The sequence below is a fragment of the Pyrus communis genome, chromosome 15 (genome assembly GCF_041283825.1).
Source record: "Pyrus communis isolate YQ-2024b chromosome 15, ASM4128382v1, whole genome shotgun sequence".
Taxonomy (NCBI): domain Eukaryota; kingdom Viridiplantae; phylum Streptophyta; class Magnoliopsida; order Rosales; family Rosaceae; genus Pyrus; species Pyrus communis.
Genome location: NC_142579.1, coordinates 33,730,601 through 33,865,000, shown reverse-complemented (window position 1 = coordinate 33,865,000; position 134,400 = coordinate 33,730,601). Strand labels below are relative to the sequence as shown.

General features: G+C 37.5%; 18 protein-coding genes and 3 pseudogenes across 26 annotated transcripts in view; 10 read left to right on the top strand and 11 right to left on the bottom strand.

The window, feature by feature from the left end:
- LOC148690901 (2-alkenal reductase (NADP(+)-dependent)-like) overlaps positions 1–1,845 on the top strand; it is a 7,714-nt gene extending 5,869 nt beyond the window's left edge. Inside the window, exons 3-5 of the mRNA XM_088685692.1 lie at positions 369–535; positions 953–1,035; positions 1,307–1,845. Of these exons, the coding sequence (XP_088541818.1) occupies positions 369–535; positions 953–1,035; positions 1,307–1,685 (629 nt within the window). The 3' untranslated portion in view covers positions 1,686–1,845. The remainder of the gene's footprint in view (positions 1–368; positions 536–952; positions 1,036–1,306) is intronic.
- Positions 1,846–4,328: 2,483 nt separating this feature from the next.
- On the bottom strand, positions 4,329–8,612 carry LOC137743335 (acetolactate synthase small subunit 1, chloroplastic). 3 transcript variants are annotated; one of them, XR_015957105.1, is made up of 12 exons: positions 8,226–8,571; positions 7,922–8,135; positions 7,627–7,710; positions 7,457–7,525; positions 7,190–7,273; positions 6,914–7,066; positions 6,375–6,461; positions 6,145–6,249; positions 5,926–6,048; positions 5,268–5,731; positions 4,978–5,043; positions 4,329–4,772 (listed from the first exon to the last, which is right to left on the bottom strand). XR_015957105.1 is itself a non-coding variant. In XM_068483213.2 (12 exons), the coding sequence occupies exons 1-12, from the start codon at positions 8,480–8,482 to the stop codon at positions 4,689–4,691; spliced, it is 1,479 nt and encodes a 492-aa protein (XP_068339314.2). In that variant the 5' UTR covers positions 8,483–8,612; the 3' UTR covers positions 4,329–4,688. The 3 variants fall into 3 exon arrangements, 1 of the variants encoding a protein (XP_068339314.2); XR_011069456.2 differs by having other exon boundaries at positions 5,268–5,356; positions 8,226–8,565; XM_068483213.2 differs by having other exon boundaries at positions 5,268–5,420; positions 8,226–8,612.
- A 3,172-nt stretch (positions 8,613–11,784) lies between these two features.
- Positions 11,785–12,703, top strand: LOC137737415 (large ribosomal subunit protein uL2my, C-terminal part pseudogene; annotated as a pseudogene).
- Positions 12,704–14,994: 2,291 nt separating this feature from the next.
- On the top strand, positions 14,995–19,608 carry LOC137746247 (integrin-linked protein kinase 1). Its single transcript, XM_068486325.2, has 12 exons — positions 14,995–15,814; positions 16,387–16,461; positions 16,573–16,677; positions 16,954–17,039; positions 17,258–17,378; positions 17,480–17,559; positions 17,760–17,822; positions 17,941–18,062; positions 18,483–18,568; positions 18,843–18,967; positions 19,091–19,222; positions 19,343–19,608. The coding sequence occupies exons 1-12, from the start codon at positions 15,380–15,382 to the stop codon at positions 19,347–19,349; spliced, it is 1,437 nt and encodes a 478-aa protein (XP_068342426.2). The 5' UTR covers positions 14,995–15,379; the 3' UTR covers positions 19,350–19,608.
- A 1,545-nt stretch (positions 19,609–21,153) lies between these two features.
- On the top strand, positions 21,154–23,470 carry LOC137715248 (small ribosomal subunit protein eS24z). The gene is made up of 5 exons (XM_068454504.2): positions 21,154–21,609; positions 21,832–21,873; positions 22,211–22,381; positions 22,933–23,019; positions 23,144–23,470. Exons 1-5 carry the CDS (start codon positions 21,535–21,537, stop codon positions 23,183–23,185), a joined length of 417 nt encoding a protein of 138 aa, XP_068310605.1. The 5' UTR covers positions 21,154–21,534; the 3' UTR covers positions 23,186–23,470.
- A 766-nt stretch (positions 23,471–24,236) lies between these two features.
- LOC137740134 (uncharacterized) lies at positions 24,237–29,694 on the top strand. The gene is made up of 14 exons (XM_068479950.2): positions 24,237–24,994; positions 25,260–25,572; positions 25,849–25,995; positions 26,082–26,170; positions 26,268–26,360; positions 26,824–26,950; positions 27,142–27,206; positions 27,355–27,529; positions 27,872–28,066; positions 28,210–28,257; positions 28,638–28,784; positions 28,873–28,955; positions 29,058–29,173; positions 29,356–29,694. The coding sequence occupies exons 1-14, from the start codon at positions 24,432–24,434 to the stop codon at positions 29,436–29,438; spliced, it is 2,244 nt and encodes a 747-aa protein (XP_068336051.2). The 5' UTR covers positions 24,237–24,431; the 3' UTR covers positions 29,439–29,694.
- A 2,952-nt stretch (positions 29,695–32,646) lies between these two features.
- LOC137739615 (UDP-glycosyltransferase 74F2) lies at positions 32,647–35,426 on the bottom strand. Its single transcript, XM_068479250.2, has 2 exons — positions 34,716–35,426; positions 32,647–33,581 (listed from the first exon to the last, which is right to left on the bottom strand). Exons 1-2 carry the CDS (start codon positions 35,352–35,354, stop codon positions 32,808–32,810), a joined length of 1,413 nt encoding a protein of 470 aa, XP_068335351.2. The 5' UTR covers positions 35,355–35,426; the 3' UTR covers positions 32,647–32,807.
- Positions 35,427–39,393: 3,967 nt separating this feature from the next.
- Positions 39,394–46,786, top strand: LOC148690900 (acyl-coenzyme A thioesterase 4, mitochondrial-like; annotated as a pseudogene). Its single transcript, XR_015957309.1, has 4 exons — positions 39,394–40,204; positions 40,634–40,636; positions 45,970–46,147; positions 46,245–46,786. The product of XR_015957309.1 is annotated as an acyl-coenzyme A thioesterase 4, mitochondrial-like (transcript).
- A 76-nt stretch (positions 46,787–46,862) lies between these two features.
- Positions 46,863–49,775, bottom strand: LOC137744582 (UDP-glycosyltransferase 74F2-like). Its single transcript, XM_068484362.2, has 2 exons — positions 48,983–49,775; positions 46,863–47,849 (listed from the first exon to the last, which is right to left on the bottom strand). Exons 1-2 carry the CDS (start codon positions 49,619–49,621, stop codon positions 47,076–47,078), a joined length of 1,413 nt encoding a protein of 470 aa, XP_068340463.2. The 5' UTR covers positions 49,622–49,775; the 3' UTR covers positions 46,863–47,075.
- A 5,145-nt stretch (positions 49,776–54,920) lies between these two features.
- Positions 54,921–59,519, top strand: LOC137740219 (BTB/POZ and TAZ domain-containing protein 3-like). 3 transcript variants are annotated; one of them, XM_088686873.1, is made up of 7 exons: positions 54,921–55,105; positions 55,255–55,359; positions 57,346–57,741; positions 57,847–57,977; positions 58,082–58,388; positions 58,533–58,846; positions 59,166–59,519. In XM_088686873.1, exons 3-7 carry the CDS (start codon positions 57,400–57,402, stop codon positions 59,293–59,295), a joined length of 1,224 nt encoding a protein of 407 aa, XP_088542999.1. In that variant the 5' UTR covers positions 54,921–55,105; positions 55,255–55,359; positions 57,346–57,399; the 3' UTR covers positions 59,296–59,519. The 3 variants fall into 3 exon arrangements, with proteins under 3 accessions (XP_088542999.1, XP_068336161.2, XP_088543000.1); XM_068480060.2 differs by lacking the exons at positions 54,921–55,105; positions 55,255–55,359 and adding an exon at positions 56,750–56,880; XM_088686874.1 differs by lacking the exons at positions 54,921–55,105; positions 55,255–55,359 and adding an exon at positions 57,132–57,215.
- A 61-nt stretch (positions 59,520–59,580) lies between these two features.
- LOC137740226 (sm-like protein LSM36B) lies at positions 59,581–61,312 on the bottom strand. Of its 2 annotated transcripts, none has more exons than XM_068480081.2 (4): positions 61,189–61,312; positions 60,238–60,386; positions 59,937–60,050; positions 59,581–59,845 (listed from the first exon to the last, which is right to left on the bottom strand). In XM_068480081.2, exons 2-4 carry the CDS (start codon positions 60,350–60,352, stop codon positions 59,799–59,801), a joined length of 276 nt encoding a protein of 91 aa, XP_068336182.2. In that variant the 5' UTR covers positions 60,353–60,386; positions 61,189–61,312; the 3' UTR covers positions 59,581–59,798. The 2 variants fall into 2 exon arrangements, with proteins under 2 accessions (XP_068336182.2, XP_068336174.2); XM_068480073.2 differs by having other exon boundaries at positions 60,238–60,421; positions 61,189–61,292.
- Positions 61,313–62,154: 842 nt separating this feature from the next.
- On the top strand, positions 62,155–70,447 carry LOC137718557 (acyl-coenzyme A thioesterase 2, chloroplastic). The gene is made up of 5 exons (XM_068458113.2): positions 62,155–62,911; positions 68,365–68,542; positions 68,640–69,109; positions 69,715–69,843; positions 70,103–70,447. Exons 1-5 carry the CDS (start codon positions 62,294–62,296, stop codon positions 70,253–70,255), a joined length of 1,548 nt encoding a protein of 515 aa, XP_068314214.2. The 5' UTR covers positions 62,155–62,293; the 3' UTR covers positions 70,256–70,447.
- Positions 66,447–67,897, bottom strand: LOC137719694 (uncharacterized). Its single transcript, XM_068458738.2, has 2 exons — positions 66,796–67,897; positions 66,447–66,484 (listed from the first exon to the last, which is right to left on the bottom strand). The coding sequence occupies exons 1-2, from the start codon at positions 67,895–67,897 to the stop codon at positions 66,447–66,449; spliced, it is 1,140 nt and encodes a 379-aa protein (XP_068314839.2).
- Positions 70,441–74,842, bottom strand: LOC137735309 (formin-like protein 2). The gene is made up of 4 exons (XM_068474726.2): positions 73,079–74,842; positions 72,759–72,958; positions 72,356–72,600; positions 70,441–71,485 (listed from the first exon to the last, which is right to left on the bottom strand). The coding sequence occupies exons 1-4, from the start codon at positions 74,530–74,532 to the stop codon at positions 70,655–70,657; spliced, it is 2,730 nt and encodes a 909-aa protein (XP_068330827.2). The 5' UTR covers positions 74,533–74,842; the 3' UTR covers positions 70,441–70,654.
- A 12,301-nt stretch (positions 74,843–87,143) lies between these two features.
- LOC137732097 (uncharacterized) lies at positions 87,144–90,088 on the top strand. The gene is made up of 5 exons (XM_068471392.2): positions 87,144–87,488; positions 88,692–88,793; positions 89,265–89,406; positions 89,494–89,546; positions 89,634–90,088. The coding sequence occupies exons 1-5, from the start codon at positions 87,402–87,404 to the stop codon at positions 89,853–89,855; spliced, it is 606 nt and encodes a 201-aa protein (XP_068327493.2). The 5' UTR covers positions 87,144–87,401; the 3' UTR covers positions 89,856–90,088.
- Positions 90,089–90,329: 241 nt separating this feature from the next.
- On the bottom strand, positions 90,330–93,987 carry LOC137732086 (mitogen-activated protein kinase homolog MMK1). The gene is made up of 5 exons (XM_068471384.2): positions 93,438–93,987; positions 93,004–93,271; positions 91,953–92,285; positions 91,457–91,637; positions 90,330–90,714 (listed from the first exon to the last, which is right to left on the bottom strand). The coding sequence occupies exons 1-5, from the start codon at positions 93,698–93,700 to the stop codon at positions 90,539–90,541; spliced, it is 1,221 nt and encodes a 406-aa protein (XP_068327485.2). The 5' UTR covers positions 93,701–93,987; the 3' UTR covers positions 90,330–90,538.
- Positions 93,988–109,391: 15,404 nt separating this feature from the next.
- Positions 109,392–110,743, top strand: LOC148690899 (uncharacterized; annotated as a pseudogene).
- A 4,216-nt stretch (positions 110,744–114,959) lies between these two features.
- LOC137736878 (uncharacterized) lies at positions 114,960–115,874 on the bottom strand. Its single transcript, XM_068476187.2, has 2 exons — positions 115,598–115,874; positions 114,960–115,329 (listed from the first exon to the last, which is right to left on the bottom strand). The coding sequence occupies exons 1-2, from the start codon at positions 115,768–115,770 to the stop codon at positions 115,083–115,085; spliced, it is 420 nt and encodes a 139-aa protein (XP_068332288.2). The 5' UTR covers positions 115,771–115,874; the 3' UTR covers positions 114,960–115,082.
- A 379-nt stretch (positions 115,875–116,253) lies between these two features.
- Positions 116,254–119,768, bottom strand: LOC137736869 (large ribosomal subunit protein uL18). The gene is made up of 9 exons (XM_068476175.2): positions 119,489–119,768; positions 119,005–119,074; positions 118,823–118,914; positions 117,937–118,063; positions 117,765–117,844; positions 117,556–117,672; positions 117,067–117,201; positions 116,688–116,857; positions 116,254–116,521 (listed from the first exon to the last, which is right to left on the bottom strand). Exons 1-9 carry the CDS (start codon positions 119,489–119,491, stop codon positions 116,407–116,409), a joined length of 909 nt encoding a protein of 302 aa, XP_068332276.2. The 5' UTR covers positions 119,492–119,768; the 3' UTR covers positions 116,254–116,406.
- A 1,021-nt stretch (positions 119,769–120,789) lies between these two features.
- LOC137736886 (large ribosomal subunit protein uL18z) lies at positions 120,790–123,853 on the bottom strand. Its single transcript, XM_068476198.2, has 9 exons — positions 123,723–123,853; positions 122,739–122,808; positions 122,559–122,650; positions 122,211–122,337; positions 122,041–122,120; positions 121,830–121,946; positions 121,442–121,576; positions 121,129–121,298; positions 120,790–121,005 (listed from the first exon to the last, which is right to left on the bottom strand). The coding sequence occupies exons 1-9, from the start codon at positions 123,723–123,725 to the stop codon at positions 120,900–120,902; spliced, it is 900 nt and encodes a 299-aa protein (XP_068332299.2). The 5' UTR covers positions 123,726–123,853; the 3' UTR covers positions 120,790–120,899.
- A 586-nt stretch (positions 123,854–124,439) lies between these two features.
- On the bottom strand, positions 124,440–133,138 carry LOC137733557 (putative phosphoinositide phosphatase SAC9). Of its 3 annotated transcripts, none has more exons than XM_068472696.2 (13): positions 132,859–133,138; positions 131,787–132,385; positions 131,212–131,344; positions 129,658–130,874; positions 128,886–128,993; positions 128,606–128,776; positions 128,021–128,263; positions 127,393–127,818; positions 126,436–127,269; positions 126,117–126,314; positions 125,484–125,936; positions 125,148–125,378; positions 124,440–125,000 (listed from the first exon to the last, which is right to left on the bottom strand). In XM_068472696.2, the coding sequence occupies exons 1-13, from the start codon at positions 132,869–132,871 to the stop codon at positions 124,719–124,721; spliced, it is 4,908 nt and encodes a 1,635-aa protein (XP_068328797.2). In that variant the 5' UTR covers positions 132,872–133,138; the 3' UTR covers positions 124,440–124,718. The 3 variants fall into 3 exon arrangements, with proteins under 3 accessions (XP_068328797.2, XP_088541463.1, XP_088541464.1); XM_088685337.1 differs by having other exon boundaries at positions 132,854–133,111; XM_088685338.1 differs by lacking the exon at positions 132,859–133,138 and adding an exon at positions 132,479–132,594.
- Between the last annotated feature and the right edge of the window lie 1,262 nt (positions 133,139–134,400).

Genomic DNA, 134,400 nt, shown 5'->3' with positions numbered 1-134,400 from the left:
TTTCCTCATGGAAGGATTCTGTATGGTTGTATATGTCCCTAGTTGTGATCTGCCTCCACTCCAGTGACCTCTATTATACTACTTGAAGTGAACTGATTTGTTAATTCTCAAATCTCCTTGTAAACTAGATCTTTACAAACCGATGTCCCATTTTCTTTTCATAATTAGTAATTTGATTTGGAAGTACGGAAATTATTTAGCATAACGTAATTCTACTTCAATTGGTCATATGGATCTGTAGCATTGTTCTCAGATTGAATGCAATTGTTGAAGCCATCCATCCTAATTAATTCATCCAAATATTGCTTTGTAATGCATGATATATTTACTTGATGCTCAATGCTTATCAATGTATTCATTTTATGTAGGTATGCCTGGAGTGAGTGCTTATGTTGGGTTTTATGAGATCTGCAATCCTAAGAAGGGAGAGACAGTCTTCGTTTCAGCAGCATCTGGAGCAGTAGGTCAGCTTGTTGGCCAATTTGCAAAGTTGTTGGGTTGCTATGTTGTTGGAAGTGCTGGAAGCAAAGAAAAGGTGAGTTATGGTCGATTCCAACTATATCTTAGTTGGCATTTCTGTGATTGCAACTCCATTGGACGATTATCCTTGTTTTAGAAACACGAGTTAGTGATGTGTGCCAAATTTGTTACTGGAAACGTTTTGACTAATAGAAAACAGGAAAATAAGAGAGAACATGTTGGAAAGTAAAGATATTGGTGACCCTTTATCTTCATAATCAAGTCAATAAAATTCAGCTTTAACTTGCTGCCTCATCTGGTGGGCAAAATTTTCATATCATATGAAATCGTAAGCATATGCAACTTAGAAAATCGCACAGAATGTGCGTGTATGAGCTTTTCTGTTCTCATTCTACAATTTACGTATTACAAATGACTATTTTATACCCATTCTTGGCATATTTTAATAATATTGTATCATTTCCGAGTTTAGGTTGATCTGCTGAAGAACAAGTTTGGGTTTGACAACGCTTTCAATTATAAAGAAGAAACTGATTTGGATGCAGCTTTAAAAAGGTCAGTTGATCAGAAACAAACTATTATTTTAAAGCTTTAACTTATGTCTTAATTACAAGGGGAAAGTCCAATAAAAGGCATTAGCAATCTCTAACATCATCATGATTTAGTGATTTAGCCGCCAATCCTAAAACAGAGAAAGAGTAAGTTGAAATGTGCAACAGTGTGAGCATGTGGCTGTTGACGAGAAACTCATGTCTTTGTCCTCTTTGTAGATATGTTCCATGGTTTTCGGTGTTTGCTTAGTCTAAACGTGTGATTTTCTCACCAGGTACTTTCCTGAAGGCATTGACATATACTTTGAAAACGTTGGGGGGAAAATGCTTGATGCAGTGCTACAGAACATGAGGGTCCATGGCCGGATTGCAGTTTGTGGGTTGATATCGCAGTACAACCTTGACGAGCCTGAAGGTTGTCGCAATTTAATTCATCTGATCATTAAACAGGTTCGCATGCAAGGTTTCCTGGTTTTTAGTTACTACCATCTTTACGAGAAGTTTCTTGAAATGGTTCTGCCGGCGATAAAAGAAGGGAAGATAACGTATGTGGAAGACGTGGTGGAAGGACTTGAGAGCGCTCCAGCCGCTCTGATAGGGCTCTTTGCCGGCCGCAATGTAGGAAAGCAGGTGGTTGTAGTTTCCTGTGAATGATTTCATCAGGCTCTCCATGCCTCCGAAATATCACCCTTTAGCCATACGGTGTAATCGTCTCGTGTGAAATGCAAATGCTTTGACATTTATCCCCACGAGAACTGTGCTATAAATAAATGTGTTTTGACTTCCTTAATGATATCAAGTACTAAGTTTGGTAGATCTTTCAATTGTGTAAGAGCTTTTATTTTTTATTTTTTATTTTTTTTAAATAAATGATATTATCTACAGTAAATGGAAGGGGTAGCTTTACAATATGCTAGTAATAATGTGGTTCAAATTTACTTTTGACGAGAATCGAACTTAACACTTTTTATTTATAAGCGAAAGAAAATACTACTAGATCTTAATTCTAAGTGGCATGTTAAACGAACATTGACTTTTCTTTTTTCTTTTTTCTTTTTAGCAAACGGACCCTCCTTGTCAAAATATTGAACGAGCAAACAAGTAGGAAAGGATAACTTAATTTGTCCTAATCTCACACGTGTAAAGAATATAGACACACAGTAGCTTTCGGCTAAAGGACGCATTACGACAATTCTTGCATAGTACATTTTCATGTATGTTATGGTTTAAGTAGTTTTGTAGAGACGTCTAGGTCAAAAACCACCGGCAAAAAAACACTTGTTATTTAGTTTTAATTATTGAAATTTAATGAATTCTCTTTTCCGAATCTCATTGGGTTCTTTGATACAACACGTAAACACTTTAATTTTCATGATTATTTTATGATCCTATTCTTTCTTTTTACTCTTTTAACTTTTTATTACGATCCATTTTCTTGTTTGACAAAAGGTTCATTTATATACAATAATCGGATTGTAGCGGGTATAATTTAGTGGTAAAAGTGTGATTTATTCTATAATCCTTTATATAGTTAAGGGGTCTTTCTATGACATTGCATACTTTAAGAGCATTTTTATAGAAGACGTCAATTTCAAAATTTCAAAATTTTAATTTGATAGTTGATTCAGTAATTTGATATATTGTCTATATTTTTCTTTCACTCAATATGCGAAAATTTATTGCTTCATTTATGTTTTTTTTATAAACAAAAATAATAAAAATTGAGTTGTTAATTTAAAAATAATAATATAATAAAAATAATAAGGCAAGTGGATGTCTTTAGAAATTACAAAAAATTATATTTGAAGGTAGTTTCAAATTTCACGTTTCTTTGTCAGCTTAGTTTTATTTTTCATGTTAATTTTGATATTTCGGTTGGAGAAAATGATAAGTAATTTATTATCGTTATATACTTTTGACTTTCCACCGCTTCCAATTCCCATTCCCATTCCCATCGATTTGCAATCATCATCAGCAGCATTGCATATATCGTCTTACGCGTACATAGAGAGAATCAATCTCAATGGCGGCGAGTACAGAGGGAGTGATCAGCAACGAACAGGTGGTACTGACTCTACTGAGAGACCATGTGACCGGCCGGCTTCCCCAAAGAATCTGACATGCAACTCACCAGCGCCACCACCAAGCTCAAGCTTCCAGAAGGTTCCAAAGGGGTTCTGGTGAAGAACCTCTACTTGTCCTGCGACCCTTTTATGAGAGGCCGCATGACCAAGCGTGAACCGGGCACAAGTTACGTCGATTCCTTCAACGCCGGTTCGGTCAGTCACTGTATATATTATCTTATATGATTTTAGTGTGATTTCTTCTTTTTGACTTTCTGCCGCTACAGGCTCTGACTGCCTTACTAATAATTTGTTTCAAATCAAAGTTGAATACTTTAGGTTAGGCTAGGGCGTGCCCTTTCCCTTTTATTCAAGTTCGAATTGGGTTCTTGAGCAGTTTAGAATATTGTGTTGCAGAAAAAAATAATAATTGTTAAAATTCATCACTGTTTTTTAGATTTAAAATCGATAGAAACGGTGATCGTACATGGTCAATAATTTTGGTTCTATGACAATTTAAAGGAGAAGTTGATTTTGACAAAAATACTCAATTTAACAGGGATTACCTCACAGAACACCAAATGATTGGCTGTGGACAATCTCAGAGGACCCTTCTATCGATTTTAAATCTGAGGAACCAAAATGAGAAGTTATGTCAATCTCATGAACCATTTTGAATAAATATAAAATAAAATAAAAATTGAATCCTTTGGGCATGTCTAATGTAATATTAGTAGTGTAGTACAATGGAACTAGGGAACCCAATTATTAATCTTGATGTTTAGATAGCCTTTTCGTTTGGATATGGTAATCCAAATTTATCTTGTTTGTTGCTTTCGGGATGTTCTAATGATTTATATAGTTTGAGACAACTTATAATTCGCCCTTTTTGATGATACAATGCTATACTTATGTCAGTTAAATCTTATCAATACTGAGACACAGCTTCCTTTACTTATTAATTATGCATTTTGTCCAACGAAAAAGCTTTGTTATGCAATGTATAAACCATAAAGAGGATAGCGATCTATTCAATGTTGTAGTTTTATTTGACGTATTTTATAGAATTTTGTTGCATATTTGAGTACCATAATTTCATTGGACTATTCTCATGGTACTTGAGTATGTCATGAATATTCATAATGCACTACCCTACCCGTATATACTCACAATACCTTTTATCAGTCAATACGGAATACGAGATTCCGCTAACGCGGTATTTATACGCAGGCTATTTCTAAACACAGATGATGAGATTTGAATAGAGAGAGACGCACATTACAGCTCGGCTATACTAGTGTAATGTTCCGAATACTTGCATTGTTCTATTTCAGCAAACGGAGGTTTTGTCTTCTAGTAACGAAAATAAATTAGTTCTGCGGACTATATAAACGCAAACAAAAATCCTAGCAGAAGGTGATCTGCAATAAAATTGTAAGCAAAGAAGTTGAAATTGTACCAGTCAGCCTGATTGCGCCCTCCAGCTCGGCGTCCGCCATAGACTCGTATGTATGTACAAGATTGCGCACCTTGCACACATTTAGAAGTGCTCTCATTCAAGTTTCCGAAATCATTCTCAACCTGCAAGTGCGAACTACAGAGGCAAAGAATATCCACGGAGGTGTTTCGAATCCACACCCGACTCACGCACCAATGCAATTCGTCCAGTACGCGCCACCTGCAAGATCCACAAAGCGTTCTTGTTTGAGGAGTCGGCTCATAGACGATAGTAATGACATCCGAAAAATCTAGAGGGAAAAAATAAGTTTGTGATTGCTCAAGGAGTCAGCTCACAGATGCGTCCACTGAACTAAGCCAAGACTCATAATGCGAGCTGCCCCTATCAAAATTTTCAAGACTTGACTAAAGATTGCAGGACAAACCTCACAAATTCCATAGGGCTCCAACAATCTCTGCAATGCAACCATCTTGTTTATGTCTCCCGTAAGCTGGACAAAACCGAATCAAGTAAATATGATCAGTGCCAAGTTACCAGCAGTGAGATCTGTCCTCTAACAACGTAAAATGGCCCCTTAGCATCCATCATCACCCACATACATCATCTTGAGGTAAAATATAGCGTGTCTATTCTCTTTAATACATGCAAATCATGTCGGGTCATAGCAAGTGAGGTTTATCCCCCTAATTCTATATATGAAAAGGGCATATTCACCTCAAGGGTTATTGTGTGGTCAGAAACGTCCACAGCCTTGGCCCTAAAAATCTTGCCAATATCAAGTACATCTCTTCGAGCGACAGCATCTGCAGCAATTTTTATCAACATCAGTTCCCGCTCAGCAAATGGCAAATTGGTAAGATCTTGAACCTGAACAAGTCAAAAGTTATAAAGTTTGTTATTCACATCAAGGCCACCATTCTTAACGTAAACATAATAAAGACTATTCTGACGGAAGTCAAGGGTGCAAAGGAGTTATGAAGCCAAGGAGATGAGCCATCTAAGTGCCGGACTTCCGGGTTTGAACCATCTCCAATTATATCTTATTCTGTTTCTTTTGCTCCATCATATCCGAGAGTGACTTAGTCGGTTGTGGAGATAACAACAGACTGATGATGTTTCATGCTCCCAGGATATTCAACCAGCATTTACAAGTAACAAGATTTTGAATGAAGGGGAGGCTACAATCAGGCGATTTGGGTCAAAAATGTGAATTCAAGACTCAGACAGTGCAGACAAATCATGCACAGACTATATTTGCATTACCCCTATAGCATTAAAATTATTCATTGCATTAATCACAACAGATGAGAACCAACATATCTTCTTTAACATATCAAGAAAATGCATTCTCTAGAATAGTTAACAATCTTACATTATGAATATCGACAAGCTTATAAAGCTGCTGCACCAACTTGCTAATTGATTCATCTGTACCGGGAACAACAGTAGTAATGCGAGATTGCCCCTCAACTTCCGCATGGCCAACAGCTAAACTCTGGTAGCCATAAATCAGCTTGTTTAAACAGATGCCTAAAAACTTCTACCTGAATAGAAGACATAAAGGAGGGAATAACAGAAGAAGAAAATATACCTGAATGTTATAACCCCTTCGAGCAAAAACACCAGTAAGAATGTAGAGAACCCCGGGAACATCATTTACAAGCATGGATAAAGTGTGCGATCGAAGTCCACTGGTCTGAAAGCGTAGCTCGAAGAAAAATAGTCAACAAAACTCAGTGATTATGATAGGGTATGACTAGAACTCAATTGAAAGAGATAGAAACTGAAAAATTACCATTCACGATTATATGATTTACTTACATCTTCATCATTGAGAACACCCCAGTGAGCATCAAGAACTTGTTTGACAGTAAAGGTATCAGACGGCTCCACAGGGTAAACATCACCCTTCATGAACATTTGTATACGTATTAATTGACAAGTCAATGATGATTTGCAGTTACATACAAAAATGATAGAATCACTGTTTCAAGATAAAAAAAGCAAAAGAAAAAGAGGAAAGATTGCATTTAATAATTGGTATTTTCATGAGATTGAAATGTAGCAACAGCTTAACAACCGATAATATAGCTATAGCAAAAGTTTCATAATGACTCTTGTATGGTGAAAGGCCTTGTGATTAAAGGATGGAATTCTATATATTGAAACTGAAATAATAATATCAAATCAAGTAATCTACAGAAGCAGTTTCCTAAAAATTCCCAATTGTTCCACAGAAATGGGTTAGCCTCATACATACTCTCATCAAATTGTAAGAAGCATGGGAAACGAAAAAAAACAGAGTACAGTAGATGCTTTTGATAAGGACTAATCAAATCAAAGGCTGAGGAAGAAAATACCTCAGAAGACACATCAGATTCAGCATTAACTAATCCGTTTTCAACCCCTACAAGTGCATCAACAGGAACTGTTCTCTCAAGATCAGGATATGAAGCTGCTGAATATCGCCAAAATGGAGCAGATGCAACCAGCTTTTCCCTCCTCAAGGCAATCTACAGGCGAAAACAACAAAAGATTTTTACGCATGACATATATCACTAAAAGAACACTAATATGAGATCTTAGGAGAAGAAGAAAACAACTAGAATTCCAATGATGCTCGATTAAACTGGCACCTTTCCGGTTCTGGCAACTTCTCTGATCCCAAACTTGCTTAAATTTCTTTGCAGAGCAACCATCTTCCCAGGATCTCCTGTTACCTATATCATCAAAAAATTAACACAAAAAATAACTTGGTTTTGGAACTTGAGTAAAAGCCAAACTGGAAATCATGCACAGATGCTCGGTCCTATAAATAATGGGGGAAGTATGAATATTCACTTGGTCTCAACGAAAGGCCTGTCTAGAGATGCTATCTGCACTGAATGTGTACCAATCATTACCTCGATGGTTACTGAGTGTTCTGAGATATCCACAATCTTTGCTCTAAAGATACTCACTAACCACTTGATCTGGTAAATATAAACAAAAAACAGAAAATCGTAAACAAACACATTTCAAAACCTTGAGCAAAACTAGCTATGTCCAATACCAGGGATGACTCTGTAACTACCTCGGCATGATATCTTGGATCGGAATTTACTTTTATAAGCACTAGTTCGCGCTCTACCTGCGGCTCATTTGAGATATCTTCAACCTACCCGCCGCATTATAACAAACAAACAAACTGATAAATCAGTCGACCAAAATGATTACAACTGCACTCCACATTTAACACATTGCAGCAAAAGTGATCAGATAAATCCTAAATATTAGCTCATATAATCTGCAGGTCACACTTTACCTAGAGTAATTAACAGTTTAATACACTAATTAATGAGAAATTTGTAGTAGATTAGAAGCTAAACCTTCATAACATTGACGAGCTTGTTAAGCTGCTCGATTACTTGGCGTAAGACCCTTTCGGTCCCGGAGACGACGATAGTGAAGAGAGCTTTGTCCCTGTTCAGACCAACAGCCAGGGACTCGATGTTGTATCCCCTCCGCGCAAAGACCCCCGCAATCCGATTTATCATTCCACTATCGTCCCCAACGAACACCGAAATCGTGTGCCTTCTCACCCTGATTAATCAATCAGTAATCACTAATTAAATTTAATTTAATCTTTTTAACGAAAACACAAATTTACATTTATATATAACGCATGCATACTTGGAGCGGGTGGTGGAAGGAGGAGAGCCGTTGGAAGAGAAGGCGTTATCGGCGATATTCTCGTCGACGCTTCTAGCGGAGACGGCGAGTTGCTTGGTGCGGCCATGGCTGTGGCTTATTGATCTCGAAGCTGAACTCGTCAGAGGAAACGATAGCGTTTCAGAGAAGCTGACGAATTGGAGGTGCTCCGAGGAGGAAGAGGAGGAGGACGAAGAGAAGTTCGGAGTGCGAATCGGAGGTGAAGAAATGGTCGCCATTGGAGTGAATGAGAGAGGGAGAGAGCTGCTAGTGTGGCTTTGTTTTACTATTCAAAGCAGTGGATTTTACATCGAGTTAAAGTCGATCGACGATAAAACCCTTTGGGGTTGGTAGGGTCAGCTTTGCTACACTCCTTCAGTATCCTCGTTGGTCCCACTCTAAATCTTGGCCTGGCTGGGTATTGACGTGGGACCTGGTATTTTGGTCCTATTCAAAGAATTCTCACGATATCCTCTATTCTAATCACATTCGTTTATTGTATATCGTACGGTAAAAAATTATTGTAAATTTTTTTATTTAAAATTAAATATAAACAATATTGACGAGAACTATCTTCACTATATACAATAAACAACATAATTAAAGGATTTCTCAGATCCTCACAAAAAATATATGAAGATAATTCTCATTATCCAAATGAGAATGAATTTTTTTATTAAAAAAATTATTTGACAAAAAAAAATAGTTTAAAAAATTAAAAGAAAATAACTAAACATAATTAGGGTCTAGGTTAGGATTTGGTCCCAGCTCATTGGAAATAGGGTTTTGTTTTCTTGTTTACTAGGGATTAATGATTAGTTCTCTATAGACAGAGTGTTATGTAATTCAGTTAAGAATAAGTCATTCACAATGTAATTATTTCAGATTTTGTAACTGTTATGATAATCTCTGTTTTAAATTAATAATAAAATTATATTTGTTTGTAGTTAGTTTATTCTTCGATTCATTCATTAGTTTGTTATTCCCTGTACATTTGTCAGCTTCATTTTCAACTATCTAAACCTGAAGACATGTCAAGTGTAACTAGAAAAAGCACCATACTTTCTCCATTACAAATTCACTAAGAATACAAGGACTAAATATGTTAAGCTGTTAGATTATCATACAAGCATCATGAGGGACGGCAACACTTCTCTACTGATCTTGCAATCATCGATAAAAAACACATTATTACGAGTCACTTCTAGCATACCTTGAGCTTCCTCCTATAGTTCTTAGCTATGGGCACAAGGCAACATACAATACGAAAACCCACCACCTCAACAATGAACAACAAATGCTACTCAAAGATTTAAGTTTGCACATTAAGCCATAAATGCTATAAAGGTCTCTCTTTAGTAGTTCAAGAGAACAACCACGACTACAAAGACTCTTGTCACTAGAGCAAAAGAACGACCACAAAGGAAGATCTGAGAAACATGGAAGGGGAAAAGAAAGAAGAGATCAAGAAGGATTGTCGTCAATTCCAAAGCCAAAGGCAGAAAGCTCTTACAAAGTATTTTTTACACCACCTAATAAGAAGGGAGGATGATTTATAACACAAGGGAGGCTTTGACTAATTTACTCTCTAATTGTAAGTCACCAAAATTTTTTATTCTCAGCTTTTATTTTAGGCATTACCTCATAAGTTGTGAAAATTTATAAATAACCTTTTTTTTAACAGTTGGTTTAAGATTTTGGTGCTTTAAAAAAAAAAAAAAAAAAGGCACTTATTAAAAAATCTTAAACATTAAATGTGTTTGGTAAAACAAAATATATTTTTTTTAAAATTGATTAACAGTACACAAACATAGAAAAGTAAAATCATGGTTCTATCATACTTCTAAGAAAAAGTTTTTTTTTTTTCAAAGCATTATAATTAATGCTCATTTAATGAAATTTTCAAATGGCAATTATACCCTCACATGTTTTTAAAAATTACAATCTTTGCTACTTTTAACAATTATTATATCATATTAAATATCATATATTTTTTAGTCATTTAACATATTCAAAGTACTTTATATTAAAGTTTACCAAACATTCAAACACTACTTTTTTTATTATTAAAAGCACTTTTACAAAAAAAGTTTACCAAATACTCAACAACTTTATTTTACAACAATTTATTATCACAACACAACATAATCAATTTTTTTTTTAAAAGCACGACAATACCAAACTGACCCTTATAAAATTTTCATCCCTTGGATATAAAATGACTTTTCAACTCTCTCTAAAAGCCACTTCGGTGAACCAATAATATTTTCCTTCCAAGGATACAAGTTTTGCACGTCTGATCTACTGATTTTTATATCAGCAGCTACTCATTCTAGTACTTGATATTCAAGCCTAATAAGTGTGTTATAATACAAGTAGAGGGACATAAAAAAGCATGTGAAACAGGAGAAAGAGAAAGAAGAGACGTGATCAATTCATTTCTAATGGGCACTATTAATTCCCCATTTATCTTTTATTTTGTGGTCGTTCTTTTGCTCTAGCGACAAAAGTGTTTGTAGTTATGGTTGCTCTCTTGCCCTATTAAGAAGAGACCTTTGTATCAACCATAACTTAATGCACAAACTTGAATATTTGAGCAACATTTATTGTTCATTGTTGAGGTGGTAGTGGGTCTTGTATTGTTTGTTTTTGTGCCCATAGCTAAGAACTATAGGAGGAAGTTCAAAGATATGCTGGAAGTGACTCATGGTAATGATTCTTTATTGATGGTTGCAAGATTAATGAAGTGTATCCATTTTATTCTCATGATGCTTATACAATAGTCTAACAGCTTAATATGTTTAGTCCTTGTATACTCAACGGATTTGTAATGGAGAAAGTATGGTACTTCTTTCAATTACACTTGACATGTCTTCCGGTTTAGGTCTAGTTGAAAATTAAATTGATTAATATACAGAGAATAACAAACTTATGAATAAACAGAAGAAAACCAACTACAAACAAATACAATTTCATTATTCTGAACTTAAAACAACGGTTCCCTTCACTACGGTCTAGTGTATTTTCCTTCACTTGTAAGTGAAAAGTTTTAGGTTTGTTTATTAACACATGTAATTTTAAATTCCGTTATTGCTGAACGCTTGTTTTGGGCTCCCGCCACTTAGTACAAAAGTTCTGACTATATTGTAACTCGCTTTTTTTGGGCTAGGCCCAAATCGTAACCTAAACCCTTAAGCTCACTCTCCCTTTAGTTGGGTAGGAACCAAAACGCGGATTTGAAGTGAATTCTTGAGTGAAGTTATTGTCCGTATAATTTATATAGGAAAGCTTGTTAGTTGAAAAAAATTAGGAGAAATACCCTGACAACTAGAAGGTCAATGCTATATAGGGTTAAGCAGAAAGTTATGGCAGAGCCAGTAGGCAATAGGCGGCTAGAGTTCGATGAATGAACAGTTGTATTTCAAGGGATGTTTTTGCCATAGTTTGTGGAATGTGGGATGTTTCTACTTGAGAAGACAATGCAGATGTTCTGTTTGTCTTAAACAAAACAATGATCAATAAATAACCGTTGTATCCATAAATGAACAATCGTCTTCTCGATGTTGATATTGTGCTACATCAGTTCCTTCTCTTTGGCGTCGTCTCTTTCTTCTGCACTGTAAACCACCTTTGCAGTTTGCACCCATATTATTTTTAGCAATGATCCTGAGAATGGTTGTGTCCATTTTGCGGTGTTGCTTTCCGTGAGCCATCTGAAAAACTAGGAAAAGCCTTTCCTTTTAATTGTATTGATCTAGTTGCTGCCGAAACAAACTTTACTTGTATTGTTATACTTTCCACAGATGTAGCTGGTTCAAGTAATCAGTTGTTCACTATGATATGAATTCACAATACGGAAGGTGCATGCCTCTTGCTGATATGCACATTCAAGCCAAAATACACAGCATCGAGATGAACCCGGGCCAAGGTGGCAAGTTAGTTCGAGCACCAGGCACTTTTGCAAAGATTTTGAAAGAACCCACTGCTTAAAGGTGTTTAGTGAGACTGCCTTCAGGTGTTGAAAAATGGATTGATGCTAAGTGCCGGGCTACGATTGGTACAGTCCGAAGTGATGGAAATAAGCCCAAGAAACTTTATAAGGCTGGGCAAAACCGGTGGCGAGGCATCAGACCAACGGTTCGAGAAGTGGCAATGAATCCAGTTGATCATCCTCATGGTGGAGGTGAGGGTAAGAGCAAGAGTAGTGGGTCTCATGGGAAGGGTTCTCGAACACCTTGGGGAAAGCCTACCAAGGGTGGGTACAAGACCGGTCCCAACAAGCATAGAAAGTAATGCTTTATCATTCACTTTATGTTAACACTAGTGTGGAAGTTAGCTTTGCGATGAGTTTAGATGGCAATAAAAGTCGCACTTAGATGTTTAACTCATCAGAAGATATTCAAGGTTTGCATACCTTATTCCCTTGCCAAATTACTGAAAGTGTTGGTTTTCTGGATTAATCTGTGTAAGAAGCTTAGTTGCTTTAACTGTGACTATCTTTTGGATAAATGCATTTTATCTTATCTTAACGATTTGGTATCGATTGTGTTTGATGTTGATTACCTGAATCAATTCCAGGTTGCATTTGTTACAGTTTACCAAGGTACTGAGTTGACTTGATGATAGACAATGATATTCGAAGTTTCGTCCCTGATGTCTGTTTTTGCAAATATCGCAGATGTTTAGTTTGGTTTTGTTTCTAACATAGGCTTATCGCCCCGTGCTTTGAGAAATGATAGGCATGCCATGTACGCATCAAGATATGTCACGCTTCAGAATTCATTGGCCTTTTAGAATTGTTTGATAGGCGATAGGTTTGTAGAGCCGGGACTGTCTTGATGAGAAACACACTTGATCAGTTAGAATGAAAATTCACCTTATTTCATCACCCACGGCAAAAGTTTACCTTGTTTGAGGGCCTATCCTGTAACATAGAGAAATTGGATTGATCTTGCCTGATCCAATAAGGTTTGACTGACATGATCTACCTTAATCCTTGTTTTGTTAGAAAAGAAAATTGGGATTTCGGTGGATGGGTGGTCTTGTTAGGATGAAGTGGTAGCATAAATTATTGTAGTGGGCGTCCCATGTACATAGTGCTTCCCTTTATATGTGTGTGTGTGTGTGTAGTCAGATTCCTCTTTGTTTGGTGGGATTTGGGAGTACTGGAGAATGGCATAGAATAACATTTTGGGCGGTGGAATTGATCCCTCTATCTCCATGCGCTGAAATAAATGGGGTTGGTAGGTAGACAATCCATCCCTGTGAAAATGTGAATTTTTCTCTCCGATCTGGCCGGCGGTTTCAATGATTTTAGATCGAACTAGTGAAATAATGACAACAATATGAACTACGGAACGGTACGCCACATGTAATAATACAATTGAAGGAACACTTGAAAAGAACACTTTCTACCACTTACATAATTTCATGTATGGTACCGTTTTGTGTTCCCGGCGTACTAATAAAATCTCTCTTCTCCTAGCTTCTTGTATCTTTCATTCAATTCAAATGACATAATATTCCAGGAGGTGGTGTTATTCGTACATTCATTCTTATCTCTCATATATTTTTCTTAATTTTTTATTATCAGATTAAATAAATGAAAGAATATCGATGGCCAAAAACTAACAAAGTTGTTAAGAAAGTAAAGCGAGTTGAATAGCGTCGTGACGTGCACTAGGATCCTCTAGTGAGATGATGATAAGATGGTTGAACGGATCAAAGGGACAGGTTTATTCAACTTGTGTGCAAGAATTGTCCGATTCTCAGTTTTGACCTAGTCGGCTCGATCCACTCCATCATCTAGTCATCGCATTCATTCCAATCCAAAGTCTATAAAACAAAAACAAAAATGTCAAGATCTAAACTTCAAATCAAAATCCCCTTCATGTAAACATAGCCAAATTCTTTTTTGCTAAATAATTGAAGTGAAAGTAGGGGAAGGGAAATTGAACGTAAAATGGACACTTGAAGAGAATTTACATGGCATAGGTCTATTTCAAAATAATGATACAATTTCGTAATGTGCCATAAAAGTCATTTTGACTTGAGCAAACAATAGCCGAAAAAGTAACCAGAAAATCATCTATTTTTACAAATTTACCCTGTTGGAATAAAAAAAGAGGTGTGATATTCATATACCCTTTTAATTTTCGACTATCGGATCGAATGAATTGAAGAAGATCAAATGACAGAAATTAATGAGAAGTGTGTGAGACATCCCTAAAAAATAACCATACGCTGTTACACAGAGGCGGCCAATTCCTCTTTTAGGCTTAATCCATGTCATTCTCATCTCCTGTTGTGCCTGTACAATACCAAATCAAACTAAATTCAGCCATACCATAAATACCAACAGGATCCTCTCCGGATCATTTTGGTGAGGATCCTGAAAATTCGTAAATTGTGTTTGTTCATTGTAAATTATACGGTCGGTTTTTGTCAAGTACTATTTGTGTTTAATTTTAAATAAAAATATTTAAAATAAATTTTAACTCACGATGTACGATAAACGGACACAATTCACGGATCTTCGTCATTCTTGTAAAAAGAATCAGCCAAGGATCCGGATTCCCATAAATAAAATGAATTATAAAAGCAATTACGTGTAATTTTGTCACAGGTTATTGCTCTTGAATAATGACACAATAATAACAAAAAACTGAAGCAAACTGTAGCTTTGCCGCGTTTTACACGTCCAAAAAAGGAAAAAAATATAAAAACAAAATAAAGAAACATCCAAACCGGCATTTCCGCGGCAGTTCGCGGAGCTGGAAACCGGGGGCATAAAATTACACCACTAACATTCCTCCCCCTCCATTTCTCTCTCTCTCTCGAATGCGCGGCGCCCCACTCGGATCTCTCTCTCTCTCTCTCTCTCTCCTCTTGCTCTCTCGTTCGAGACCTCATTTCCTCCTCTCACCTCGTCGATTGGAATCGAGAGCTTAACCCCCTCTCTCGGAGCCCCACATTGAAGCTCTCGATCCCGACCCCAGCACCGCCACCAGCATTACCAGTAACAAGTTGATCCCCAACAAAAATAAGAAGAAGGAGATGACAGAGATGATCGTGTATCTGTAATTGTACAACTGCTGCTGCTGCGTGCGCATACTTCTTCCATTGAATATATTCAAATGGAGAGCATCGCGGCGCAGCTGAAGCGGGGAATATCAAGGCAGTTCTCGACGGGGTCGCTGCGCCGGAATCTCAGTCGCCAGTTCTCCCGCCAATCCTCGCTCGACCCCAGGAGGAACAACTTGCGCTTCAGCTTCGGCAGGCAGTCCTCCCTCGACCCCATCCGCCGCAGCCCTTCCCACGACGATGACGACGACGTCGATCTCTCCATCCCCGAGAATCTCGACTCCACCATGAACCTCCTCTTCCTCGCCTGCCGCGGCGACGTCCACGGCGTCGAGGACCTCCTCAATCAAGGCGTCGACGTCAACAGCATCGATTTGGACGGCCGTACGGCGCTCCATATCGCTGCCTGCGAGGGTCACGTCGAGGTTGCTAGACTGTTGCTCTCTCGCAAGGCCAATATCGATGCTCGGGATCGCTGGGGCAGCACGGTACTGCTTCCTTACTACGCTCTTTGTTATCTATCATATGGCGATGAATCAATCTAATTCTCCTTTCCATTAATTCTGTGTGTGTTAGGCCTGGTTTGGTACTGAAAATAGCTAGTATAAAAAAAAGTTGCTAGTTGTTTTTGTATTTGGTAAACATTTAGATTCGGCTTTTTTTTACAATTTTGGATGAAAAAAAGCTAAAAACAAGAAGCTACAAAACTCAGCTTTGAAAAACCGATTTTTTTTCACATTTGTTTTACATAAAAGTTTACCAAACACTATAATACTGCTTTTTTTTTTTTTTTTTCAAAAGCACTTTTACAAAAAAGTTTACCAAACATCCTGCTGCTTTATTTCACAGCTGCTTATTTTCACAACACAGCAGAAGCAGTTTTTTTTCAAAACACAACAATACCAAACCAACCCTTAATGTGTTTGTTTAAATTAATCAAATTTTAATTAGATTATTATGATTGTAAATAGAATTAAGAAGAAAATATGCTTACAAGTTCGTAATTTGTGATATTATAATGTGGGAGATTGAATATTACAAATGTGTTGAATGTGGACAGGCAGCTGTAGATGCTAAATATTACGGGAACACGGAAGTTTACAATATTCTGAAATCCCGTGGAGCCAAAGTTCCGGTATGTATATAGTCTGATCAGCTTCTTTCTTTCTCTCTGATTGAAAAATTTAGCCTGTCTGCAGGTGGAGATTAATACATTTGTTGTGTTCTCTTTGTTTTTATTTTCTAGAAAATCAGGAAGACACCAATGACTGTTGCGAATCCTCGAGAAGTTCCAGAGTATGAGCTCAATCCGTTAGAGCTTCATGTTCGAAAGAGTGATGGTATCACAAAGGTTGTCCCTTTTCTCCTTTTCACCACCATTTGTAGATTTCGGCTCTGCTTTTCACTGTTCATATATGCTCCGGTCTAGTAGTAGTAGTTATGATATGTCTCAAGTCTTCGGGTGCATTGAAAGCAGTTTCTTTGCACTCGGGAAAATTGGAAGTCTGAGTCCCTTATTATTGAACTCCTATCAGGATGTGCGAAATGTTGCAGATCGGCAAGACAATTAATGTGTGCTTTCTTGTTTAGACAGATTGCTGATATATTTCTCCATTTTTCTCAACAGGGATCGTATCAAGTGGCTAAATGGAATGGTACGAAGGTTTCTGTAAAGATACTTGACAAGGATCGCTATACAGACCCTGAAAGCATGTATGTACTCTCATCCCCTGAAAACCGTTTAGGTGATGTTGTACTACCACTTATGTCTAAAGTAGTACAATTTATGTAATCTTCTTGTTGTTTGAAATTGAATTGCTCCTTAGTTATTTGCAGAGCCATTAGTTCAGTGTGGGATGGCACATTTTTATGGTATAGACTTATATGGTTTTATGATGCATTCTTTCTTCATATTTCCTTAAATCCGACAGTAATGCTTTCAAACATGAGCTGGAGTTGTTAGAGAAGGTTCGGCATCCTAACATCGTTCAATTTGTTGGTGCCGTTACCCAAAATATACCGATGATGATTGTCTCAGAGTATCATTCAAAAGTAAGCTCTCTCTCTGCATATATATTGAATGTGTGCGCGCACTCATATACACTTAAATAGCTTAACCATGACTTGGCAATGCTTTGATGGTGATATTTCAGGGTGACTTGGGAAGCTATCTTCAAAAGAAAGGGCGCTTATCTCCGTCAAAAGCCCTAAGATTTGCTCTTGACATTGCAAGGCATGTATTTGTTTTTCTGCCAATTATTCTTTTAAAAACTTCTCCATTCAAATAGTTTTATGTTCAGATACAAGCACATAATCGTATCATATGGTTTATATATCTATGAGTACCTCAAGCATGTTCTTCCTTCTAACTGTCTAGCTAGGTTCAGCCAATTCACATTTATGACATTTTTCTTTTCTTATTCTTGTTTCCAGGGGCGTGAATTATCTTCATGAATGTAAACCAGACCCAGTAATCCACTGTGATTTAAAGCCAAAGTAAGACAACCAAATGCATAAGTTGATGTAATAGGTGTAATAATTGGCTATTATTTTTTTGATGGTTCTGGTTGGGATGTACGGTTATTTCATATTTGAAATTTTGGTAAGGTGCCAGAAATATTTTGCTCGATAATGGAGGTCAACTGAAAGTAGCTGGATTTGGCTTGTTAAGAATGTCAAAAATCTCACCTGACAAAGCAAAACTAGCACAGCCTTGGGCTGACACTGACCTTTCAAGTAAGTTCTTGTACCACTGAATCACTTTCTTGCCTTGAATTCATCTCTCATGATCTGCACTCTATGATAAAATTATTCGGTCTTTACGAGTAGAAATATATTCATAATTAAAAATTTTGGGTTCTGATTGTTGCTTAACTTTCGCTCTTTGAGAAGGAAATTTTCTCTTCGACTCTATAGGAGCGCAAGATCTTAATTTCTGGGAAAATCTAGATTATAGGAAGAGTCATTTTTGAATCATTTAATTAGACAAAAGCTGATCAATCTACACAACTACTACATGCGTATCAGTGTATACAGGATGTGCATGTTGCTCTCAAAACATTGTATATTTCTGTTTTTTGCAAAAAGAAGACTAGATCTACTCATCTGAAACTCGTCATCAGGACTTGAATTATAATTTGTCCTCTTTCATTCTAGGTTTATATGTGGCACCTGAGATCTACAAAGATGAAATTTTCACCAGAAGTGTGGATGCATACTCTTTCGGTCTTATATTATATGAGGTACCTTTCATTTTTACTATCTTCATTGTGTTATCAAGTATAATTCATTGTCAGTTCAGCACTTCTCAAGCTTACACAATACACATAAACACTTTGCTGTGAACGTAGCACTCTTGCAGACATTGACTTTTGAATTCTTATTTGAAACACCGATGGTTTGGGGGAATTTTGCGGATGGTTTTTCTTTTGATCTTGTGTGGAAAACAATTACATTGTTGCTTATTATTTTGAAATAAGCAATAACTTGTCTTTGTGTGGCTTTGTTTTCTCATAGATGGTTGAGGGATTACAACCATTCCATCCCAAGCCTATGGAAGAGGCTGCGAAACTGATGTGTTTGGAAGGAAAAAGACCGCAGCTGAAGACCAAATCAAAAAGTTATCCCCCTGAAGTAAAAGAGTAAGTTTGATTTCAATACAAGTCACCGTGGTCTACTGATTAACATGCAATAACTTTTTCTCGTCGTATCTGAAAGGGGAATTGTAATGCTTAATTGATGATGCTAAAATGATATGCATGCAGGTTGATTGAGGAATGTTGGAATCCAGAACCTGTTATGAGGCCCATTTTCTCGGAGATTATTGTACGGTTGGACAAGATAGTTTCGAATTGCTCAAAGCAGGGATGGTGGAAAGACACGTTTAAGCTTCCTTGGTACGTCTATCTTCTTTGTATCTTCAAAAGGTTCATAGTACTTTCTCTCGCACACGGGCAAGTTGTAGATTTCATTTTCTTACTGCACTGTAACGCATTATATGATTTGATGATATGCAGGAAATAAGAGGGGGGCAGTCTCAGTTCCATTGGAAAACGAATTGAGAAAAGGACTTGGGCGTAGACTAGGTGCTTGGGGCTCGACGTTGCAATGTAATTAATAATCAAGAGGGGGGCTTTGGTTTAGACTAAGAAATCGAGTCAGCCTACGTAAAGAGTTGGATTGCTGGAACAGTTCCATAATCTTTGTTTGCCAAGGAGCTGGAACAGTTCCTTTCTAGTATGTATCAGATTCATGTGCGAAAAAGAAATCTTCTTTTTATGTAGATGATTTGTTTTACGTACGCACACACGCACATAATAACGTACTCCCAAAATATAATCTCATTGCATCCGAATCCCTTTGATTTGGCGATGATCACCGCATTTTGCAGCGAAAAGAAACGATCTAAAAACTGATGTTATTTGTACGATCTGTAAAGTGTATAAAAGAAGAAGAAGAAGAAGCCTTTCTGAAGTTGCTTTTCCTTTGGGTGAAGATGGAGCCCATAACGTAGACAAATTAACCACACGTGTCTGTAAATTTGTAATGTGAACCAATCATCTCAGATTAATTATCTTCACAAGTAATCGTTTGCTTATGGAATTATTCGGTCTTAATCACCGCTTTATCCGAATTAATCGAGCATTTTCCTAGAAGATTCATGGGTTAAAAAGCCATCCACTTTTTTAACGACTGTTTGCACATAATTTAAATGTATCGTGAAAGGTGGGTTCCTTCAAGTTGAAGCGGAAGACTAATCCAATATCTTGCTTGTATCCTTACTGCATTATCTCTAACTACTACGACTAATACACCTTATCACTAACTTCAGAAGAAAAGGCTGAAGCTTTCAGAAACTCGACGCTGTAGTTAACACAAAAACAAGGGCACCCGAAAAGGAACACAAAAGAAACCGATTTATTAGCTTAACTGCACGAGGGAGGCTTGCGGCACAAGCAAGCACCAATATGATTATGTTGGAAAGAAGGAAAAGGAGTTTTCAAGTGTGAAAGGAAGAAAAAAATGGTTAAGACTGAGAAATGAGAAGGGGTTGTTTTTATTTTGCTCCTTAGTTTGGTAGAGGGGAAGAGAAAGGACGTGACAAAGACTCGTCAACAAGAGTCATATATATTTTCGTAGCATGATTGCAAAGCAAACCCACCATTTAAACCCTTCCTCCCACCTTCTTCCCCATTCATTCCTTCCTTCCAATGGGGTGGCTTCACTCCCTCGTCTCCCCGTTGAAGAAGCTCTGGGATCGTCTGCACTCGAGCCACAGAAAGCGTACGCAATTCCTCGTTTCTCCTTCTGCAATCTAATTCTATCTAACCTCTTTCCTCTTAATCTCCAGCTCTCAGTTTGATTCTTTACAAAACTGCAGGAAAGGGGATATATATATTGTACAAGGACGTGAGGTCTTGTCCGTGCGAAGATGTGCAAGTTCTCTGGTCCATCCTGGTTGACTCGCAGTCGCAACCTGCAGCTGCTGCATTGCCATCGACATGATTATTAATTAAGAGGATAGTTTTATCTTCTTGTACATGATAAATTTCACTGCGTTATACTATATATAGTGTACATACGTACGTTGATAATCCTATAAGCCTTTTTTTTTTGGGGTTTCCTGCTATCTTTAGCTAGACCAGCTTTAAATTGTGTCATGCCACTTTCTCAATAAAAATTAAAAACTTTTACTTCTTGATTCTTTTTTAATTTATTCAATTTAATTTTTGGGAAAGAAGATAAAAGTTTAGCAAAAAGGAATATTTAAAATTCTACCAGGCAAAATAATATATTTGGAGACGGAAATAACAATTACAAAGAGAAGCTTCTAGGGCAAAAGGAGCAAGCAAAATCATAACCAAGCTGAACGAGACTTACTAGGCAACGGATGATGACGAACGATCGCGCTAGGAGAGGAATGCCCCACAGAAGCCAAGGCATCCGCATCAAAATTAGTTTCACGAAAAAAGTTGTTTAGAATTTTAATTGGTGTTTTAATTTAATAAAAGAAAATCGGTGGGCTTTGGGTTGAGATTAATATTTTGAAGAGCGGCCCAACATATCTTCTACTCTAGTAAGTAGTAACCCTAAAACCCTACTCCTCCTTCCCCGGCGAAAAAGCTCACAACGCAGACACTCACAGGAGGGAAAGAAGAGCGGAGGCGCAGAAATTGAAATTTGAAACACAAGGTAGAGAAAGACAGCCATGGCGGATAGCAAGGCGGTGACGATCCGGACGAGGAAGTTCATGACCAACCGTCTCCTCTCCAGAAAGCAGTTCGTGAGTCTTCTACCTACTATTCTCCTGTTTGGTCAACTAGAAAAAAAGTCGGAGAAACCAAGAGAAATATCCAACCAAACAATCCCATATCATAAACTGAATCTCGAGTTCAACTGTGCTGCCGAAGTGGAATCGTAAATGTAGCTGTAAAAGGCGTTGCCCAGAAAAGCAATGTATTTCTACGTTTTAACTTTGGGTGTGTAAATCCTGTGTTTCGTGCAGGTTATCGATGTTCTGCATCCAGGAAGACCGAATGTTTCCAAGGTTTGTTTTCCGTTCTTTAATTTTCTAATGTCAGTATTAACATTTTACTCCTGAAAATTCTAGTACCATTGAGCTACATGTTATTCTGTAAGACTTGGCGCAAAACCGAGGGCAGCTCATACAGCCACCCCACTTAGTGGGGTAAGACTTGGTTGTTGTAAAGAAATGTTTTGAATCTTAGACAATGGTTTGGAGGTTTGGGTTGCACTATATCGACGATGTTTAGTTGTTCGTGTTGTTAATCTCACCTTTTCTCTAGTTGTGGCTTTATTTTTTCCCTGGGCGGATTGTTTGTTCTGTCGGCTGAAAAGAATTTCTGTTTCATGGCGTAATGTAGGCGGAGTTGAAGGAGAAACTGGCAAGGTTGTATGAAGTGAGGGATCCAAATGCCATCTTTGTTTTCAAGTTCCGCACCCATTTTGGAGGAGGGAAGTCCACTGGTTTTGGTTTGATTTATGATTCTGTTGAGAATGCAAAGAAGTACGAGCCCAAGTACAGGCTGATCAGGGTAACTTTACCTTCTTTTTCTCAAGCACATTGCATGTAAATCGCAGTTCCTTATGCTTCGACATAAGTTTATTTCTCGTCATTTAATATGTGCATTCATAGGATTTTTTTTAATCGTTTGAGTTTGATGAAGGGGCCCTTTCAGGCTATTATAAACTGTAGACAAAAGGGTTATAAAGGAGGTGAATCTGTTTTAAATTATGTTGATTAGTTTTTTTCCGATCCTCTGATCTATCACCTTTCACGGGAAGACCTTACAGAATTTGAAGAGTCTGATTTGTCAATGCTTCTGCGTCTGGTATATAATGGTTTTGAATGCTATAGAAGTAGGCTTTGCAGTCCTTCCCAAGTTAACAGTCATTTGTTATGTGTCAAATGGCGATGTTATGATTTCGGTCAATAGGTATCTTTCAGTTGTTGCATGTGTTTTTGGTTTGGCTTCAAATGCCCATATCCTTGGGGGTTTGTCTCTTGAATCCTTTATAACTACACACACTGAGAGTCTATCTCTAGCAGTCTCTCTCACTCGCTCAACCATGGCTACTTTTGCAGAATGGATTGGATACAAAGGTGGAGAAGTCAAGGAAACAACTCAAGGAAAGGAAGAACAGAGCCAAGAAGATCCGCGGAGTAAAGAAGGTAAAAATATATGATCCTTGTTCTGTTTTTGAACCTGAAATTGTTGGCGGAACTACTTTTTTGAACCTTGTTATGTTTTCAGTGCCCTAACTCTTTTGTGGTACCGTTTTTGTGATTCACGCAGACTAAGGCTGGTGATGCTGCCAAGGGCGGGAAGAAGAAATGATCTTCTACACATTCTGAGGCTGCATGTGTTCGTCTCAGCATGTTTCTGCATCAACCTCTGTGTCTCTTAGCCCCTGTAAAAGTTTTGACGATTGAATTGAGGCTTATGTTGTGATTTTGCAGCGTTTAATCCTCCTGATTTTTTTTTTTTTTTTTTCCGCCCTTATATTGATCGTGCTTTTAGACTTTTAATCATGAAAATTAGTCGGAGATCATTTGCATTAATTCAAGACAAGAAAGAAACCACGCAGAATATCGTCGCAAATTTGCAAATTCGTTGATTGTAGTTTCTGTCTACGGATGTGTTGCAACCAAAGAATGGTCCATGATATTTATTTTCCTTTATTTGACTGAGAATTCAGCATATGTAAACGAATCTTTGAGCATATCCCTTCACAGGCTTCACTAGTATTCCGTAATTATTTTTTTGAGGTATTTGTCTATTTTCATTGAACTTTTAAGGAGCAATCAATTTCTTACTTTGATAGTTTGATTTATCCAATTGCCCTCTTGAATTTTTATAAAGTTTAAGCGGTAATCAGCTAAAATTAAAAGTTAAAGGAAAATTGGCCAATGGTAAAAGTTTAAGGTGTTATTCTAAAATTAAATTTAAGAAAACATTTAATAGCTCTTTACAAATTCGAAAAAAATCAACCAATACCTCTATTTTTAATCAATTGCAAAAATGTTATTCTAACACGAAAACTATACGATTAGCCCCGCTAAAGTTATTTATCTTTCATGTGACATTATGTATTATCTAACTAACATACGTCTACCCACTTTGAATAGTTTTTCACCTCTTTTTATCTTTTAGCTTTTTTTTTTTTTTTGAGATGTTTTATCTTTTAATTTTTTTAATTTAATTTAATTTATTTTATCTTTTAGTTGATAAAGAGAATTTTGTTAATTATTAATTTAGATAATAAATTTGTACGGAAACACATTATAAATTTTGTTACTTGACGGCGTTATTTTGGATAAAAAGTCGGTATTTTTCTTATTTTCCAGGATTTGCTTAAAGGATAATTTGGGTTGGAACGGTCAATTTTGTTACTCTAAAAAATTTACTTATTACTTGATAATATATAAACCCTAAACCCTGAAGTAATTTACTTTCGAAGATAAGGGTTTCAGGTTTTTAATTTCGATCGAGTGGTTTTTAGAAACCCCGAAACGACATTGTTTCACCTGTGTGCTGCAGTTGATTATGCGTGAGATCTGAAATTCAGTGCAGAAGTTCAGAAATGGCTTCGACAGCGATCTTCAGGAGGAAGAGAATCGTCACCGACTATGTAACGGCGTCGTCCCGCGCCAGCCCTGGATTCCGGTGGCTCGGGCATTCCCATGGCGATCAGAAATTGGAGTCCAGGGGCTTCAGCGGTATCGTCACGCTTAAGAGCAGCAGCAGCAGCAACAACGACGGTGATGATAAAGTTTCCGTGGCAAAAGACGAGTTCCGGCGATTGGGGTATGTCTATATCTCGCCAATGGGGATACATCAGCGGTGGATGTCGCAGGCGATTCGAAATGCGTCCACAGCTGCAGCGGCGGCGCCCGCCAAGCCTACTGAGGCTGGGAGTCCCAGTGATGGCGAGGAGAACGAGCGATTGGCTGCCAAAAAAAGAAAGGAGGCGTCTCCGGAGGACTGCGATCAAGCTGTCCAGGGGTTGAGCACTGCGAAAGCCGCCAAGGCCAAGAAATTGCAAGAATCTCTCAAGGAAAAGGCTGTCAAACCCATGTTGCAGAAAGTTTGGGCCACAATCCTGGGAATTGGCCCTGCTTTGAGAGCTGTGGCTTCCATGAGCAGGTTATAATATATAGGTTAAAATCTTTCATCTTTTTCCGATATTCTATCTTAAACTAATCTAAATTGCGATATTCTACTTTAAACTAATCTAAATTGTGGAGGAGTTTGAAGTGGGCACCATACCAGAAGCATATCCACTCTAGAAAGTGTGGCTACGCCCATGTCAGCCCATCTGTTGGGTCTTTTAATCAACAAGATTTCATTTTTAATCCAAGATGATTTCATCTTCACAAATGCTGGTTTTCATGGTTGTTTGATTATGCAGGGAAGACTGGGCCAAGAAACTTGTTCACTGGAAGAAGGAATTTATATCCACATTGCAGCATTATTGGTTGGGTATTAAGCTTCTGGGTGCTGATGTAAGGATTTGTTCGAGATTGCTGCTAAAGCTTGCTGGCGGCAAGACTCTCTCTAGAAGGGAGAGACAACAGCTCACCCGCACAACAGCTGATATCTTTAGGCTAGTTCCCTTGTCGGTTTTCATCATCGTTCCTTTCATGGAATTTTTGCTGCCAGTTTTCCTCAAATTGTTCCCCAACATGCTGCCATCAACTTTTCAAGACAAATTGAAGGAAGAGGTAGGGATTGTATATTTGTAATCGATTTAGCTTGGACTCTGCATGACACCTTCTTTTGTTCTAGAGTTTGCTTAAATGCGTGCCTGCATGATACACGTCATGTCTCTGCATGTCCATTCTCCTACCAACTTGTGTTTTCAATTCATGTACACATAGTTTCTTTCGTATTATAGTATTTTTCTAATACTAACTTAAGTATTCACATATGCTTAGGGGCTTTACTTTTTCCCCTTATGTTGTAGTATGTTCGATTTCAACTTTCTTATCAATTTGTAGGAGGCATTGAAAAGGAGGCTAAAGGCAAGAATAGAATACGCTAAGTTCCTCCAAGACACGGCCAAAGAAATGGCAAAGGAAGTTCAAAACTCAAGGAGTGGAGAAATTAAGCAAACAGCAGAAGATCTAGATGAATTTTTAAACAAAGTGAGGATTTCAGTTCCTATGCTAAACTTTCCATGTTTGTTTCTCCAATATATCTTGTGTGCAAACCTGTCAATTTCTATGTGTAGGTTAGAACGGGTGGACGTGTTTCTAATGAGGAGATTTTGGGGTTTGCCAAGTTGTTTAATGATGAACTTACCCTTGATAACATCAGCAGGTTATCTTTTATCATGATTGCTCAAGGTTTTAGTGTTTGAATGTGATGGGATGCATTTGTCGGTGAAGTTAATGACTCTGTTTTCTGTTGCATGCAGGCCTCGGTTAGTCAGTATGTGCAAATATATGAATATTAGCCCTTATGGAACAGATGCATATTTGCGATATATGCTCCGGAAAAGACTCCAGCGGTGAGATGCATATCTTTGCATATTAGATGTACATTTTTTTTGTTGTAGCCTTTTTTTAGAAACAAGAATAGTGAAGTTAATCTTAAATTAGAGCTATTTATTAGGCTCCTCATGCTGTGCTCTGCCCAATTAGGTCTTGGTTCAAGCTTGGTCATCTTTCTTTGATATATTTTTTCTTATTTCATCAATGAAATCTTTAGTAAATCACTAGAGACATACTCTTCTTTTCAAGAAGAGCATATATTATCTTGTTGGAGAATTTGATCGAAGAATTTCTTACTATGAACATAAAGAACTACTCGAAAATGCTGCTATCCCTAATTGGTATTTGAATTAGCTTCATATAAACCAAAACATGAAGTAAATAGACGAACATGCAAGAGTTTTTTAACCTATTTTCTGAAAAAGGAACTGACAAATTGAGTTTTGTTTTAATGTTTATCAACATTTTTTTTTTTGTCAGGATTAAGGCTGATGATAAGTTAATTCAAGAAGAAGGTGTGGAATCCCTTACAGAAGATGAGCTGCGCGAGGAATGCAGGGAGCGCGGAATGCTTGGTTTGCGTTCTGTTGAAGATATGCGCCAGCAGGTATACCATGCTTGGACCAGATACTCCTTTCTTCGATTGCAGATTAGGCGGTTGAAACTTCCAATACCTTTTTTGGCAACTTAGAGTCTGAATATACTTTTCAGTTTCATAAGTAGTTAATGGAGCTTGGTTATTTATGATATATCAAAACTGATCTCTGTGCTCATTTATTCACTAATGTCATCATGTAGCTTCGTGATTGGTTGGATTTGTCTCTCAATCACTCCATGCCATCTTCGCTTTTGATCCTTTCCAGGTATTCTTAGGCTCCATAATGCACACCTAACTCTTTGGTTTTGTTTAATTCTTTATTATTGCTTTTACATTCAGAAGCCCTACAGTTCATGTATATCTTGATACTGGAGCCAGTTTAACGTAGTTCTTGTTTGATGTGCATAATGCAGAGCCTTCATTGTGTCCGGAAGGTTGATGCCAGCTGACGCCGTTCGAGCTACACTGTCTTCTTTGCCAGATGAAGTGGTGGATACTGTTGGTGTTACATCGTTGCCCTCGGAAGATTCTGTATCTGAAAGGAGGAGGAAATTGGAGTTCCTTGAGATGCAGGAAGAAAAGATCAAGGTTGAAATTGTTTGTTTTTCATTTTGACGGTCTTACGGATAGCTTTTAGTGTTTTAGTAACCAGAACTAAATGTGTGTGTGTGTGTGTGTGTTTTTATAGCCAGTTTTGAAGCATTTAGTTTGGGGTTGTCTGAATTTGGAACCCAGAAAAAGGATGAGCAATCAAAAAGAAAAACACAAATTATAGTGCCAAAGAAAAACTCCTGAAATAAAATGTTATGACTATCATCTGACTTAGATAACTTTAGTTGAAGAATTAATTTTGATGTAACCGTTCACTTCTGTCTCTGTTTGGTTGATCCTTATTTGTACTGAGTGGCTTTCTGAATTATTATGTGACAGGAGGAGGAACAGAGAGAGGAAGAAGAGCTAGCCAGAATGAAAGAATCTAAAGCCAAAGAAGAGGATAAGGCATTGAAAGAGATGACTATCCCAACAGCCAAAGAAGCACAAGAACAAGCCAGGGCAAGGACACTAGAAAAGCAAGAGAAGCTCTGCGAAATAAGTCGTGCATTGGCTGTTTTGGCTTCCGCATCTGTAAGGACTGGACTGAATAACTCTCAATATTTTTATTGTGGAGTGTTCCCTCTTCTTTTTCCTCTACCAAAATTTCAAGTGTGATCATCCACACTGTAAGCTTAACAGTTTCTTAATATTTTGTTTGTTGAATAATATTTCAGTCTGTGAGTAGAGAACGTGAAGAGTTCCTGAGGCTTGTCAATAAGGAGGTAATTTAAAACCTTTAATTGCTCTTAGTTTATATTGGGTATTTTTTAAGATGAAAGCATTTATCTTTGGTATGCCTGGTAGTCTTCCCTTGCTCAATATATGCAGCAGAAACATTGGGAGGGATAACTGCTTGCTGTTAATGAGAAGGACCATGCATCATAAATATTGCCTCCAGTTCTAAGTCATTTCTATGCTTCTGCTTGTTATATTGAAGAACTTGGATGATGTTGATGTTATTTATGCTTTTGTCCCTTTTTGTTTGAAGATGTGCAGATTGACGTTTGCTAATACTTTTAATGGCATTTAATTATGAGCTTTCTTATGCATGCACTAAGTCAGAAGGATGCTTTGCTTAAGGTGATTTCTTTGATCTTTCCAGATTGAACTTTACAATAGCGTGGTGGATAAGGAGGGTACAGATAGTGAAAAGGATGCCTTAAAGGCATACAAAGCTGCTCGAGATGAAAGTGACAGTACTGCTGAGGCAGAAGGTGATAATGGGATTTCATCAGCGCTCATAGACAAGGTTAGAAATTCAATTCCAACTTCTCTCTTATAACATGTTTATCATTGTTCACTCAATGGATTTTTTTTCTTTCTTTTGTGTATTTCAGGTTGATTCGATGCTTCACAATCTTGAAAAGGAAATTGATGATGTAGATGCTCAAATTGGTGATCGCTGGCAATTACTTGACAGGTGAATTGTCATTTGTCATTTATGTCTTCGCACTCTTCAACCTCGATGGATGGTATTGTCATTTGTTTCTTCTTGCAGTTAATCGTTTTGATATGTGTTCAGGGATTTTGATGGGAAAGTAACTCCTGAGGAGGTTGCAGCTGCTGCGAACTACTTGAAGAATACTTTAGGCAAGGAGGGTGTCGAAGAACTCATAGGCAACCTTTCAAAAGATAAGGGTTGGTTCTTCTGCTAGGCTCATCTCATCTGTTCTCCTGAATATCTACTGCTTGTCTCATGCATTCTCACAAATGCATCTCCGATTAATTAATGTTGGTATCATCTCCAAATGCATTGATATGATTCATGATTTTGATGATTGATGATTCTTGTCGTGTTGTGTTGTGTTGTGTTGTCGCAGATGGGAAAATTCTTGTGGAAGACATTGTGAGATTGGGAGGTCGGTCTGAAGATGCAAACTCAGCAGAAGACGAGAGAGTTTAGAGTAGACGGTAGCATGGCATGCATATCCCAGCTCTCACTTCTGTCATGAGAAGTTGATGTGTGTACCCGTTATCCTGTCCCCTGTCCAATCCTATCGTATCCTATAGGTTTCGTTTTCCGTACATACAGAAGTGCTTTTTAATCTTCTTCTACCGGTCCGTTTGAGAGAGAGAGAGAGAGAGAGAGGGCTTAGTGCTGTCAAATATCTTTTGTACTTATCATAAGAAATATAAAAATGCATTCTTGAAAGTTAAAAGATGTTGGTTGAATTTCGAGAATCACTTCTTATTTGCTTGGAGTAGGAAGTTACAAGATATTCGTTTTGATGGAAAAGTGACAATATATTGATGATGAAGAGGATTACGAAAGGAATCAAACTTGATGTGTGTAAAAACACATAAGATGAAAGCCGGTCTACAACGAATCATGCATGTTACTAGAAACAAACACATAAGATCTCGATAAAAATTTTAATACTAGAGTTTTTTTATTACCAAGTACTAGAATCCTAATATATGTAGTTATATATGCTTGGTAATTACTTAGGAGATGATCATTGTTTTCCATGACCTGCCCACCACACAAAGCTAATTTTTTGTCCTGTCTTGTTTTGCGTGTGTGCGGAACCCGTCTCGCTTTCCGTGCGCCCAAATTTGTCTCGTTCTACATGCGTAAAGTTCATCTAGTTTTGCGTGCGTCAAGTTCGCCTAACATCCAATTTTTTTGTTAAAATTCAATTTTTTTTTTATTTTCACAAAATATTTTACGTGAGCGTCATTGAGTAATAAATGTATATTTAGTATAATATTTAAGCCAAAACCTAAAAAATTAAGTGAAAGACATACTAGTGATGCCCAAAACATTAATTGTTTAAATGGGGTTCAACCCTCAAAGATATCAACGGAAAATCTTACCTTAATTTTCAAAACTTCACGGTGAGGCGAAGGTGAAAAGAAATAGTTGAACAATGATTTATATATGAATTTGAAAAATCGACTAAAAAACGTGAGTTAACACTCGCATTTTTTGTGAAAAATGCAAATTTTTTATTTTCATGAAATATATTCTGTGAGTATTAAAGAAAACTTTATAAGGCATTTGGAAGCAAAATTACGATTTATTGAGTAACAAATGTATATTTAGTAAAATATTTAAGCCGAAAACTAAAAACATAAGTGAAAGACATACTAGTGACGCCCAAAACATTAATTGTTTAAATGGGGTTCAACCCTCAAGGATATCAACGGAAAATCCTACCTTAATTTTCAAAACTTCAAGATGGGGTTCTATACCCTTAAGAATCTCAATGGAAAGTCTTCACGGTGTGGCGAAAGTGAAAACAAATAGATAAATGATTTCAGTACGACTTAGCTAGGATCGGTAGTGTGGTACCAATCTTTTCCCTATTTCAATTTATTTGTCTATTTTCTACATTTTTGTTTTTTCCTTTGAGTTTTTTTTTTCCTACGTTACTTTATTTGAATAACCACTATTAAATTCAAATATCTTTAAGTTTAGGTTTTAAATCGTTGATTACAAGTGTTTAAATATGAATTATAATAGATTTTGCACATAAATATATATTTTGAAGAATATGCATTAGTTTGTTGTTATTGTAAAAGAAATTTAAAAAAAAAAAAAATTAGCAACAAATATAAAAAAAAAGTAAAAAAAAAAAAAAATTTGAAAAGCTAGGAGCGGTATGAAGATAGCGATTTTTGCAAAGGGAGTCGATACCTCGATAGCGACGATAAGTGTGGACATTCAGTAACAAAGTAGCAATTGTATCATTTTCTATCTTATTTATTTATTTACCAATTGACTGACACTCAGTGTAAAGGTTCGGGATCCATTATATGAGAGACTTCATCATTTCATGAATTCAATATGTCAACAACCAAACACCTACATCCTATGTACGTACTTCATATTATTTTCAAGGGTAAATTACACAAAACTACCTCAATTATAGGTTGAACCACAATTTCATACCTTATGTTTTAAAAATTACAATGTCATACCTTATCTTACGAATTTGTTACAATGTTAGACTCCTGTTAACTTTTCTGCTAATTTTTTAGCTAAATGTTGACATGGCAAATGTGGGCCCACATTTTTGCAGATATAGATAGGAAGGGATCCTAATCCACCAAATCAATAGATTTGTGCCATTGAAATTTGATCAAACGGCTACAAACAGAGACCCACTTTAAAAGTTATAATAACTTTAGCCATTAGATCAAATTTCAATGGCCCGGATCCACTGATTTGGTGGATTTGAAGGAAAAGATCCAAAGATGATCCCTTTTTGATATAGATGTCAAGTTTAAGCCACGTAGACCAAAAATTAACCAAAAAAATATTAAAAGGGTCACACTCTCTCTCCTCCCCACCTTCCTACTGTGCACAATCTGCACCTCATTCGTATCTCTCCTTCCATCTTTGTTCTTCATCTTGATCAGCCACAAACAACAACAAAAAATGAGAATTTTTTTCGTTAATCTCCCAAAATTCCTTGGAATGAACACCTATATGCTCTCTCTTTCTCTGTTCTCTCACTCTAAACAACTTGATCCGAGCAAAACACACATCCCATAATCCGATTTCGAGCCTCAATGTCTAAGGACCCATTCCAGACCGACCCGGAAACCATGCCGTTCTTCGAAGCTTTCAAGAAGTTCAAGCGTTTGAAGCCATTGGAGGCTTGGAACCTAGTTGTGAAACTGGACACCATAATTCTTGCCTTTCCCATTCCACCAACCTCTCTTGTGGCCATGTCCTCATTTGTAATTATTGCCACGAGAGGATGTGGTGTCCACTTCATGGGAAGCAGCATTCACTTGTAGGAATGATGCCTATCTAGTAAGTCGGAACTGATGATTCTTCATCAGAAGCTCATTGTTTTGTTCAGCTACAAGGAGCACAAATATCAGCTGGTTGTACTCAATAAAGCCTCGCTCTCTATACTACTACTGCAAGAGCACGTTGGAGGCATAAAATGTGCTGAAATTTTTTTCCAACATATCTTCCTCAGTGATGGAACATTGTAGAATTGTACTCAGCCATGCATACATATTGCATGGCTAATTCTCTCTCACTCACTCACCCAACCGGTTTCGGCCTATACAATCAAGTCAACCCACCAATCTTATGCCGCTGGCGAAGAGTAGTAATTGAGAGACTAGTTGGCAAGTGTTGCACCCATGCATGGCTTTCCACCCTTTTCCTTTACATGGCTAATCACATACAATTTAAAGGCAACAATATGTTTGATAGCACATTAACAGAAATAAAATACTAAAATCGTCGCTAAATCAAATATAAAACTTCTCGCTGACATGTGAGAAGAATATAAATAGATTGTAGGGTTTAGGCTGCTGTTGTCAATTTGGACACGAATTCTTGGATGTTTTTGTCCGAAGTGCCACCCTCACTCACAGCCTCTATTGCCAACTCCCTCCATTTCTTTGCATTCTTTTTCATTTCAATCGCATCCTTCTCATTTTCCATCACTTTCCTAATGCAACGCTTAAACTCTTCTCTTCCTACCATCCCATTAACATTCTCACCGCGATCGTTTATCTCATCATGATCATGATCATAAACCTTCACTCTAACACCAACCTTCCAAACATCCTCAATTAGCTTAGAATTAGTAGGCTGGTCGGTCCACTGCGGCATTGCAATCATTGGCACTCCCAAGCTTAATGCCTCGATTGTCGAATTCCACCCGCCGTGTGTGAAAAAACATCCCACCGCCGCATGCGACAGCACCTCCAACTGAGGGCTCCATTTTACTACTAACCCTTGACCGCTATTACTTGTCTCTTCGACAAACTTGGAGGGAAGCTTTGCCTCCTCCGAAGGCCTAACCACCCACAAGAAGTGGAAGCCGCTTTCCTTCAGCCCAAATGCAAGCTCCTCCATCTGATTGTCACTTAGATTGGCCATGCTACCAAACGCCACGTATACAACCGAGCCTGCTGGCTTGGTGTTGAGCCAGTCTGTGCAGGTCGAGTCGAACTTGAAAAGATGGACCCCGTAATCCTTGTCGTCTTTGATGCTGTTGTCCAAGTAAAAAGATGGAATTGTTGGCCCTATTGTCAACAAATTTGTACAATCTTTTGACATGGAATCCACCGTCTGTCCTTGCATAATTATTTCATACTACATTACTTGACAAATCAATTATACATTGATCTACCACAAAAAACAAAAAACAAAAAAAAAAAAAAAAAAAAAAAAAAAAAAAAACCGCGGCAACAATGATAATTTTGAATAATGATATTTAGGCATACAAAAGGGTCACACTCTTGAAAAGTTTATGTCACGCCATATATGACATACCCGGACCTAAATTGAGACGTACTTACATCCCACATCGTCCAAAGAAGTGAATCATATAAGCCTTATATATATGTATATTCTCATCTCTACCTAGTACAAGGCTTTTTGGGAGCTCACTGGTTTCGGGTTCCGTAGGAACTCCGAAGTTAAGCTAGTTCGCGAGAGAGCAATTCCATTATGGGTGACTCACTGGGAAGTTCTCGTGTGAGTTCCTAGAAATAAAACCGTGAGGGCATGGTCGGGATCCAAAACAGAAAATATCGTGCTATAGCGGAGTCGAGCCCGGAATGTGGTGAGGGTTCGGGCCAGGATGTGACAATTTGATATCAGAGCCAATCCCTGGGCGGAAGTGTGCCGACGAGGACGTCGGACCCCTAAGGGGGTGAATTGTTACATCCCACATCGTCCAGGGGAGTGGATCATGTAAGCCTTATATGTATATTCTCATCTCTACCTAGCACGAGACCTTTTGAGAGCTCACTGGCTTCGGGTTCCGTAGGAACTCCGAAGTTAAGCGAGTTCGTGAGAGAGCAATCCCAGGATATGTGACCTACTGGGAAGTTCTCGTGTGAGTTCCAGAAACAAAACCATGTGGGTGTGGTCGGGGTCCAAAACGGACAATATCGTGTTATGACGGAGTTGAGCTAGGGATGTGATGGGAGATCGGACTGAGATGTGACAATATCACTCTTGTGGGTAAATAGAATTACTAGTTAATCACCGATAATTTGATATTTATATTTTATTTCCAGTTTCACGTTTATTAAAACTTAGAAATTCGTTTGATAACTGTTTTCAATTTAAAAATAAAAAAATAAAACTAGTTTTATATACGACTTTTCAATATTTTGGCTTATTCTGGTTTTCACTTAGAAACAATTACCAACAAGTGAAAACTAAAAATTAAAAATATTATAGAGATAGACGTACCTCTTGCTCTAACTTGTAGAAAGTATTGACAAAAATGAAATCAGCTTTGTGGGTGTTAGAAAATTGGTTCAACACCATCTCAAAGTAAGCTGGATACGAGCCCGGGACAGAAATGAAGGACGGGAAGTCTCGAGGCTCAAGCACGTCATGTAACCCCGGAACAGAAGAAATCGTCAGTTTCCCATGATGCTGGAGATAGTAAGCGTAATTAACCGTGCATGTTTGAGTAAAAAAGGCACAGGCAAGCATACCAAATTGTTTGGCTACTTCCAAGGCCCAAGGTAAAAAGGGATCGTAAACAATGCAATCTATAGGTTGGGGTGAGTTTTGGTGCTTTTTAATGAGCTCGGCTAGGGTTTTGGATCCCACGGCTTCCATCCGGGATAGATAGTCGGCGACGCTCCCAGCTTGAGCAAAGCCGCCTTCGTCGTAGCCATCGGAGATGGTGTCGAAGTAGACGGAGCCCGATGATGTGCGCTGCAATGAGTTGGCGATGAAGACGGTGTTGGCTAAAGTCACTTTGATGCCCTTGCCCTTAGAGGAAACGCGCTTGCAGAATTGGAGCAACGGGTTTATGTGACCTTGAGAAGGATAAGGAACTGCCAACACATGAGCTCTATAACCTTTATCACCTTCCATTTGTTCTCTCTCTCTCTCTCTCTCTCTCTCTCTCTCTCTCTCTCTCTCTCTCTCTTAATTTGGACGACCAAAGCAATGTTTTTACAGTAAATGATAGGCATATATATAATCTATAGAACACCAAATAGTCAATCTAGTGAATCAAGTATTGGAGGGTAGAGTTCCACGTTGAAGATGTACGAATTTAATTTAGGTAGGAGATTAAAAATGTAAAATTATCGTTTATACTAAAAATAAATATTTTGTAATAAAATTCAACACCTTTATTTGTTTTTTGCACTTGAACCTTATCCCATGCAATGGGATGACTGTTAGGTTTTATTAATTGAAACCATTTCCCAACATCCTTATCTATTTTTTGCATTTTATCCCAATCGCACGTAATAGGACGACTTTAGGTTTTATTCATTGAAATCCTTTCCCGACATCTTTATTCGTTTTTTTGCATTTTATCTATGTAAATGGATCAATGACACCATTTATTTTTTTTACAATTTTTTATACATGTTTTTGTGGAGCCAAATTCGTAATGTATTTCAACGAATTGAACTCTCAATCTTTTAGGTATTTTCTCAAAGATCATGTCTACTAAAATTACCCAAATTTGAAACCGTGTTTTGGATTAAAGGTTTAGGGTTCTTTGTAGAGCCGTGTTTGTTCATTTTCTTTACTACAAATGAATGTCTTAATGATTTTAATAGACGGTTCGGATTACTGAAATGTATTAAGAAAACCGTACAAAATATGTATCAAAAGTTATGTAAAAAAAAAAAAAAAAATTATGAGATGGATGACAATGACAATGCGGACAAGTCCGTAGGTGAATAAGATCGATGATATCGAGCCCAGTCTTAAGTACAAGCTACTAACTAGATTGGGTGCTATTTAAGGCCATTTGGTCCTACCGTTCAACTTCAAGCAATCACCCATCTTCATTAGCCATTTAGCCCTATTTTAATTGTTTCTTGACTACGTGAGTTAATTAATCATATTCAAGCTAGAGATATTCCATTTGCCGATTTGGGAGATCCATATATATATATATATAAACGAATCAAGATTCAATAATTAGAAAATGCCAAGGACATGTGGTCCGTCCATAACGTGGACTTTTAAAAACGCCTCTTGAATATATAACTAAATCTCAAAGTTTCTAGCTTGTAACCCATTAAGTGGGAGTTTGTTATGATAAACTTGTTTATAGTTAATTTAATAATATAATATTACGTATAAATTTATTTCCGAGTGATATTATATTTTTCATTGAAACGATATGTAATGATAAAATACAGTACAAATACATACGTCATGCTGGTTTGGTATTGCTGTGCTTTGAAAAAAAACTGTTACTGTGCTGTGAGAATAAGTTTCTATGAAATAAAGCATCAGAGTGTTTGGTAAACTTTTTTGTAAAAGTGCTTTTGAAAAAAGAAAAAAAAACCAGTATTATAGTGTTTGATAAACTTTTATGTAAAACAGATGTAAAAAAAACTGGTTTTTCAAAGCTGGGTTTTGCAGCTTTGTATTATTGGCTTTTTTTCACCCAAAACTATGAAAAAAAACTGAAGCTGAATGTTTACCAAACATAAAAAAGCTCCTAACTTTTTTTTATAACCACTTTTTTCAGATGACCAAACTAGGGCTAAAGACACAACTCACTAAACTTAATATATGTTTGTGAAGAAGTTGAGATTTCATCATAAAATCAATTGACAATATAAGGTGTAACTCAACTTACTTATAAGTTCATGCAAAGTCTCACCTCCCATTAATATGTGTCTCATTCTCAACACACCCCTTCACATATGATGAATTTTCAAGTCTAACACGTGGACAACACAACGGGATGACGTGGAGCACGTGTGACCGTTTGGCTTCACACGTGAGACAATATGCTTTGATACCATGAAAAAATTGAGATTCCACTATAAAACTAACTAATAATATAAAGAACAACTCAACTAACTTATAAGTCTATATAAGATCTAATTCCATTAATATGTCACGATTTGACATGATGTCTAAGTTGAACAAGAAAGTCAAGTTTTCATTATTTCATGATGGATCAGTCTTTTATTGTCACGTCATGCATGAGCATGACCATACTTTTCAGGCTTTAATGGTACATGAAGGTCCATTTGGCGAATATATATAATAATAATAATAATAATAGTGTATATGATCGGGTTTGAAGGAGGAGAGATTCTATTTTTCAACTGATGACACTACATAGTGGATAAACAGTATTTTTAAAAAAAAAAATTTATTTTTTATTTTTTATTTTTGAAGGTAGTGCTATTGCGACAATATATTAGTTTTAAGTGTTTTTCTTTGATTTGAGAAGACAAATTTACATAACACGAGTGCACATTCACGATAGCTACCTACAATCCTACTCTCTTAAGGTTCTAATCTTGAGAACAAATGAGAATCAAATGCATATTAGCCACAAGATTATATTAGTTTAGATTTAAAGATTTAAAATATTTGGTAAAAAAAAAAAAAAAAAAAGAGAGAGAGAGAGATTTGTAATGGCTCATGGAAGTTGGTTTTTCTTTATTAAATTGTCAAATATTTTAAGCCTTTTAATCGAAAGTTTGAAACTAATTTATTCTTATGGCTACCAATTAGTACTACAGTCTAATAATATTCATCTTCACTTGTAAGTGAGAGGTTTTAGTTTCAATTCTCACCAATGGTGAATTTGAACTATATTATTGTTAGCCCATTATGAGGCCAAGTCTACCTCCACCCTTTAATGTAGATGATATTTTTTGTTAAAAAAAATGCATTTGGTCCTTACATATCCTTAAAAATAAGGATTTTAAGAGAGCAAAACTCTAGCGTCTCATCTCATGTTAATGATATAAGAATATATGGGTTCGTTTGAAAATGTTATTAAAATGATTGAAAACATTTTTAGTGAAAATATTTTGGAATCAATTCTAATAAAAATGCAAGTGAATCTTGAAAAAGCACTTGAGGTGCTTTTGAAACCAAAAAATATTTTCTTTAAAAACGTTTTCAATCATTTTAAAACCACTTTCACACGAGTCATATGTTATCTTCTCTATCACATGTTCACTTGCTGTAGTCTGCAATACCCATCCCTCAATTGAGGTGGACCCACCCCCATCTTTTTCCATTCCCATGCGGCATTCTACCTTGAATCCAGATCCTTGCCAAATCATTTTTGTGAGAATTTCAGGAATCTGTGAATCGGATCCCTTTATCGTATATCGTGTAATCATAAATTATTTTAAATATTTTTATTTAAAATTATGCACAAATAATACCTGATAAAAATTGATCACACGATGTACGATAAACATACACGAGTCATGAATTTCTAGGATTCTCTCCGGGGAGAATCCTGTTAGTTCTACCTTACCCCTTTCCGACTAGTTGATCGCCGTTATTCCTCTCCCTTCCTCTCTATCTCTCCGTAGGTCGTAGCCGTCCAAACATTTGCTCTCTCCCTACCCATCCACGTGGCACTCTTTACATTTGAATTTGTCTATTAATAAAATAACACTTGTTTTATTGTTTAAAAAAATAATAAACATGTCAAATTTCTTTTTAAATTTAAAAAAACAAAAAAACACATAACATTTTTATTAAATCAAACTTAAAAGTGACAACATAAAGTACTCGGTAATAAATACCAAAGTATTATTAAATCAGCTCTTTTCACTAATAATTTCTCCTTTTTATCCTTTTTTTTGTCACATATTTTCTCCTTTTTATTTTGGGTAAATACAATTTCCAATTTTGTTTCCATTTTCTTTCTACCGCAACAATTTCCATTTTCTTTCTATTTTTTATCTTTTTAATTCTTGACAATAACGTTACTTATGTGTATAATTAGTCGTTACGAACTCCCCGATATTTGGCAATTGGGCAAGGATTGTGGGGTTTCATAAAATTTCTAACCAACAATTTTGGCATTTCTAGATTTTAGAAAGAGTATATATATATATATATATATATGAATACGCTTGATTTAGAAAATAAAAAAAGCGACCCAGAAATATTATTAAAATATATTTTTAAATCAGAAAAACACTATTTAAGCCGCCAACGCCAACAAGTCCATTTCGCGCGGCGATCATACTAGTTACCAGAAATTAGCATCCTGCAGCTACAAAAGTGGAACGGATCCTTCCTTCCTCCCTATTCCAGTACGCAGAGAATGTGACTGATATTCTCTCTCTCTCTCCACACATAGAACCACCATGACACCACTCAGAAAACCACTTCCCCACCTCCCCTTCACCCCCAATTCTAAATCTTCATCCTTCCAATTACTCGCCTCATACTTCACTCTCACTCCAAATCCAAACCCAACAATTCCCTCACCACACCCACCTGAATCACCCACTACCCACATACCAAATCCCATATAACACCCCAAACCCACCTTCAAAATCCCACCTTTCGGTCCTATTCCGCCGCCATTCACTCAAACCAGGCCTTTCTCAGCCGCAAATTCAGACCCTTCTCAGCCAATGCCGGTTGTTTCCACCGACACTTCACCCTACGACAGTTCGCAGCCCATCGATGCCGGCTCTTCCATTCGAAAACCGATCAGTTTGTGGCCTGGAATGTACAGTTCGCCTGTCACAAATGCCCTGTGGGAAGCGAGATCGGAAATGTATGGGGATGCACTGAGTGACGCGCCTCCGCAGAGTGAATTGGTGGCAAGGACTCCGGCGCAGAGCAGGACCGGTATTCTGTACAAGTTTTCGTCTGATTATAAACTGAGAGAGCAGTACAGGAACCCCTGGAATGGGATTAGGATGGGGAAGTTGCTTAAGGATCTCGATGCTCTTGCTGGAACCATTGCATTTGTTGATTTTCAAGGAATGAATTGTATCTCATTCATTCATCATTTTTAGTTACAAGAACAACAAAACATATATAGAGGAACCTATAGAAAACTAAGAGGAAAGCTACGGAAAAAATGGAGAGTTAAGACCCCTCCATGACACCTCCACCTAACTTAAACCACTAATTAATCCTTACAATGATGATGAGGTCTCCACTCTACCTAACTAAACATCATCAAGGCTTGCATTATGCCTAAAGTAGATATTAAACTAAGATGCACTAAAGCATCACTTAAGTTTTAGCCGAAAGTTTGAATCCATGCATTAGCTAGCTTTCCATTATTCTATTCTTCCATGATACTCCATGATGCTTCCAACTCTTAGGAACCCTACTTCCAACCCTACTTCAAATAAACAACCATCCAATACTCCCCCTCAAGCTGGATCCAGAAGGTTGATGGATCCAAGCTTGGAGAGGAGTCTTTGAAACTGATGAGAGGCCAGAGGTTTGGTGAATATATCGGCCAGCTGATCGGAGCTTTTTACATAATGTGTCTGAATCACCTGCGACTGTACTTGTTCACGAACATAGTGACAGTCGACTTCAATGTGCTTCGTCCTCTCGTGAAAGACTGGATTTGATGCTATGTGCATAGCAGCCTGGTTGTCACAAAATAAGGTCATTGGTTGAGTCGTGAACACACCTAAGTCACATAGAAGTCCTTTTAGCCATATCAGCTCACACGCGGTTGAGGCCATTGCACGATATTCAGCTTCGGCACTTGATCTTGCGATGACAGTTTGTTTTTTTGCTCTTCCATGTGACCAAATTTCCACCGACAAAGGTACAGTAACCAGTGGTGGACTTGCGATCGATGGCATTTCCTGCCCAATCTGCATCGCAGTACCCCATGATTTGAGTGTTGTCATTCTTCGTCATGAGGATGCCACGACCAACGGACCCTTTTAAGTAACGTATGATCCTTTTTACAAGGTTCAAATGCTCGATGGTGGGGGAATGCATGAATTGACTGGCTATACTCACTGAATATAAGATGTCAGGTCTGGTGATCGTTAGGTAAATCAGCTTACCGACAAGCCTCTGATAGGAGCTGATATCCGAGAGTGGTGTGCCTCCCAAGTCAAGTTTGAGCTTGCTATCGAGAGGAGTAAGTGCAGGCTTAGCATCGCTCATATTAGCATCCTTGAGTAGGTCCATGACGTATTTTCGTTGATTAAGAAATAGTCCCTTGTGAGAAGATGCCATTTCGATTCCAAGAAAATACTTCAGCACCCCAAGATCTTTAATCGCAAATCTTTGTTGAAGTGACTTTTTGAGTGTGGAGATCTCTGCAGCATTATCACCTGTAATTATTAAGTCATCCACGTATATCAACACAACTAATTTGCTCGCAGCTCCCGTGCGAACAAATAATGATGAATCTGCATTACTCCTTTTGAAACCAACACTATGAAGAACTGAACTTAGTTTTGCATACCAAGCACGAGGCGATTGCTTCAATCCATAAATCGACTTATGCAACTTACACACCAAATCAGGCTCCTGGCTTTGAGGATGTCCTGGTGGCAATCTCATATAGACCTCTTCTTCAAGATCACCATGTAGAAAGGTTTTCTTTACGTCCATTTGGTACATGGACCAACCCTTATTGACGGCAACAGACAATAGGACCCTAACTGAGTTCATTTTTGCAACAGGAGCAAATGTTTCTTTGTAATCTACCTCAAATGTTTGAGTGAATCCTCGAGCCACCAGCCTGGCTTTATGTCTTTCAATTGAACCATCAGAATTAAACTTGATCTTATAGATCCATTTGCAGCCCACTGCCCTTTTTCCTTTTGGAAGTTTGGTGATGCTCCAGGTGTTATGTTGGTCCAGTGCTTTAAGTTCATCTCGCATTGCTTCTTTCCACACAACTTGGTTATTAGCCTCATGAAAGTTTTGAGGCTCACTGTGACTTGAAATGGTATTAAGAAAAGCAGCATGAGATGGAGTCACATTTTGATACGACACGCAATTGGAGATTGGATACCTCGGTTTATATGTGACAAAATCTTGAAGTCTTGTGGGAGGTTGTCTATCACGCCGAGGGTTGCGTCGAGGTACTGGGAGAGTTGTCTCATCCTCGTTCAAATTATCAGCCACACTTTGAAGATTTTCTTGGTTGCCGCTGTTATCATCATCCACAGAACCATCAGGATGAGTGCCTTCATTGTTGACTTCAGTGAGTGGTGTAGGAGATTCATCATTGTTGTCATGGTTAGAACCTCTTTCGTTTAAAACATCTCGAGTGCTGATTCTTGGTAGAGGAAGCAGATCAAAGATACACTCCCCCTGACCTGTGGCTTCAAGTGACTTGCTGAAAAAAGGGTTAGCTTCATGGAATCGAACATCTTTGGATACAATGATTTTTCTCAGTTGGGAATCATAGCACTTATATCCTTTTTGTGTTGATGAATAACCAAGAAAAATGCATTTGAGAGCTCTAGGGTCCAATTTATCTCGATGGTGTGACTGAACATGAACAAAACAGACACAACCAAAGGTTCTAAGATGTGAGAGGTCGATTTTTCTTCCTTTCATGACTTCAAGGGGAGATTTAAACCCCAAGACTCGGCTAGGAAGTCTATTGATGATGTACACAGCCGCCATGGCTCCTTGGGACCAAAATCTCTTTGGTACATTCATGTGTAACATTAATGCTCTTGTTTTTTCCAGTATGTCACGATTTTTCCTTTCAGCTACACCATTTTGTTGAGGTGTGCCAACACAGCTTGTTTGATGCATGATACCATGATTGCTCAAATATTGTGACATGAGATGGGACGTGTATTCGGTGCCATTGTCAGATCTTAAAGTTTGAATTTGAGAAGAAAAATGGTTCTTAACAAGGTTGTGAAAATCCTTAAATACTTCCATCACTTCACTCTTAGACTTTAAAAGGTACAACCAAGTGGCTCTAGAGAAATCATCAACAAAGATCACATAATACTTATAACCATCAAAAGATTCAAACGTTGGTCCCCATACATCTGAGTGAACTAGTTCGAAAACTTTACTAGTCCTAGATAAGGATGGGTTAAAAGGCAATCTAGTGTCCTTAGACAAATGACAGGTTTCACACGAAATTAAATCATTCCCTAAATTTGGAAACAAAGATGACAAAACAGGTTGAGAAGGATGAGCTAGACGTTGATGCCACAATTGACTATCTTGGGATGGATTGGACTTGGCTTGAAATCCCCTGGGACTGCTCTTTGATATGTAATAGAGACAATCTAGATAAAACCCTTCACCAATCGTCTTCTTGGTGAGACAATCCTGAAAAATGACATTGTGAGGAGAGAAGATGGCTAAACAATTCAAGGTATTGGTGATTTTTCCCACAGATAGAAGTTGAAATGGAAAAGAAGGAACATATAAGGTTACTGACTCAATTTTGTCCGACATTAAGTGGATATTTCCCTTGCCTAAAACCTTGGAACTCTCACCATTGGCAGTTGAGACTTGAGAAGGTTGCGAAAATTTTTCAAACTTTTGAAACTTAGAAACATGATTGGTCATATGATCTGTGGCACCCGAATCAACAATCCAAAAATCATGCATCATATTTACATTAAGAGCAGTTTTGAAAGCAGTCATGATACCTTGCATGTCATCTCGGGACATGTGTTGTGTGTCTGTCAGAAAACCAGCGAACTTGCCTAGCAAAGCTGTTGAGTTTCCATCTTCAAAAACGACCGTTTGATCACTCTTAACCTCTTCTTTCTTGCTTTGAAGATATGCTGCAAACTCATTTATGAGTGCAGCCGGATTTGCTGTGAAGCTCTTGAGTGCGTCAGACCCATGTGAGGTTGAGGTAGATGCATTGTTGGCTCTGTGTGGTGCACGGTTCAGTCTTTGTGAGCCCTTGTTATCCTTCATGAACTCTGGCTTTAATTCTGGATGTAAAATCCAGCATATCTCCTTAACATGGCCAGTATAGTTGCAATGTTGGCACTTCAAGTGTGGATTCTTCACTTTGTATTTTCTTTCGTTGGTTAGGTAAGACCTTGCTTCAGTTACATTGGTCTTTGTGCCAATGTTCATGACTTTCCTTCGTACTTCTTCACGTTGGATTGTTGCACATACACTGGTGAAGGAAGGTAGTTCGGGGTTCATGAGTATGTGGCTTCGTAGGTCTTCGCATCCTGAATCGAGGCTTGACAAGAGTTGGAATATCTTGTCTTCTTCTGCCCTTTTCAGTAGCACGGACGCTTCAGTTGTATGAGGCCGATACATTTCCAACTCATTCCACATGTTCTTCATGCTGCCAAGAAGTTGAACAAATGGCTTTCCTTCTTGTTGCAGGTTGGAAATGTCCTTCTTTAGTTGAAACACATGTGCAGCATTGTTTTGACTGCCATACATCTCCTTGACTGTCTCCCATAGCTCGAATGATGATTCAGAATAACTGAATATTTCAGCTAGTTTACGCTCCATGGAATTTAGGAGCCATGACATAACTAGCTGATCCTTGCAAAGCCAGTTTTCATATGTTGGTGAGGAAGCATCAGGAACTTCGATGCTTCCATTTATGAACCCTAGCTTGGACCTTCCACCTAGAGCAAGGCTCACTGCTCTTGACCAAGGTAAGTAATTAAACTCATTTAACAAGACTGAGCTTAACCTTTGATTTGGATTGACATCCACCTCAGACATATTTCCGGAAGAAAGAACCGGTGAACTTTCAGCATCTGACCTAAGAGGATTGTCTTCAGCCATCTTGAGGATTGATCACGTTCGGATGAAGCAGAAGCAGGTTATTTTTCCTGCTCTGATACCATGTTGATTTTCAAGGAATGAATTGTATCTCATTCATTCATCATTTTTAGTTACAAGAACAACAAAACATATATAGAGGAACCTATAGAAAACTAAGAGGAAAGCTACGGAAACAATGGAGAGTTAAGACCCCTCCATGACACCTCCACCTAACTTAAACCACTAATTAATCCTTACAATGATGATGAGGTCTCCACTCTACCTAACTAAACATCATCAAGGCTTGCATTATGCCTAAAGTAGATATTAAACTTAGATGCACTAAAGCATCACTTAAGTTTTAGCCGAAAGTTTGAATCCATGCATTAGCTAGCTTTCCATTATTCTATTCTTCCATGATACTCCATGATGCTTCCAACTCTTAGGAACCCTACTTCCAACCCTACTTCAAATAAACAACCATCCAATAGCATTCAAGGTACCAATTTAAGTCAATTATTTAAAAGATTTGCTCAATTCTTGCTGCAATGGAGTACGTTTTTGTTTGATTTCTTTTGGGTTTGAAATTCGGATTGTTAGGGAAGACAAAAGGTTGATAACTTGGTTTTTGTTCTTGAATAAATTGAAGCATTAGTCCCCTAACTATTACCCGAATTTCAATTCGATCCTCGAACTGCATTATTAGATTTTGCAATTGAGAGTAAGTGTTTGTTTTTTTTAGGTTTGGAATTTGGATTGTTAAAAAAAAACTGGTTAAATGGTTCCTTTAGTAAGTTGAAGCATTAGTCCGCGAACTATATCTTTACCCAAGTTTCAGTTTAATCCTCTAACGAAATTGTTAGATTTGTAAATGCCTGAACTTTTCGAAATGTGTAGCATTGGTTGTTGAGGCTAGCTCGAATAAGCCTTCTCTGTAACGAGTTATATTTTTAGTTCGATTTGTAAATGAGTGTTGCCACTTCTTTAAAAATGATCCTGGTGTGTTTCTTAACTTGACCAGCACTGCTGCAATGAAGATGGCACGAGAAGGCCTCTGCTATTGGTGACTGCTTCTGTTGACAAGATGGTTATGAAAAAACCTATCCTTGTCGACACGGATTTGAATATAGGCGGTGCTGTCGTATGGGTTGGGAAGTCATCCATGGAGATTCAGCTGGAAGTGACTCAATCTTTGGAGGGTACTGAAGTTTACATAACCAAATATTGTAGTTTCTTGTTGCTAAAATATATCAGATTTATTTATCATTGTGCTGACTATCGAAACTTGACTTGCAGGATCCTCATACACATCAGAGTCTATTGCTCTTATAGCAAACTTCACATTTGTAGCCCGTGATTCTAAGTCTGGAAAATCAGCTCCGGTTAACCAGATATCGCCTGAGACTGAGAAAGAAAAATTGCTCTGGGAAGAAGCAGATAAGAGGAATAAAATGAGGAAAAAGAAGAGAGCTGAACATAAAACAGATACTGAAAACCAGGACACAGACAGAGTCAACGCCCTGTTAGCAGAAGGTCGAGTTTTCTGTGACATGCCAGCACTGGCAGACCGAGATAGCATTCTAATAAGGGATACTTGCCTCCAGAACTCCTTTATTTGCCAGCCACAGCAGAGGAACATCCATGGTCGGATCTTTGGAGGATTTTTGATGCGAAGAGCATTTGAAATTGCCTTCTCAACAACATATGCATTTGCTGGTGTAGCACCACACTTCCTGGAAGTTGATCATGTTGATTTTGTTAGACCTGTAAGTAACTGAGCCTATTACCTGTCAAAATCTTATAATCCGACTTGAATGGTACTATGAGCTTTGTTTTAATTCTGTCTGTCTAGAGACATATCATGCTGAATAAGTATCATTTTAGGATAACACAGGATATAAATATACACATTAGTTTATGACTGAAAACTATCGCGCTTATTGATTGTACTATGAGCAAACATGCATGGCTTTCCACCCCTTTCCTTTACATGGCTAATCACATACAATTTAAAGGCAACAATATGTTTGATAGCACATTAACAGAAATAAAATATTAAAATCTTCGCTAAATCGAATATAAAACTTCTCGCTGACATGTGAGAAGAATATAAATAGATTGTAGGGTTTAGGCTGCTGTTGTCAATTTGGACACGAATTCTTGGATGTTTTTGTCCGAAGTGCCACCCTCACTCACAGCCTCTATTGCCAACTCCCTCCATTTCTTTGCATTCTTTTTCATTTCAATCGCATCCTTCTCATCTTCCATCACTTTCTTAATGCAACGCTTAAACTCTTCTCTTCCTACCATCCCATTAACATTCTCACCGCGATCGTTTATCTCATCATGATCATGATCATAAACCTTCACTCTAACACCAACCTTCCAAACATCCTCAATTAGCTTAGAATTAGTAGGCTGGTCGGTCCACTGCGGCATTGCAATCATTGGCACTCCCAAGCTTAATGCCTCGATTGTCGAATTCCACCCGCCGTGTGTGAAAAAACATCCCACCGCCGCATGCGACAGCACCTCCAACTGAGGGCTCCATTTTACTACTAACCCTTGACCGCTATTACTTGTCTCTTCGACAAACTTGGAGGCAAGCTTTGCCTCCTCCGAAGGCCTAACCACCCACAAGAAGTGGAAGCCGCTTTCCTTCAGCCCAAATGCAAGCTCCTCCATCTGATTGTCACTTAGATTGGCCATGCTACCAAACGCCACGTATACAACCGAGCCTGCTGGCTTGGTGTTGAGCCAGTCTGTGCAGGTCGAGTCGAACTTGAAAAGATGGACCCCGTAATCCTTGTCGTCTTTGATGCTGTTGTCCAAGTAAAAAGATGGAATTGTTGGCCCTATTGTCAACAAATTTGTACAATCTTTTGACATGGAATCCACCGTCTGTCCTTGCATAATTATTTCATACTACATATTAGTTACTTGACAAATCAATTATATATTGATCTACCACAAAAAACAAAAAAAAAAAAAAAGAAAGAAAAGAAAACCCGCGGCAACAATGATGATTTTGAATAATGATATTTAGGCATACAAAAGGGTCACACTCCTGACAAATTTATGTAACGCCATATCTGACATACGCCGACTTAAATCGAGACGTACTTACATCCCACATCGTCCAAGGAAGTGAATCATATAAACCTTATATATATGTATATTCTCATCTCTACCTAGTATAAGGCCTTTTGGGAGCTCACTGGTTTCGGGTTCCGTAAGAACTCCGAAGTTAAGCTAGTTCGCGAGAGAGCAATTCCAGGATGGGTGACCCACTGGGAAGTTCTCGTGTGAGTTCCTAGAAATAAAACCGTGAGGGCATGGTCAGGGTCCAAAGCGGACAATATCGTGCTATAGCAGAGTCGAGCCCAGAATGTGGTGAGGGTCCGGGCCAGGATGTGACAATTTGGTATCAGAGCCAATCCCTGGGCGGAAGTGTGCCGACGAGGACGTCGGACCCCTAAGGGGGGTGAATTGTTACATCTCACATCGTCCAGTGGAGTGGATCTTTTAAGTCTTATATGTATATTCTCATCTCTACCTAGCATGAGACCTTTTGAGAGCTCACTGGCTTCGGGTTCCGTAGGAACTCCGAAGTTAAGCGAGTTCGTGAGAGAGCAATTCCAAGATATGTGACCTACTGGGAAGTTCTCGTGTGAGTTCCTAGAAACAAAACCATGTGGGTGTGGTCGGGGTCCAAAACGGACAATATCGTGCTATGACGGAGTCGAACCAGGGATGTGGTGGGAGCCCGGACCGAGATGTGACAATATCACTCTTGTGGGTAAATAGAATTACTAGTTAATCACCCATAATTTGATATTTATATTTTATTTCCAGTTTCACGTTTATTAAAACTTAGAAATTCGTTTGATAACTGTTTTCAATTTAAAAATAAAAAAATAAAACTAGTTTTATATACGACTTTTCAATATTTTGGCTTATTCTGGTTTTCACTTAGCAACAATTACCAAACAAGTGAAAACTAAAAATTAAAAATATTATAGAGCTAGACGTACCTTTTGCTCTAACTTGTAGAAAGTATTGACAAAAATGAAATCAGCTTTGTGAGTGTTAGAAAATTGGTTCAACACCATCTCAAAGTAAGCTGGATACGAGCCCGGGACAGAAATGAAGGACGGGAAGTCTCGAGGCTCAAGCACGTCATGTAACCCCGGAACAGAAGAAATCGTCAGTTTCCCATGATGCTGGAGATAGTAAGCGTAATTAACCGTGCATGTCTGAGTAAAAAAGGCACAGGCAAGCATACCAAATTGTTTGGCTACTTCCAAGGCCCAAGGTAAAACGGGATCGTAAACAATGCAATCTATAGGTTGGGGTGAGTTTTGGTGCTTTTTAATGAGCTCGGCTAGGGTTTTGGATCCCACGGCTTCCATCCGGGATAGATAGTCGGCGACGCTCCCAGCTTGAGCAAAGCCGCCTTCGTCGTAGCCATCGGAGATGGTGTCGAAGTAGACGGAGCCCGATGATGTGCGCTGCAATGAGTTGGCGATGAAGACGGTGTTGGCTAAAGTCACTTTGATGCCCTTGCCCTTAGAGGAAACGCCCTTGCAGAATTGGAGCAACGGGTTTATGTGACCTTGAGAAGGATAAGGAACTGCCAACACATGAGCTCTATAACCTTTATCACCTTCCATTTGATCTCTCTCTCTCTCTCTCTCTCTCTATCTCTCTCTCTCTCTCTTTAAATTTGGACGACCAAAGCAATGTTTTTACAGTAAATGGTAGGCATATATATAATCTATAGAACACCAAATAGTCAATCTAGTGAATCAAGTATTCGAGGGTAGAGTTCCACGTTGAAGATGTACGAATTTAATTTATGTAGGAGATTAAAAATGCAAAATTATCGTTTATACTAAAAATAAATATTTTGTAATAAAATTCAACATCTTTATTTGTTTTTTGCGCTTGAACCTTATCCCATGCAATGGGATGACTGTTAGGTTTTATTAATTGAAACCCTTTCCCAACATCCTTATCTATTTTTTGCATTTTATCCCAATCGCACGTAATTGGACGACTTTAGGTTTTATTCATTGAAATCCTTTCCCAACATCTTTATTCGTTTTTTTGCATTTTATCTATGTAAATGGATCAATGACACCATTTATTTTTTTTTACAATTTTTTATACATGTTTTTGTGGAGCCAAATCCGTAATGTATTTCAACGAATTGAACTCTCAATCTTTTAGGTATTTTCTCAAAGATCATGTGTCACATCCCAGCCCGGGACGGATCACTTCCCGAGCCTGTTCCACCACCGTAGCACGATATTGTCCGCTTTGGGCTTACCATTCCCTCACGGTTTTGTTTTTTGGGAACTCACGAGCAACTTCTCAGTGGGTCACCCATCATGAGATTGCTCTAGCCCCCTTCTCGCTTAACTTCGGAGTTCCTACGGAACTCGAAGCCAGTGAGCTCCCAAAAGGCCTCGTGCTAGGTAGGGATGAGAATATACATATAAGGATCACTCCCCTGGACGATGTGGGATGTCACAATCCACCCTCCTTAGGGGTCTGAGGTCCTCGTCGGCACACACGCGGACAGGGTTAGGCTCTGATACCAATTGTCACATCCTGGCCGGGGGCGGAACCACTTCCCGGGCCCGCTCTACCACCGTAGCATGATATTGTCCGCTTTGGGCTTACCATTCCCTCACGGTTTTGTTTTTGGGAACTCACGAGCAACTTCTCAGTGGGTCACCTATCATGAGATTGCTCTAACCCCCTTCTCGCTTAACTTCGGAGTTCCGATGGAACCCGAAGCTAGTGAGCTCCCAAAAGACCTCGTGCAAGGTAGGGATGAGAATATACATATAAGGATCACTCCCCTGGGCGATGTGGGATGTCACATCATGTCTACTAAAATTACCCAAATTTGAAACTGTGTTTTGGATTAAAGGTTTAGGGTTCTTTGTAAAGCCGTGTTTGTTCATTTTCTTTACTACAAATAAATGCCTTAACGATTTTAATAGACGATTCGGATTACTGAAATGTATTATGAAAATCATACAAAATGTGTATCAAAAGTTATGTAAAAATAAATAAAAATTATGAGATGGATGACAATGACAATGCGGACAAGTCCGTAGGTGAATAAGATCGATGATAACGAGCCCAGTCTTAAGTAAAAGCTACCAACTTGATTGGGTGCTATTTAAGGCCATTGGTCCTACCGTTCAACTTCAAGCAATCACCCTTCTTCATTAGCCATTTAGCCCTATTTTAATTGTTTCTTGACTACCTGAGTTAATTAATCATATTCAAGCTAGAGATATTCCATTTGCCAATTTGGGAGATCCATATATATATAAACGAATCAAGATTCAATAAGTAGAAAATGCCAAGGACATGTGGTCCGTCCATAACGTGGACTTTTAAAAACGCCTCTTGAATATATAACTAAATCTCAAAGTTTCTAGCTTGTAACCCATTAAGTGGGAGTTTGTTACGATAAACTTGTTTATAGTCATTGTCCCGTTTTAATTTAATAATATAATATTACGTATAAATTTATTTCCGAGTGATATTATATTTTTCATTGAAACGATATGTAATGATAAAATACAGCACAAATACATACGTCATGCTGGTTTGGTATTATTGTGCTTTGAAAAAAAAATTGTTTCTACTGTGCTGTGAAAATAATTAGCTGTGAAATAAAGCAGCAAAATATTTGGTAAACTTTTTTGTAAAAGTGTTTTTGAAAAAAGAAAAAAAAACTAGTATTATAGAGTTTAATAAACTTTTATGTAAAACAGATGTGAAAAAAAACTGGTTTTTCAAAGCTAGGTTTTGCAGCTTTGTGTTTTTGGCTTTTTTTCACCCAAAACTGTGACAAAAAAATGAAGCTGAATATTTACCAAATATAAAAAAGCTCCCAAATTTTTTTGATAGCCACTTTTTTCAGATGATCAAACTAGGGCTAAATTCAATTAACACTTTGTTTGGTTTCAACTTTCAATCGATAGACACAACTCACTAAACTTAATATATGTTTGTGAAGAAGTTGAGATTTCATCATAAAATCAATTGGCAATATAAGGTGTAACTCAACTTACTTATAAGTCCATGCAAAGGCTCACCTCCCATCAATATGTGTCTCATTCTCAACACGCTCATTCACATATGATAAATTTTCAAGCCTAACACGTGGACAACACAACGGGATGACGTGGAGCGCGTGTGCCCGTTGGGCTTCACACATGAGACAATATGTTTTGATACCATGAAGAAGTTGAAATTCTACTATAAAACTAACTACTAATATAGGAAATAACTCAACTTATTTATAAGTCTATATAAGGTCAAATTCCATTAATGTGTCACGATTTAACATTATGTCTAAGTTGAACAAGAAAGTCAAGTTTTCATTTATTTCATGATGGATCAGTCTTTTATCGTCAAGTCATGCATGAGCATGACCATACTTTTCAGGCTTTAATGGTACATGAAAGTCCATTTGGCGAGATTCTATTTTTCAACTGATGACACTACATAATAATCATCTAGTGGATGAACAGTGTATTACTTTTTTTTTTTTTTTTTTCGGTAGTGCTATTGCAACAATATATTAGTTTTAAGTGTTTTTCCTTTGATTTGAGAAGACAAATTTACATAATACGAGTGCACATTCACGATAGCTACCTACAGTCCTGCTCTCTTAAGGTACTCATCTTGAGAATAAATGAGAATCAAATGTATATTAGCCACAAGATTATATTAGTTTAGATTTAAAGACTTAAAATATTTGCTAAAAAAAATAAAAGAGAGAGAGAGAGGGAGAGAGAGAGAGAGAGATTTGTAATGGCTCATAGAAGTTGGTTTTGCTTTATTAAATTGTCAAATATTTTAAGTGTTTTTATCGAAAGTTCGAAACTAATTTATTCTTGTGGCTACCAATTAATACTACAGTCTAGTAATATTCATCTTCATTTGTAAGTGAGAGGTTTTAGGTTCGATTCTCACCAAAGGTGAATTTGAACTATATTATTGTTAGCACATTGTGATGCCAAGTCTACCCCCACCCTTTAGTGTAGATGATATTTTTTGTTAAAAAAAATGCATTTCGTCCTTACATATCCTTAAAAAACAACGATTTTAAGAGAGCAAAACTCTAGCGTCTCATCTCATGTTAATGATACAAGAATATATGGGTTCGTTTGAAAGTGTTATTAAAATGACTGAAAACATTTTTAGTGAAAATATTTTGGAATCAATTCTAATAAAAATGCAAGTGAATCTTGGAAAAGCACTTGAGGTGCTTTTGAAACCAAAAAATATTTTCTTTAAAAACGTTTTCAATCATTTTAAAATCACTTTCACACGAGTTATATGTTATCTTCTCTATCACATGTTCACTTGCCGTGACGGTGTAGTCTGCCATACCCATCCCTCAATTGAGGTGGACCCACCCCCATCTTTTTCCATTCCCATGCGGCATTCTACCTTGAATCCAGATCCTTGCCAAATCCTTTTTGTGAGAATTTCAGGAATCTGTGAATCGGATCTCTTTATCGTATATCGTGTAATCATAAATCATTTCAAATATTTTTATTTAAAATTATACACAAATAATACCTGATAAAAATTGATCACACGATGTATGATAAACATACACGAGTCATGAATTTCTAGGATTCTCTCCGGGGAGAATCCTGTTAGTTCTACCTTACCCCTTTCCGACTAGTTGATCGCCGTTATTCCTCTCCCTTCCTCTCTATCTCTCCGTAGGTCGTAGCCGTCCAAACATTTGCTCTCTCCCTACCCATCCACGTGGCACTCTTTACATTTCAATTTGTCTATTAATAAAATAACACTTGTTTTATTGTCTAAAAAATAATAAACATATCATAATTTTTTTTAAATTTATAAAAACAAAAAACACGTAACATTTTTTATTAAATCAAACTAAAAAGTGACAGCATAAAGTACTCGGCAATAAATACCAAAGTATTATCAAATTAGTCCTTTTCACTAAAAATTTCTCCTTTTTATCCTTTTTTCTGTCACATATTTTCTCCTTTTTATTTTGGGTAAATACAATTTCCAATTTTGTTTCCATTTTCTTTCTATTTTTTATCTTTTTAATACTTGACAATAACGTTACTTATGTGTATAATTAGTGGTTACGAACTCCCCGATATTTGGCAATTGGGCAAGGATTGTGGGGTTTCATAAAATTTCTAACCAACAATTTTGGCATTTTTAGATTTTAGAAAGAGTATATATATATATATAATATGCACATGCATAACCAACTTTGTTAAAAATGTAGCATCTCACTAGATAATACTTACCGCGAGATATTTAAAATCAAATTACAAAACATCATATAATTTAACTTCACATACAACGTAATATTATATAAGTACTTAGAAATATCGTCGTAACGACTTCTGATTGCCTCCCTAAATTCTTATCCTTACGACGGCAATAATTGGTGTTGACGTTACTGTCCACTTGTGCTAAGCTTCAGTCCTATCGATTACTATGAAGTTGACTCCTAGTGAGCTGGTCGCTGATGCGAATCTCATTACCAAAATTAGCACCCTTCACGAAGGAAAAATATCCAACCAAACCATCTCTCTTCGTACAAAGATAAATTGGTTTCTATTTTTCGTAAGATTTATAAATGTTTAAAATATATTATAACTTTTTTTAAATTCTCTTCAATTCATTAATTTTAAGAAATTTTTAAAATTAATTTCTAATTAAATATACTTAAAATGTTATAAATTTGTTTAAAATTTTAAGTAAATACAATCGAAGTTCTAAAAATTTTCATAAATTATTTTACAATTCTGATTAAGTACACTTAAATTTCAAAGAATCATTTAAAATCTCAATAGATTTATTAAATTAAAAAATAAATATTAAAAAAAAAGGGAAAAAGTGAGCAATAAATAAGAAACGAGTATGGGTTTATGCAGCAACCTCCCCCGTATTTTAGGGGAAGAAAGACACACGTCCGTCGCTGTCACCGACTCCTTTCTTCTTCCTCTGCAATCCCGTGTGCTCCATCTCTTTGCGCTTTCCAACACTTTACGCATTCATCGAATTCGAGCCCTCTCATTTCTCACATCCTCCAGTCATCCAATCGCTCTTTTTCCTTTCAGGTGATTTCTTAATTTCCCAGTTTTCTCTAGGTTTTTATTGATTTTGTCTTCTTTTTTTTTTTGTGGGGTAGATTTTGGAGATAATTTTATTATGACTCTTACAGTTTCGTTTAATTCAGTAAATTTTTTGATTATTTGGTTGGTTTCAGCATCGTTTGGGATTTGAGTGTATATCTAGCATGAGTGACAGGACTGTGGGGAAGATCGGCACAAATCTAGAAATTTTCTGAGAAGATTTGCTTTTTTTATCTAAGGTATGATTCAGATTTTCTTGAATTTTCTCGATAGCCAAATAGGGCATTAGGACTAATACAATCCAGTTTATTAGCTGGCAAACTTTGTTCATTCAATCCATTTTTCCTGTGAATTTTAAATTTTTATAGTACTAAGCATATGAACTAGCTCTATTATTTACAGTATAAGAATAAAAATTGTCCTTACTTTTAGCCTATCAATTAGCTTCTTTTTTTTTTTTTTTTAATATATAAAAAATGTGAATGTTGTAAACTGTGTTGAAAGAAGATTGGATTAAATTTAGGACTGATTTGGTACTAAGGTGATTCTGAAAAAAACTGGTATTAAAAAAAGCTAGGAGTTGTTTTTATGTTTGGTAAACATTCAGCTTCAGCTTTTTTTCACAGTTTTTGGTGAAAAAAAGTAAAAAAATAAGAAGCTGCAAAACCCAACTTTGAAAAATTGGTTTTTTTTTCACATTTGTTTTACATAAAAATTTACTAAACACTATAATACTGTTTTTTTTTTTTTTTCAAAAACACTTTTACAAAAAAATTTACCAAACACTCTGCTACTTTATTTCATAGCAGCTTATTCTCACATCACAGCAGAAGTAGCTTTTTTTCAAAGCACAGCAATACTAAACCAGCTCTTAGTTGGTGGAGAGAGAATTCTTGCCGGATCCTCTTTGTGTGGATTCTTGCCGGATCCTCTTTGTGTGGATCCTTGCGGGATCCTCTTTGTGAGGATTCCCGGAATCAATCCTACAATCACATCTATTTATCGTACATTATGCGGTCAATTTTTGTTAGATACTGTTTATATTCAATTTTTAATAAAAAAAGTTTACAATAATTTTTTACTGCACGATGTACGATGAACGGATGTAATTGGAGAATCTTTAGAATCCTCCTGGTAGTTGGTGATTGTGTGATCTAGGGGTGGGTTAAAAAATGAAAAAAACCCGAACCGAAGCCAAAAAATCCTAGGACAAGGATTCTCTGCCCTCACGTGCCTTCATGTTTGTGTGGTCACGGTTAAGCCATATCAACATTTTATATTACTATTCATTTTTTTCTTATTATCTCTATAAAAAAAACAATATAAAATATTGACGTGGTTTAACCGTGACCACACAAAACAGGAGGCCATGAAATAGCATCGTAAGTGGGAGGGCAGACAATCCTTGTTCAAATTGCTAACCAAACAAAAAACTGAACTGGACGAAATAGTAATTTTGGTTCTGTTTTCGATTTCGGCAAAAACCCGAACCGAACCCACTGGGATCTGCCTTTCGGCCATTTTCTCAATCTCTTGTGTCTTATTTTGACAATTAAATCAGCGATGCACGAGCAAGTTTAGACATTTGTCTCATATGTGTTATTTTAATTTTTGCTTACCGAGTACGATTAATTTTTAATTATTGTCGTTATAATGCTTTGGATTAAGAAATATATCCACGGTACGGCTGAAGTTAAAAACTTTTACATTTGTGTCTAGATTCGTTGATGCCTTGTTTCCTGTAAACTGGAGCATGTAAGGTATAACCAAAGTTTCTTCAACCATCTTCTTATTAATTTTAGCAGTAATTCTGGTTTGGGTAACATATCTTTCCTGCATGGCCGGTTTTGAGATTGGCACAAATGAAATTTCTAATGTTCCTCCATCTCACAAGTTATTTTGTGATTGGCATACAAGTCAATACGGCTTCTGCAGTTTGTTCTTTTCCTATATGAGGTATCAAAGTCTTTTCTTTCTTTCGTTTGCAGTTGTTGACATTACTTGTTTAGTGGATTTTCATGTTAGGATCCAACCATGAGATACCATTCAAGCCATACCTATAAGTAGATAATTTTTCCGAAATATCTTTTGTTACGTAAGTATTGTAGGAGATATGTTCCATGCGCTGTTTCATCTTATTGTAATTACAATTTGTGTTGGAACATTGAAAATTATTTAGAGCGTGTCTTAAGCTCGTTTTTTTTTTTTTTTTTTTTTTTGTGCAGATCTTCTATCATACCTTTTTTCTTATAGTTATTTTAGATAAACCACAATAGCCGATGACTTCTCCTACTCTTGACTCACCCTGTCCGTCCTCAACTAGCGAAACCTTTTCTGGATCTTTCAATATTAGTATAGAGGAAGAGAACCCAGACGACATTTTACCTGTTCTGGAAGACCCAACCTCTTCTATGTCCTGTAGCCATAATATCCCAAAACCACCTCCTGTCCCTAGTAAAGCATATACACAAAATAAACTCTTCAAAAGGCTTTCACAGCGTTGCTATGTCCCAAATGAAACACTGGATACATGGGACAAGCTTTTTAAAGAAGCATATGGTGCTGATGTCTATATTTGCACCGAGGACGGATCGTGTATTCCAGTCCATTCTAGTGTTCTGGTAAGTTAACTGAATTGACCCCACAATTTCATTCCTTTGGAAATCCTGAATGAAATTTCTAGGTCAGGATGTGGCTAGAAAGTTTCTTTTTGTGTTGATGTGCAGACTGTTGCATCACCGGTGCTTGGTAAATTTCTGCAGCAATCAAAAGCTAAATGTGGTATGAGATACATTAAGATTCCTGGGGTACCGTATGAAGCAGTCTACACATTCATTCGTTTTCTTTACTCATCGTGGTATGTTGGAGTTATGTTGTTCAGTTAGATTCCCTTCCCTTTGTAATTCTAATTTCTTATTCTAGTCAAATTTCTTGAAACATTTTCTCGTGTCTCCTATGCAGCTCTGAAAAGGAAGAGATGAAGAAATTTGTTCTCCATCTGTTGGTTTTGTCACACTCCTACTCAGTTCCATCATTGAAAAGAGTTTGCATATATATTCTTGAGCATGGATGGATTACTAAAGAAAATGTTGTTGATGTGCTTCAATTGGCGAGGAACTGTGATGCACCGCGGCTATCCTTAATTTGTGTACGCATGATTGTGAAGGACTTTAAAGCCATATCATCAACCGAAGGCTGGAAAGTGATGAAGCGAGTTAATCCTGCACTTGAACAAGAGCTGCTAGAGTTCGTTGTTGAAGCAGATTCTGTAAGCTCGTTTTTCTTCCTTTTTCAAATATCTTACCTTACCTCTGTATTTGTCGGGGGAAGAAACAAAAAAATACATGTATGTTAGGTTTCGAGATGATATCTCATTTAATTTTAAGGTCATGGATTCAAATTTTTGTGCTAGAGGAAAGAAGAGAGGTTGAAGAAAAAGGAAGAGAAAAAAGTGTACTTGCAATTGTATGAGGCAATGGAAGCCCTCCTTCACATATGCAGGGATGGATGTAGGACTATAGGTCCCCGGGACAAGGTGTTTAAAGGAAGCCAAGTGGCCTGTGGCTTTCCTGCTTGCAAGGGGCTTGAGACCTTAGTGCGTCATTTCTCCAGCTGTAAAACCCGGGTTCCTGGTGGATGTGGTCACTGCAAACGCATGTGGCAGCTTCTTGAACTGCATTCTCGTATTTGCAACGACCCGGAATCATGCAAGGTCCCTTTGTGTAGGTACGCATGAGAATTCCACATGCACTTCTTTCTTTGCCCTACGTTTTCAGGGCAAGAAACTGAAATTTCAGTTTATGTTTGGTTGGCATTTGGTCTGCATTTGGTCAGTACTTACCCTTTGAAAGGTTTTTGAAATTTTTTTTACTGAAATCTTTCTATTGCACCATCATATCCCCACTATACACCGTCCCAGTCACGACCTCTGATCAATATTGTTACTGCCGGAGTTGTATTTTACTCTGTCATGTTAGTGAACGACACAACTCGGGTTTGATGGTTGGAACCGTCATCGTCATAACTACACTTCTTGTGGTTTCAGGCATTTGAAGGAAAAAATGCAGCAGCAGACCAAGAAAGACGAGGCTAAATGGACGCTGTTGGTGAGTAAAGTGGCAGCGGCAAAGGATACCCTGGGACCTATCTCAGGTCGGCGCTCACGTTTTTCATAAACTCTTGTTTCAAAAGCTAAATGTATCAAAAACGACCCATCCTCATTCACTAAAGCAGTGTATCAAGAATGTAAACCAAGAGAAATGTACTAAGAATCTTCTCTCTTTTGGGGTCGAATAAATGTAATAAACATCCGACGCTGTTAGTCAATAGCTCTCACTTCAGTTCTTGTAAGCCAAGATATTTCAATTGGATGATTGACCATGTCATTTTGATACAGAAAGTCTTACAACTTTATGCATAGAAAAAATCCACCTCAAGCATAAACTAGCTAAGAAACTCTGTGAAGCAACGCCGTTATCTTCGTTGAAGGAGATATATAGAATCATCAGAATTTTAAGAATTCACATCAAAATAACTGTTACCAAAACGGATGCTGTAAAATGTATCGAGTCGAGTAGTTCTATTTCCTTCTCATGAATGATCCCATGTAAGCTTACATTACAATATAACCGCATAAGGCATGGCAGCAGATGATCTACATGGCTTCATAACATCACAATTAAGCCCCGTCCGCTACATTCCTCTTCGTTGTACTAATGTATAGAACTGCATTAATGCAAATATAAAAAAATCCAATTATTTTCTCGTGGAGGCAACACTAAAGAGAAAAACAATGAGACAATGCTTAGATAATTACCATTATTTCCACGAATAAAAGCATCGCCATACTTATTTTTCAGCTGTCCATTGACATATTCTTCGGTCTGTTCCATTGCTATATTCATATACCCGTCCAGACATGCAAGGATACCTGCACAAGAAATTTAAGACGTCAAAATAACTGATCCTTTCCCTTCAGCTTGAATCCTACTACATAAAATAGCCTTGCAAACTTTGTCGATAATATGTTGATCCCAGATATGAATACAACAAAACAAGAGTGAAAAGGCGAGAAAAGAAAAATCGATAGACATGAACAAAGAAATAAAGAAACAGACCTCGATAGTCAACACCAGAATTCAGTTTGACAACAACCGGTCGCCCACGAATTGACTTGAGGAAATCTGCCGGAGTTTTTGTGGTTCCTGTCCCCTTCTCTCCACTTCCACTCATTTTCTCAATACTAAATCTTAACTTCTTGCACCTCCTAAGATGATATCAAATCCTAACCAAATTCAAACACTGAAGAAGGAAACAACACAGAAAAGCAACAAACCTCCATCATGATGTATTACTAAAACATATCAGAAAGAATTGCAAAAGCAGGGCTACTGAGACAGATACATCAACCAGACGTCGCAGTGCAAAAACCAGTAAATACAGCCTTCGCAGAACCGAGTGATTCTTACACAAGACCATCCAAACAACAAATTTTAGCTTGTTGGTATCAGATGATTAACTCTAACACTAACACAGACACTCTCTATGACCTAACGTGAGATGCGTAACGAGCATCAAGTCTACAGGTCTACATAAGCCTCTAAATTAATTTCTGGAAGAATTACTCGATTCCACACCTCAAAGGGTGCTAAAAGAATAATCCTTTTGATTATAAAGTATACGCCTTCGAAACAAGCCATGTAAATTAAGTACCCAAGCAAAGGATAACCATTTTTTTTTTCAATAAAAAACAAAGGAAGATCAAAAGAGCCAGACCCAACCCAAGGTATCAACAAATTCTCCACAAAAAAAAAGGTCCTTAACACATTTATGCTGCCACTGAGTTTATCCAATTTTGCTCTTTCATCGTCACAAGCATCTCAAAATTAACCTTTATCCAGGAAATAGCTCAAATTCAAGAACCCTAAAATGGGCAAGTTCAGAAAATCCCTTAAATCTAAAACCGAAAAAAAAAATAACAACGAAAAGGAGTAGTTGACATAACAGCTGAGACTAAACGAAGAAGAAACAAAAATGGTGTGAAACATAACGCGGATCAAAGCACTCACCTTTGTTGGTTCTGCTGCCGCTGCCGGTGCTTCAACTTTTGAGAGAGCGCGAGAGAGGGAGATTAACTTTAACCGGGAAGCTCTCACTTCAACAGCGCGTTATATATGACGGTGGCGATTTTGGACCTTGGCAGTGTATTTGTAAGCCCACCTCCAACTCAGTTATTGGGCCTTATTGTTGCATCCACCAAGTTTTATTTTTTATTTTTCGTTATTTCTGCCTGCGTCAAACCCCAATCCATTGCCGACGTGGACATAATCACGTTAATTAGCGTTATTCACCAAATTCAAATTTGATGATAAATATTTTTATGTTGCAGTATTAAGTGATATAAATTGTATTATTTAAATAAATTTAAAATATAACTTTGTAAAAAATAAATAAATAAAATATGCATCGAATATATGTTGCTTGCAAGAAATTTATAATTCAAGTAATAAACGCATGCATTGAAGTTTTGTATTTTAATTCTTCATCCTTTTAACTATTACTTGTGTGTTAGATTAGTTGATTATTGCAGTATTTCTACTTGTTGCGTATGCATCTTAAGCCAAATTCTACTTTTCGTAAATTATAAAAATTTAGGGTATGTTTGTCGTTTGGATCTGCTTTTAAAATTATTGAAAACGTTTTTGGTAAAAATGTTTTTGAAACCAATCATGAGTAAAAATGCAAGTAAATTTTGGAAAAGCACTTTAAAATCCAAAAACATTTTCTCTAAAAACTGTTTTAATTATTTTAAAAGACATCCAAATAACCTCAAATGACCAAAAGTGCTTTTAAACAAATTAAAGCATTTCTATATACGCTTTATTTATTGACAAAAAAAGAATACGCTTGATTTAGAAAATAAAAAAAATCGACCCAAAAATATTATTAAAATATATTTTTAAATCATAAAATCACTTTTTAAGCCGCAACGCCAACACGTCCATTTCGCGCGGGGATCATACTAGTTACCAGAAATTAGCATCCTGCAGCTTCAAAAGTGGAACGGATCCTTCCTTCCTCCCTATTCCAGTACGCACAGAATGTGACTGACGTTCTCTCTCTCTCTCTCTCTCTCTCTCTCTCTCTCTCTCTCTCTTCAGACATAGAACCACCATGATACCACTCAGAAAACCACTTCCCCACCTCCCCTTCACCCCCAGTTCCAAATCTTCATCCTTCCAATCACTCGCCTCCTACTTCACTCTCACTCCAAATCCAAACCCAACAATTTCCTCACCACACCCACCTGAATCACCCACTACCCACATACCAAATCCCATACAACACCCCAAACCCACCTTCAAAATCCCACCTTTCGGTCCTATTCCGCCGCCATTCACTCAAACCAGGCCTTTCTCAGCCGCAAATTCAGACCCTTCTCAGCCAATGCCGGTTGTTTCCACCGACACTTCACCCTACGACAGTTCGCAGCCCATCGATGCCGGCTCTTCCATTCGAAAACCGATCAGTTTGTGGCCTGGAATGTACAGTTCGCCTGTCACAAATGCCCTGTGGGAAGCGAGATCGGAAATGTATGGGGATGCACTGAGTGACGCGCCTCCGCAGAGTGAATTGGTGGCAAGGACTCCGGCGCAGAGCAGGACCGGTATTCTGTACAAGTTTTCGTCTGATTATAAACTGAGAGAGCAGTACAGGAACCCCTGGAATGGGATTAGGATGGGGAAGTTGCTTGAGGATCTCGATGCTCTTGCTGGAACCATTGCATTCAAGGTACCAATTTAAGTCAATTATTTAAAATATTTGCTCAATTCTTGCTGCAATGGAGTACGTTTTTGTTTGATTTCTTTTGGGTTTGAAATTCGGATTGTTAGGGAAGACAAAAGGTTGATAACTTGGTTTTTGTTCTTGAATAAATTGAAGCATTAGTCCCCTAACTATTACCCGAATTTCAATTCGATCCTCGAACTGTATTATTAGATTTTGCAATTGAGAGTAAGTGTTTGTTTTTTTTAGGTTTGGAATTTGGATTGTTAAAAAAAACTGGTTAAATGGTTCCTTTAGTAAGTTGAAGCATTAGTCCGCGAACTATATCTCTAAAGAAATATGATAGCTGAATTTCTTCTTATTATTGAAAGAACTAGGGTTACAACATTATATAGAGTCACACACTAATATGGATCCTATACTAAAGCCTATAAACAAGGCAGTCAAAATACAAAACAAGTAAGTAAATAATTAATTAACAATTTACAATATTTACTTAATCAATTCTGTGATTCCTTCCTTAATACTCCCCCTCAAGTTGGAGTGTATGTTAATGACACCCAACTTGCTAAGTAGTGTTTCAAATTGTGTTGAACTCAATGGCTTGGTAAAAATGTCAGCTGGTTGATCAGATGTCCGTATGTAGATTGTACGAACCATTCCTTCTTGAATCTTCTCTCTTACCAAATGACAATCAATTTCTATGTGTTTCGTCCGTTCATGAAATACTGGATTCAAAGCAATGTACATGGCTGCTTGATTGTCACAAAATAAAGTGACTGGTTGTGGATGATTCACCTTCAAATCTTTTAAAATGTTCTTCAACCATGTAATCTCACAGCATGTAGTGGCCATGGAACGGTATTCTGCCTCTGCACTGGAGCGAGATACAGTAGTTTGTTTCTTTGTTTTCCAAGAAATCGGTGCTTGACCAAGCTGAATGCAATAACCCGTTATTGATCTCCTCGTATCCTTGCATCTAGCCCAGTCAGCATCACAAAATGCCCTTAATTGCAATGATCCTGTAAAGGGTAGAAAAATACCTTGTCCAGGTGCACTTTTGATATACTTGAGAACTTTGTGTGCTGCTTCAAGGTGTGGTTGTCTAGGCTTTTCCATGAATTGACTTAGCATGTGGACGGCATATGCTAGATCCGGCCTTGTTATAGTCAAGTAGATTAATCTTCCTACAAGCCTTCTGTATGGTGATGCATCAACTAATAGCTTTCCTTCTGTCTGTGTGAGAGAAATGTTTTGCTCTACAGGAAATCTTGAAGGTTTGGCACCTAAGAATCCCGCATCATCTAATATATCCAATGCATATTTTCTTTGGCACAAGGTTATGCCATGCTTGGACCGCACAACCTCTATCCCCAATAAATATTTGAGTTTGCCCAAGTCTTTCAATTTAAATTGTTGCGAGAGAAACTGCTTTGTATCCTCAATTTCTTGCAAATTATTTCCGGCCAGTATTACATCATCAACATAAACTAGCAAAGCAATGAAGTTACCTTGACGATTTCGGACGAATAGTGAGTAGTCAGACCATGACTGGTGAAAACCAGCAGCCTTGAGAGCACTGGAAAGTTTAAGAAACCATTGCCTCGAGGCTTGTTTTAGGCCATATAAGGATTTATTTAACTTGCATACTCGAGTCTCCCCCTTTCGGCCGAAACCAGGAGGCAAGCACATGTAAACTTCTTCGTCGAGGTCACCATGTAAAAAGGCATTATTAACGTCGAGTTGATGTAAGTGCCATCCACGGACAGCAGCCACACTAAGGAGGACACGAACAGTGGTCAATTTGGCAACAGGAGCAAAAGTTTCTCTGTAATCGACACCTTCGATCTGACTGTAACCTTTCGCAACCAAGCGTGCTTTATAACGCTCGATAGTCCCATCAGGTTTCAGTTTCACCTTATAGACCCATTTGCAACCGATGGGGCGTTTGTGTTGGGGTAGAGGGACGAGAGACCAAGTGTTGTTGGCCTGAAGAGCCTCAATTTCGTGCTTCATGGCAGCATGCCAATTTGGATTTTGGACAGCCTGCAAAAATGTGGTAGGTTCTTGGATGGCTGTGATGTTAGCAACAAAAGTTCTGTGGGGTGAAGAGAGACGGTGGTAAGATAAGAAGTGAGAGAGAGGGTGAGAGGTACCTGTTGACGTGACCACATTCGTGGAAGATGAAGGAGCAGGTCTGGACGGGAGAGATGTCTCGACGTGAAAGTCCTGCAAAAATGTGGAGATTTTGGTAGGGCGTGTGCCACGTCGTGGTGCAAGTGGTATAGCAGCCACGGGGCAAATGGGGTTGGGGTTAAGAGGTGGGATAGGTGACGCGGGGTTGTTGTCCAGAGGGTTAGAGGACAGTGTCGGTGTAGTGGATGGTGAGGCGGTGGAAAGTGGGGTATCGGTGGAAGTATGAGGATGCATGGGAGCAAGGTGGGAATTATGATGATGCATGGGAGCAGGGTCGGTGGGCGGTGCAGTAAGCATATCTAGGGAATGGGGTAGGATAGGAGACGTGTCATAAGACAAAGAGGGAGGTGAGACATCCATATCACACGGTGACGGTGGAAAAGGGGGGTTGGGCAAGGAACTAGGTACAGCGGAAATATTGGAGGTGTGGTAGGGAAAATGGTCCTCAAAGAATGTGACATCTCGTGACACAAAAACCTTTTGAAGTGTGAGATCAAACAACTTATAACCCTTTTGCGAATAAGGATAACCAAGAAAAATACAACGACGTGCACGAGGGTCAAATTTTGAAGGTTTTTGTGCATGGGTGGACGCAAAACACAAACAGCCAAAAACACGTAGGTGTGTGTAAGTTGGTTCTTTGTGAAACAATTTTTGATATGGTGTTTGCCCTTGAAGGAGAGGAGTAGGTGTGCGATTGATGAGGTAGGCCGAAGTAAGGATGGCATCACCCCAAAAACGTTTAGGAAGGTTGGCTTGAAATAGTAGGGATCAAGCAACATTGAGCAAGTGGCGATGCTTGCGTTCAACGACACCATTTTGTTGTGGTGTGTTGACGCAACTAGTTTGGTGAATGATGCCTTTGAGAGTGTAAAATGTGTTTAGTTTGAACTCAGGACCATTGTCACTTCGAACTATTTTGACCTTAGTGTTGAATTGATTTTCTACCATGTGAATGAACTGAACAAGGAGATTTTGGGTGTCAGACTTGTGTTTCATCAAATAAACCCATGTGCACCGAGTATAATCATCGACAATGGTGAGAAAGTATTTGGCACCGGAAAGAGACGCAACTTGATAACCACCCCAAATATCAACATGAATTAATTCAAAACATGACTGAGTAGAGATAGAACTTAATGAAAAAGATGATCTTGTTTGTTTGGCCAATGGGCAAATAAAACATTTATTTGAATCACAAGTTTTATTGTGCAAAAAGGGAAATAACATGGATACTTTGTGTGATGGATGCCCAAGGCGTTGGTGCCAAAATGTAGATGGTAGGGTGGTAATGGTGTTGCATGTTCCTTTCTTTGGTGGGTCGAGATAATAGAGTCCCTCCCGTTCAAATCCCATCCCAGTCATCTTCCCCGAGCGTAGGTCCTGTATGACACAAAATTGTTTTAGAAAAATGGTAATGTACAGGGAATCATAGGCTAATTTGCTAATGGATATCAAATTTAGCTTAAAGAATGGTACACATAAAACATTATCAAGAACAAGATGGGGAGAAAAAACAACTCGTCCGACATGGGTGACCGTAGCAAGGGATCCGTTGGGTAACTCAACAGTACGGTTTTCAACAGGTTTCAAGGATGTAAAGAAGGTAGGGCTACATACTATGTGGTCTGTGGCTCCACTATCCAAAATCCAAACGGTTTTCTGTCCATTACGTACAAAGGAGAAGGCTTTACCTGAAAGTTCTTCAGAGTTTGAAGAATTACCCACTTGGTTGACGAATGAGGAGGATTTGCTCTTGTTTAACAATTGTAGAATCTGCTTACAATCCTCTTGGGAAAAAGGAAAGTTTGGCAGCACATCTCTTTTGTCATTTGTCATGACTTGGTTGCCTTTGGAAGGACGACCTTGTTCAACCTCAGCAGCCGCCTTTCGTTTACGACAAAAATCAAAGGTGTGACCCTTCCATCCACAAAATGTGCACTTGAGATGCGCCCGACAATTTTTGGTGGTGTGGTTTGTTTTGTTGCACTTCAAACATCGATTCCCATGATCCTCAGACTCGGCTTCCCGATTTGTAGTTTTCACGGCAAACACTGCTGCCTCTGGTTGGGCAGTGCCTTTCCCATTAGAGACTTCTAGTTGACGTTCATGACGAAGAACCAAGGAATAAGCTTTGTTCACCGTGGGCAGTGGCTCGAGTAGAAGGGTATTGCTACGAACAGTGGCATACGAGTCATTCAAACCCATGAGGAATTTCATGGTTTTCTGAGTCTCCACGTAACAAGCAATCTCCTTCTTTGTTTCACAACTACAAGCTGGGATTGAGCATAGGACATCCTGTTCATCCCAAAGACTTTTCAGTTTGGTGAAATAAGAACTCACGGTCATGGTTCCTTGCACACAATCGTGGATTTCATTCTCTAAATGGAAAAGTTGTACGATATTCACATGAGAAAATCTTTCTTGCAAGTCAAGCCACATTTGACGAGCATCCTTACAATGGATAACACTTCCTGAAATTTCCTTTGACATCGATCCCAATAACCATGTCTTGACTAAATTGTTGCATCGATTCCATTGTTGCAACTCTTCGTGTTTGTCCTCACTTGGTTTCTTGATTGTGCCATCAACAAGTCCAAGTTTGTTCTTGACCGTTAAGGCCATTGTCATGGATTGAACCCATGTACCATAATTATCTTCCACCAATGGCTGTGGTACGAGAACTGCACCAGGCTGGTCCGAATGATGGAGATAGAGTGGGTGGTTTGGGTTTTCCCACTTTAGATGTGAGGCTATGCCTGAAGAAGTTATTTGTGCTTCTGGTTTGTCACCCATGGCTGCGTCGACTTGGGTGGCTTTTTGTGTTTTGCTGTGTTTCCCAGATCAACTCTCTGGTACCATCTAAAGAAATATGATAGCTGAATTTCTTCTTATTATTGAAAGAACTAGGGTTACAACATTATATAGAGTCGCACACTAATATGGATCCTATACTAAAGCCTATAAACAAGGCAGTCAAAATACAAAACAAGTAAGTAAATAATTAATTAACAATTTACAATATTTACTTAATCAATTCTGTGATTCCTTCCTTAATAATATCTTTACCCAAGTTTCAGTTTAATCCTCTAACGAAATTGTTAGATTTGTAAATGCCTGAACTTTTCGAAATGTGTATCATTGGTTGTTGAGGCTAGCTCGAATAAGCCTTCTCTTTAACGAGTTATATTTTTAGTTCGATTTGTAAATGAGTGTTGCCACTTCTTTAAAATTGATCCTGGTGTGTTTCTTAACTTGACCAGCACTGCTGCAATGAAGATGGCACGAGAAGGCCTCTGCTATTGGTGACTGCTTCTGTTGACAAGATGTTTATGAAAAAACCTATCCTTGTCGACACGGATTTGAATATAGGCGGCGCTGTCGTATGGGTTGGGAAGTCATCCATGGAGATTCAGCTGGAAGTGACTCAATCTTTGGAGGGTACTGAAGTTTACATAACCAAATATTGTAGTTTCTTGTTGCTAAAATATATCAGATTTATTTATCATTGTGCTGACTATCGAAACTTGACTTGCAGGATCCTCATACACATCAGAGTCTATTGCTCTTATAGCAAACTTCACATTTGTAGCCCGTGATTCTAAGTCTGGAAAATCAGCTCCGGTTAACCAGATATCGCCTGAGACTGAGAAAGAAAAATTGCTCTGGGAAGAAGCAGATAAGAGGAATAAAATGAGGAAAAAGAAGAGAGCTGAACATAAAACAGATATTGAAAACCAGGACACAGACAGAGTCAACGCCCTGTTAGCAGAAGGTCGAGTTTTCTGTGACATGCCAGCACTGGCAGACCGAGATAGCATTCTAATAAGGGATACTTGCCTCCAGAACTCCTTTATTTGCCAGCCACAGCAGAGGAACATCCATGGTCGGATCTTTGGAGGATTTTTGATGCGAAGAGCATTTGAAATTGCCTTCTCAACAACATATGCATTTGCTGGTGTAGCACCACACTTCCTGGAAGTTGATCATGTTGATTTTGTTAGACCTGTAAGTAACTGAGCCTATTACCTGTCAAAATCTTATAATCCGACTTGAATGGTACTATGAGCTTTGTTTTAATTCTCTGTCTGTCTAGAGACATATCATGCTGAATAAGTATCATTTTAGGATAACACAGGATATAAATATACACATTAGTTTATGATTGAAAACTATCGCGCTTATTGATTGTACTATGAGCAAACATGACCGCTTGCTATTGGTTTCTTTGTTTTTCCCCTATCTGAATCGAGGAGTACGTTACTCGGTTCCCTTCTACTAATAGGAGTCCAATATGGTTGTGTATATTATACCGAATTGTAACGCAACAATTGAATGACATATATTGTCTTTGGTTAATTATTAGTAAATGCTGCATCCAAAGTTAATCTGCAGTCTTTTTATTCTTTGTATGTGATCATGGCTTGGAGAACCTTTTAATCTGATATTGAGTTGTGTTCTTCCCTTGTTATACCTCATGTGGTTAGATTGCAACTTGTGAACTGCCCTTCCACATAGCAAAAGAATGATTTAGAAAATAGTATCTGGGGAACTGATATACCAAATGCCGGTCTGGTTTTGGGGGATTAAGGATATTTATTTTGCTGTTGCAGGTCGATGTAGGAAACTTTCTCCGGTTGAAGTCTTGTGTTCTCTATACAGAACTTGAGAACCCAGCTGAACCTCTAATAAATGTGGAAGTCGTTGCTCATGTTACACAGCCTGAGCTTAGGTCCAGTGAGGTGAGTACCTGAGTTAGCAGTAACATTCTGAAGGCAGCTTTTTCACCAAGCCTTTCAAATGAATCTATTCCTTGTCATTTTCTCTCATCTCTGTTAAAAAATTTCTCCAGGCAGATATTGTATCTCAAATTGTGCGAAAGATGAAATGCTTTCCGTAGGAATTACAAACGGAAAATCCTTTCCCTGCTCTACTAAAGCTTCGATCTGGGAACACGTAGATATTTAAATTTCGGTTTATGTCTGCTATATGTTTGAGCAGGTATCAAACAAATTCTACTTCACATTCTCTGTCCCTCCTGAGGCCATGAAGGATGGGATCCGGATTCGGAATGTAGTTCCTGCTACGGAAGAGGAAGCACGGCGGGTGATTGAACGAATGGATGCTGAGAACTCCCAGTTTGCTGCCTTGTGAACTTGGCAAGGAGGGAAGGCAAGCGTCAGTGGAAACCCTCCAGTCAAGTGATGCCATTTTTGTGTAAACTTGAGCAGAGCATCAATAATCTTTGAACACTTTGTATTTAACTATCAATTTTCAAAATCAAATGCAAAAGATGAGAGAAATGGGAATAAAAATAAAAAATAAAAAAAAATCCGCAGTTGGTGAGCCACAAGCTTTATATATAACTAAATAAATTTACACATCAGACCAAAATATTGTGCTACAACTTATTACATCTTCTGATCTAATTTCCTCTATATATAACACAAGATGAACAATTCCAAAATCCTGTGTGTATTATATATAAGTACAAGGAAGGGTTCTTAACCTAAAACGGTAATCAATCCATCAAATGCTCCAGCCAGCGTAAAATCAAGCACTATGTCGAAGCGTCGTTTCATCATCCGAGGAACCATAATGCTGCTTTGCACCGAGCCCTGGAAAAAACGGTGGAAAGGTTGCATTTGGAACCCTGGGGAATTGACGGGCTGACCCAACTATAGTTCTTTCATTAACTTTTCCGACTACCTTGCACGCCTGATCTAGAATAGAAAGAAAATCTCTCACCACCGTGAAAATTCGGAAGGGATGAGCTTCTTCCCTAACTGAGTTCCCATGGAAATATTCTGTTAAGTCCTTTACCATAGAGAATGCAACTTTCTCTTGAGCTTGAATCTTTACAATTTCTTCCCCTGCCTTGTTCAAGAACCCGCTCATGGACTCGAAGAACTTTTTGCTACTCTCCTTCGATGCACTGCCTTCGATCAATTTTACAACTTCTGCTATTTTCGTAATTCCAGCAGCAATTTTTGCAACTTCATTGCTAAGTACATCTGAATCCATCGTAGCAGCCTTCTTTACACTGGTGAGCTCCCCACTCAATCCTGAAACAACTTGCAGGCCAAGCTTCCTAAACTCAACATCGTCCCGGAAGGAAGTTTGTTGGCTTTCCTCAGCTATTTGATTCTGATTCATGCCTGAGAGACAAGAACCTTCAGCTCTGATGATTTCCTGCACAACAAAATGTAAGAGAGTAGTTTTCCCATCTGTTCCCTTGACATCTACAAGCTTGAGAAGTGTGTCTAGCTTGAAGGCATGGGCATCGCCACGGTTAGTGCCAACATTCATCCGGTTCCCAGTTTTGAGCACCGCTTCAAGAAGCTTCAGGAACATTTTGCTGTTCCTTAATTCTTCGCAAGCTGCCTGTATTAAGGAGTTATATCAGAAATAGCTAGTAATATTTATGCAGAATAACTCGGGCAAAGTTGAGAAGCATATGTAAATATGAATGGCAAGGAAAACTACATCACTTTCGTATAGGCCTATGAAATTGACATTACTTAAGATGACTGAAAGAGTTCAGTAACATGTACTACAATTAATACAATAATTCACATGATAAAATTAGACAGAGAACTCATTTTTTGCAATCATATAAACATGTTTACTGAACTCTCTTAGTTTTCTGTACACAGTCAGCTTCTACGATATGGTAAACAGAGATATTGAATACAGCTGATGGGCCAATCATGCTTTTGAGCAGCACAATGCCCACAGTTGTAACAATCACCAAGTTCTTAAAACCATGTTAATCAGATTTCAAGAACAAGATGACGAAAATAAATCCACATCCTGAACAGCGTACAACACGAGATAGAATTAAATGGCTAGGATTAGCACTAATAGTTAAATTGATTGGACCATAATGAAAATCAAAAAAGGATTAACTGGAACTGGAAGTGGAAATTGACCAAGAGAAGATGAACAGAACCAAACACGACATAAACTGAACTTAGTTCAAAATCAGTTCCTTTGTACAAAATTTTTAAAATAAAAGAGGGAAGGCACCCAAAAAATAATACTTTTTAACTGTTCAACTTTTTGATTTGTATAAAGATCATGAGGCATGACCTCAAGCCTTTCTACCCATCATCAACGACAGGAGGGTTTGAATTTAAACATATAGATGCTCATTAGCTACCTCCAACAAGATATTTGAGGATGAGAACGAATCAACAAAATAGATATTATTGCACTGTCGAATGATAAGTAAAAAGAGACTACAAGATTTACCTCCACAGTCTCGAAAGACCTTCTCAGATAATCTACTTCTGAATCAAAATTGGCAATGTAGAGCATTGCATCCACCCTCTTGAACGCGAAAGGTATATCGAGCACCGCCTTCAGAAATTTCTCAGCTGGGCCAAGCTTAAACGGTGATTCATCTTTGAACTCTCTTAGTTTCCGTTCTTCCTCTTTGGTTGGAGCCATCTTTAATAGACTTTCGAGAAGTTCTGTCCCAAGTCCATCTGAATTACCTGCTTGCAAAATTTACAAAAGTTCATATAAATGCAAACAAATTTAATCAAACTTCATTTCGGAACTTGCATTGCGATGTGCAACATCACTAATTCAAGATGAACAATGTTAAAATTGGACAAAATGCAATAAGCAAGAATTGAATATCACTACTTACCTTCCAAAAGCGCTTCGCAGACTTCATCAATGGTAACATTAAGCGCCCTCAACAAAATTGCAATGTTCTGAGACTTCTTCGGATCAAGCACGCGGTTCTCCTGATTCACAGAAGAAAGAATCTGTCGCCGGACATTGTCATTCGGTGTCAAAGTCGAATTGTTTACCATAAACAATGTCTCAATCATCTCCTCATTCAACCTGCAACACAAAAAACACAGAATTCACTAAAAGGCAAATGCAACAAAAAGCTAAAGGATCCGACTTTTAGCTCCGGAAATTGACAGAAAAGAAACGGCCAAGAGTTTGTTCTTGTCTTACTGAAAAGAGCTGGATTTCAAGTGATCCCACACCATGGCGCGGTCTGAGCTGGCCCTAACTTTATCCCAATGTAAAGGTTTCAGCTTTGGCTTTGTTGGAGTCTCCTCATTCTTTTCCACCATCTCGTTGCTCTCTGAACTTTCACCCGCCAAAATGGGTCCCGAATTCTGAGGCACAGCCGGCCGTGAAGGAGTGATAAGAACCGGTGGCCCTGTGTTGTGACTTGGACCCGCTGGGGCTTCCCAAAACCTCGGTGGTGGCAGTGGCGGAGGCGGAGGGGGAAGTCTTATCGGAAAAAAACTCTTATTTCTCTCTGGAGAGTGGTTCTTCAGCCCGATATGGTCAGAATTTCTTGAGGACGACGAAGAGAAGCATGGGGACGATGATACTGGTATCGGAGGAGGCCGCGACGGAGCTGAGAAATTGATTACTAAGTCCGGCGACTTCGATTTCAAGCTTCTGGGGCTCAAATTCAACGCCGGCGAGACCGTGTGAGACCAAGAACTTGCTGGGGAAGCAGATTTCGAACATGGGTATGACGCAGTTCTCGAATTGAAGCTTCTACTTCCGAAGTTTACGCCATCGACGGCCTTAAACACTCTGTCAGGGCTTGTTATTCTTCCGCTACCATGTTTGGGACTCGCGGAAGACCCTCTGGGAGAAAAGAACTCCTCTTCATCGTCATCGGAACCCAGCTGGGAATTCTTGAAGCTCCGTCTGAAATTGTGCTTGGGAAGTGGCGGAAGCGGCTTCAGCTCCGGCGAGCCCAGTCTCTGATACGGCGGCGAGGCAGTGTGGCTCGACACCCCGAACGCCAAGCTCGCATTGCTCGTGTTCGCGACGTTTTCCTGGTCGGTTCCTCGTCGGGGACTAACTAAGGTTCCGAGGTAGAGGAGCTCTCTGCTGGTATTGGGCGTACTACTACGATGATTGTGAACCGCGTCGGAGGAGGCGGTGTTTGGCGGGAACAGACGGAGACTGTCGTTTATGGAGGCCTTATCGTCGGGTATGGTAGCGTTAGGCTGCCGGCGTCGACGGTAGTACAGAAATGCGGCGGCGGAGGCGATGATGATGAAGGCAGTGACAGAAACAGAGATGGCGATGGCAATGACGTGGCGGTGGGAAGAGGAGGACGAGGAGTTTTTGGGAAAGAGGATAGAGGAAATGTTGGCGGGGAAGGAGGTGAGGGTAGTAGGGGAGGGAGGGGGCGGTGGGGAGTGAGAGGAGGAGGAGGGAAAGAAAGGTTTTAGGGGAGGGGTTGAGGAGGAGGAAGAGAATGGTAGTTTAGGAATTTGGGTTGGGTGGGATTGGGGAGAGAAGGATGGCGGTTGGGTTGGAGGGGAAGACTCTAAGGGGAAAAGGGGCTGGTGGAGGAGGTGGCGGTAACAAGTGGCGGTGGTGGTGAAGCAGAGCAACGTGAGCAAGAGGATCATCAACAGATTGATAGGTGGCATTGTGGTGGTTGGAGTTCAAAAGCGTCTTTATTTGCAGTGCTTTGTTGTAGGAAAAGAACGTCTTGTAGCTCAGAGAGAGAGAGAGAGAGAGTAAGAGAGGGGAAAAGAGTCTACATGATCATGGTGATGGGCCTGATGGCGATGGCGGTGGCGGTTGTGAGTAGAAGAAACAAAAGAGAACATGGTATTTTGCAGATTTCAGGCCATTACAGTGACCTACCACTCCTTTCAGTTTTCACCTACGGAGAGAGAGAGAGAGAGGGAGAGACGAGAAGGTGAAGACCAGAGATTTTTCAATGTACCGTCACACAATACGGTACATTACGTATCATTATATAAAAGGTAAGATGGGTTGTTAAAAAGTTAACTATGAGCCTGTAAACTCAGAGAAAAAAAAGGTAAAGATAAGAGATTTTTCAATATGACCGTCACACAAGATGGTACAATACGTGTTGTTATATAAATAGTAGAATATATATATTAAAAAGTTAATAACTTAAAAAATAAAATTTTTCATCACTTACATAAAAATACCTGATGTACCACCTTTATTCCCATCACAATTAAAAATTTCTCAGGAAAAACGATATCTTGCATTGGGAAGATTTTTAAGTATGATGGGTACACGGAATACAAAATAGTACATCATATGTTATTATACAAATGATAAGATATGTGTGTTAAAAAATTAATAACTTAAATTATAAAAAATTTCATTATTTTTATTAAAAAACATAATGCATTACTTGTGTTTCCGTGATAATGTAAAATTTCTCCTTTGCAGTGTGGAGCGGGCGAGAGTAGAGAGAGAAAGAGGTTAAAATTTGTGAGAGACAGGAATGCCGAGCTCTTATTGGGATTTGGAGTTTTCTCTTGGCTGTGTGAAAGATTCTTGCAATTATCACACAACTCGCTCACTGCTCTGCTGAAGATTCAGGATTCGACATTTGCATTAGCTGTTTTACACTTCGTTAGGACCCCCAGGCGAGACTTGAGAGCTTTCTTTCCGGTAAATATCAATGCCAAAATTTCGTCAAGCCTTTTCCTTTCTTATCTTTTCACATCTCAAACTTCAGGGATTTTCTATAATACTTCGGATTATCTTATGTCCCGTAAATTTTAACCGTTAAATCATTGTTTCAAAACCACGGAGATTTTAGTGAAGGTTACACAACTTGAGAAAAGTGGTAAAAATTTTGAGCTTGTTCTGGCACTGTCACAGTGTCGCTGATCACTTGTAACTGAGAGAAAAGGAAAGAAGGGAAAAGTCTTTTTATGAGGGGGACGAGGGGATCCCACGGATCTTTAGTGCGGGGGGACGTTTGCCCACTTGGTGCCTGCCTGTGGCCCTGTAGCTGTAGGCAGCCATCAGCCTATCACCTCGCCACATGGTGACTGGTGCTGCGTAGGTGTGAGGTGAGGTGAGGCTTTTCCATTTTTGATTATTCATTAATATTTTTCTAGTGTCACAAAAACCAAATGATTAGCAAAACTTTTGTTTGTTAATCTGCGTTTGATGATAGTTTAATCAGGCATTCCATTATTTAAGCTTTTTATCGAGACAAATCAAGTTAAACATCAATTGGGGTGGAGTGGGGTCGTATCTTTGTTTTAAAAGTATTTATTTATGCATTTAAAATCTTCTTTGTAAGAATAAACACAAATTCTCTTTAGATTCTTTCATATAAAGTGAACCATCCAATATTATTTTGCTTATTTTGTTTATGGTAATATGGTCTAATCATCAACCTAACAATCTTTAGCAATTTTAAACAGGGAAGAGATGTGCTTCGGATCTCTCCCATCAAGTTCTCAGGATCTGACAATTCCGATCCTTGAAATTTGATTCAACAGTTACAAACAGAAATGTCATCTCAAATATAATAATTGTAGTCATTTAATTAAATTTCAAAAGTCGGATCTTCGGATCTCTAAGACTTAGTGGGAGAGATCCGGAGGGGTCTCTTCCCTTTTAAACACATATGGAGCCCCGTTGCGTTATGATCTCTAATATCTAAACTAAATTCAACTAAAAGACAGAAACAAGACTATTTAGTATTTTATTATAAAAAATGATGGGCTGTAGTTTCACAAAATTAAATTAAATTTTATTATTTTTTATTAAAGCATCATCTAATTTTAGCATATATCTAATATTAAAATTTTGAAAAAAAAAAAAAGATAAAAACCTCTCTTCTCACTCCCACTCCCACCTTCTCTCATTCTCTCTCTCCCTCTCTCCTTCCCCATTTTAAAAACAAAATATAAAACGTTGACACACAAAAAAAAGGTGTGTAGGCATATGATACTCAGTACTACAGTCTAATAATATTTTACTTCGTTTGGAAGTGAGAGGTCTTAAGTACAAATCTCGCAAATGGTGAATTCAATACCAAATTAGATTTTCCATTATGTGGCTTAGCCAAACTTCCCATTCTATTAGTATAAAAATATCGATGTACTAAAAAAAATTTGTAAGCATGTACTAGTTATATTAAAAATATCAATTTATAAGATGATAAACAAATAGTAAAGGGTGACAACTATATAGAAAATGTGAGGCCCCAAATCAAGTCAAACCAAAAATTACCATTCTGGTTTGACTGAGAATTTGCCACCCAATTTCCCTGCATGTTGTCCTCTCTTTTTTTCATGTCGGTAATGTATCATCAATAATATCCTAAAAATAAACAAAAATGCAAGGGTAAATGAAAAATGAAAAAGTTATTGGCAGCCTTCAGAATTTGGTATGGATGATAGACTACTTGTTGGGACCATCCGGTGGTGGCCTTTAGTATCTATTTATCTTCCATTAATTTGCCTTCTTCCCGTAACGCTGCCAAATCATATATACATTGATACGAAAGTAGTTGCGGGATTTAATATATCTATATATACACGTATATTATGTGTGTGTGCGCGCACACACTCTTCTTGGCTGTTTTTTTTTTTTTTTTCAACTTTTTATATACGTTTTTATAAAGTTCACCTTATAATGTATTTTAAGGATCGTATAAAAAAAAATCATCCAAAATTTAAAATCATATGACCATTGGATCAAATTTAGTGTTTTTTTACAAAGTTGTATTCGTTCATTTCCTTCACTGATTTTCGATTTGTCTAATTTTTTGTGAAGATGATCTATCAATAATGTTTTAAAATATAGACCAACTGGATAACTGAAATAAATTACAAAGTGTACCCTATAAAATATGTGTAAAAAAATAATGTCACAAATTTGTCCCTTGATATTTTCTACAAGTGCAAGCGGTTAACAAAAACTCAAATGTTTTTCGCTTTAAAGAATATAGATAAAGCAACAAAACTTAACTATGAGAATCTTACTTTTTAACCCAAGTAATCAATTGCTAGATATAAATTTTAAAGCCTTTTGTTTACACTTTACTAGTTTACTTATAAAAAAAAAATTAATTATTAGACTTTAAAAAAGATCGATAATTTATATTTTGAAATTGAGGGGTTTTCTTTTTTTTATATACTTATAACAAACGATATTATTTACACTAATGGGTGGGAGAGTGGGTGAAGCCTCACAATGAACTAGTAATAATATGGTTCACATTCATCTTTGTCAATAATCGAACCTAAGACCTCTCACTTGCAAGTAAAGAAAAATATCATTATATCGTAGCACTAAATGACATATTTTGAAATTGAGTTAGGTTCTTTCATGCATACACCCACTTCAAGATGCCACAAGAAAAAAAAATTAAATAAATATAAAAACAAACAATTTATGAGTGTGTGCTATATAACCCTAAAAACCCTAGCTTGGGGGGGGGGGGGGGGGGGGGGGGATGGGGCTCTACTGAAACACAATTAAGAGTGTTGTTACAATAATTCATAGGTCCGTCCATCAACTTATTAATGTTGATGTATACTGTTCAAGTCATGAAGTAGTATATTATATATGATCTGAACCAATTTGTCCACATTAGGACGTACGATCTACTACACATTCAAATACGTACTCCCCATTTTTTTTTTAAGTACATTTATATATTTTACACGAGTTTGGTTAAATCATACAATGAGCATTTAATTTGACATCGAATTCGTCATCCACGAGTTCGAATTTAAAATCTCTCACTTACAAGTGAAGATGAATATTATCAGACCGTAGTACTGAGTGACTTCTTCTTTGTGAATGCAAAAATGAAATTGCAAATTCTCACGTACGACATTATTTGTATGCATGCACGCACGAACCACCGCTACATTCAAGCGTTTAAGCAGACATGCACGCTCATACGTACGCACGCGTGATAGACTATGCATGCAGGAAGAGAAAAGAGAGATAAAGGGGTCGCCATCCCTTCAATAATATATGATTAGGATGGCATGCTCATGAGACATGAGTTGTGGTTTTGAGATTGATTGAAGGCAAATAAGATAACACGTAAGCCCTAATCAATTAATTAAACTTGTCTATATATATGCTTTTAAAAAGCATGAGAGAAAATGACTCCTTCCCACCACCATGCATCTTGTATAAGTTAAAACCAAGTCGCTTTCCATGCCGGATTGAAATACCACAAAACGCATTTTACGTTACGGCCAAAACTTACAGACAAACATAAGAGAGAGAGAGAGAGAGAGAGAGAGAGAGAGAGAGAGAGAGAGAGAGAGAGAACAAACGAAACAACAATGGCCACTCCCACTCCCATTCCGACGTACTACTCAATTGATTTATGGTTTTTTTTTTGTTCAAATCCATTAATTTATGTTGTAACAACCAAACAACCAAACAAAATCATGATCATTCCTCCCGCGAAATTACCCTAACAACGTGAAAAAGAATATTACAAAGGTAAAGAACTTGCGTGTAACAACTCACAAATATACTACAAGTCGTGGTATAATATTATGACAGTGTTATCGTTTTCATGTAATTAAGGGCTGGTTTGGTATTGTTGTGCTTTGAAAAAAAGCTGCTTCTGCTGTGCTGTGAGAATAAGCAGCTGTGAAATAAAGCAGCAGAGTGTTTGGTAAACATTTTTGTAAAAGTGCTTTTGAAAAAAAAAAAGCAGTATTAGAGTGTTTGGTAAACTTTTATGTAAAACAGATGTGAAAAAAGCCGGTTTTTCAAAGCTTGGTTTTGTAGCTTCTTGTTTTTGGCTTTTTTATCCAAAATTGTGAAAAAAAAACTGAAACTGAGTGTTTACCAAACACAAAAACAGCTCCCAACTTTTTTTATATCAACTTTTTTCAGAATTATCTTAATACCAAACCAGATCTAAGTCGCTCGTCACAAAAACGTCGGCACATCGGAGATATGGCAAAAGTTTAAAGTGTAGGCTATGCCAGGCCGTACAAACTTTACAGTGAGTGGTGGCCTCTCTGAACTCGAAACGCCTCGTCCACCCCAACCCCTCTCCCCGTCTCAGTCTGATTCTCTGCCATACCCACACATAAACTGATAAAGAACTATTCTCCAGCCTGCTGCAAAACTGTACAAAACTGTATATATTAACTGTTGTTGCTACCAAATCAATCTCTTTCAATAAATGAGGAACTTTATATCGACTTTTAAGTACGTTGATTACTCTTTATTATTAATTAGTTTTATGGTAAAATTTTAATTTTTTATGGACCAGAGCCAAAGTTAGATTGTTTCACATGTAAAGCCCGACGTCAGTACGTACTCCACGTTGTCATATTGTGTTGTACATTTATTAAGCTTGAATATTCACCACAACTAAGAGAGTATATTAAAAATGAATCTTATATTGATGAAAGAAGAAACCTTACATAAGTTTATAAATAAGTTAAATTACTTCTCATATTATCAATTAATGTTATAATAGAACCTCTCCCCTCCTCTCTCTCTCTCCTCCTCTACAAGATATTTCATAGTGTAATGGATTTCTATTTTAGCATTTCTCTAGTCATGTATAGGAATGGACAAAATATCCATGGGTTTGGGTAACCGCGGTTACCCGTCCATTTAAAGTTCACGTTTATGGTTATGGATAACCGTTTAGACGAACAAACGGTTATGAGTATAATTATTTATCCATGAAATTTAAATGAACGATTATGGGTATACCCTCAGGTAAAAAGGCTATCTATTGGTTATGGGTATTACCCGAGATTATAGTGAATATTCATTTACCCATTTAATTTAAGATATGTAAAATTTAAACAAAAAAAATTATAGACCGTTGGATTGGTTATACCCATTTAATTTAACATCGAAGTTCTTTATGAAATTGAGGTTTCACCATAAAACCAATTGGCAATATGAGGAGTTGCCCAATATCATATAAGCACATAGCAAACCTTGTCCCTCACCAATGTGGGACAACTCTCAACACGCCCCCGCATGTATGGCAGATTTTCAAACCTACACATGGACAATAACTAGATGATGTGGAGTGCGTGTGGCCGTTAGACTTCGCACGTGGACAACCTTGCTCTAATACCATGATGAAATTGAGGTTCCACCATAAAATCAATTGACAATATGGAGAATAGCCCAATATCATATAAGCACATAGCAAACTTTATCCCTTATCAATTTGGGACAACTCTCAACAGTTCTGTGGTTGAATTCGTTTCTGATAGGTTTTTTTTTTTTTTTTTTTTTCCCGTGTTTATATGTTTCTAAGGCTGGAAGAAGTTTGATGCTTTGTGTTGTCTGGTATATTACCTGAAAAAAAATACTTTATGCAATATTGAATGATGAATGTATTTGTCATTTTACTAGCATGGTGGTATCCACCAGATAAACTTCTGTAGAATGGATCGATGGTTGAGTTACAGTAAGCAATTTCGGGATTCTTGAAATTTTGGTTTGAGATCTCTTTTGAAATTAAAGACTTGCTTGGGTGTAGCAGAAAAATATCATTTGTAAACTATTATTTCAATTATTGGAATTATATGAAAACTTAAATGATTAAAATAGGGAAATGCATGCTAAAATGTACATATAATGATGTTTAATTGTTAGAAAACGAAACTTATGAAAAAATTTTATTTTGTAATTTTCAAGTTGTTAAAAAAAAAAAAAAACATGTAGACAGATGAAAAAAGAGGTAAATGAGTGAAAAAAAGGATAAACGGATAAATGGTTATGGTTAAATGGGTAAACGGTTATAGTTAAATGGGTACACGGTTTTGGGTATGGTTAATTATTTATAAACGGTTATGGGTACGGGTATAACTGTTTATACAATTATCCAACAGATTAACAGTTATGCGGGTATGAACATAAATAATTATCAGCAAATAACTACGATTATCAGCCCACCATAACCGTTGCTCATACCTAGTCACGTATAGTTGCATGTTACAATCTCTCGAAATTTCTATCATGTCTTGTGTAATCTACTTTACAATAAATAACACAAGTTTCCTGACAACAACCAATTTTTATATTTCATTTTTTTTTTCAATCTTTTTACATTTTTTTTTCTTTATTGGTTTTTAAGTTTTTAAATTTTGTTTAAATCCACATGACACAATTCGATTGGTTTTCTAGTCCCACGTTTGTGTCATATTATTGTGAACACGGAAAATTCCTGAAACAAGAAACAAGAATACCGTGTACAAAATATATTTTTGTATTTAATGATTTTGGGGTTACAATCTCTTTGTAATTTGATCATCTGATTCTATCTTCGTAGGGTGTAGGTTTGTGGATGAGCTGTTGATCCAAAGGGCCGTCGGGGCTTGGTCTAAGGATGAACAGTTGATGAACGGATCTTCAAGGAGCGTTGGGCTTGATCTTGAAGAACGGGTGTATGGGTTTGTTGAGGTTGTTGATCCAAAGGGCCGTTGGGGCTTGATCTTAGGATGAACGATGAACACTTTCTTCAAGGGCCGTCGGGGCTTGATCTTGAAGACTGGATATATGGATTTCTTCAAGGGCTTTTGGGCTTGATCTTGAAGGTTGATGGATGAGCGGATCTTCAAGGGCTTTTGGGCTTAATCTTGAAGAACGATTGGATGTGTGGATTTGTTGAGGTTGTTGATCCAAAGGGCCGTTGGGGCTTGATCTTAGGATGAACGGATGATAAACACTTTCTTCAAGGGGCCGTCGGGGCTTGATCTTGAGTCGGTGGAAGTTCTTCAAGGGCCGTTGGGGCTTGACCTTTGAAGGAGGATTTGACGAAGAACGAAGAGTGTTTTCTTGATCCTTCGGGATTTGCTTGAGAGCTTTAGAGTTTCGAGGCTTCAAGGTTTTGGTGTGATGTAAATTCCTTTTTTTCCTTATCCCTTCTTCCTTCCTTTCTCTTCCTCCTTTTTTTACCTGAAATGAATGCCTTGGCCTCCTATTTATAGAATTCCAAAACTTGATTTTTGGATTTAAATAATCAGATGAAATAAATCATTTCTGCCAGATATTGACACGTGTCCTATTTGATGACCTTTCCAATTTATTTCGGTTTTTTGTTGAGTCACACGCTACATGTAAAATTTATGTGACACGTGAGCGTTGAAATTTTAATTATTGGTCATCATTCATTTCACCGAAATTTCGATGTCTACAATTATCACTAACGAAACTGACCAGCACGGAAAAATTTGACAAAACATAGAAGACGAAATTGACTAATTCAAACAAAAAGGACTAAAATGACGCATTTGCAAAACATAAAAGATAATGGGTGATAAAAATCCCACAAAACAAAGTGCCGACACATATTGAGCAAGTGATGATTTTACTGTGCAATTATCTGCTACTTTTCTAGCTTAATACGAATTGAGTATGATTAATTGTTATTATTAATACATTAACTAATATTTGATTGTTAGAAGTAATGTTATTCTTATCACAAATTTATACCAAATTTCTTCATCATCTTTGTTGGTAGATGAGTTGAACAAGTTACATCATTTAATTTCAATATTTTTATTAATTAAAACACTTAAATAATCTTAGGTGGCAGAAGAATACTCTTCGTGTACCACAATCATCATTTAATTAACAATCTTTTTATTAATTATTGATTAACATTTTGAAATTAAATATTAATTAATTTAGATAATGTGACTGTTCATATCAGATAACATCTAAAGTGGTATATAATTATGATACAAAAATATAGTAAGAATAACATTATTATTTGATTAGCTTAATCGATACAACTTTTTATTGGATAAACCAGACGCACAAAAGGCATGTTTGTACAGTGGACTAGTACTACTGTGTACAACTTGGAAAACTGGGCCACAAGTACATGTATTCAATCATTTTTTAGAAATATTTTAAAGGGCAAACTTTTTCCTACTCTCATATTTTGTGATTTTTAATATTTAGTATATAAAGTTTTTTTTGTCCCAGAGTTATACCTAAAGTGTAAATTTTGGAACAATCTCATATATCCGTTAGTCAAATTGTTAAGTCTCCTATTAACTGTGGTACCCATGTGGACAATGACGGGATGCCACATGTCATCCACGTGGAAATTTAAAAAATTAAAAAAATAAACTACTAAAATAATTAATTAAATAAAAGTTAAAAAAAAAAAAATCCCTATATCCCCTTTGTCTTCCCCATCCCGACTCCCCTCCATTCTCCCTCTCCACCTCTGCACATCCATCATTCCCCCTCATTCAAACTCAAACTCTGAAACACAAAATCCATGGAAGATTGGAGATTCTTGCGTTTTTTCTCCCTTTCCCTCTGCATAGCCTAGTCCTCCCCTTCACTTGGTTTCACCTCCCTTATGCGCCGCCTATGCGTCTCCGACCTTCTCGACTACACAACAAACTTCGCCTGGTGCTCCTCCAAAAACCGCATCCAATCCAAACCCCCTATCCCAATGCCCCGCCTCAAAGACCACAGCTCCGACACCCCCTACCACCCTCTCGACCCCCTCACCATCCAAGAACTCAATGCCGTCCACACCATCATCAACTCCCACGCGCTCCATTCCGTTGAGCTCCAGGAACCCGACAAGTCCCTCATCCTCGGATGGAAGCACGACGACCCTCTCTTCCACAAAAAGGCCTGTATCGTTGCACATGTGACAGCAAGTCACTTGGGGTGGGGAAGACAAAGGGGATCTGGAGAAGGATGGATGTGCAGAGGTGCAGAGGGATCTGGGGATTTGGGGAGTGAGAGAGAGAGTGGAGAATGAGGGTGAAAGCGTGTGAGAACCCGTATTTTATATTGGTGAAACCCTATGTTTAAGTTATTATTTATTTTATTAGACTCGAGGCTAAGTTTTGGAATATTTTTCTTAGTTAAGCCCTAGAACCATTCTTATGCTTAGTCATAAGTTTATAAGGTGGACGTGTGAAGCTTACCATGCGGCCTTATCTCCTATCATTTTTAAGGTGCTTGAGCACCATGTTGGGTTGGACGTGTAGCTCCACAATTCAAGTCTTGCATGTAGTTGACACATCTTATTGCCACCATTTAATCATTAGCTTAATCACCTAGTTAGGTGTCCTCTCCTCATGTTATAATTCCATGCCAATTGACTATTGAAGGCTATGTGATGACAAATAAAGCCTATAGCTAACGTGGAATGATTGGTGGAAAGTGATCTGTAGCTTAGGTATTATCATTCGGTGTTGTTAAGGTGCTTAGTAAGCACTTTAGGGTAATGACTATTGAATGCTATGTGATGACAAATGAAGCCTATAGCTAACATGGAATGGTGGAAGCAAGTGGGGTGGTTTGTAGAGAAAATTATAAACCAATGAGAACAAATTGGTTGCCGCCTTAGTTATGGTATAAATAGGAGCAATGCTCCATCTTTGCTCTTTTCCTGGGGACATGTAATACATACCCTATTTAAAAAGTGTGTAAGAGTGATGAAGGAGATAAGCAAAAGAAGTACTCGTGGAGTAAGAAGTAAGGATTTGAGGTAGGGAAATTTGGGGAATTAACTGATTGTCTTTGTTACTTGTATTTCGTGAAAATTGTTATGTGAACTTGAGATATTCAACTATTGACTTAAATGTGATTTGTTATGTGGTATATTATACACTGGCATGATCATCATCATTTGTCAACGAAGTAAAGGAGTTACTTATGTTGTGGGAAAATGTGGAATTTAGCTTTTGTGTAGTTGAGTCTGTTCGTTGTGAAACCAATTCCAGGCGAGCCCAATGTGTACAGTAGAATAGGATATCGATAGGAATTGTCGATGTGGGTGATTTGGGCTAGAGATCAATGAATCAGATAAGATGACTAGCAAAAGGGGTTATGAACTTGGGTTAGTTAATGGGGGTTATTCTATGTATTAAAGCACTCGGGACCACAGTGGTAAAATGCATGGTATGGGACATGCAGGTCTGGTTGCTTCAATATATAGATTAACGGGTTGGGTAGAAAAGAACTTTTGTTCTCGCATTACATTACTCATAAAACATTCATAACATTAATAATATTAATCACTTGAGGCCTTGGGCCCCTACTGAGCTTTTAGCTTACCCCTTATTAGTTGTGTTACAGGAGATGAGACAGGAATCTAGTGACTAACTTGGAAGAAATAGACTGCTTATAAATAGTTTTAAACTTTTTAAGGAGTTGTTGTCGCTTTCTTTTATGTGTAATGACTATTTAAATTATTTTGTTTAATGAAACGTTTTAGTTCAACCTAGTTACCTGTTATTACCTTTAAGTTACTCTTTTTATTCATGCCTGGAAATTTTTTTTTTATTTTTTTAATTTAGGGCGTGATAGAGCGAATGTGCAGAGGTCCAGAGGTGCAGAGGGAGAAGGGAAGGGGATCGGGGTGGGGAAGACAAAGGGGACTTGGGATTTTTTTTAAAAAACTTTTGTTTAATTAATTATTTTAATTTTTTTAATGACACGTGGCGTCCAGTCATTGTCTACGTGGACGCCACATCATCAGTTAACGGAATACTTAACAGCCAGATTAACGGATGTATGAGACTGTCCCAAAATTAACACTTTAGGTATGACTCTGGAACGAAAAAAACTTCATGTGCTAAATGTTGAAAACCACGAAACATGAGGGTAGTAAACAGAGTTAACCCTATTTTAAAACATTATCACGTGATATTATTATTTAACTTAAATTATAATACATGTATTTATTTTATATAAATATATCTTCTAAAGTGAGATACATCGACTTATGGCTAAATCATAAAATGGTACATCATGTAACAACTGTTCCAAAAAGCGGGAACACATAAAATAACATGCAATTAGCTTACCTTCATTATTTAGTTTTTTTTTTTTTTTTTTTTTTTTTTTTTTGAACAAATGATATTATGTACATCAAGGAGGTGAAGGAGTAGGCTGAGCCTCATAATTAACTAGCAAAAATAAAATTCCAATTCGTTTTTAGAGAGAATCCGACCTAAGATCCGCTAGACCATAATTCAAAATGACGCCTTCATTATTTAGTTATAAACTTATGATTTTGCTTTGTTTGTTGGGTGCTAGTCTAATACTTATGGATTCCAGAGCCCAAAGGCCCAAATCCAGTACGAAGCCCAAAATTACCTCCATGCTAGCAGACAGCCCATCAATTCGATGATGAGTCATCCGTTATTGTGTGTGTTGCTTGTATTATACTGACTTCTGCTCCTACCAATCAATATGTAACACGTCATCTAAATCTCTCAAGGTTTCGCCCCCATACCGTCGTTGTTTCTCTGACAAATCTGCTGGCTCTTCCTGACAACCTCACCTTCTAATTGTATCACCAAATTCATACGACGAGGAGCAATAACCCCCCTCTCGCTTCGAAAATCCCAAACCCAACCTCCTCGCTTCTCCTTGCTGCTCCTCAATTCTCTCGATTTCAGTACATGGATTGTCCTCCGCTGATACTCTAGTCGTATCTTTGCCTCCTCCTAGGTTTCTGTCTTGTTCTTTTCGATTGATTGATTGTCTCATCTGGGTCTCTTTCGAAATGGGTAAAAATCAAGCTTACAAGGCTATGCAGAGATCCAGGCTCGGCTCCAGCTCTGCCGGCCCCGATGAGGTCGAAGACGGCATGGTTTGTACCCTTCCATACCACCTCACCAATTTCAATTTTTCCCCCATTTCTTCAATTCTACTATTTCTTTGCATTCGAATTGAGTTGCTTGCATTTAATTTTCTGAGTGAACTGCGTACTGTGCAATTGGATGTGTGATTTCTATGGAAACTTTGTTGAAAGATTCAATCTTGGTTTTTGGTGGGTGTGTTGTAATTATTTACTGTTTACTGAACTTGTGGTTATAGACTTAAAGTATCTGATTCTCTAGGATTATGTGGTGTTAGTTAAAAGGAATTGTTTGTGTCGAATCTCGTGTGAATTGTTGACTTGACAACTTAAAACATAAGAACGCTGATTATTTGGCTCTTGAAATCGCTACCATCTTCTTGTAAATTTAAATGCTTTCTTTATGAAGTACAATTCAAGGTATATGGAATTGGGTTAGAGCATTATTTTTACCTTCTAGTTTGTTTGTGATGTGGTTAGCATTGGTTCATAGGTGTTAAAATGTATGTTGATTAACAACAAGCTTTTAGAGATAGAGGGTGTCTATAGCATCCTAGGGTGAACGGAATTTAATGGTTTTTTCCCGTGGTTTTGAGTACTCTCAATTGATGGGACTAGTGTGCCCAATCATACAGTTTGTGGAGTACCTCTATAGGAATTATTATAATGATTAATTTATCTCAAGAATTATCGTCATTTAAAATTCTGTAGCTAGCCTTTTATAAAGCCTATGACCACCGAAAGAATTATCGTCAGACAGAGCATGTTTCTAATTCCCATTCCACATCACCATATTCTTATATTACTTCTATGGATATATATGCAAAATGAAATCTGTGTCAATTTGAAGTAGGGTACCATATTAACTTGTAATTTAATTGTTGAATCCTTTTTTCCACTAGGTGTCAGTTTATAAGGGTGGTTGTGTGGTTCAACACAAGAAATTTTATTTTATAAATAACAATAGATGTTACCTCCAAACGAGTTACAAAATTATTAACTCAATAGTTTCTAAGCCAATTTAATATTTGGCGGAGAGCATAATTACTGCGGATATTAATTTTAGTCATGGTAGATTTTGTAGTTTGCTTAGCATTTGGTGAAATTGACACATGGTCCATCTTCCTATTAGAGAATTGACTCGATAATCCTATATAATACTTGTATCCTGGATGTTTTATTTTCCTGTACTTTCACTGATGAGGACTGTCGCAGGTGGATGGTTCATTTCATTCACCAGAGTGGCATGCTGCTCGTTTGGCTAGCCTCAAAACTTCTCATACAATTACCTGGGAGGAGTATAAACAGAAGCAAAAGGTACTTTCTTCTTTCTTTCTGCTGATGGACTTTCCTTACCTATTTTTGCTGCTGTTTTCCCTATGTATAGTTCATACAGAATTCTGTACCTGTTAAAAGAGCTTAAAAAAAGGCACCCTTTTGATATTGTGTGTTGTAGAAGGAACATGTTAAATGAGTTTGTGGTTATGCCTGATAGTTAGAAAGGTACATGATCCGATGCATTTAGGTTTGGAAGACTGAAAGAAGAGGATGTTCTTGTTGATGTTAGCCTGCAGTCCTAACTACTTAGGACTAACATTTCGCATTTAGAAATATTTGGGTTCAGCTAATTGAACTGATATTTGCTCGAATATTTTTATCTTCCTACCGTGTCATAAAATGGTAGTATTGTCTACTTGCTACATTCATTTTTTTTCAAAGCTTTCTGCATCTGTAGCCTTATGCAATACATGCAAAATTTCAGTCAGTCTTAATGTATTGATGTACTAGGAAGATGAAATTAGAAAGGGCGAACTGGAGAAGGATACTGATAGAATGATGAGAGAATACAGAGCTCAACTGGATGCCGAAAGGGCTCGCAAGCTTGCCAATGGAAGAAACCACTCTAGTAGTAAGTCCGATCGCAAAAAAGGTGGGTGTCCTGGACATGGAATGTAAACACAAACCATTACTTGTTTCAACTAGTCTCTTTTCTGAAGGTGAATATGTGTCCTTGCAGATAAGAAGGACAAAGATTTAAAGAAACGCAGCAGCAGCAGGAGGAAGAGAAAGGTGCCCACCGCCTACAAATTTTTTTGTAGTGGTGCGTGTGTGTTATGTGTTTAATCGGTTTAATATTTTCCTCACTGCACTTTGTAGCATTCAAGAAGGAGATCTTCAGAGTCTAGCTCCTCGAGCTCATCCTCAGATTCTTCCAGTAGTGAAGACGAAGACCGAGAATCAAGACGATCCAAGTCCAGGTCCAAGAGAACAAAGAAGGAAAAGAAGCACAGGTCAAAGACCAAACACTCAAGCAGCGACGATGACGAGGCTGACGGTCCCGTGCCACTTTCAAGATTCTTCGGGAATGCGAAGACCTAATGGGATTATACGAGCTCCTTGTAGTATCTTCCTACAATAGGAAGATTAGTTTGAGATGAGTCTGTTCTTCCTTGTTTTGCCTACATGATATATTTAGTTGCCTTAGCAATTAGCTCTGATGAGGTTACTTTCTTTGGTAAAGTTTCGCTTTATTCATCTCATTCGGTGTTGATCAATTGTACGAAAACAATTCATGCAACTCTTTCTATTAGAAGAATTGATGCGAGCTAAAATTGAGGCATTTTTAAACTCATTCGGGTAAGTAAACGTCGGCTTCTGGCATTCCGGCTTCGTCCTGCACAGACTGAAGTGCAATCCAGGTCCAAGGGAATGCCAGCACAGATTACAGATTTACGGTCGGAAATGGAAAAGAAGAACGCAGGCGCATGAATACGATCAAATGTAACAACAGACATCGGAGATCTTTATCGATTCTCAAACTTTCTGTTCGAGGAAATTTTAATTCATCAGCAGTATGCTCAATTCAATAATAAGATAAACAGAAATCAAAACTAGCCGATACAAACATCGCTGTCATTGTTCCAGATGATCAATAATTCGAATCTAGAACCTTCCACTTTCGGATGGAACATATTTACATGAAAAATCAATCCCGAACACCGTACAGATGGAACCTAGAGACCACACAATTGAAAATCCACGTGAATTAAATAGCAAACTCCTCACTGTAGCTGATACTCGGGGTTAAATGCAAGTGCCTCTCGGTAGATCAGCTCTTTCATCTGTTCCTCAGTGAGTGCATGCTGCTCAAAGTCGAAGCTGAAGGGAGTCATGCAAACAGGCTCATCACTGATGTCATGGAGAGATGTTAAATAGGGGTGAGCTAGGGCATCTTCAACTGCAATGTAGGGAGAACGGACGTAGTCAGAACAGTAAAACTAAATTAAATGTAACAGAGGTTCTACATAAGGTTCAAAATGTGATGATTACGATGTTCAGTGTTTGAGAACAAGGAAGAGCTTCAAAATTTCAGATGAAAACATACTATAAGTTTTTAGAAGGTAAAACGGCTGATTTCCACGGATGACCGCATGAAGGGGGCGGTCCACTGCCAAAGCATATTATCTTGAGGTTATCTTATCCACACAACTAATCACCTAAAGGCAGTGGGAAGCTGGCATCCTGTGTGTAAGAAAGCGGGTGATGGCTACAATTCTATTATCTGATGGGGAGTTCCGCAGAAAGGAGAATAATGAGGACTGTAGAGTTTTCCACATGCTTGATGGGTGGATTTGGTTGTAATTTGGAGATAGAAACTTTCATCACCCTCAAATGAACTCCTAGACATAAATTTTTCAATTTCAAATGATATACGAAAACAGATATTTTCTAAAATTCCTTCTCTTTTGTGATCTCATTGTTTGAACATGTAAACGTATTCAGTTAATATAGTCCAACAACATGTCTGCATTAAGCAAGCTAAAATAATCAAGATAACAGTACTCGATTTTAATACACATGAAGATGACAGACTAAATGGGATACAAATTATTCCGAGTCAATAAAACACATGAGAAGTAGAGAAACTGTGACTATTTTTTTTAATCGGATTTGTGATCATTTTAGTAAAGGCAACTTACCAGTAATTCTCTGAGTAGGATCAAATGTCAACATCTTTTGAACAAGATCAATTGCTGAAGGATGGACGTGAGGAAACTTCTCGGTAAATGACTGTCGACGGTAGAAAGGAAGCTGCCGAATGTATCTCTTAGCATTTTCGTTTAGAAATTGCAGCTCAGCCTCTGATGGGGTGCCAATCAGCTGCAAGGATTTCTGATGATTAACCACACTGATTCATAGATATCTACACTACAAATGTACAATTTTAGAAACGTGAAGATTCTAAATTCCAATTCCGAACTCATCATGAAATGGTCTCAAATGTGACACATGTTGGGCTTATTATCACGTCAAGTGTAACTATGGCATGGAGGAGCTAATAATGCTATTCAAGGACCCAGTACCGTGACAAAACAGTTACAATAATAAGGACGACAATGATACTTTCTTGTCCATCATATGATCCTCGGTTTGCAGAAACAAATGATTTATGACCAATAAACATAATTAAGCTACCTCCAATAGCAGACGAAGCTGATGCACGTGATCTCTGCCAGGAAATAATGGCTTCCGATCCATCAATTCCATAAAAATACAACCTACTGACCATACATCAATAGCTGCAGTGTAATCTGAAGAGTTTAACAATAGCTCTGGGGCACGGTACCATCTTGTAACAACATACTCAGTCATAAAATCAGTCTCAGAGGTGACTCGAGCTAGTCCAAAATCACATATTTTCAAGTCACAATTGGCATTTAATAGAAGATTGCTAGGTTTTAAGTCCCTGTGCAGAACATTTGCAGAGTGTATGTATTTCAATCCTCGGAGGATCTGATATAAGAAATACTGCACGCACAAAAAAATGAGTAAAAACAGTACTTGTTAGATCTTGAGTGAAATACAACAACGACAAAGCCTTATCCCACTAAGTGGAGTCGAGTGAAATAATAAAAAATAAAAATATTATGAATTTAGAAGCAGGAGACTCTTAAGTTTAACATACGAAATGTAATGGAAGAAACGAATGGGAGGGGAGAGATACAGTTCATCTTATTTCATAACTTGCTAATTAGGTGCTAAAAGAGCCATAGGTCATCTAAGTTGCATACAATGCACAGCTTTGATGGAGCATAATATAAATATAAGGAAGTCTAATAAGAAGTACATAAAACTAGTCTTGAAACCTTCACCATGGAAAACAAACGGCGTAGCTGAAAATGAGAAAAGCTCGAATGTTTATTTTCAAGGTTGCTCAAGAATTCTTATTACAAAGCAAACTTTCCTCTTGGTCAATTTCATCCAATAATTTTTTATCTTTATCAATGAGAACAACTAGAGGAACGATCTGTTTCACAACAACTGTCCAAATGGTCGAGAAAAACACGCTGATGCGGCAAAGAACTTGTCTTTACAGACTTTTAACCCGAAAAGGCACAAATTATCAATTTCACATAGAATGCTAACACACTGGTGTCAACATTGACTTTAGTTTCAAGTAAGAACTCGTCTTTTGTTTCAAACAAAATATCGAAAATGCTAGCATTTAGAAGAGAAGGGGCAGAACCTGACAGTGCTCCTCGGAGAGTGCTTGATTGGATCGAATGATTTGGTGGAGGTCAGTGTCCATGAGCTCATATGCAATGTAAACATCATTGAAGGAGTTCCTCTGCGGTGGAGGGACTATATCCCGAATCGCAACAACATTCTCATGATCCATATGCCGCAGCAGTTTGATCTCCCTCAGCGTCCTCTTCGCATCGATCCTGTTGTCGAATGCATTCGCAATCTTCTTTATTGCAACGTGCTCGTTCGTCTCCGAATTCAAAGAAGAGCTATTTGTTTTGCAATTTCTCACGATTAATCAATCATTCAATCCGATTTAATTTTCCCCAAATGATGAATCTTTTGCGTTTTCTTTTCACAAAGAGAGGAAATTTGAAACAAACAAAAATGAAGAGATGGAAGAGAGAGAGAGAGAGAGAGAGAGGAGATACAGACCAAACGATGCCGTATGCGCCTTTACCGATGGGCATGATGGGGGGCTTGTACTTGGCGGTGACCTCGAAGACGTTGCCGAAGATGTTGTACTGAATGAATCGGCCGCCGTGGCTGAGCGTGGCCGGAATGCTCTCCACTCCCCCCATGGCCTGATGCGGCGGTGGCGGATGTTGCTGTGGGTGGTTGGGGTCCGGATGCGACGGTGGCGCCGCCTCCGACATCACAGTGTCCGCCGATTGAGCTGCGGGCCCTCCTCCCTCCATTTGTGAATCGATTCTCTTTCTCTGCTTTATGTTTTGTCTTTTGTCGTTGGGTTGGTTGTAGTAAATGGCAGTTCAGAAGCTCAGGCTCTGAGCCCTAATTAGTAAACAAGAAGAGAGGAAGCGGAGAGAGAAGAGTTACCCCTTATGTATTTGTACGTAAGCGTATGTGTATGGTTGATGATTGTAGAGAGAGAAAGAGGAGAGAGGGATGGTATAATTGTAAAAGAATAGTTTCATGGAAACTTGACTCGTGGAATTAAGTGGTTTTTGTTGGTTATGTGTGACGTGCGTCTTCCGTTGGCTTCGTTATGTTTTCTACCCATTTTGTCATACATATCACATCTAACCAAATCTCTATTTTTTTTTTCTTTTTCAAATAAGATGTCAAAATTTTAGGTGGAATGTCATTGTGTATATTTGATATCAAAAGTCTCTTTAATCGAAGTGTTATTTGCTGACTAGATTTGAAGGTTTAGTGATTTGAATTCAAATTTAACATCAATGTCAAATTTATTTTTAATTCATTTTAATTATGGATCCCTTATTCTACTAACATTTCAACCAACAAAAATTTTGTTTCAACATTTTTTTAATAATTACAACTATTTAAAGCTCTATTTAAATAATAAAATAACATTTTACAATTCGGTTGGATAAGTATAAAATTTGATATAAGATTTCAGACTGTCACATCAGCCATCAATTATAATTTGACTCTTATAATTTGAGATCTCATTTGGAGATGGTCTAAAAAATTTTATTCTACACTCTCTACAAGTGTATTTTTCTTTTTAATTATAGAAAGTTTGGAGTGCAAAATAAGATTTTTGAGTCTCAATAACAATTTACAAGAAAAAATATTTGGTTACTCAAAAGATGAGTATGAATTCCTACTCAAAACTGTTCGTTGCCGATTAATATAACTTTGTGTTTATGATTAGAACCATTCATTTTATAAATCACATCATAAATATAGCCTATGCAAAAAAATCAATTAAAACTAAGGTCGTTTAGTCATCAAAATGTATAAAAACAGACGAACGAGATTGGTAAAAGCATTACGAACTGTCCATGTATTTGCTACAATAGATTGACTAGATGACTTTAGTTTTAATTCTTTTTTTTTGCAAGATGATCTTTACATAGTGATTTGTAATATGAATGGTTATATTATAAGCATAAAGCTCTGTGATTCCAACACGAAGAATTTTAAGTAGGAGTTCCTACTTATCCTCGAGTAGCCAATCATTATCAAAATATTATGTCTTCCGTCGAATGAGTTGTTTTTTTTTTTTGTTGCCAAACGAAAGTTTTTGTCATATTAAATGTTAGATTAGTCACCTAGGGAGTTCAAACCCACACCATTATATAATGACTCAACACCTTACACCATTATATAATGATTCAACATCTTTCTAACACTGTGAGAAAGAGCCAATTGTGTTGTACTTTTTTTCTTAAGATAATTACTTTGTTTAGGGTTTGTTAAATGAGTAATTAAATTTTAATGTCAATATGAAGGACAATAATTGAATGACCTAAATGTACAATAGTTTGTTAATTTCTAAAGCATTAATTGATGGTTATGGTCGTGGTCGGTATCAAGGCCCCCCCCAAAAAATCATCAATTGATACTTTTACATTTATTTAAAGGAAAACTAATGAAAAGAATTTGAAAACTTTGAGTTTTAATCAAAATGACAAAAAGGTATTGTAAATGAATAGTACCAGGAGTGACTTTTTAGAGTAAAAATGTCATTTTCGTTAAAAGTGAACAGTACCGGAAGTGTTTCGTTAAAACTCCCTTTACTTAATAACCTTAATATTAATACTATGTTTAAATAAGAAAATTTAAGATTATTGAGGAGAGAAATGCTGAGTAAACTCTTTCAAAACGGGGATCTTTATGAACTTTCTGCCACCTTACAGTTTAACGTCAATTTCCGCGCCAACATTAAAAAAAATTGTGACAAAAATATGAGGTGACATAGAGTTTACAGAGAGCTACACTTTTGAAGGAGTCTTCTCAGAGCATTCCCAACGAGGGCTTTATCCTCCCTGAGGCTACTACATTTGTAACTCCACTGAAAGTTTTTGTCTCTAAGGAGTTGAAAAAATGGGGCTATATCTACTACAAGGGTTAGTAACTTCATTCATTTGGTAGCAAAAAATTAGGCTACTTCTAGCCCAAAAAGCAAGGGACCCACACCAATTTGAGAGCAGAATCTTTGTTTTTTGTTTTTGGTTTTTTTTTTTTAAGTTTAAAAATGAATGGGCCCCAATTCGAATTCTAAAACATGATTTTAAAGGTTATTTTTCAACCGTTAATGATATGAAAGGTTTATTTTTAACTGTTTGTTAGATTAAGAATACATAAAACAATGGCTATTTTTTGTGTGTTATTGATTAGGAAAAAAATTGTTATGCTTTGTGATTGATTTTCTAGATTGAAAAGTTCATAAAAAAGAAGAAGTGATTGAATATAACTTTGGTAGTTTAGAGACCTAAACCACAAATATAAACAAACAATATACCTAAATTGTAAGGGCATTCCAATTTTGTTATTTGAAAGCACAAACAAGCAAATAAACTTAAATTGTAAAGTCATTACAATGTAGTTATTGAAATGCTACAAATACAAGACTTAGCCTCTCTGTGCATGAGATTAAGGTAAGAGAACATAACCAACAATGCATAAGTGATGAAATTTAATTTTGTTAGAATTTGAATTTTTTTTAGGTTGAAAGTTCATAAACATTATAGATAATATGTGCAAAAATCAACTTAAGATAAGTTAAAACAAAAACAAATTGACTGCGTAATCAAATGACTACATAAATAAATACGTAGCTGTGACAACCCGTCCCTAAAATTTCGTTTTTATTTATTTTAATTGAGGGAATTGATGAAAATGCCCTAGAGGCAATGATTTTGACTTCTTTTGACCTTCGTCTAGAGGAACGTATGACTTATTCTTTTGGCGTATTTGTGTAATACTCGTTGGTACAGACATTTGAAGTTGTTTCACTAAATTATAGATTTAAAGGAAAATAAACTCCCACCATGTGGGAATTGTAACCAATTAGAAATTAGGGAGGAAGGAGTGGACCAATCAGACAAAAAGGGCAAGGGACCAATTAAATGAATATAAGGGCAGCCAATCAAGAGGGTCCCGTGCACTCCATGAACCCAGGTATGATCCGGCCAAAATTTCGGCCAATTTCTACCATTTTTCAGTTGGATTTCCCACATCCATCACCTTCCCTCTACCATCTCCATCCAAATTTAAGGGTTTTTAGGTCCTAACCCGTAAGGAATTTCACTGGAGCACCGGAGGTGCTCGACGGCAATTCCTCCATTCCGGCAAGTTCCACCACCTAAAACTACCCTTAATTAACTTTCCTTGGACCCAGGAACAAGACCCAACTAGTGGTAGAGACGTTGGAACATCGAGGAAGGAGAATCAAAGTTCACCCATTTTAGGGTTCCGGCGGGTTTGAGTGAAATTGGAGCGTTTCTCGGCCAAATTGGACTTGGTCACAGGTATAAAATTTTCTCTACTCTTTGAGATCTTCATTTCTGTAAAATTTGAGAATTTTTGGAGATGGTTGAATTTTCAGGCGAATTGGGGTGGCCGACTGCCGTGTGCGGCAGTGCGTGAGCTGAATCACCACCTAACCTTTCTAAGCTAATTTTGACACCCCAATTCCATAGGTGAAGTCCGATTGATGAAATCTCATCGTTTGAGCATAATTTTGATAAAGACCGCTACTGGAATATTATGTGAATTGACGATCCGACCATGGGATCGTCACCAAACTTTAATACATTATAGTATGTAATATTTGAGGATATTAGAAACTTACAGATTGGGAATCTGACGTACGAATCTTCCAGAATTGAATTTGTAAGTGCGTAAAATAAAACATTGACCGCCACTTGAATTGACAATTGGCAGAGATCCAACCGTTGGATCGTAATGAAACTTTAGTATAATGTTTTAGAAGCAAAATGTGAATCTTTGGAAGTTACAGATCGGAACTTTGAGATGCGGATCTTTCGGATTGAGTTACGTAGGGTTGTGGACCCTACAGTTGATCTTTGACCGACAAATGACTTTTGGTCAATGAGTCTCAAATCATTCTAGAACGTCATTGGGATGTGTTTTATGTAAGTTATGTGTTCTATTGATAAGAATTCTGAGACGTGACTTAATAATTGTTCTAGGTGAGGATCGTTCGTGATGTCTTGATATTCGTGTTAGGGAGTTGTAACGCGGACCTTAGGTGAGTAAGTCTTTTCCTTTTATCGTATGTAAATCATTGATAGTTCCACAAAACGCTTTTAAATTGATTTATGCATTTTATGCCATGTCATATATATATATATATTTGTATATTCTAAAATACTATGATATGGTTGAGTTTTAGATTGCATTATGGTATAATCATATGCATATTACCTACATATAATTGTTGTGAATGCCTTGAAGTGCTAAGGTGAACGCGGGACGTACATGTAAGTTCACGTGAGTTTATAGTATTATTTGAAATGATTAAGTTAGGGCATGACTATATTAATGTTTTGCGCAACTCCAACACTGTCGTACATGTTGCAATGATAGGCAACTCCAACATTGTCGTACAGGTTGCGATGATTGGCAACTCTAACTCAGGTGTTATCATGGATTGATTTATGAGTGGTACAGGTTGCATTAGGCAACTCCGACTCAGGTGTTATCATGGATTGATTTATGAGTCGTACAGGTGATGCGTGATTTATACGCACACAAATTAAACCCTCTTTTCGTCAAATTATAGTATATGTATAAGTAGGGATCGTTCTGGACCGGGGATTAGGAGGGATTGTTAATCACTTGGATTTGACTCAAAAACGTAAAAACACAGTATAAAACACTAAACTAGACTCAAAGAATGTAAAACTAAACTTTAAAACACTAAGACAAACCAAAGACTCAAAATGCTTTTAAAAACACAAACTAAAATGATTTCTAACTAAATTGACATTAAAGTAAAGGGGGATTTAAGTTTATACAAAAATTGAAATAACGAAACAAGTTAAATAAACTAGACAGAATGTAAATATGAAATTGATGAAATGGAATGAATGGATGATAGAATAGCTAAGGGGGTCATCTCCACATATGTTACACTTGCATAATAAAAAGATTTCCAGTTGATCTTTCGATAAATTATGAAACTCATCACCCCGGGTTAATTAGGTCCGCTTAAATTAACCGTCAAGTTTTCCTTAAGTTAATGAATTGGATGGGTTAGCGCAACGCAATTCACAACATTCTCCAAAAGTCCTTTACGTGAACAGCACAATAAAGATACAATCAAAGATCATTAAACATTATGAAAACTATAAGTGTTGACGAGGCATTCGTTACTATGATGAGCATGAAACTCGTGCCAAGAATTCATTTAACGCGATTGTTTATAAGCAACCTCCACTACTTGTGAATATAAGTTCATAACGATTAGGTGAAAATCACTTATATTCTAGCGTCATATTCATGCATGAAAATTAAGCGCGCATTCTTAATAAACATACATAAATAAGTTATCAATCAAACGGTTAAACAAATTGAATCAACAACTTATGAAATGCAATTAGAAGTAATCAAATCAAAATGCAAGCATAAACATATATTTCGAATCACCCCCTAGCTAAGGGGGGGTTTAGTTCCTCATACAAAACAAAGAGAATTAAAATTAAACATTGAAATCAAAGAAACACCTAAACATTCCAACAACTCAAACTTGAATTGTATGAACGTTTAGGCCCTCTTCTCTTCCTCTTTATTGTAGCATAAGGTCTAAGGATAGTTGGTTTGGGGGAATGGAAGTGTGGAATGGAGTGAGGAGTGATGGAAATGGAAAGATGGTTTTTGGATTCTAAGGGAGACTCACGGCTAAGAGAGAAAGGGATGTGTTTGTGGTGTGTTGTGTATGAAATGAGATGTGAATTGAATGAATGAATGCAAGGGTATTTATAGGAGTAGTGGAGGGAACATATGGCTATGTCATTTGTAGGTGAAGTAGGTGGATGTTGTAGGTGAAGTAGGTGGATGTTGTAGGTGAAGTAGGTGGATGTTGTAGGTGAGTAGGTGGATGTTGTAGGTGAAGTAGGTGGATGTTGTAGGTGAGTAGGTGGATGTTGTAGGTGAAGTAGGTGATAAGTGATAAGTGTATGATATGTTAAGTGATAAGTGAATGATTATGATAAGTGATAAATGAATGTATGATATGATAAGTGGTGAATGATATGTGGTGAATGATAAGTGGTAGTGTTTAAGTATTTAAAATAGGGAACAAAGCCCTTCCTTGCATGGCAAGGAAGGGAGACACAAGGAAACACACGACAATGTCCTAAGGTTGCTAGGAATGTTGTTTTTGTGTTCTAAAATGCGTAGGAGTTTTCAATGATGCTCAAACATGAGGTCTTTTTAGGATTTAACTTTCCTACTTCAAGTCTTCAATTTCGTCCATCCTTTTGGCTCCAAGCATATGATATCCATTCCAATCTCTAATTTGCTCCAAAAGGCTCCAAAAGGCATCCTTTTGCATACTTTGCCCTTAGAACCTGAAAACACACAAAAGAAGCATAAAGAACTAAAATAACTAAAGAAACATAACGTAAATGTACGAGAACAAGCCATTTAAGTCGCATAAATATGCTCCTATCAAATACCCCCACACTTAGCTTTTGCTAGTCCTCGAGCAAAACAGAAAAACAAAACAAAAAGAACAAAACACAACCTACACCTTCCAACAATCGTATCAGGGACTTCCAATGCACATGACAAATTAAAAATCATTATTCTCACAGATTTGAGCCATCTTTACACTTAAGTACATTCTTACTCATAGTCACCACATACTAGTTCACAATTAAGCATTTAAAACCATGTTTTGAATGTAGTAACATGCCTTTAGAGAATTCCCTCAATTTCTTACTAGATGTACTCTCGTTTTTCACACAGATTTTCTGACTACACACCCTACACTAGGTATATGTGAGAAGATTGATGTAATCATAAAAACGAACACTCACATATATGTATTTCAAAGGAAGCAATTTCTGGAGTTAATAAGCATGTTTAGATATGATCTCATGAATGGAATGCTACTACTTAGACGCGAGGACCAGTGATACCATATGCTCATACCAAGTTCAAACTCCACAAATTGAAATACACAACACTCAAGATAGAAGTCAATGGTTGTAACGGGGCTTGGGGTATGTGGATAACAAAGAAGGGATATGGAAAACAAAGGTTTTTAAAGAAATAGTGAGCAAAGCATTTGAATCAACTTAGAATTCACTTTTGAATGAAAACTCAACTTTTGAACAAAAAGGGAGAGTTTATACAATTTACACCCAGAATTGGTGTTTTGGAACCTTTCTTCAATCACTTATTCTTTCATTTTTTTTTTTTTTTTTTTTTTTTTTTTTTTTTTTTTTTTTCTTTTGAATCTCAAAACATCAACACTTAAACATTCTCTCCCCCACACTTATTTTCTTTCATAATGTAACTCAAAAGGAATTCAATTAAGTCATGCTCACTATCTTTTAAGAACAAGGGTGGGGATTGTCCTAAACTAGGCTAGGTGAGGAAAATGTGGGTAAACAAAGAATAAAGGCTAAACAAGGCTCAACGGGGTTAAAACTTACAACATATACGAAGTATGGGAAGTAAGGCTATTTGGCTATGGTGGTGGTCACTATACAACTTCTTCTTGAATATGTGTTATGCAAATCAATAACATGCTTTGAATGAAATGGGCATGAGTTCTAGCATTTGGAACTATATGATGAAACGCCTTCTAAGTAGTAACCAAGCAAAGAATAATGAGATCATGCAACGACTTTAGAAAACAAGAAATCACAGATTATACTCTCCAAAGAACGTTATAGGCTCAAGTCTCTCAGGGTTGTAGCGTTTGTTTGAGTTCCTTCCTTCAAGCATGTTACATAACTAATTTTTTTCTTTTATGATTGCATGTGAAGTCATACATTATAACCATAACCAAGCATATACCAAGAGTAAATCAAACTTTTCTCTATGTTTATAACTCTTTTTAACAGTCATGCAATTAGAAACCAAATCCTTATCATTGTGTTGAAAGGTGACCTACGACACAAACACACAAAAACGACTTTTAAAACAACTCTTGGGTTTTTCAAAACAATTTTTCAAATTTTTATGGGATTTTCGAATTATAAAACAAAACACACTAAAACACTCTAAAACAACTTAAAAACACCTTAAAACAGCAAGGAACAACATTAGAAGTTATGGTGGATAAAACCCTACGAATTTGCATCAAAACACTTTAGTTACCCCCCCACACTTAAATCAAACATTGTCCTCAATGTTTTAAGCATAGATTCACACAAAACATAAGTAAACACACAAAAAGCAACTAAACATATTAAACATGGCATAATGTAATTAACAAAGAGAAGAGTTTAGGGACGCAAATCTGGTTATGGAGTGTAAATTCCCTCTTCTCCTTGGTGATTGCATTGAGGCTTTGATCTTTGTGATTCCACAGGCTTACTCTTGAACTGGTTTCTGCCCATCGTTGATTTTCCTTTGTGCTACTTCTTGAACTGGGCAGCAGGATGGTTCTTTTGGTTTCCCCCGAAGGTCTGAGCTTCCTCCTGTTATCTGTTTCTTTGTTCAATCTTTGCAGGAGTGGTCCCTTCTCTGGAAGTGTAACAACCGTTGAAGATGACTACTTGAGAGCAACGCTAGGTAAGCAATCAGGAATAGATTCCAGGCAGTTGGCTCCAGATCGGAAGACTGACTCTAAGTGCCGGCTGATTGCTTCTTTTACTTTGCCATGCAAGTAAGAACAAGGACAAAGAAAAAGACAGGGAAAGAGCATGATATGAGATACTTTTGCTTTTGACCTTGATGATATGAGATACCTTTGCTTTGAAGAAGCGGTGAATGAATCAGCACATGCTTCAATCCGCCGTTTCCTCCTGGGTCATATGTACTCCAGGCATCTGGTATCATCTTTGGGGAAGAAGAAAGAATTGAGTATTTTGAAAGGCTTTGCTGGGAGTGCGCCCTCAGAGGTGAGGGAGAGTTGGGCATTTTCTTCAGGTTTGCCCTGCCATAAAAGACGAAGGTCGACATATATAGAGATAATATCAAGTGGTGGTACTTTTTACCCTTGTCGACAAACGTTTTGATCCCGCAAATCCGGCTCTTTGAAATAGTGGCGCCTCTTCGATCTTTGAATACGCCTCTTCGATTTCTGAGCAGGCGCCCCTTCGATTTCTGAACGACGCCCCTTCGCTTTCTGAACGACACGTGGTAGTGCAGATGCGGCTCCTTTTGACAAAGCTGCACGCGTCTTCTGAAAAGCAGAGAAAGCGTCGCCGAACTTTGCGCTTGTCGGCTAAAGATGTGTAGATGCGATGATGGCCTCCACGTGTTTTCAGCTTTGTCAGAAATCTTTTGACAAAGTTGAACGCGTTTTCTGAAAAGCCGAGGGAGCGTCGCCTAAATTACGCCGGAAAATCCGGCTCTTTGAATCGGTGGACGCGTCGTCTTGGCCTTTTATAGAGCTATCAATCACCCCAACACACACACTCTGAAGATTTCCCATTCCTGAAACTCGACTCCGGCCCTTTGTGAAATTTTAACTCCATCCACCCCTTCTCTTTGAACACTTTTGAAAAAAAATGGCAAACTCATCGAACCTTAGCTTAGATTTGAGTCTCAGCAGCGATCCGGTTGCGCCCCGTCAAGGTAATGTATGGCGCCCTTCTTTTTTATCTTCTAACGGTCCTCTTTCAGGTGAAGACTCTGTGATGCAGGACGCCACAACAGCTACAATAGTAGCTAGGAACCTCCTCACTCCAAAAGATAGTAGGCTGCTGTCAGGACGGTCCGATGAGTTGGCCGTTCAAGAGTCCCTCGCACTTAGTGTTCAGTGTGCGAGCTCTGTGTCCAATATGGGCCAACGCCTGCTTGCCCGCTCCCGTCAGGTGGAATCATTGATGGCAGAGGTGGAAAGTCTCAAGCAAGAGATCAAGCAGCTGAAGTATGAGAATAGAAGTTTGCATGTGCTTGCAAACAACTATTCAACGGGCATGAAGAGGAAGCTTGATGAGCTGCAAGAATCTGAGGGTCGAATTCACAATGACCGTCAAAGGCTTGCGTCTTATCTCCAGAGACACCTTTTTCCTGGGTCATCCAGCGCTTGGCCAAGTATTGAGGCCTGGAATGCTCTAGCTCCGATGCCTCCCGCTCCGATGGCTTCCGCTCCGATGCCTCCCGCTTCTATGCCTCCCGCTTCTATGCCTTCCGCTTCTGCGCCTCGTAGTGGGGCTTCACGCAAACAACCTTTGTGAAGCTCCACCTTTCTCCATGTTTAGTATCTTTCTTTCTCTCTTTTTTTTTATTTTTTTTTTTATTTTTTTTTTTTTATTTTTTTTATTTTTTTTATTTTTTTTATTTTTTTATTAACATAAATAAAATCAAAGGGCATGGAATTGGTCCTTGAATGGAAGGTGATACTTGAAGTGAACCGGCAATGGTTTGAATTCTAGTGTAGGTGCCTGATTCATAAAAAACAGCAAGTTAGTATAAAATGTAAAGAAATTTGAAAAAAACTTACTTGTTTTGTCCGACAAGAACTCAATGACAAACACCACTCCTTTGAAAGTTTCAGGGATATTGGACTTGGCCAGATTGCAAGTGATGGTTATGACTTGTCCAATGTCATCAAATTTAACTTCTTTGGATTTTGTGGTTTCAAGAACGTCCTCTTTGATGAATTCATGACATTCCCTACTTGTCACCTTTGAGAGGGCTTCCAAGATGTCTTTTTCACCTTCTTCTTCCTTGGAAGTCATGAATCTGCAAGGAATAGGGATACTTGTTGGAACGGGGTTAAAAATAATGAAATTTGGAACAACCATACCTGTATTAGATGGCATAGGAGCAATAGGAGCCTCCGGTAAAGGTGTTTCCACCCTTTCCGTGGGTTGGGTGTATTCCTCTTCCTTGTGATTTGATTTTGATGGTTGAGGGTCCGTTCCAACCTCCTTGTCACTTCTCAACATGATTTCCTTGGCAGTTTCAAATTCTCCTTTCTGATTTGCAATGGTTGAACTAGGGAGTTCGCCTTGGTCGCAAAATTGTCCTTCGAACTCCGCTATCTGCCCAATTTGCTTTTCCAGAGTAGTAAGTAATTGAAAAATCGTATCATTATCATTTGAATTACCTACATTACTTTGGGCAGGTTGTGGTGGCTGCATAGGCGTTGAATAGAACTCCTCATACGGCTGCCAATATCCTTCTTGTTGAGCCTCATTGTCTTGATTTTGTAAGCCCTGCACCAAACAAATTAATTCATCAAGCTTTTGGTTATAATTTATTGACGAACTTAAATTTGGTTGGGCATATTGAATATGAGGTTGTGGTGGGTGCATAGGTCTTGAATAGAACTCATCGTATGGCTGCCAATATCCTTCTTCTTGAACATGTTGAGGTTCCCACCACATAGAGTTTGAATGATCACTCCAATCTGAACTGTAAGTATTGGAAAACACGTTATTCCTTGATTGAAGATCAAATATATCGACCCTTTGCATTTGGGACCTTTCCATGAGTTGTGACAAAAGAGAAGCATTATCAAGTGCCATCTTGTTCTTAACAAACAAAACACAAATAAAAAAAAAAACTAAATCTAAAAGACAATACAGAAACAAACAATCCAAGGGATTAGCAAATTTTCTAATCCCCGGCAACGGCGCCAAAATTTGATGCGTGATTTATACGCACACAAATTAAACCCTCTTTTCGTCAAATTATAGTATATGTATAAGTAGGGATCGTTCTGGACCGGGGATTAGGAGGGATTGTTAATCACTTGGATTTGACTCAAAAACGTAAAAACACAATATAAAACACTAAACTAGACTCAAAGAATGTAAAACTAAACTTTAAAACACTAAGACAAACCAAAGACTCAAAATGCTTTTAAAAACACAAACTAAAATGATTTCTAACTAAATTGACATTAAAGTAAAGGGGGATTTAAGTTTATACAAAAATTGAAATAACGAAACAAGTTAAATAAACTAGACAGAATGTAAATATGAAATTGATGAAATGGAATGAATGGATGATAGAATAGCTAAGGGGGTCATCTCCACATATGTTACACTTGCATAATAAAAAGATTTCCAGTTGATCTTTCGATAAATTATGAAACTCATCACCCCGGGTTAATTAGGTCCGCTTAAATTAACCGTCAAGTTTTCCTTAAGTTAATGAATTGGATGGGTTAGCGCAACGCAATTCACAACATTCTCCAAAAGTCCTTTACGTGAACAGCACAATAAAGATACAATCAAAGATCATTAAACATTATGAAAACTATAAGTGTTGACGAGGCATTCGTTACTATGATGAGCATGAAACTCGTGCCAAGAATTCATTTAACGCGATTGTTTATAAGCAACCTCCACTACTTGTGAATATAAGTTCATAACGATTAGGTGAAAATCACTTATATTCTAGCGTCATATTCATGCATGAAAATTAAGCGCGCATTCTTAATAAACATACATAAATAAGTTATCAATCAAACGGTTAAACAAATTGAATCAACAACTTATGAAATGCAATTAGAAGTAATCAAATCAAAATGCAAGCATAAACATATATTTCGAATCACCCCCTAGCTAAGGGGGGGTTTAGTTCCTCATACAAAACAAAGAGAATTAAAATTAAACATTGAAATCAAAGAAACACCTAAACATTCCAACAACTCAAACTTGAATTGTATGAACGTTTAGGCCCTCTTCTCTTCCTCTTTATTGTAGCATAAGGTCTAAGGATAGTTGGTTTGGGGGAATGGAAGTGTGGAATGGAGTGAGGAGTGATGGAAATGGAAAGATGGTTTTTGGATTCTAAGGGAGACTCACGGCTAAGAGAGAAAGGGATGTGTTTGTGGTGTGTTGTGTATGAAATGAGATGTGAATTGAATGAATGAATGCAAGGGTATTTATAGGAGTAGTGGAGGGAACATATGGCTATGTCATTTGTAGGTGAAGTAGGTGGATGTTGTAGGTGAAGTAGGTGGATGTTGTAGGTGAGTAGGTGGATGTTGTAGGTGAAGTAGGTGGATGTTGTAGGTGAAGTAGGTGGATGTTGTAGGTGAAGTAGGTGATAAGTGATAAGTGTATGATATGTTAAGTGATAAGTGAATGATTATGATAAGTGATAAATGAATGTATGATATGATAAGTGGTGAATGATATGTGGTGAATGATAAGTGGTAGTGTTTAAGTATTTAAAATAGGGAACAAAGCCCTTCCTTGCATGGCAAGGAAGGGAGACACAAGGAAACACACGACAATGTCCTAAGGTTGCTAGGAATGTTGTTTTTGTGTTCTAAAATGCGTAGGAGTTTTCAATGATGCTCAAACATGAGGTCTTTTTAGGATTTAACTTTCCTACTTCAAGTCTTCAATTTCGTCCATCCTTTTGGCTCCAAGCATATGATATCCATTCCAATCTCTAATTTGCTCCAAAAGGCTCCAAAAGGCATCCTTTTGCATACTTTGCCCTTAGAACCTGAAAACACACAAAAGAAGCATAAAGAACTAAAATAACTAAAGAAACATAACGTAAATGTACGAGAACAAGCCATTTAAGTCGCATAAATATGCTCCTATCAACAGGTTGCGTTAGGCAACTCTGACTCGTGGGTTACCATAGATTGATGAGCACTTGATTTATATTGTTGTTGCCGATATGTAGTGATTTGGAGTATTCTTGGATTTATTATTGATTACATTTGATTTCATACTTATATGTAGTATGATTTCCTGGAACCTATACAGGTATTATAGCGAGGGGTTATATCGTTTAAAAGGTCTTTATTAAAGCTTTATATTCAGGCCCACTCACTCTTGTTTTTATCCCTCCAGGTTCTAGTAGCAGAGTTTTCGTATCGACGAGAAATCGTGGCAAGTCTTGGTATTGAAGATTACCTTCGATTGTATGACTTTCAATCCACTCTACTGTACTTTACTTATGCTCTGACGTCACGTGTGAAATAGGGTCATTTCCGCTCACAGCGCACTCTCGTGTTTAGGCACTTTTGGGTTTAAATTTATTCACATATTCCACATCACCACACTTTATGGCTTCGTCACCTTCTAGGTGTCGGCCAACACATCTCAATTCAGAGTCCTAGTGGACAATCCAGGTCGGGATGTGTCATAGCCCCATTTAGAGCTAGAAAGGAATATATCCCCTCTTTGGGAAAGATTCTTTTTAAGAGCCCCAAAGATTCCTCAAAACTCTAAATGGCTATATCCACCACTTTTCTAGCCTCATATAGAGCCCCTCGTTAGTGCTGCTCTTAGCATTTCTCAAACTAAGGAATTTCAAAATGACGGAAATAGAAATGCCGAATTTTATTTTATAGAATTTGTGAATTTTATTGTTTAGCTAACCTAAAAGAACAAGGAATTTTGAAAAAAGGAATTTTTTTTAGTTTTAAACTATGCCTCATAGAAATTTGGGAATGACACATATTTATATGGAATTGAAAACTGAGAATTGGAGGTCCCAAATGTCATTTTTTTTTTCATACAAAAATTATAATTTTTATGTTTATAAATCCAAACAAAAGAATTGGTGCATGTCAAACTTTTGTCAAAATTCTAAATTTATATCCCTCATCCAAATATAATATAAAGCACACTTAATAAGTTTTAGAAAATTCAACTTCACTATAAAAAAAAAAAATTAAAAAAAAAAAACACTATTGTTTGAATAAACACAACAAACATGAACTTAATCAAGTGGACTAAAATAGTGTGGGAGCTTCGCTTGTCGCTCAACTTTCCTATCCCTCTAGTTTAAATTATCTCATTGTTTTTCTTTATAATTTTCCAGAGAACTATACTATCTAAGTATATAACCCCTCATTGGAAGAGATTCTTTTTTAAAGCCTCAAAGATTTCTCAGAGCTCTAAATTGGGTTATATTCACCACTTTTCCAACTCCTTATAGAACTTTTCATTGGGGATGCTCTTAGCATTTCTCAAACTAGGGAATTACAAAATGACTCAAATAGAAATGTCGAATGAATATGGAAAATTTTAGTTTTAAACTATCACTCATATAAATTTGGAAATGACACATATTTACATGAAATTTAAACTTGAGAATTGGAGGTCCTAAATTTCAAATTTTTTTTCGCACGAAAATTCTAAATTTTTATGCTTATAAATCCAAACAAGGAAATTAGTGCATATCAAACTTTTATCAAAATTCTAAATTTATGTCCCTCGTCAAAACATAATGTAAAGCATACTTAATAAGTTTTAGAAAATTCAACTTCATCATAAAAAAAAATTAATTAAAAAAAAAACACTTAAAATACTATTTTGAATAAAGAAAACACAACAAACACCAAGAGGGCTAAAACTGAACTTCGCTCGTCGCTCAAATTTCCTATTCCTCTAGTTTAAATTATCTCATTGTTTTTCTTTATAATTCTCCAGAGAACTACACTATATAAGTATAAAAAAAATAAAAATAATATTTAAACAATCCGATAAGAAGATTAAGACGAGCAAGAAGGATGAGAGCCATGAGACTAAGAATGGTGCAAAGATGGGATCAAAATCTGGCACGAGACCGCAACGATCTTCGTAGCAAAAGGCTTTCTTTGCATCCAAGAAGATAAGGAGTATTAGGCTGCTTAATTTCATTACAATTGTCTATGGTATGTCTTTTCTTCCATTTGTGTTTCGACCACGTACGAGGTAATGACCAGACACGCAACGCAGGGATGGAGTTGGGGTTCTGGATCAGTCTAGGATACCTTCTTGAGGCACTTGGTTTGCTTACATCGGATATTTATTTGTCTGTCCACAAGTTTTCATGAACTTTCTATTAGCTACGGTTTTTCTGTCATTAATACCACTGTATCCGGGCAAAAGCCACGAAAGGTATTCGGAGCAAGAGTACATTTGTAAAATCCTGATATGTCGAACAGGTTATCGCGGTACCTTTGCTTGATGGTACTTGGAGCAACCACACCTACTCGTACCTGGTTTGGAGAATCGGAGTCCTCATGTCTACTATCGGGGTTGCTATGCTCGAAGCAGTGGATCACCTCCAAATGTTCGCGTGACACCGCTAAGTTCTTGATGCTATTGTTTTAGATAAAAGCTGAGTTCATGTAATGAAACATGTTACAGACTATTCATAGTACTACCCTTTTCTCAGGTTGGAGATCTTTCGAACTTCTTGAATGCAAATTTTTGGGATTCATATTCTTCAAACTGAACATATTTCTAGAAGCACAAAGAAAGAAAACTTCTTAGCAATTCTTGGATATGAGGTTTGTGTTGTTGCTCTCTGATCCACAATTTGGGGTTTCATCGGACGGTGGTTGGATGGTACCGACTATTCCAATCAATCACCATGGACATGGACAGAGCTATGGGACTGGATTGTTGCATTTCCATGGATACCTGCAATTTATACCGTGCATTTTCAACCGGATTATGCTTATGGATTGAGGTAGGGTTCCTTGGTTCACACTCTACTATTGTTTCGCAAACTGAATTTAAGCACACAATTAGAAAGCTAAGATGTGCTTTCTTGTATCATCAATTGTTCAATACTTTCGAGGGGTTGTTTACCTTAGTTCCTCATAAAAACTGTTCATCACTGCAGATTGCAGCGATGCGTGATGTTTCAGCAACGGAAACAACCATAATTTATGGGATGGAACCACTCTGGGGTGCTGGTTTTGCTTGGTTTCTCTTGTTCTTGGAAAATAATTTATTCGTCTTGCTATCCCGATTAGTTACGTTTACAAAAGTTTCTACTGATCAAAACAAACAGGGAGTAGGATAGACCTATAGAATAAATCAGCTCCATCTTATGTCAGGTGGAAGCTTACTGGTGCAGATTTTCGGGTCCTCGCCCCCGAAAGAAATTACAGAAGATGGTAATGAGAAAGGTGATCTCCAACAAGTTCCAGTCGAGCATAAATTACAAAACAGTCTCTCTACTTCACCGGTTGTTGTCAGATCTGAAAAAAATGTCACAGATTTCTTCAAGCGATCTCTCCTAATTCTTTCACCATATGTATAAGTACAAGTTTGAAAGTAGCCAACAGATAATGCATAGAGAGAAACTTATCAACGATACTTATCATAACAACTGAAGAATACAAACTCCAATTCCGTTACATAGCGGCAAAAAGTTCAAAGACATCACACCACAACAGACTAGCAACTAGAAATACTAAATCACGAGCAACATCGTTTAAAATACATAGTCTAATAATAAAACACAGGATATGAAGATTATCAGAAGGATCAATTCTTCTTGGCAATGAACAGGCCCCAGGGTTACGCCAGTGAAGAAACATGGTAGGTCCCATCACTCAAAGGTGAAGCTGTACGACTCCGAGTTACACCGGAGAAGAAAATATATACATCACACACCGATACTAACCGTGGCTAATGAAGCTGTCTGACGCTACTTTCGGCAGTGAAGCTGGGGGTATAACATAAATATGTCACTGCTCCTCAACTGTGTCCTATGGCCATAGACGTCTGATACCCGTGTTGTGTGGATGCATTGTATGATAACCCACTAGATAAGCATCGAAAACATATCTCAAATCTCATATCGAATTTGGAGCTCAAAAGCTGAAAGTCTCAACACATAAATCCATGATAATTCACATTTGTAAATCCATAGAATTCCATATATGAAAATCCCTTAATTCATAACTCATATTCGGAAACCGTAATATAAATCATATTCATAATCCATAGAGTTTCATATATGAAAATCTAATAATTCATAACCTTTCGTAAAACGTAACTGCGATAAATCATAACTATCTCGTAAACCGTAAATATAGAAATCCAGAACAACAATATATATAAAACATATTCAAATCATGAAGTGTGAAATGTATGCTAGGCTAATATTTTATAAAGAAAATATGTAAGTTTAGAAGGGGTCCACTCACATATATTTTGTTGCACGGGAGTTGCTTGAGCTAGCGAGGATGGAGTCACTTTCCACCGATGCACCTAACCACAATTAGGGATCATTTAGTAAAACTCTACTAAAATGTTAGAAGTTGAGAAAACGGACGGCGGATTCGAATTCGGCACGTTGAAAATCATTTAGTAAAACTTTACTAAAACGTTAGAATTTGGGAAAAAGGATGGAGGATTCGAATTCGGCATGTCAAAAAACCTAAGGAGGGACCTCATGTTTTCCCCCACGCATCGCCGCACGAGCCGCCACGAGGTGGCGGCTCGGAAGGCCACACGCTGCACCACATGGTGGCCGGCAGCACCGACTCGTTGGAAAATTCAACAACTCAAAAAATTTCCAAATTTTATAGGAATGCAGATCTTAATGAGAGGAAAAACTTTCATACCTGAGCCGAAGTCCAATTCGGCCAGGAAACACCTCAAATCACCCTTGATCCGTCGAAAACCTTTGAAATTGGTGGTTGTCAATTCTTCTTCCTCAATGTTTCGACGCACCAACCAAGGCTTGGGACTTATTCATGGGTTCAAGAGGAGTCGAACCATGGTGGTGGTTCCAGAAATGGCGAATTACAGTCATGCACCCATTAAGACTAATTGATTTCGTTCTTCATAAATATGGGGTTAAACAAGTGGAATTTAGGTGGAAATGGAAGATGGAAGGTCGCTAAGTAGGTTGTAGGTGGTGGCGACAATCAATTTGTCAAGAAAACACCGGAATCGACGTCGGAGTGTGTGTAAGAATCAGGTCGGGTTGCGGGTCGAAGGGAGGTCCGAGTTGGTTGGTTCTTTCCTACCCTTATTTCCCTCATTTCTCTTCTCTCCCATTGGTTCACTCTCCTCATTTTTTCACCGATTAGGCAGCTTCCCCCTTCCTTTTTGTCATCTTTTTTCTATCATAGCCACATACGTGGCACCAGATTGATGCTCTAACAAAATCTGGAGCCTTCCAGATTTATGGTTAAATGACCATTTGCCCTCAACTTCGTTCGTTAATAACTCTTTCGTTATAACTCCAAATTCGATTCCATTTGTGCCCATGCGTTCGTAGCGACGAGTACTACAAGAATATGCCAAGGAAATGAATCTTACGTGACACGACAAGACGGTCAACAAAAATCAACGCTTTAGGGACGGGTCGTTACAACAATGTAGTTATTTAAATGCCACAAACACAAGACTTAGCCTCTCTGTGCATGAGATTAAGGTAAGAGAACTAATCCAACGGTGCATAAGTGATGAAATCTAACCTTGTCAGAATTTTTTTTTTTTTTTTAGGTTGAAAAGTTCATAAAATTACAGATAACATGTCCGAAATCAACTTAAAAAAAGCTAAAACAAAAATAAATTGACCACGTAATCAAATGACTACATAAATAAATATATAGCCCCATATAGAGCCCGAAAGGTATATAGCCCCTCATTGGGAGAGATTCCATTTTAGAGCCCCAAAGATTTCTTAGAGCTCTAAATTGGGGTATATCCATCATTTTTCCAGCCCCATATAGAGCCCATCATTCGAGATGCTCTTAGCATTTCTCAAACTAAGGAATTTCAAAATTACAGAAATAGAAATGCCGAATTTTATTTTCTAAAATTCGTGAATTTTATTGTTTCATTAACCTAAAAGAACAATGAAATTTGAATACGGAATTTTTTATTTTTAAAATGTTACTCATAGAAATTTGGAAATGACACATATTTACATGGAATTCAAATTTGAGAATTGGAGATCCCAAATTTCAAATTTATTTTCACGCAAAAATTCTAAATTTTTATGTTTATAAATCCAAATAAGAGAATTGGTGCACATCAAACGTCTTCAAAATTCTAAGTTTACATCCCTTATCCAAACATAATATAAAGCATACTTAAAATACTATTTTGAATAAAGAAAACAGAACAGACACGAACATAATCAAGTAGGCTAAAATAATGTGAGAGCTTCGCTCGTCACTCAAATTTCCTTTCTCTCTCGTTTAAATTATCTCATCGTTTTTCTTTATAATTTTTTCAGAGAACTACACTATCTAAGTATATAAAATTGAAGAAATATTCATCTCCATTGGTTCATTGATTAATAGGAAGCGTATTAGGAAGAAACTCGTGATTTATTTATAAATAAGCAGTTTTTGGTTTGGGCCTTTGTGCTTGCTTTGTTGTTTTTATGGAGCTCAAGTTAAAAAACTAATATTACCAAGGAGAAAGCGGCCTTAAGACCATCTCCAACCGAAGGGTCCAGAGGGCCAGAGGACTGAAAATAACCCAAAAACCGTCTCCAACCGAGGGCTAGGCCAGAGAACTTTGGAATCTGAGAGGGTCCTACGGAATCGGAGAGGGCTAGAGGGCTGGCCATTTTTTTTTTGCTTATGTTGGATTTCCTATCGGTTATAACCGACATGAATTCTTTGAATATTTTTTTTTAATAGTTTTACTATTATTTTTTATTTACAAAAATTTTCCTATAACTTCTATTTTTCATATATTTTTTTTAAATTCTATTTTTTTCCTATAACTTTTATTTTACAAATTTGTTTCATATTTTTTTTTAAATTTCATTTTTTCCTACAACTTCTGTTTCACAAAATTTGTTTCATTTTATTTTAAATTCTATTTTTTTTCCTATAACTTCTATTTCACAAAATTTGTTTCATATTTTTTTTTAATTCTATTTTTTTCTATAACCTCCTAAGCCATTATACAACATTAAATTAAATTAAGTAAAATGAAACAACATTAAACAATTTTAATAACATTAACCAACATAAAAAAAAAACATTTAACAACATGAAACTTAAACAACATTTAACTTGTAGTTTTTAAATAATAAATTATGTTTGGCCCTCGGTCGGAGACGGTATTTTGTGACAGGGCTAAAACGAGTCATCTAGCCCTCTGACCCTCGGTTGGAGACGGAGGCAAATATGGCTATGTATTGTTCATTAAAATATTAATATCTTGAAGAATCTTAAAGGGCCAGAGGGCTAAAATGAGCCATCTGACCAACCCTCAGTTGGAGATGGCCTAAGCACCCCAGCCGCTCCCTTATCCATGATCCAGTAATGGTGCTCATGTAGTGTTTAAGGTTGTAGATTCGATTCTTCAACAAAAAACGCGTGCGTACTAAGCCTCTCAAATATTAGAAATAGAATGCACATCAAAACAAGCCCCTCTTTGATTCGTAAAATATTGGTATCCCCTAAAGGAAGGAAGGATGACAAACAGCTCCAAAGTGCGGTACTCAATTTCAGAAGGAAAGAAAGAAAGAAAGAAACTATTCAGGTGGCGCTTGGATCGGTTTTCCTTTCTCTCTTAGCTTGGCCACCGATTGTTTCATGGCCTCCTTCCTCTTTTTGCTAGCTAGGACTTTCGCTATAACACCACTGACGTTCGGGTCCTTTTTCTCCTTCTCCTCCTCCGCCGGAGGCGGTGGAGGCCTTCTGGCTGCCGCATTTGCACTTGAATTTGGGTCGCCCACAGTGAAGCTCAGTACAGCGCCCGCCAAAGCCAAACCCACATTCCTGCATCATCAACCCCCACATCACACTAGCTTGTCACAAAAAAGATTCATAGCGAAAATCCTCGACTCTTTTAAATGTAATAAGAAGTCATTACTCTATTTTGACGTGATTTTAACGAGTTAGCATTGCAATTTTGCCGAGCTGTTTTTTTTCCATGTAAAAAAGAATTGTAATGATTTAAATATAAGGAGCCAAGCATTGTTCTGTACATATAAATGCACATGTTGGATAGAAGGTGTTTGGCATGAGTGTACAATCAAATACTGACCTCCTGTGAACGGGATTATTGTTCGCGGCATTGGAGTCATCGGAAACTTGATCGGAAGCCCTGACGTTTTGGAATCCCACTGACCGGAAACGAGTGGTCTTTTTAGCCGCTGCTGTTGAGATTGATGTTGCTGCGGCAGTGGTAGGTGGCGGCGACGCTAGCGAATGCGCCATTATCTCTTTGTCACTTAGAAGCGATGTTGTACTCTTCTAGTCAATAGTAATGATCTGAGGAAAACCTCATTTGGAAAAATGAAGATTTAGGTGTAATTGAGCAAGCAAATCCATTGGTTGCATCCAGATAAGGTTTCCCTTCTTGTGGGCCAACTGCTTCTATGGGATGGTTGATTCACCACCTTTCATCAACAAGGTCATTTCCTTGCAGAAACACGAACCTCACTTCATCTGTATCACTCCCCAACTCAACTGAGCCTACAATCGCATCAAAAATTGGGAATACGGCATATACTTGTCAGCGGGTTTTTTTTAGTATGAACCGAAAAATAGTATGCACCGGAACCCCTTGTTATTCGATTCTAAGCCGTTGGATACTTGACCACACATTCAACCGTTCACTCACCTAGTCCAAGATAACAAGGGGCGGGCGGATAGCACAAATAGTGAAAGCGAACACAAAATATAACTGGCATAACAGCATTTGTCAAAAATTTAGTAGCGCTTCTCACTTGAACCTCCTGACGAGACACATATTCAAATGTTTGAATTATAAAGATAACAGAGTTTATAGATTTTCATTCAACAGATGTCCTAAGGGTGGAAACAAACTAGGCCACATATGCGATTGAATGCTTAGTACTCATCATCATCATCACTGTCGTCATCGTTGCCAGCGTCATTGAAGGCCTTCAATCTCTCAACCAACTTCTTCTTCCTCTCATCAAAGGTGAGCTTTTTGAGGTTGTATCTGTTGCACAAACGAGAAATGGAATCATTTGGTAACTTCTTCTTACTGAGCAAGAACACTAACCAAATATTCACTCCTCCAAAGTGACTAACTTGCAAGCAATGAAACAAGGCCTCAATTTCAAACATCGAAAACTGTGCATGTACAGTAATCAATCAAACTTTACCTCTTGTGTTCTTGAGGAGCAGGCTTTTCAGTCTTCTTAATTGTAGGATCAGCACGGATGGCAGCATGAACTTTCTTGTACAACTCCTCGATGTTATCCGCTTCAATTCCTTTCTTAATATATTCACTGAAGTGACTTTGATACTTCTCTGGCTCATCCTCCGCCAAGGTCTTAAAAACAAACGTAAGTTTGAGCATCAAACATCAATATTTTATGAACAGTAAAGTAAAATGGATATGCTTGACAAGAATACTTAACTCTTCTTGGACACAACGTCCATACAAGTTCAGTAACAAATAACTAAAATTTTGACCAAATTACATTAATATTCTAAACCAGTCAAATTAATGCTAATGCATGACATGAATATTCAACTCACCCTCATGTAGGCAGCAACATGGCCACCATAGATGTACTTCCGATGAACCTCTGGGTCAAGTTGCTTGCTATCCTTGGAGAAACCGGCAAACCTCTTTTCACTGTGAGGGATATCCAACCCTCCATCCAAAGCACCCTGCAATCAATTAAATATTTTTCAAATCGGTTTAAGCACATACCAAGTGGATTTAAAATTCAGACTTATTGGGGAAAAGACCATGTAATGTATAACAAGGGAAGCAATATGAAAATGATGTACTACCAGAGGTTAACATACAATTCATCAACATCCGCCAAAAGAAAGGTTTTAATCAAGTTTTCTTGAGATAAAAAAATGCTAGACAATTGAAAGAATAATGACTGACAAATAAAAACTGATAATCAGAACCGTCAACAAAACACATCGGTGTAAACAATGAACAAAACTGAATTATGTTTAAAAAAAATTGACCACATAATACAAAACTGGCAGCATAATATGGTATTCTACCTTCAACGCACCGAATACACGATTTCCCGTGGTGGTCCTGATAAGACCTACATCAAGAAGAGCACGGAATGGCCTTCTGCTCTCAGCTGGCTCTACAGAATAGTCCTCACCAGTAGCCTGAAATACCAGATAAATGTTTTTAATAAAATCAGGAAATAAATTGCAATGAAGAAAATCAAACGGGATAGAGAGAAATAATCACACACTACCTCAACATTTCCCTCATATTCATCATCCATTTCAAGCTTCTTCAACACACGACGAGCCAAAAGAAGGCCAGTGCAATAGGCTGATCATAAAAATAAGGTTACTAACCCACAATAGTAACTCATATGTATAGAGCCAGAATGGGAAAGCAAATAAATACAACGGTGGAAATACCTGCAGCATAGTTTGTAAGACCAACTTCGAGCCCATAGTGTGGGAGCTCATGGGCATAGGCAGCAGCAAGAACCAAATCACCAGCAATACTGGCAGATATAATTTGTGCAACAATATCCTTGTTGGTCTAACAACTACGTTAAGGTGAACATCACGGATAATGGAGGTAAAATCAAGATTATCAGCAAAATTGTAATTAGAAAAAAAAAAAATAGCCATTTCAAATTCAAACTCGGTATCTATAAAACAAAAAACACTATAAAACCTTAAAGGTGAAGTGCCGATTTAGTGAACAATTGCCTTAGTGAAAATTAGGTTCCCGAATTATTTTTTGGGTAAAATAAGTCCCTAAATTCATTAAAAATTGGTAATTTCATCCCTACTATTATATTCAAAGTTATTTTATCCAGTTTTTCATCAATTTAAGTCACTTAACACACTTGACAGTGTAATACCGTCATTTTCTTGCCTATAAGCCCTCAACATTTCATATAGGTAGCAAATCTAACGTCTAATTTATACTCCGAAGTTAACTCACAGTCTTTCTTATGAAAAAATACAAATTTACCCTCCAAGGTTAACTCCATACACTATTTCTTTATGAAAAACTACCCATCTACTCTCCAATGTGTATCTCATGCAAGTAACATGACTTAAAATGACGGAAAATTGAATATAGTAGCTTCGAATATAATATTAGGGATGTAATTGGCAGATTTTTATAATTCAAGGACTGATTTTTCTGAAAAAATAGTTTAGGGACCTAATTTTCACTAAGGTGATAATTCAGGGACTAAATTGACAGTTAAGCCAAACCTTAAATAACTATTAACAAAAGATGAATACAATGAAAGAAAGGCCCAGATGGTAGTTGACAAAAGGATACAAATCTCACGACAAACCGATACTTGGGTGTGTTGTACTTGTTCTTGTCTTGGTTAATAAGCCTAATCCTGGCTCGGTAGTCAGTCTTTCCCTCTGGACAACATTCGCTTTCAAATTATCAGAATGTACACTAACATTAAACAAAATGGGAAAACAACTTATCGCAAAAGCCGAAATGAATACCTCGCCTTCTCTTGTACTTGACTTGGAACCTCTTGAAGTAGGCCCTTGATTTCTGAGCTTTGGCGAAAGCCTATGACGAATAATTGAACAAACCGTTTAACAAACTCCTTAAAAATTACAAACAAAGGACAGTTCATGCAGCAGAGCAAAAATCCCACTAAAAAATGTTAATGTTTCAGAAAATGATACAACATTGCAGCAGATCTATCTCGATGAGGCAAATCAATACAGTACATGCCAACCCTAACAAGAAATAATAATCATGGAAATCATAAAAGCTCAAATTTTAGATCAATTAATTGGGAAATTTAACATAAACTGAAAGGTAGGGCTAATGAAATGGATAGGAAAAATGTACTCTTTTAACCAATTGTCCGAGCAGCCAAACAGAAAATAATCATGCTATTTTCTCGCAAGACGAAACGAGCAAACACAGGCAGAGAACTTTCAATGGAAGTAACAGAGACGAAGTGAGGAAGCTCACCATCGCGGAAGATCAGCAGCCGAGAGCAACGAGACGATGAGAGAGAACCGGCTAGGGTTTTTGGATTCAGAAGGTGAGCTTTTACCTGCCAAATGGATTTAAGGATCAACGGCTGGAAGTGATGTTTGGTTTAATAGGGTTTTTGTGATGTGATGGACGGCTGGGATTCGTGTGGACTTTGGGCTGATAACAGCATTCCCAACCGTTTCTGTAATTGTGATTCGACAAGTACAAATTTATTGACTCAGATGACGAATTGAAATTTATTGATTCATACTTCAGGAAAAGGATCTCGCCGGATATTTTTCAGAACATCTTAGTCGGATTCTTTTTCTGAGAATCTTAAGGATTTCGTGATCGTAATTGTTCATTATATATAGTGCGATTAGTTTTTATTAGACATTATTTATAATTTTAAATTTCAAATGATTTCTGACCGTACGATATACAATGAATAATTACGATCACAGAATCCCCATTATTACTTTTCATCATGCAATTTTTTAAAATATTTCATTTTTGGAAAAATGTTGACAGACACATATTTACAGTAAAAAAATGTTTGAAGAGTGGGATAGAAAGGAAATGGATCCTCTTCGGATTCCTTCCTTCTAATCTACCAAATCAGGGAATCTGTGCCGTTGAAATTTGATTTAATGGTTATAAACATGCCGTTGAAATTTGATTTAACAGTTATAAATAGAAGCCTACTTTAAAAGTTATAATAACTTTAACCATTGGATCAAATTTCAACGATACAGATCCCCTGATTTAGAAAATTAGAAGAAGAGGATCCCTTTCCGGATGGAAAGTCTCTTAAACTTACAGAGTGCAGGACATTCAACTTATTTGACAGCTTTATTTGAGCACAAAAAAATCATATGTAGCACTTAAAATTTAGTTTTGTGGACTCTATTAGAAACGTTCTAATAACATTAATTTTTCAAAAGAAATGATCTTTAAACATCTTGATTAAAAGCGTTTTTAAAAAGAACATTTTTGAATCCCAAAAGCATTTAAAATATTTCCTGAAAAAAACACATAATTGATGCATTTTGCAAGAAGCACTTTTACGTGTTTTTTTAGGATTTACTTGCACTTTTGCTATATTAATTCTAAAAACATTTTGATCAAAAATGCTTTCAGCTATTTTAAAGCCACTTCAAACAAGCTCTTTTAAGTAGTGAAGAGAACTTGAGTGATTTTGAGCATTGCCGAGACTAAAAGCTTGCCGAGATCAAAAGCTTTCACAAAAAAATTAATGCACGAGTCCAACACTCGCAGTAGGAAATCAAAACACCCAAAACAAAATAACTTAAACCGCATTGTCAAAACTTCTGTCGCATTTTTAGCATGAAACTCAAAACATGAAAAATGTTCAAATGTCTCTAAATATTCCCAATGAATGCCGTCACTCGTCATCATCGTCATCCTCGTTAGCTGCGTCGTTGAAGGCAGTCAACCTCTCGACCAACTTCTTCTTCCTTTCATCAAAGGTAAGCTTCTTGAGATTGTACCTGTGACACAAACAGAAAATTTCATATAAATAGACACATCAAATGCATGTACATTCAAACAAAGAAACCACGCCTCGAAAAAAACACTCATAACTATGTAACAGCAATTGTTCCAACATGTACCTCTTGTGCTCCGTAGGCGGCTGCTTCTCAGTCTTCTTAGGGGTAGGATCAGCGCGAATGGCAGCATGAACTTTCTTGTACAACTCCTCAATGTTATCTGCTTCAATACCTTTCTTGATATATTCGCTGAAGTGAGTCTGATATTTCTCTGGCTCATCCTCCCCCAAAGTCTAAATAACAAACAATTATAGGTTTCAGCAGGCAATATCCGTAAAACTCGACAAACAAATAATTAAGTTATGGTAAACAAATGTTTGTGAAATTTTAACAGTGAAGTAAAAAGTGATGTTTGGCATAAGCAATCAAAACCCACATTCATGTATGCCGCAACATGGCCTCCATAGATATATTTGCGATGAACCTCAGCGTCAAGCTGTTTGCTATCCTTGGAGAAACCCGCAAACCTCTTCTCACTGTGAGGGATATCTAAACCCCCATCCAAAGCACCCTGTAACCAAATAGCAAAAATTAAATCCCTTTAGCATATTCCGAGAAAATTAAACAGAAAAAAAATCAATCTCATTCTCAGAAAGAGCATCACATTCATAGCACAGAGAGAAATATGAAAACGAGGTACCGCCAGAGATCAGCAAACAATTTCACAAACATTACAGCATGATATGTTCAAAATTTCAAATCTAAAAAACTTGACTTCATCACAACAAAAAGGTTAAAATGGCAGCATAAACCTGCTACCTTACCTTCAAGGCACCGAATACACGATTTCCTGTGGTGGTCCTGATCAGGCCAACATCAAGAAGGGCACGGAATGGCCTTCTGCTCTCAGCTGGCTCCACAGAGTAGTCCTCACCAGTAGCCTGCAATACCAGATAAATTTTAGAAAACACCTAGAAAAAGAATTCAAAGGGAATCAAATTGAGATTGGGCATACAGATAATAACTACACACTACCTCAACATTGCCCTCATATTCGTCATCCATTTCAAGCTTCTTCAACACACGGCGAGCCAAGAGAAGGCCAGTGCAGTAGGCTGATCATAAATATACTGTTATCATCCGACAAGAGCAACTAATGTATGTAAACATAATGGAGAAAGCAATAAATACAACGGCAGAAATACCTGCTGCATAGTTTGTGAGACCAACTTCAAGCCCATAGTGTGGCAGCTCATGAGCATAAGCTGCAGCGAGAACGAGATCACCAGCAATGCTGGCAGATACAATTTGGGCAACAATATCCTTGTTGGTCTAACAACTAGATTAAGGTGAACATCACAAATTACGCAAGTAAAATCATGTTTTACCACCAAAAAATTTAATAAATAAAACATCCATTCTAAATTTATACTCGGTACCAAGAAAAGACAGAATCGTTAACCAACCTTAAAACATAATTTTTTTTTATCAAAACACAAATATAAAGTTAAAACTTGAAAAGCCCAAAAGTTAGCTGACAATTTTCAGGATACAAATCGCACAGCGAACCGATACTTGGGTGTGTTGTACTTGTTCTTATCTTGGTTAATGAGCCTAATCCTAGCACGGTAGTCGGTCTTCCCCTCTGTGGACAACATTCAAAAAGAAATTATCGTATGCACAATAACAATTTGCGAAATGGAAAAACAATTTATCATGAAACAAATTGATACCTCTCCTTCTCTTATACTTGACTTGAAACCTCTTGAAGTAAGCCCTAGACTTTTGAGACTTGACAAACGGCTATGACATATAATTGAACAAAATGTTTAATCATTCCTCAAAATTTAAAACACACACACACACATATCAGGTCAGTGTTTCAGAAAATTATTCGACAATGCATAGAGATTTATTTTAATGAGGGAAAACTTAACAGTACATACTAATCCAAATAAAAATAATCATGGAAACCATAAAAGCTCAAATGTTAGATCAATTAATTGGGAAATTGAACATAGACTGAAGCTAGCCCTAATGAAATGCATTTTAAAAAGGAACTGTTATTAGCACTCCAAAAATCTCATTCTACACTCCTCACAAGTGTATTTTTCTTTCTAATTATAGAAAGTTTGGAGTGCCAAATGAGATTTTTGGAGTGCTAAGAACAATTTCCTTTTAAAAATGTACTCTTTAGACTTTAACCAATCTTCGGAGCAGCCAAACAGAAACTATCAAGCTATTTTTTCTGGCACCGAAATTAGCAAACAGACACAGAGTATTTCCAATGGAAGCAAAAAGGACAAAGTGAGGGAGCTCATTATCGCGGAAGAACAGCAGCCGAAAGCAACAAGAAAAAGTGAGAGAGAACCGGCTAGGGTTTAACGTGTCTAATGGATTCAAGGATCCGCAGCTGGAAGTGATGTGTGGTTTGATCGACGGCTGGTTTACAGAAAATTTGTAGGGGCTTTCTATTTATTAAATAAATCAATTTAATCCGAAAAATTATACATAATTGAAACAGAAACATATATTGCGTAGTGTAAAATGAAGAAAAAAATCATACAAAAACAAAGGATACAGAGTCCAGAAGAAAATAAGAAACACTTATCCATTACTCTAATGAATGATTACTGCATTTTATTTACGAGATTAAAAAGTACATAGGCATAAATTAGTTGAGATGGAGGAAACGGAGGCGGAGGGAGGAAGCTCACCATTGTTGAAGATCAGCGGCCGATCGAAAGGAGAGCAACTGAGAGACAAAGACTCAGCTAGGGCTAGGGTTTTTGTAGTCAGAGAGTATGGAGGGGCATTGTAGTCGCTTACTCGTTGGAGTTGAGCCCTGTGGGTTGGATGGGCTAATTCGTGGCCCAAATTTACCTTATAAATGGGTTGAATTGAACCCACAGCTGGGCTTTAGGTAACGCATGCGACGACAGCGGAAATAGGGCCCATTTGAATCTTCTTAGTTGGGCTTTATTTAGATCTGAACCCTTAGCTTTTATTTTATTTTCTGTCGGTGCGAACTTTTCAACTCTGCCCATATCTTCCCTGTCTATTTTGCTATAAATTTGGGTCAATCATGAATAAAACGTTTTCGACTATTTTTAAATCACTTTCAAACGAACTCTGAATAGATATGACATACAGTAAATCATCAAATTAAACTTTAATTCTAATTCCCGGAAAAGAAAAAAGCAATTAAATTCCATCAAGCAATTGGCTGCACCGAACAATTAAGGGCTCGTTTGGATGTATTTTTAAAATGGCTGAAATTACATTTAGAGAAAATGTTTTTGAGTTTCAAAGGCACTTTAAGTGCTTTTTACAAGAAGCACTAGTTATGTGTTTCTTCCAAGAAACACTCTTTAAGTGTTTTTTTTTTTTTTAGAATTTACTTGCATTTTTACTAAGGATTGGTTCCAAAAACATTTTTATCAAAAACGTATTCAGTTATTTTAAAAACACATCCAAACAAGTCATAAATTTACAAAGTTTAGTATACTGGGCCAAGTTCCCGGCAAAATATTCTCCAGACTAAGGTCTTAAACAAATCTCATCATATTCTCGCACGACAAAGAGACGTGTTTCTGATTTCCTAGCACTACATATAATCTCATCGTAAAAATACTACTAACGAATGATTACAACAGCGAAAAATAAAATATGAATGGGGGAATACACAACCACAAATCGATAAGAAAACTAATTCAAACGGCCGAGAGGCTTGCCCATTTTCCAAGTTCGTACGGATCAGCGTAGTAATACAACTTAATTTTATTGGCCAATGACAAGCTTGCAGCCACCGGTGCAGCTCTGGAACCAGCATCATCCTGCTCCGTTGGGTCATCAGCAAATGCTCTAATATCTCCAAGCAGTTTAAATATAATTCTGCGGGTTTGTATCTCTTGAGGGAAATCAAAGTACATGGCAGTTCCAGACTTGGCCTCTGGCAAGCGATATTCTGCAATCGTTACGATGCTGTGCGGTTCCTGTAACAATGTCTCCAGTAAGTTATCTTAAACACCGTAATCAATACGGATTTACAATTGCGCTAATTGAGCCACATTGAACTACCGTCATAAAAACCTCTTCCATCCTCACCAATCGCTTAACAATAAAGCAGGTGTAGTAAGTACCTGGACAGCAGATACTTGTATATACAGAACGGCTGGAGAGATGTGTCTCTCGTCTACAAGTGTTGCTGACGTATCCCAGATGCGTGCATTTGAAAAGGGTGAATGGGTAACCAGAGGCTTTATTGCACCAAAAGCATCAAGACGAAATCCGGCAAGCAAAGGTGATGCAGGAGAAAGATATTGCTCCAAAATAATATCATTGTCCAACAGCCTCTCAGCCTCAATGGGAACCTGAAAGAACAAAATATGACTATAAACGAAACTGCGCGTAATAAAAAATCAATAATGAATCAATTTTTTTGAATGAAGAAAGCATGGAAACATGATTTTTTTTACCCTAAATCTATTCAGTGGTGGACCTCTCTCCAGCCAGCCTTTCAGATTCATCGGATCGGAGCCTTGTGATGTATCTACCATCTCTTTTTTCACCGGGCTTCCGACTACAAGTATCCTTTTGGCATGAATACAGGGATCTCTTTCAACTTTTCCTCCAAAAGAGGCACGCCGAGTTACTTCTGCAAATGGATTTTCATCAAGAGACAAGAGATTCAAGTTGTCCAAATTAAGAGATTTTGAACCAGGTCGTTGAAGGCGTAATGTTATCCAAATAATGCGGCATCGAACTGGATTCCCAAATTCAAACTTCACATGCCTAGGCACTTCATTTTCTCTAACCGACTTTTCTGGTCCATAATATTCTGAGGAAGACGTGATCTGGGACTGCAAATCCCATTTTCCCATGCATGACCTTTCTTCTTTGTGTATTTTATTGCTGGCCCAGATTTGCACCTGTGCGACAGGTGAATTAGTCAAAACAAATACAGACGAAATCAATGTATGTGCAACAAAAAGGTGCAAAATTCAACAATTTACGAACAAAAAGAAGATATACTACAAAGCAAGATTTTCTGAAGACGTTCATTTACCAAATAAAATAAAAATAAAGACGAGAGTGTATAGATGACTTACGGTGGGAGCATCAACCTCAGAATAACCACATGGACTAATAAGCAAAACAACCCCACTAACATCAGAAAGGGTGCCAAGAACAATAACGAACTCAACACTAGTGGTACTAGGAGGAGCTTTCCAGTATGAATGTCGTGATCCAGATTCAAGAGGAGCAAGCAAGGACAAGAATGGTGCTGAATCTACTCCCGTTTCAACCTAAAATGGTCACAACAATCATGTATAATACTGAAATCCATAACCAAACAGAGATTGAAATAAGACAAAAGTTTACTGCGGGAACCCTGAAACAAGAAAGTAAAAGAAGTAAAAAAATTACCGAGTGTAAAAAGCTGGCAAATGGAAACTCAGCTAGCGATTCCACACTGCCAAGTAATTTCTGCAGAACTTTAATAGTTCTCGGTCTATCCGGAGACTGATTCCTTTCAGAAAGACAATTCCTTACCGAATATCCAATCACTTGGTTCAAGGCCTCATGGGCAGCAGAATCTGCACGGGCACTTCTCCTCTTGCTTACCAAGACCCTGACGTAGTCCAAGATCAATGCATCAAGCACAGTATCATCGCAGCATCTTTTACAAATAACACTATCCAGCACGACTGTATGATTTGTTGAGACATCAACCTGGACACCATGGCCTGATCCCCCCTGATTTACCACACCATTGTAACTCATGGCCTCCCTTGAGCCATAGCCTACCAGAAGGGCCCCTCTCCCAGCACAGCAAACTTTACAAACTTTCCTTTCACATTGGGAACATAAGAAGAGAGATGGGGAAACTCCCCCTGATGATTCCGAAAAGGAAGCACGTGTAGGTGCATTAGTTTCAGCACGCACCTCACACATGCCGCCATAACAGCGCTCACCAAAGCTAGTTATATTCCAAAAATCTATTGCAGTATCATCAGTAGTCTCAAGACCAACAGCAGATGTAATTTTGTCTTCCAAGGATGCTTGTCCAAGCAGGGCAAGGGAGTTTGCAACTCTACACAATCTTCCCATGTATTGTTCATCAAGTAAAACATTAGGGTTTAGAGTAGCAGGAACAGTTCCTATAGTTAACAAAGCTCTATCCCTTTCAGCAGCAGAAATGTCCAGCCGAAGGCGTTCAATTTCAAGTTTCATGGCTTCCATGAAGTTTATTTTTTTTTCCTGTAGAAAGTAGGATTCATCAATAGTGGTTCGACAAAAGATTCCAAAGGACATCCTCTTTATAAGGTAAACCGCATAATAGCATAGTGGTTCAAAGAAACAATAGAAGAGTTAGTACCATACCATACGTGGCCCAGCAATGGATTTCAAACAATCAATGTACTGCTGGGAACTGCTATCTGAAGGTTTTCCATCATGTGATTTATGATCAGTTTCAGCACCATGATATTCAACAATAGCTTGGTCCAAGAAATCAAGCAAGTCACCTCCGTTGTCCTCAGCATTTCCTATCACTGGTGCAGCAAAGTGTTCTGAAAGCACAACCTCTCCAGTCAATAGGTCAACCAAATTGTTGGCAGATGCACTTGGTTGCACTGGTACCATCACATTTTCATTAGATGAAGCACCGGAAAATGGATTGGTTTTTGACCCAGAGGAAAAAAGATTGTTTTCATTCTGAAGGTTTTTGGCTTGTTCGGGTAATCTTGCACCAGGGCCTTCGTTAGTAAATACACCCTTCCAAGGAAGAGAAACTCCAAGGACTTCTATCTGCAAACAAATTCACAAAAGAATTATCATCCACTTGCAGGTTCTGCAATACCCATCCTCTCTATACCATGTACCAGAAAATCCAAATGGCTTAAGCTTCAACCAAGCTAGCTTTTCAATTCAGAACCTAAATAACTAACTGAAGAGTCATAAATCAAGGACAATCACATATCAATTAATAATTACACAAGTTGCTTTTTACCTCACCAAAAGTGATCGGGCTCTTTCCAGAGACGGCAGGATAAAATGTAAGGGCAACTACACGAGTAAGGAAGTCAAGTTCTCCTTCCAGTTCTTCAAAATCATACAATAATGGAAGGGTAGATGTATCTTGAGCATGAAGACGTGAACCAGCTCCTGTTACAGCCATATCCTCTGGACTAATTGCCCCTGTTAAGGGTATCAAGAGGTTTGTTCCATTTACACAATGAGGTATCGAAGCACCCTGTCATCAGAATCCAATAAAAGATTAGAAATTATGGGAGAAATCAGAAATTATATTAACTCAACACAAGTACATTTGCAACAAATGTACGACAATACAAGAAACTAACAAAAAATACCAAAACCAAAGTCATGAACTTCTTTTGTATTCTATATATTTAAGCTTTGGCAACTAGGTCGCTTGCATTTCATGGCTTAACCTAGTTGTTAGTCTTTACATCAGATAGGAACTAAAAGGATCCTCATCTTGTTTTAGCTGGATACCTGGGACCACCAATTCTACATTGGAATAAAGTTCAAAGCAAATTAAAGTTGTAGGAGCAGTGAAAGCAAGATTACAGACCTCCAAGACAAGTTTTAGCCCATCTAAAGAGCGTCCTGTCCTTACATCAACTGTTGATGGATAAGTTGAATCATCTACACCATGGGATATTGTGAGAAGAAGCTGACAAACATGGCAAGGTTCACCTAGATAGATAAAAAGTTCGACAACATCTGCCGCCTGTGGGCAAACCTGTGTGATAAAAACTATTCCAAATAAGAGACATAAAAGGATTCTGCAGAAAAAGACTATTATGGTACAGTCAAATGTTCCACGCAATGAAAACCGAAAGAAAAAGTACCCAGACTAGATCCTTTCTCTTGAAACTCAGAAGACTGGCTCCACCATTGGAACTTGGAAACATGTTAGCAACAGGCTTAAGGAAGAAACCAGATGGTCGAGAGACGACCTGCAAGATCACAATGCTTGGATGAGAGACTTGATGCTATTGCATTTTACAAAAAAGCAAACTGAAAAAATAAAATAATCATTTACAACTTTCAAGAAAATATCCAACAATTCAATGTAGAGAAATACACAAGTGAACACCATGCAATGCAATTAACAAATAGAAATTACATGCAATCAATATATAAATCACCATGCAATGCAATTAAATTAGTAAATAAAAGTTCATACAATCAATACATAATCATTATATAAATCATGAAAGCCAGAATCTATGGAACTCAAAATGCAAAGGTATTAAACTATGATCAGATCTAAAACCAACAATCACAGGAAATTCCAGGGAAAGCCAACATTTTGGGAAGATACACCAGTCTGTAATCTAAATCTGATGCCAAACCCAAAATCAATAGAGCATTTCCTACAACGATCAAAACCACTGTTACATTTTACAAGTAACAAAAGGGCCTTCCAATATGCAGCTGGTGATTCCATCCATTTGTAGTTAAATGGGTTGTGCTAACTTAGAATAACTTTTAAATTAATCTACGGCAGTTAAAACCTCTTGTTGCAACTTGTTAGATGAACCTAGCACAAAAAGAAGCATAAAATAAATGAAATTATTATCACTAAAATTGATCCAGAGCAGTCCCAGAATAACATACGTTAAGAGGGTGAAAAGAAACTGATGGAAGATGCTTGAATAGTCTCATGCCAAGAAATATTTCCAGTTGCTTTTGACGAGAGCTGTCTACAACTGCATTTTTATATCTCCGCTGCAAAGTAATTTTCATATTCTGTGCTGCAGAAAATTGTTTGAATTTTCCTGCATCGTCATTGAAGATGCTAAGGATTTGGCTATGCATAGCTTTCGAACCGGTATAAAGTGTTGCATGAATATCACCCGCAAGCAGAAAAATATCAGCAAGCTGGGATACCGGTGATAAAATTGTTGACCTCTTAAATTCCTCAAATGCCATATCAAATCTCTTCCAAGGTTTATCGGGACACGGATGCGTCCATGTTGTGGTCCTAGTATTGTGATCAATATAAAAAGTTTTCCCTGTTACTGCATCAGATCTCTTCTCCCAGCCTGGTGGCAAAGGAGCAGTATAGCCACCATAATTACTCATTGACTGATAACCAAATGCCAAATCACTATCAAGTGATATACAAAGCCGCCTACACTGCTCCACGAAAACCTGGAGGGAGCCAAAATAACTTGCAGCATTTGTCCTATCCAAAGAATCAGCACAGTTGAAACGTATCACACCATTTTGACGTGATCTTAAGCAGAAGGCGCCTTCAAAGTCATCATTGTAGATAATTTCTCCTCTGCAGTCCTTAATTCTTTCCCGCAAAGGCAAAAAATCTCCTTCAGAAATGCCTACGGAAACAGTGTGTGCTTTTAGATGTTTCCATAATCCTTCAATGGTTTGCTGTTCACCTTTTAACTTTATACTGGCATGCCAGTCATAATTTATCAAGTGAATTCGAGTATAAGGAAGTTTTCTAGTTGACTTTATGTAGTTTAAAGATTCCTCAAAATGTTGAACTAAAATACGTTCTGACTTTCCTTCTTCACTCCTAAGCAAGTTGATGCATACAATTGGCACAAACGCTTTTCTATTCCGACTCCCCCCAACGGCTACATCAAAATTTCGTGCATCATACCTCTTACTCAACCTCTGGTAGTACTCCGAACTTCCCTTATAAGGATCACTATCCGAAACGTATATTTCAGCTTCTGCAGCAGTAATCTTTAACTCTGCACCCCACCAAATTGGAATTGTGCCGCGTCGCCACACGTACGTGTTAAAAGGAACAGTTTGACCAGCCCTTCTAGGGACCCATACAAGTTGCTCACACTCCACTTCATTTCCTGTCAGACGCACATTCTTCATAAGTATGAAAAGTTCACTTAAAACATAAAGTAAAAGGAGAATGTTTTTCATTTAGAATGTAAATTCGTACTCCTAAATGAGAAGAATACAAATTACAATGTGAAGCCTTCTAAGCAAAAAATAAAAATGAAAAAGAAACACCATAGGTTAATGAATTTCATAAACAAAATATCAATATGTTGTTTTTCTAAATTACTTTCTATCCTCAATATTCTGAGAAACTCCACTGGAAGTCATTGACAAAATGACACAACCATGCGTATCTTCAAATATTAAAAGTTTCAGAGTTGTAAATAACTTAATAGGTCATGTTACCTGTGCTAAAACAAGAATTCAATCCCCTAGCCAAGTACCGAGTACCAGGATGCAACCTACTACGACGAGCTATGAGAGCAACAATTCCGTCCACCTTCCCTAAGGTTCCAAAAGTTCGACACTCCGCAAAACCCTACACATTAATATCAAGTAAGAGAACAGTATGAAAGGGTTAACTTTACATCTAATCACATAATTCCTTATGCTATCTTCAGATCTTAACAACAATTTAGCTTCTTCTTTTGCTCAGTCATATTCAATGAAGGCAAAATTGAGCACCTATCATAGATAAGTTCAACAACTTGTTGCCTAATATAATAGTTATGAAATCTATGCCACTATCAGTGGTAAATAATATGTACTAAAAGAGCTGCATAAGTGCGTATAAATTTAAGTACAAGTAAAAGCAGAGTTGAACCAGTTGGCTATAATTAGCATATCATGCATAGACTTGCACAATCACCATCACTAAATCGAGGTACTAGGGTAAGAAATCAGATAGTTAGATAAGGATCAGGTGAGAAGATAATAGTCAGATGAGCATCAATTTGAAGATACCAAGGAAGAAGCAAAACCTGCAGAAGAGTGACACAATGCTGCGGCAACCCAATGTTTTTGAAAGGCATCGAGAACCAGGTGTTCCAAACAAATTCATCATCAGGCTCACGCAAGCACATACGGCTAGGAAACGGTCGAGTGATATCCCTTGCCTCACAAAAGTAGTGCTTCCCATTAATGTCAAGATCAGTTAATTCATTAACATTTTTTTCTTCTCCTTTCCCTTGTGGTTGTGGATTCTGAAGTTGAATCTTGATCCATTGGCTCTCAGTCACCGTATAAATGCACCCTCCACCAGGCAAATTCGGGACACTAGCAGTCAACTTGGTGGCCACGAGAAGCAAACCAATGCTGCCCAAAGCAGCATAACCTAATATTGCATGCGCATAGGTCGTACTCCTACACGACCAGTGTGATCCGTCTGTAATGTAATCCAATGCTTCCTTTTCGGATTTGAAAACATCAAATCCTGGCTTCGCATTGTAGCGAAGCACTCCAGTTGTGGGATCAACATGTATGACCTGAGTGTCGAGCCTAGAAGACAAACTCGCAATTATATATACTTCACCAGTATCCAATGTCACAACTATAACAGATGTCTCCCTTATACCACCACCTGTAACATAGTTAAAATAAAACAGAAAGCATAAGCAACCTTGCAAAGAAAGAGAACTGTATGACTCTGCGCACCATCACAATACACACACACCTCAGAGTGTGTGTACGCATAGGGCGCTGTTATTAGCACTCCAAAATAGTCATCGTCCACTCTTCCGTAACAAAAGGTCGAAAACAACTATTTATATTCATGCAACAACCGCAACAATAAGAATTCAAATGTCAATTTAACAGATAAAATTCAGAGTGTTAAGGTGTTTTAAGCTATCAGAATCCGATTCGAAATACAACAAACACACAGACATGAAATGAAAAGCTCGCAAGCAAAGAATGCAAACTAAGAGCATACAATCTATATACACAACACATATAATCGAACAGAAACTAATTATCAAGCTGAAAGCGAAAGAAGTGATAGAGGTCGCATTCGAAATTGAAAAGCGGTGGATCGCATCGCATCGCATACGTTACCAGCCGATTCCATGCGATCTCTTCCGTTAATGCGCGTTGCTGGAGGAATTGGATCTGACGGAGAGAGGAATGATACTACTGAAGGCGCCGGAGAATTGGAACAGTAGGCATCGAAGGGCGTCGATTGGATGCGCTCCACTCGGCAGAACTAACCGCTTCTTCGGTCTTACAGAATTGGCATCGGAAAAAAAATGACGTCACGTAGGCAGCCACAGAGGAAGATAACGATGACTTGTTTTCTAAGGGGTGTACCACTTTTTTGTTAATAAGTTGTTTATCTATTTATTTTTGGTACTAATTTGTTCTTATTGAAAACATTTGTGTTTCTCTTTTTCCCAAAAGAACAACATTTTTTTTTTTGTGTTTGTGTTCGTCTCAAAACAACAAATAGGAACGGAATAAGTACATGTTTTTTTATTAACTCTTTTATTTATTTTTTTGAGATGAGTTTATTTTCTCACTTAGAAATAATGTACTTTATTAAATAAATTTTATAATCAAAATCGTTTAATCTCTTAATTTTTATTTAAAGATCATCCTTACAAAAAAATTTATTTAAATTAAAAATTATTTAGTCATCTAAAATATATCAAATAAATGAAACATTCTAATTTTTTTTTTTCCATTAGGTTTATTTAAAAATTATTTTTAATCAAGATGATAACTTATAGCCAAATTGTGAACTTAGGTCTGAGTTTAGGCAAAAAATTGAAAACTAAAAACTAGAATAGTTATAATATGATCTAAAAACTCAAAACACGTTTCTTTTCATACACGTTGGCCCTTGATAAACCCCAAATCCCCAAAAATACATAAATTACCTCTCAAATCTTAAATGTTGTAGACTTTGAACACTGAAAAACTTAACTGGCGTTTGATAACTATGTCATTGACTCATTAAGTAAGTAGATGCACACTTGAAAAGAAAACTTCTCCTCAATTACATTATGACACTTGACATATCGGATTGTGTTCTCGGTATATTAAAAATCTCTCTTACATTAATATTTTGTAGGTCATTCAATAATTGATGACAAGCAAGCACGTCTTAACAATAATGAAGATTATTGATAAACCTACAGTGTATGGACCATTTTATAATAAATTATTTTGGTTTTTTTATAACATATTATCCCTTATGTTTTGTCAACTCACCAGTTTAGTCTTTTGTGTTTCTAAACTCATCAATTTCTTTTTTTTTTTTTTTCAGTTTTACTCGACGAATTTCATCCTTAACATCAAACATGGTTAAGTTTTTAGTTATTATGCAAACATGTCATGCATGTGGAGCCCACAAACCTAATGGTCTAGCACCACTTCGATAAACAAAGCAAAAAATGGTAGGTAGACCAATTTTTTAGATCACATTTACAAATCATGTAATGTATCATAAATAGAAAACAAATATGTTAATCAATATTTAAATAATAATTCAATCACTAACACTCGCATTATATAATTTAAAAAGATATTATTCTTAGCATTACCCAACAGAAAAAAAAAAAAAAAACATAAATTACCTCCAAAATAGAGAAAATCGGG

Coding starts and splice junctions, on each gene's coding strand:
- LOC137743335 (XM_068483213.2), bottom strand. CDS start 8,482: ATGGCGACCATTTCTTCACCTCCGATTCGCACTCCGAACTTCTCTTCG. Junction 7,274..7,456: donor AACACTCAGTAACCATCGAG/GTAATGATTGGT, acceptor TTGATGATATAG/GTAACAGGAGATCCTGGGAA. Junction 7,067..7,189: donor AAGTTGCCAGAACCGGAAAG/GTGCCAGTTTAA, acceptor TTTCGCCTGTAG/ATTGCCTTGAGGAGGGAAAA.
- LOC137746247 (XM_068486325.2), top strand. CDS start 15,380: ATGGAGAGCATCGCGGCGCAGCTGAAGCGGGGAATATCAAGGCAGTTC. Junction 15,815..16,386: donor GGGATCGCTGGGGCAGCACG/GTACTGCTTCCT, acceptor GAATGTGGACAG/GCAGCTGTAGATGCTAAATA. Junction 18,968..19,090: donor TATCCCCCTGAAGTAAAAGA/GTAAGTTTGATT, acceptor ATATGCATGCAG/GTTGATTGAGGAATGTTGGA.
- LOC137715248 (XM_068454504.2), top strand. CDS start 21,535: ATGGCGGATAGCAAGGCGGTGACGATCCGGACGAGGAAGTTCATGACC. Junction 21,874..22,210: donor GAAGACCGAATGTTTCCAAG/GTTTGTTTTCCG, acceptor GGCGTAATGTAG/GCGGAGTTGAAGGAGAAACT. Junction 23,020..23,143: donor AGATCCGCGGAGTAAAGAAG/GTAAAAATATAT, acceptor TGATTCACGCAG/ACTAAGGCTGGTGATGCTGC.
- LOC137740134 (XM_068479950.2), top strand. CDS start 24,432: ATGGCTTCGACAGCGATCTTCAGGAGGAAGAGAATCGTCACCGACTAT. Junction 26,361..26,823: donor CTCCGGAAAAGACTCCAGCG/GTGAGATGCATA, acceptor TTTTTTTGTCAG/GATTAAGGCTGATGATAAGT. Junction 28,956..29,057: donor CGCTGGCAATTACTTGACAG/GTGAATTGTCAT, acceptor ATATGTGTTCAG/GGATTTTGATGGGAAAGTAA.
- LOC137739615 (XM_068479250.2), bottom strand. CDS start 35,354: ATGGAAGGTGATAAAGGTTATAGAGCTCATGTGTTGGCAGTTCCTTAT. Junction 33,582..34,715: donor TCTACAAGTTAGAGCAAGAG/GTACGTCTATCT, acceptor ATGCAAGGACAG/ACGGTGGATTCCATGTCAAA.
- LOC137744582 (XM_068484362.2), bottom strand. CDS start 49,621: ATGGAAGGTGATAAAGGTTATAGAGCTCATGTGTTGGCAGTTCCTTAT. Junction 47,850..48,982: donor TCTACAAGTTAGAGCAAAAG/GTACGTCTAGCT, acceptor ATGCAAGGACAG/ACGGTGGATTCCATGTCAAA.
- LOC137740219 (XM_088686873.1), top strand. CDS start 57,400: ATGACTTCTCCTACTCTTGACTCACCCTGTCCGTCCTCAACTAGCGAA. Junction 57,742..57,846: donor CAGTCCATTCTAGTGTTCTG/GTAAGTTAACTG, acceptor GTTGATGTGCAG/ACTGTTGCATCACCGGTGCT. Junction 57,978..58,081: donor CGTTTTCTTTACTCATCGTG/GTATGTTGGAGT, acceptor TCTCCTATGCAG/CTCTGAAAAGGAAGAGATGA.
- LOC137740226 (XM_068480081.2), bottom strand. CDS start 60,352: ATGAGTGGAAGTGGAGAGAAGGGGACAGGAACCACAAAAACTCCGGCA. Junction 60,051..60,237: donor TTCTGGTGTTGACTATCGAG/GTCTGTTTCTTT, acceptor TTTCTTGTGCAG/GTATCCTTGCATGTCTGGAC. Junction 59,846..59,936: donor TTTTATTCGTGGAAATAATG/GTAATTATCTAA, acceptor GCATTAATGCAG/TTCTATACATTAGTACAACG.
- LOC137718557 (XM_068458113.2), top strand. CDS start 62,294: ATGATACCACTCAGAAAACCACTTCCCCACCTCCCCTTCACCCCCAGT. Junction 69,110..69,714: donor ATGTTGATTTTGTTAGACCT/GTAAGTAACTGA, acceptor TTGCTGTTGCAG/GTCGATGTAGGAAACTTTCT. Junction 69,844..70,102: donor CTGAGCTTAGGTCCAGTGAG/GTGAGTACCTGA, acceptor ATGTTTGAGCAG/GTATCAAACAAATTCTACTT.
- LOC137719694 (XM_068458738.2), bottom strand. CDS start 67,897: ATGGGTGACAAACCAGAAGCACAAATAACTTCTTCAGGCATAGCCTCA. Junction 66,485..66,795: donor AAACTCTGAAGAACTTTCAG/GTAAAGCCTTCT, acceptor TGTGTCATACAG/GACCTACGCTCGGGGAAGAT.
- LOC137735309 (XM_068474726.2), bottom strand. CDS start 74,532: ATGCCACCTATCAATCTGTTGATGATCCTCTTGCTCACGTTGCTCTGC. Junction 72,601..72,758: donor CTGCGAAGCGCTTTTGGAAG/GTAAGTAGTGAT, acceptor TTTTGCAAGCAG/GTAATTCAGATGGACTTGGG. Junction 71,486..72,355: donor GGTCTTTCGAGACTGTGGAG/GTAAATCTTGTA, acceptor TCCTTAATACAG/GCAGCTTGCGAAGAATTAAG.
- LOC137732097 (XM_068471392.2), top strand. CDS start 87,402: ATGGGTAAAAATCAAGCTTACAAGGCTATGCAGAGATCCAGGCTCGGC. Junction 88,794..89,264: donor AGTATAAACAGAAGCAAAAG/GTACTTTCTTCT, acceptor TTGATGTACTAG/GAAGATGAAATTAGAAAGGG. Junction 89,407..89,493: donor TAAGTCCGATCGCAAAAAAG/GTGGGTGTCCTG, acceptor GTGTCCTTGCAG/ATAAGAAGGACAAAGATTTA.
- LOC137732086 (XM_068471384.2), bottom strand. CDS start 93,700: ATGGAGGGAGGAGGGCCCGCAGCTCAATCGGCGGACACTGTGATGTCG. Junction 92,286..93,003: donor TCTCCGAGGAGCACTGTCAG/GTTCTGCCCCTT, acceptor TTGTGCGTGCAG/TATTTCTTATATCAGATCCT. Junction 90,715..91,456: donor TCCTACTCAGAGAATTACTG/GTAAGTTGCCTT, acceptor CCTACATTGCAG/TTGAAGATGCCCTAGCTCAC.
- LOC137736878 (XM_068476187.2), bottom strand. CDS start 115,770: ATGGCGCATTCGCTAGCGTCGCCGCCACCTACCACTGCCGCAGCAACA. Junction 115,330..115,597: donor AATAATCCCGTTCACAGGAG/GTCAGTATTTGA, acceptor TTGATGATGCAG/GAATGTGGGTTTGGCTTTGG.
- LOC137736869 (XM_068476175.2), bottom strand. Junction 118,915..119,004: donor CAAGTACAAGAGAAGGCGAG/GTATTCATTTCG, acceptor AATGTTGTCCAG/AGGGAAAGACTGACTACCGA. Junction 117,845..117,936: donor TCTTACAAACTATGCTGCAG/GTATTTCCACCG, acceptor TTTTATGATCAG/CCTATTGCACTGGCCTTCTT.
- LOC137736886 (XM_068476198.2), bottom strand. Junction 122,651..122,738: donor CAAGTATAAGAGAAGGAGAG/GTATCAATTTGT, acceptor TGTTGTCCACAG/AGGGGAAGACCGACTACCGT. Junction 121,947..122,040: donor AATATGAGGGCAATGTTGAG/GTAGTGTGTAGT, acceptor CTGGTATTGCAG/GCTACTGGTGAGGACTACTC.
- LOC137733557 (XM_068472696.2), bottom strand. Junction 127,270..127,392: donor CCATTGCTGGGCCACGTATG/GTATGGTACTAA, acceptor TACTTTCTACAG/GAAAAAAAAATAAACTTCAT. Junction 125,001..125,147: donor TACAAGTATCTGCTGTCCAG/GTACTTACTACA, acceptor ACATTGTTACAG/GAACCGCACAGCATCGTAAC.